We start from the raw sequence: 144,179 nt of genomic DNA, 5'->3' as shown, positions 1-144,179 counted from the left end.
GTTTGTTATAGTTTAAAATATTTTGTCAATAAAATTTTGATCTAGGATTATACTGGTATGAGTTAAATTATTGCTTCCAGGTGAACTGTAAATTTGCATGGATATGTTGGTATTCATACAAGTACTGTAATTGACTCTGTTTTTCCTTAGAAGGTTCATTCAAACTTTTATGGCTGTGCTTTCCTGAACCATATTTACTCTAAACATGTTTATTTAATGGAAATAACTTTTTCATTGTTATCCCCATGCATTGCTGAGTTATGTTGCTGTTAGCTTGTATACACAGGCATAGCAAACTCATTCGAAGCCTACGGAGAGAGGGTCATCGAAGGAGGTACGGAGGCGAGTGAGTGTTCAGCACTGTCTACCAACCTCTCGCTCACGGCTGCTGGAGGATGGTCACTGTATGTGGTGGTCTCTCGGACCCTCTCGCTCACTGCTCCTGAGAGTAGGTCCTTGCATTCAAATTATTTCACTCTTTCCTTTGATGCTGTCAGAGGATGATGCTGAACCAAGGTATAGTCGACATGGTTTGCAGACTGGCCGCTAATGCATGTTATGATGTGTCCTATGTTCTGGCCGCTTCTTTTTTTATTGCTAGTTTGGGTGACTTTTGAATCACGGTGGCCTAATGATAGTGAACACTGAGCTGAACTGAAATACACCTTTCAATTTTGTGTTTTATATTCTGTGTTTTTGCTCTTTTTTGTTGCCATTTGCACAATTTTTTTTGCAAGTGGGGGGCTGTTTGATGTTTTATTTGAATGGTTTACATGGTTCTTCATTGTTTCGTGGCTGTCTGTGGGAAGATGAATCTCAGGGTTCTATACTGCATACGTACTTCGATAATAAATGTACTTTGAATCTTGAATCTTGAACTCGTTCTAGTGTTGAAGACAATTAGAACTATTTGACTGAGCAGTGTGGGATAAACTTTTCTTCTTGCAGTAGTATGCAAAATTGAGAGCTATGCCATTTCCCTCATATAACAGGAGCTCCAGCTGCTTAGGCTGAGGTTGGGATCCTACATTGAGATTAACTCTTCCCTTTAGGTTATAGTCTGAATGAGGGAGCAGGGTTGAGGTGCTGAATAGCCCCTTTTCATTCCTCTAATGCTTCCTGTTCCTGTAACACTGAATTCAGTGCCACAAGCTCTTCAGCCCTCTGGAGCGTGGTACCAGTTCCCCCACTCGAACTTTTGAGTTCAGTGATACTCGGAACGCTCAAAAGCTGTAGAGCTTTCACTGCACTGCTGATGTTTTCCCTCCTTGCAGGGGGTCTACAGCCTGCGGAATGCGACATAAGATGCCGAGGTTAGGCCTGTGCCACGTCCCCACTGAACAGGAGCAATGCACATCCAGTCCTGGAAAATCGTAATGTTCTCATCTCACTTTCTAAATTTCTACATGCCTTGGGCCTCCGTACCTTTGTAAACTTTCCCATCATGCTCTTGTCTCCTTTGTGTGAACCTATGGATATTGTCTAATTATTTTCCTCTTAAGAGTGCACAAGGACAACCAACCAAGACAACAATGTTGGTCTTCATCTCAGCTCCTCAGGGATTCTTCATGTTTGCTCCAGTCACTGATAGCCAAGTCCAGCAGCTCTGGAATCACAGCTTCTAAAACTACTAATGCTTCTTCAAAATCTACCTCTTTTATCAAGTTTCAGCCCATTTCCCTTTATATCTCCTTAAGCGGTGTGGAGTCAAATATGCATCATAATGTGGCTCAGAAGTCTTACACTAAAAGCTCTTTGGAAAATGTCAGCTTTTGTTGTCATCTCCCCACACCACATTGGAGACTGCGTATTCTGGGGCAGAGGAACTTGCAATTGGATAGTGATAAGTGGTCTTATCTATGACATGTAATTTTCATAAGAGGTTGAACATTATCTATAGCCATGTCAAACAACTTGCAGGCCTGAACCTTTTGTCCTGTCCTGCCATCTTCACTCCTTCTGCATTGTCTCTTCTTTTTCTAATGCAATCCCTCCAATGTGAGGATGAGTTACTTGCCCTCCATTCCTGTGGTTCTGGGATGGCTGATGCGGGACCACGATCAGGGCGTCCATGTGTTCCTGATGCAAGTACTTGATACTCAATAACCTCAAAGGGATGCTCCTTCTTCACTTTGAGCAATCGTGGGCCAGAGATGTCCAGGAGTTAGCGGGTTGTTGCTCTTCCTCAAGGAGATTTTGACGGCATCCTTTAAATTTCGCTATCATCCTTGAACATTAATTTCTCTAAGATCCGGTAATTTCCCCCCAACCCCCTCCCCTGTTTTTCTTTTTCTACTTGTTGTTCTGGCTCCCCTCCTACCTCTTCTCTTCTCCTTACCTGCCCATCACCTCCCTCTGGTTCTCTTCATCCTGCCTTTTCTCTCAATGTCCACTATCCTTTCCTATCAGATTCTTTCTTCTTCAACCCTTTAGTTCAAGTCCAAGTCCAAGTTTCATTATCATTCAACCATACCCATGTACATAGCCAAATGAAGCAGTGTCCTCTGGTCCAAGCTGCAAAAGACAGTACATACATTTCCACAGATCACACACCACTTACCAGAATGTTTATTATCACTGGTGTGTGTCATGGAATTTGTTAACTTAGCAGCAGAGGCTCAATGCAATACATAATATTGAAGAAGAAGGAAAAAAGAAGTCAATTACAGTATGTATATTGACTAGATTAAAAATCATGCAAAAAACTGAAATAATATATATTTAAAAAGTGAGGTAGTGTTCATGGGTTCAATGTTCATTTAGGAATTGGATGGCAGAGGGGAAGAAGCTGTTCCTGAATTGCTGAGTGTGTGCCTTCAGGCTTCTGTATCTCCTACCTGGTGGTAACAGTGAGAAAAGGGCATGCCCTGGGTGCTGGAGGTCCTTAATAATGGACGCTGCCTTTCTGAGACACTGCTCCTTGAAGGTGTCCTGGGTACTTTTTAAGCTAGCACACAAGATGGAGCTGACTAAATTTCCAACCCTCTGCAGCTTCTTTCAGTCCTGTGCAGTAGCCCTCCCTTACCAGACAGTGATGCAGCCTGTCAGAATGCTCTCCATGGTACAACTATAGAAGTTTTTGATTGTATTTGTTGACATATCAAATCTCTTCAAACTCCTAATGAAGTATAGTTGCTGTTTTACCTTCTTTATAACTGCATTGATATGTAGGGACCAGGTTAGATCCTCAGAGATTTTGACACCCAGGAACTTGACACTGCTCACTCTCTCCACTTCTGATCCCTCTATGAGGATTGGTATGTGTTCCTTCGTCTTACCCTTCCTGAAGTCCACAATCAGCTCTTTCGTCTTACTGATGTTGAGTGCCAGGTTGTTGCTGTGGCATCACTCCACTAGTTGGCATATCTCACTCCTGTACGCCCTCTTGTCACCAGCTGAGATTCTACCAACAATGATTGTATCGTCAGCAAATTTATAGATGATATTTGAGCTATGCCCAGCCACACAGTCATATGTATAGAGAGAGTAGAGCAGTGGGCTGAGCACACACCCCTGAGGTGCACCAGTGTTGATCGTCAGCGAGGGGGAGATATTATCACCAATCCACACAGATTGTGGTCTTCCAGTTAGAAGTCTGGGATCCAATTGCAGAGGGAGGTACAGAGGCCCAGGTTCTGCAACTTCTCAATCAGGATTGTGGGAATGATGGTGTTAAATGCTGAGCTATAGTCGATGAACAGCATCCTGACATGGGTGTTTGTGTTGTCCAGGTGGTCTAAGGCCGTGTGAAGAGCTATTGAGATTGCATCTGGTGTTATCCTTTTGTGGTGACAGGCAAATTGTGATGAATCCAGGTCCTTGCTGAGGCAGAAGTTCAGTCTAGTCATGACCAACCTCTCAAAGCATTTCATCACTGTCATTGTGTGTGCTACCAGGCAATAGTCATTAAGGCAGCTCACATTATTCTTCTTAGGCACTGATATAATTGTTGCCTTTTTGAAGCAAGTGGGGACTTCTGCCCATAGCAGTGAGAGGTTGAAAATGTCTTTGAATACTCCTGCTAGTTGGTTGGCACAGGTTTCCGGAGCCTTACCAGGTACTCCATTGGGACATTCTACCTTGTGAGGGTTCATTCTCTTTAAAGACAGTCTAACATTGGCCTCTGAGGCAGAGATCACAGGGTCATCAAGTGCAGCAGGGATCTTTACAGCTGTAGTTGTGTTCCCCCTTTCAAAACGGGCATAGAAGGAGTTGAGTTCATCTGGTAGTGAAGCATTCCTGCCATTCAGGCTACTGGGTTTTGCTTTGTAGGAAATAATGTCTGGCAAACCTTGCCAGAGTTGTCATACATCTGATGTCGCCTCCAACCTTGTTTGAAATTGTCTCTTTGCCCTTGAACTAGCCCTCTGCAAATCATACCTGGTTTTCTGGTACTGACCTGAGTTGCCAGACTTGAATGCCACAGATCTAGCCTTCAGCAAACAACGTACCTCCTGGTTCATTCACGGCTTTTGGTTTGGGAATGTACAGTAAGTCTTCGTAGGCACACACTCATCCACACAGGTTTTAATGAAGTCGGTAATTACTGCAGCATACTCATCCAGGTTCGAAAATGAATCCTTGAATACAGTCCAGTCCACCGATTCAAAGTCCTGTAGGCACTCCTGTGCTTCCCTTGTCCATACCTTCTTGGTCTTTACTACTGGTGCTGCAGTCTTCAGTCTCTGCCTATACTCAAGGAGCAGAAGTACAGCCAGGTGATCAGACTTCCCGAAGTGAGGGTGTGGAATAGCACAGTAGGCATTCTTGATGGTGGTGTAGCAATGGTCCAGTGTGTTGTTTCCTCTAGTATTGCAAGTGATCTGTTGATAGTAGTTGCTTAGTGATTTTTCCAGACTGGCCTGGTTAAAATCCCCCAAAACAATGGTGAAGGCGTTAGGGTGCGTTGTTTTGTGCATGTTGATCCCATTACTCAGATCATCTAAAGCCTGCTTGACATTGACATGTATACTGCTTCCCGGAAATCTCCCATGGGAGGTATAATGGACAGCACTTCACTGCTAGATATTCCAGGTCTGGTGAGCTGAATTGGGACGGCACTGATATATTTGAGCACTAAGAAGAGTTGATCATGAGGCATACTCCTCCACCTCTGCTTTTGAGAGACAGTATAGATCTATCCTGACGGTGTATAGTAAACCCGTCGATCTGAATCGCAGAATCCGGTACAGAAGGGGTTAACCAGGATTCTGTGAAACAAAGGACACACGCTGTGTTAATGTCCCTCTGATTCAGCACCCTAGCTCTGAGATGATTGATTTTGTTCACCAGAGACTGTACGTTTGCTAACAAGATAGTCAGTATTGAGAGTTTAAAACCCCGTTTCCTTAAATGCACTTGTCTCCCTGACGTGCAGCCATGTTTCCTGTGTGCAATCCGGCGAGAAGACAGTCCACAATCGGCATTGTTTCTTGTTCTTACTTCTAGTAACAATAGACATACAGTCACAAAGTAATATCAGCACAAGTCCCTAAGTGACATGGCCTGAAGATTGGTGGTGCCTGGGATGTATGCGCTATGTTTCTGCAAGAACATGTATGCAGCAGCTCCTTGTCTCGTGTTGGGCCAGATGCGTTCAAAGGGATTCCAGCTTGTCTCACACTGGGACGGTCACCGGTGAAGGGATCCCAGCTTGTCTCACACTGGAACAGTCACCGGTGAGGGGATCCCAGCTTGTCTCACACCGGGACGGTCACCGGTGAAGGAATCCCAGCTTGTCTCACACCGGGACGGTCACCGGTGAAGGGATCCCAGCTTGTCTCACACTGGGACGGTCAGCGGTGAGGGGATCCCAGCTTGTCTCACACTGGGACGGTCACCGGTGAAGGAATCCCAGCTTGTCTCACACTGGAACAGTCACCGGTGAGGGGATCCCAGCTTGTCTCACACCGGGACGGTCACCGGTGAAGGAATCCCAGCTTGTCTCACACCGGGACGGTCACCGGTGAAGGGATCCCAGCTTGTCTCACACTGGGACAGTCACAGATTAAGGGATTCCAGCTTGTCTCACACTGGAACAGTCACCGGTGAAGGGATCCCAGCTTGTCTTACACTGGGACGGTCACCGGTGAAGGGATCCCAGCTTGTCTCACACCGGGACTGTCACCGGTGAAGGGATCCCAGTTTGTCTCACAGCGGGACGGTCACCGATGAAGGGATCCCAACTTGTCTCACACTGGTCAGTCACAGATTAAGGGATTCCAGCTTGTCTCACACTGGGGCAGTCACCAGTGAGGGGATCCCAGCTTGTCTCACACTGGGACGGTCACCGGTGAAGGGATCCCAGCTTGTCTCACACTGGGACGGTCACCGATGAAGGGATCCCAGCTTGTCTCACACTGGGACGGTCACCGGTGAAGGGATCCCAATTTGTCTCACACTGGGACGGTCAGCGGTGAGGGGATCCCAGCTTGTCTTACACTGGTCAGTCACAGATTAAGGGATTCCAGCTTGTCTCACACTGGGACAGTCACCAGTGAGGGGATCCCAACTTGTCTCACACCGGGACAGTCACCGGTGAAGGGATCCCATCGTGTCTCACACTGGGACGGTCACCGGTGAAGGGATTCCAGCTTGTCTCACATTGGGACGGTCACCGGTGAAGGTATCCCAGCTTTTCTCACACTGGGACGGTCACCGATGTAGATATTCCAGCTTGTCTCACACTGGGTCAGTCACAGGTTAAGGGATTCCAGCTTGTCTCACACTGGGACAGTCACCAGTGAGGGGATTCCAGCTTGTCTCACACTGGGACGGTCACCGATGAAAGGATCCCAGCTTGTCTCACACTGGGACGGTCACCGATGAAGGGATCCCAGCTTGTCTCACACTGGGACTGTCACCGATGAAGGGATTCCAGCTTCTCTCACAGTGGGACAGTCACCAGAGAGGGGATCCCAGCTTGTCTCACACTGGGACAGTCACCAGTGAGGGGATCCCAGCTTGTTTCACACTGGGACGGTCACCAGTGAGGGGATCCCAACTTGTCTCACACTGGGACGGTCACCAGTGAGGGGATCCCAGCTTGTCTCACACTGGGACGGTCACAGGTGAAGGGACCCCAGCTTGCATTCCAGGGAGCGAACACTCTTCCAGCTGTCACCTCCCAGCTTCTTACTGATGTCCCCTCCCCCATCACCCACCTTTCCCCACACCTGCTCTCACCTATCGCCTGCCATCTTGTACTCCTTCCCCTCCCCCGCCTTCATACTCTGACTGCTTCGCCCTTCCCTTCCAGTCCTGATGAAGGGCCTCACCCTGATACATCAAATGGCTACTCCTCTGCACCGATGCTGCCTGACCTGCTGTATTCCTCCAGCATTTTGTGTGTGTAGCTCCTGCACTTTCTCCTTTGTCTGCATGAGAATCTCTTCCTGTGTTAGAGCTGTGTTTTGCAATGATTCTTCCAGGAGTCCAGTGTGGGGCATGTGAACAGCGTGATCTGTCTGCTGTGGCCAGCTGAGTGTCATGACGACCCCAGTACTGGAGAGGGTGGACTTTGAAAGGACACTGGCCCTTCCTATGAAGCTGGGGGACTTTACGCTTGCATTTTTCCTGTATTTAAGCTGCCTGCTGGAGATAGTCTGAGAATATAGAGCATAGAATAGGTCAGCACAGTATGGGCTCTGTGGCCACAAAATTGTGCTAATCTTTTAAATCCTCCTAGGTCAATCTAAGCCTTCCATCCTACGTGGCCCTGCATTTTTCATTCATCCGATCTAAGACACCCTTAAATGTCCCTAATTGATCTGTCTTTTCCACCACCCCTTGCAGTACCTTCCACTTACCCACCAGTCTGTGTAAAAAAAACTACCTCTGCCATCCCCCTATCCTTTCCTCCAATCACCTTAAAATTATGCCTCTTGTAGAGCAATTTCTGCTGTAGGATAAAGCCTCTGGCTGTCCACCTCATCAATGCTTCTTATCATCTTGTACATCTCCATCAAGTCACTTCACATCCTGCTTCACTCCAAAGAGAAAAGCCCTAGCTCGCTCAACCTGTCCTCATAAGATATGCTCTCTAATCCAGGCAGCATCCTGGTAAATCTCCTCAGCACCCGCTCTAAAGCTTCCACGTCCTTCCTATAATGAGGTGACCAGAGCTGAACACAATATTCCAAGTGTGGTCTAACCAGGTTTTTATAGGACATAGAACATAGAAATCTACAGCACATTACAGGCCCTTCGGCCCACAATGTTGTGCCGACCATGTAACCAAATCTAAAGACTGCCTAGAATTTCCCTAGTGCATAGCCCTCTATTTTTCTAAGCTCCATGTACCTATCTAAGAGTCGCTTAAAATGCACCCACCACACTGTGTGTGAAAAACGTACCTCTGACATCCCCTTGGACCTACATCCTAGCACCTTAAAACTATGCCCCCTTGTGTTAGCCATTTCAACCCTGGAAAAAGCCTCTGGCTGTCCACACGATCAATGCCTCTCATCATCTTATACAGCTCTATCAGGTCACCTGTCATCCTCTGCCGCTCCAAGGAGAAAAGGCCAAGTTCACTCAACCTAGTCTCATAAGGCATGCTCCCCAATCCAGGCAACATCCTTGTAAACAACAGGAATCCTGCAATGCTGGAAATTCAAGCAACACACATCAAAGTTGCTGGTGAACACAGCAGGCCAGGCAGCATCTGTAGGAAGAGGTGCAGTCGACGTTTCAGGCCGAGACCCTTTGTCAGGACTAACTGAAGGAAGAGTGAGTAAGGGAATTTTCCTTGTAAATCTCCTCTGCACTCTCTCTATAGTATCCACATCCTTCCTGTAGTGAGGTGACCAGAACTGAACACAGTACTCCAAGTGGGGTTGAACTAAGGTCTTGTATAACTCCTTTCCTCCAAATAATGAAGGCCAACACACCTACATCTTCTTAACCACCCTATTAACTTGTGTGGCTACTTTGAGGGATCTTTGGATGCGGACCCCAAGATCCTCTGTTCCTCCACACTGCCAAGAATTCTGCCATTAACTCTACACTTAGCCTTCAAATTCAACTTTACCAAGTGTATCATTTCACACTTATTGAGTCCTGGTCTCAGTAATATGTGTTTACCACCGTGCAGTGGATTATGAGTTTCGGGGCAGGTGTGGGGTCTTGATCTTCAAATTCAGGTGTAGAGACTGGTGAAAGAAGGCATTTGACCCACTTGCCTTCATCTGTTCAGGAGTACTAGAGTTGGGATGTCATGTTACAACTGTACAAGATATCAGTATGACCACACATGGAGTACTTGTGCAGTTCCAATCACCTAACTATAGGAAGGATGGCATTAAGCTGGTAAGGATGCAGAACAGATCCATAAGGATACTGCTGAGAGTGGAAGACTTGAGTTATAAGGAGAGACTGGATAGGTTGGGCTTTTATCTCTGGAACATAGGCTGAGGGGTGACTTTATAGAGGTGTATAAGTTCATGAGGCTCATAGAAAGGGACAGTGGTCATAATCTTTTTCTTGGGGATCACAGGTTTAAGAAGAAGGGAGAAAGATTTAAGTGGGACACAAGGAGTAAGTGGGGAAAAATGCATTGCCAGCATCTGCTTGTGAATTTCAAAAAAGTTTTCTGTTTCTCCTGGCTGAGATCTGTCCATTTTATTCAGGCAAAGTAAAAATAAAAAATTGGAGATGCATTTCATCCTTGCCACACAAAGGAACTGTTCAGTCTGCGTTGGCTTCGGACCAAAGTGGTCATTATTTCCATATGATTTCTCTCTTTAAATGCAGTTTTCTCCATTTCACTTCTATCTCACCAGAATCTTGTTATTTACAGAAAGGGAAGGGTCTGAGATTTAATGCTTTGCAGCCTTGCAAAGAGGAAGACCTTTCTTTTTCTAAGAGAATTCAGCTACTTTCCAATTTCTGTGTTGCATTGGTTGCTCTTGACTGTCTCGCAGCCTTTATACGCAAGAGGCCCAAAGAAAGAAATACATTCCAGCTTTTTATCTGGGTTATATGGAAAAAGGATTACAAAAGGAAAATGACAGGAGTTTTCATGGACTCATTACACAGGTTTTAAGGGCAAAAGCTGGCATTGGACATAATTTCAATTCAAGTCACCATCAGGTTCATTCACAGGGATGTAGGGTAAAATCATCCTCCCCACACCCCACCCCCCAAACACACAACAAAATGTTTTATGCGCATCACTACTCAAGTTCCAAGAATCTTTTCTTCGCTCCTTCTGGAAGTAAGCTCCAATTCCAATATTGCTGTCAATATAAACAGAGACTGGGAACAGAAACATGTAAGTGTATTTTAGTAACCCACACTTGCAGTATCAACATGTTCCCTGGCTGCTCATTCCCTTCTCTTGGCCAGAGTCACTGGATAATTGTTTCTTGCCTTTGTATGTTTGCTTTGGTCAGAAGAAATTTGGCTGTATTGTCATTTTCACCCCTGTTATCAAGGCCTGTGTATCCTTATTGGCAACCCACACTTAAAGAGGAAAGAGGTAGGCGATAATGACCATGAGATCATTTTTCTAGAGACAGGGAGTTTTGAGAAATGAGTTGAAGCGGAATCTTCTGAGGTAAAGAAAATTCTAAGAAAGTGTGCGATGTTGAAATCCTGATCGAGAAGCTTAGGCGTGACTGGCTGATGCAGAACCAACAGTATTCAAGTTGGCATATCGGTCCTTCACCTCATTTGGTGGGTAAACTGTCCTCATTTGGTCTCAACGCCTCTCTCTGTAACTGGATCCTGGACTTCTTGACAGAATGGCCTCGGTCAGTCCCTGTTGGCAGAAACATCTTTAGCTCCATCTCGCTGGGCACTGGTGTTCCCCAGGTCTGGGTGCTCAGCCCACTGCTGTTCACGTTGCTGATGCAAGACTGCACTGCTAAATCCAGGTCAAAGCAAATCATCAGATTCGATAATGACACAACAGTGGTTGGCCTCATCAGCAATGACAATGGGACGATGTACAGAGAAGAGATTGAGTGCTGGCAGAATGGTGCCAACACAACAATTTCTGTCTCAACATGGACAAAACTAAAGAGATGATTGTGGACTTTAGGAAGGTGCAGGCTGACCACTCCTCACTGCTCATAAACGGCTCCTCCGTGGATAGAGTTAGGAGCACCAGGTTTCTGGGAGTGCACATAATGGACAATCTCACCTGGTCCCTCAACTCTTCGGTCACGAAAGCACAGCAGCATCTCCACGTCCTGAGGAGGTGGAGGCGAGTGAGGCTGCCTTCCCACTTCCCATTCTAACCGATTTTTATAGGAGCCCCATTGAGCGTGCCTTCTCCAGCTGCATTCTGGTACGGGAATCGCAAGGCATCCGACTGCAAGATACTACAAAGGATTGCGAAGACAAAGGGTCCTACAAAGAATGTGGTCTCTTTTCCACGTATTAGAGATATCCATCAGGGGTATTGCACATTGTCAATGATCCCTCTTATCTGTCCAACAATCTCTTTGACCCCCCCTCCCATCAGGCAAGCGGCACTGTTGCATTAGGACGCAAACTGTTAGATTGGAAATAGCTTCTTCCCCCAGACCATAAGACCATTGAACTCCTGCCACCACCCAGTCTTCATCACTTATAAAGTGCCAGTAACATTATACTGTTTAGTTTCTAACTTGAGTCGCTTGTGTACATCATTTATTTGTGGTAATTTCACTTTATGTGTTATGCGCAGGATATATGTATATGTTATATGTACCCCGATGTACACCTTGGTCTGGATGAAGATTGTTTCATTTGGTCATATACACGTGTACAATAAACTGAACTTTAACTAAAGGGTAAAAGTTCCTGAAGAACTTAAATGAATTTGGTGAGGAAAAACATCTGGTTTATAACACTATCGCGGAACAGTTACAGCCCAATCAAATGACTATTTTTCTGTTGTATGAATTCTATTAAAATTATATGTAAACCTTTCAACTTAGAATCACCCCAAGATGCTTAACTTGATTGAACTGTTCTGCAGTGTAAATACTCTATAAAACATTCACAGTCAGAGCCAATGACAGGCCAAATCCAAGATTACAAAGAATTAAAATTGCCAAAGCTTGGCTTTACAGCATATGATCTCATGTGCAGATTAAGTGACAGTTCCATCATGTATCAAGCATTGTCCAAACTATTATCAGTCCACATTGTATCCAAAAGCTCATTTCTCTTGCATCTTAGACTGAGTGAATAGAAGTGTCATTTATGCCAACAGTACTTGAGACATGGCCTTGTAAATTGAAACAATTTTGCTGCCACCATTCAGATCTTCCTTGGTGACAGTTTTTGCTGAAGGATTTCACATTTGTGCCTCAGTGACATTTGTGTTGATTCTTTTTCATTGGGTGCCCTTGTGGGTGGATGAATTGATTGACCTGTTGACTATCCCCGCCTCCCCACCCCAGGGTCAGCGAGTTGTCGGTTCCGGAGTCAGAATTCCATGCGGGCAGGAGGAATGATTTGTGTTGACCCACCGATCATGAATCAGGGAGATTGGAGATGGAGGCATATTGGACAGGGTCCCATCATCATTGAGTCCAGAGCTCAGGGCCTGGTGTTTAGTGATCATTGGGACCTGGGGTTGACATTGAGGACTGAAAGCCAAAGGTCAAATTAGAAGTCAAGGCCTGTTGGTCGGAGCCCGGGTCTGCAAATCTCTGTGAGTACGTTGGCTAATCAAAGGCTCAATGTCTGCGTACTTGTCCAATTTCAAATACACTGGAAGCTTGAGGCTGAAGAGACTCTATATGTGTATGGGTGGGAGGCAGGAATGGGGTTTGTTTTGCTTGCTGTGTTCTGTGTTGTGGACATGTTATGTTGGTGCTGGAAGGTGTGGCAACACTTGCTGTCTACCCTCCGCTCACCCTCGGGTGTGCTGGTTGTTAACACAAATGACACGTTTCACTGTGTGTTTTGATGTACTTGATAAATAAATTTGAGTCCAAAATCTAGTGCCACAGCCACAGATTTGGTAGCACAGCAGATTCGGCAATTGCGCTAATGAATATGCATGTGTCAGATAATTATTATTTCATTGTAATAGTATTTAACTCCATTCATTCCGTCATAGTACTTGTCAAGACTTGGACACTGCACAGCAACGCTTTGCTGGCTGCCTGCATTCCGCCTTGCCTGAGAAATTGGACTGTCGAGTCCACTGACTCTGAAGACTAGTGGTATTCGTTTTATTCTTAGTTGTTCTTTTCAGCTGCAGTGTAGGCTTCGTTTTCCATTTGAGAGTTTCACTCAACGGCCTAGTGTTTGGCCTGGTGTTTATTGTTTTCTTTTCCCTTTAACACTGTTCGCATTAAAGTCTGTGAACTATCCACCTGCTTCAGTGTCTCTCGCTCCGCACTTGGGCCATGTCCGATCCAGGTGACATCTGGAATCTTAGAAGTTTTGGTGGACTAGTTGTATTATTGCTTAAATGGGAATTTTGTGGATTAGATCAGCCAGCTAGTAAACTGCTCAGTTCTGCGTGGTGTTAAATGCTCTCTGTGATCCTGGTGCTATCAGCAATGATTTACTCTCTATACTGCAAAAAAGACAAAGCTCACAAAGCAGAAGAACTTTGACACATATTAGTGCAAGTCCTGCATTCTATGACGGCTTAGCAAGTGGACAAATTTTTGTACATTTTTGAAGAAAGCTGTTTTACTCACGCTCAGTGCGATAGCTCCCATTCGCAGTGTGGCCCTGCCCTTCAGAAAATCGAATCTTGGCATAGCTGATGTTATTCTGGTCAGAGTCAGGGATGCTCCCTTCTTCCTTATTTACAGAAATGGGAGCAATAATGTGTGATTAATGATTTTAACTTCTGGCAAAACCAAAGAACAAACCAATCAGCTAGTTGGCAAAGTGTGAAGTGTTCCCTTAGAACTTCAGTGTCCAGCCTGAGTTTACAATGCTCTGTGTTTGTTACATCATTGTGCTAATTGCAGATATTTAATGTCACACATGACACCATCTTTTTATTTGTTTGTTTTTTTCAATGATCTGGGTGTCAAAGGCTAGACCAGCTTTGAATGCCCATACCTAAAAGACTTTGAGAAGGTGGCACCCACTTTGAGCTCTACAGTCCTACTGAAGTCCCACTCTGCCGGTGGGAGAGGGAGATCCCTGCAGCCACTATGCACAGTAGATAAAAGATAAAGATTGGCTTTATTTGTCACATGTACATGGAAACATACAGTGAACTACATCATTTGCCTCAAGGACCAACACAGTCCACAGACATGTTAGGGCAGCCCGCAATTTAGATAAGATAAAACTTTATTTATCCTGAAGGAAATTAATGACAGCATGCTGCAGGCATCAAGATGAGTTTGCTAGCAATTCCCTTACCCTAATTCCTGTGTCTATGGGATGTGGGAAACCCTCATGTGGGTCAGAAATGAACACATATGTCAGTTGAAAAGAAAGCATTGGTGAACATTGTTGTGGTGATTGAGAGGGTGGTGCGCAGTGAGAGTTTTAAGTGAGGCCTGAGAGGGTTGGAACAAGAGAGCAGCATGAGCGAGAGGGAAGGGTTGTGTTGAGGTGGGACTTGTGATCTCACTCGAAGGCAGCCTGAGAGACAATATCCCGGATGGAAGAGTTCTGAGTTTTCTCAAAGTTTATCCTCGCTGTCATTACAGTCGTCCACAAAGTGCTCATGGATGGCAAAGTGAACAAGATTTCAGGAAGGATGAGGAGACGTTGATTATGGCAGATCTATTAGGCCAGCACTGGAGGAGATGATTAGGAAGATTATCTGTGGGTAAGAAAGTTAGCGGGAGAATAGTGACAGTATAATTAGTTATTCGTGAGGATTAGTAAAAGTCAAAAGAGGCAAATTACCATAGGGATTTGAGCCTGGGAAAAGGATGGGGGTGGAGGTTAAGAAGATATAATGACTGAGATGGGAATTCAGGAAAGTAGAATATAGAGGAATGGAGAATTGAAAGAAACATGAAGGACGGAGATGTATTTAGGGAGAGTAAAGTGGCGAAAAAAGGACAAAAAGCCTGGAGATAGAAGCAATAATAAAACCAAAAATACGCATATAAATGAACAGGACAATTATAAAACCTCAACTGAATTGCTTTTCAGAAGGTTAGTTGATTGAGTGAATCAGTAAAAAGCAGAAGACCTAAGCTGAGACCTCCAGAGCTGACATCCGCTGGAAATATTGCCTGTGACTAGGACTTGAGAAGCAGCGGTGGAACTTCATTTCTTATCAGTATTTCTGTTTCTCTTTGTAGTTATCTGTTCTTTACCTCACTAAATCATCAGCGATGAATGCATCTGATCTTATTCTAATCTCTGTTTACATTCAAGTTGCTTCCAGAAGCTGCAATTGGCTCTCTATATTGCCATATCTGTCAACCTCTCTTGCTCTCTAGAACAAAATACTGAGTTGAAAGGGCAACATTGAAGTCAAGGCTGGCATTCCAATGCGGTACTAAAGAAGTGCTACATTGTCAGGTGTATTTTCCAATGGACGAGGGTTTAAACTCAAGGGTCTATCTGCCCTCTCTAATAGCCATGTCGTGATTTCAACGAAATGCAGTTAAGTTTGCCTTGGTGCCCTGGCCAATGTGATGAAACCTACTATTTAATCATATTGTCATACCAATGTACAGAGTGGGACTAAGTGCATAAACTGAATACCAAGCTTACGTACATTAGTGACTATACTCTAAACCTAATTCATCAAAACTGTGACAATATTGTTGAAGAACAATCATTAACACAAATGGTAAACAGAGAGGGGTATGGGGTGTGGTGACAGCGAGGATAAAATTTAAAGCAAGAACTCTGCCGATGCTAGAAATCATGGGCAACACACACAAAATGCTGGAGGAACTCCTCAGCAGGCCAGGCAGCATCTATGGAGAGGAATCAACAATCGATGTTTGAGGCTGAGATTCTTCATCAGGACCGGAAAATAAGGGGGAAGATGCCAGTTTAAGAAGGTAGGGGGAGGGTAAGGAGAAAAATCTGGGTGAGAGGTGAAGCCAGGAGTGTGCGGGAAGGTGGAGGGGTGGGGGGGTGGTGTTATACAGTAAAGAACTGGGAGTTGATAAGTGGAAAAGGCGAAGGGCTGGAGAAGAAGGAATCAGATAGGAAGAGAGTGGACGATCAGTGAAAGAGAAAGAGGAGGGGCCTCACGGGGAGGTGATAGGCAGGTGAGGAGAAGAGGCTAGAGTGGGGATAGAAGAAAAGGGAAGGGGGAGGGGAAAACATTTCCAGAAGGAGAAATCGATTTTCATAACATCAGATTCGAGGCTACCTAGATGAAATATGAGATGTTGCTTCTCTAACCCGAGAGTTGCCTCACCATGGAAGAAGAGGAGGCTGTGAACCAACGTGTTGGAACAGGAATGAAGATAAGAATTAACATTTGTAGGCTCTGTGCAAATCCTTTCTAATACATATCAACTGCCATCACTCCACACCACGCCCCTCTCTGTTACCATCCTTGTTAATTATTGCTCTTCAACGATATTTTAGCAGGCTTGATGCGGAATTCACACACCTAAAATGTTTGGACCTTTTACATCCAAACAGTTCATATTGTTTTTTTTTAGGAATCTGAGTATTGCTGGCAAGGCCAACGTTCATTGGCATTCCAGTTTGCCCTTGGAAAAATTGGTAACACACCATCTTCTTGAGCTGCTGATCTGATGACTATACCCCAAACTTGGCCACAGAGGAGGGGATTGCAAGAATTAAACCCAGTGGTAATGTAGGAATATAATATATGTGTAGACTTGTGTAGGTATGTATGCGTGATGGCACCCCCATTGCTTTAGGAGTGTTTTATTGTGTTATGCATTGTGTTGTAAATCCCTCTCTAAATGTCCTCCCTTCAATGAAGTCCTTCTGATCGTCTTTTTGAATAAGTATTCTCATGTATCTCTGAGACAAATTTGTGAACCCCTCTTTGTGAATCTTAGGATAACGTTTGCTTAACAGTTTCAACATATTGATGCAAGTGGAAGAGGACACACCAGCAGCTACGTTTCATTAGGAGTTTGAGGAGATCTGGTATGTCACCCAAGCTTCTAGCAAATTTCCACAGAAGTACCGTGGAGAGCACTCTAACTGACTGTGTCACTATTTGGTATGGAGGGGCCCCTGGACAGGATCGGAAAAAGCTGCAGAGGGTTGCAAACTCAGCCAGCTCCTTCATGGGCACAATCCTCCCCACCACTGAGGACATCTTCAAAAGGCGATGCCTCAAAAAGGCAGCATCCTTCACTAAGGACCCCCCACCACCCAGGACATGCCTCCTTCTCATTACCCTCACCACCCAGGACATGTCCCCTTCTCATTACCCCCACCACCCAGGACATGCCTCCTTCTCATTACCCTCACCACCCAGGACATGTCCCCTTCTCATTACCCCCACCACCCAGGACATGCCCCCCTTCTCATTATTACTACTAGAGAGGAGGTACAGGAGCCTGAGGACACACACTCAATGTTTTAGGAATAGCTTCTTCCCGTTCACCATCAGATTTCTAAATGGACAATGAACCCATGAACACTACTATACTATTTTTGCTCTCTTTTTGAACTATTGTAATTTATAGCATATTTTATGTACTGCTACTGTAAAACAACCCATTTCACAAGACATCTCAATGATAATAAGCCTGATTATTGTTATACAGTAATAGTAAGTTTTTTATTGTTCAGTGATTCCTAAAAAAGAAAAAAGCACAAAGAATAAATGGATGACAGATGAAATCAGAAATCTAATGGAAGAAAGGAGACAGAAGAAAGCCAATCCTATAGAATATAAGTCCTTAGATAAAAAAGTTAAAAGCTTATGTCAAAAAGCCAAAGAAGAATGGAAACCAGGAATATGAGCAAATAGAAAGAATCCCTGTTACTGATCCAAAAAGTACAAATCAAGAATATCACTGGTAAAAAGAAACTCCTCTGTTCTTCAGGTGGGTGTTTGAGAGCAAAGGACGGTACCATTATCATGGAAAAAGATGAGATGATGAACAGATGGACTGACTATATTCAGGAATTGTTTGAAGACAATCAAGGCGAAAAACCAGAAATTAAGAAAAACATTGAAGGTCCAAGTATTCCAAAATCTGAAGTTTGTAATGCAATAAATAAGATGAAGAAAGGAAAGGCAGCAAGTCCTGATGAATTAGTAATAGAACAAATTATCGCCCTTGAAGATTATGGAATTGAAAAACTTACTGATTTAATCAATGACATTTATGAGACTGGAATAATACCAGAAGAGATGAAAAAATCAGTATTTATCAATCTTCCTAAGAAACCTGGAGCAACAGAATATGAATTTACATAGCACCATAACTTTAATGAGTCATATCACCAAGATACTTCGAAGAATTTTGATGACAAGAGCTAAAAGTAAGATACCAGCTGAAATAGGTAAAGAACAATGTGGTTTTGTGAAAGACAAAGGTACAAGAAACGCAATATCGTTGTTAAGGATACTATCAGAACCAGCTATTCAAGTGCAAAAAGAATTGTTTGTTTTATCGACTACACAAAAGCATTTGATAAAGTGAAGCACAACAAGTTATTTGAAATATTACAGAAAACTCTAGATCTAGATTTGAAAGACCTCCGCCTAATCAGAAATCTGGACTGGGAACAAACTGCCGCTGTAAGAATAGATGGAGAAGTGAGTCAGTTTACGAAAATCAAGAGAGGCGTTAGACAAGGGTGTGTTTTCTCCCCTGATTTATTTAATGTGTACAGTGAAACAATATTACAAAAAATAAGAGACATCTTGGGAATCAAAGTTGGTGGTGAAAACATTAATAATTTCAGGTATGCAGATGACACCATGTTAATTGCAAGTACGGAGGAAGAACTACAAAACTTAATTGATATAGTTGTTGAAGAAAGTGAAAAAATGGGTCTATCTAGCAATTGCAAAAAGACATAATGTATGGTGATATTCAAAAAGAAGGAGAATCCTATCTGCAGGTTGAGAATAAAAGTACAGAACTTTTGCTTCTTAGGAAGCTGGGTGACATCAGATGGCAGGTGCGACGCGGACATCAAAAGAAAAATAGGGATGGAAAAAGATACCTTTACGAGAATGAAGAGTATGAAGAATGAATACTAAACTAGGCATGACAACCTGCCTCAGAGTACTGAAATGTTACGTTTATCCTGTTATGTTATATGGCTCAGAATGTTGGACAATATCTAGTAACATGAGGAAATGAATTGAAGCAGCAGAGATGTGGTTTTTGAGGAGGACGCAAAAAATATCATGGACAAAATGAATATCTAACGAGGATGTCATGAACAGAGCAAACGCAAAAAGAGATATAATGTATGAGATCATGAAAAGGTAACGTAACTTCTTTGGACATGTGATTAGGAAAGAGGAGTTAGAATGCACGGTAATTGTGGGAAAGATTGAAGGGAAGAAAGCAAGAGGAAGACAAAGGCAAACGATGATGGAGACAGCAGCCAGAGAACTGGAAATGAATACCAATGAATTGATCCACTTGACCCAAAACAGGCGTGTGTGGGCCATGGCAGTCAAAGCTCAAACTGGGCATGGCACCTGATGATGATGATGATGATTGTTCAGTGGAATATAGATCATAAGGAGGAAATATTCTAATGGCAGTATAGGCAACAGGATTTCTTACATCGAGTCGTGATGAAAGGTCTTGGCCCAAAACATCAACTGTACTCTTTTCCATAGATGCTGCCTCGCCTGCTGAATTCCTCCAGGATACTGTGTGTGTTCTTTACATAGAGTCCTGGCTAAATCTTGTCCATAATAGGCAAAAGCACTCCTCCCAGATGTTCATTTTTAAATGCTTGAACTGGTGAGATTGAGGATAAGATAGAATTTTAATGACATTCTTTCTACTTCACCATGGAGTAGCATTTATAAATATATCTGTTACTGTATATTTCCAACAGCACTTCTGATCTTGCTTGTATTTAATGAGAAAACTTGAAATAATTCCAAGTGTTTTTATAACCAAACAAGGAAATTGTATTGACTTTAGTTTTGACTGTATGGATGGAATGCATGATAATTAATGGAAGGGAAGTAATTTCAGCCAAGTGTGTTGAAAAAGATCAAATGGTACTAGGATGGACATCCAGCTAGCCAGGCGTGGAGAAAGACTTATTGTCATAGAAGAACACAAACATTGCATGTGTATTCGCGTAATCAAGTCTATACAATATACAAAGTCAGCCAAACAAAAGAGTTAGTTTTGACTTCAGGAAGGGAGGTGGTGCCCATGCTCCTGTCTATGTTAACAGTGCTGAGGTCAACTGGGTTGAGAGTTTCAAGTTCCTAGCAGTGAACCTCACCACTAAAACGCCTCTAAATTTTCAGAAAGCTAAGGAAACTTGGCATGTCGCCATCAACCCTCACCAATTTGTTTTCTGAGCACTATAGAAGGCATCCTATCCCTGGACGTATCACAGCTGGATATGGCAACTGGTCTGCCCACCACCACAAGAAAATGCAGTGCTGTAGACACCGCTCAAAACAGATCAGCCTCTTCTCCTTGGACTTTGTCTACACTTCTCATTGTCTTCAAAGTTCAAAGATCAAATAAATGTATTATCAAAGGACACACAGTATACTACCCTATATACCATATACTACCTTGAGGTTCATTTTCATGTGGGCATTCAGAGGAAATACCAAGAAACACAATAGAGTTAATGAAAAACTGCCCACAAAGACAAACAACCAATATCCAAAAGACAAAAAATAGTGCCAATACAAAAAAGAAAAATAAGATAATAGTAATATATAAGTAAATAATAAATATCGAGAACCTGAATTGCAGAGTCCTTGAAAAAGTGTCTATGGATTGTGGGATCAGTTAAGTGATGGGGTGAATGAAGCGTTCCACTCTGGTTCAGGAGCTTGATGGGGTAATAACTGTTCCTGAACCTGGTGGGATGGGACCTGGGACTCCTGTAGCTCCTTCCTGATGGGTTAGTGGGGGTGCTTGATAATGAGTGCTGCTTTCCTGCAAAAGGGCAAAGAAATTCTCACCAGTGTACAGGTCAACTTTCACCTCTCCTATATTATAGGAGTCACCTTTCAGTAAAAGTAGACAGTTGTAATAAAAATCACCTCCAACCACAATACTTTTGGCCAGCTGAGGATAAATCTAAACCCTGAAGCTGACACAACGTCCGTGATCAGTGACCCTGCTCTCCCGTATGCTGCTGTGACCTGGACTCTAAGCAGCAGGTCATATTGCCTTAACAACCAACACACACAAGGATGTCCTGAGGGCAGCCTACAAGTATCGCTACATGTTCAGGTGCTGACATAATATCCCCACAATGCCCAACAGAACAACACAGAACACTACAAAACATAGTGCAACAAAAAACTACAGCAAAACAAGCCCCGTCCTTCTCCCCCGCTCACGCACATACACAGTCCTCTAACAAGGTAGGCCTCCAGTCTCCAGCGGACTTGGATTCAGATTTGGACCTGACTTCCTAACTCCCTCTCTGTCCCCAAAACCATCCCCATGAACCGAAAAATAACCTACTAGAAAATAACTAAAAACTGATCCGTGATTTCAACAGAAGTCACATCCAGTGCCACCTTGAGTAGATCATACATTGGTCTTGCTAGCCACCTCAGTAATCAGCAGAACTAGACCTGAAACAAAGTCAAACACGAGGAAATCTGCCCCACCTCCCCTTCGTACCCCATCCCTTATTTATTAATTTATTTCTTTGTTTGTTTGTTTATTTATTTATTTGTTTATTTTTTTTCTTTCCTCTCTTTTTTTCCTCTCCTTTTTCTCCCTCTGTCCCTCTCACTATAACTCCTTGCCCATCCTCTAGGTTCCCCTCCCCTTTCTTTCTCCCTAGGCCTCCCGTCCCATGATCCTCTCCCTTCTCCAGCCTCGCATCCCTTTTGCCAATCAACTTTCCAGCTCTTGGCTCCATCCCTCCCCCACCTGTCTTCTCCTATCATTTCTGATCTCCCCCTCCCCCCCCACTTTCAAATCTCTTACTATCTCTTCTTTCAGTTAGTCCCGTCGAAGGGTCTCGGCCTGAAGCGTCAACTGTACCTCTTCCTAAAGATGCTGCCTGGCCTGCTGCGTTCACCAGCATTTTTTGTGTCTGAAACAAAGTCATCCTTGTTCCTGAGGAACTGTCTGAAAAGAAATAAGACAATATATCCGCTCATTATTGTGATACTGCTGGTGACAGCTTGCTGTGCACAAATTGGCCAGCCCCATTTCAAACACTAGGACAGAGAGCACACATCCACTTTGATGTCTAGAGTGCACCTCAGGTGTTCTGGGGGTGCAAGGTTCGATGGAAAACCTTGTATTTGTTCTCCAGCATTTTTCATGCACTGATGTCTGGCTAAATGCAACATTGCCAGTCCTGTGAGAAATCATTTGCACCCAAGGGATTTGCAAGACCATAACAAACTCTGGCTGTGCTGTTGCCAAAGCTATCAGCTGTGCTTTCTGCTGCTCCATTTTGAGCAGCCAGAACCTTGGCTTTTCCCTGAGTGAAAACTGTAGAACTGCTTCCCCTTCCAGTTTCTGATAATGGAGAATATTCACTCAACACCAACAGATTCCATTAGTTATCAGCAGGCCGATCAGGACTCTTGCTCCCAGACAGCACGTCAACCAAATCAGCTCACCCACTGTAATTGCTCAGTGTGAAGGAAAAAGGAAAGGTGTGGGGTATGGAAAGGGGGATGCCTGTCTACCCTCCACTGCAACTGGTAACTGGCAAAGAATGCTCCCGAGCTGCTAACTACCAAACAATTCCCCTAGCAGGATGAAATGGCTCACTCCATACTTCAGCAATTCTGTAGGGTAACTAGTCTTCCAGGATCATCGGGGAGCTCAGCTCACAGGAATTTGTTTTTTTTTACTCAGGGAGTGGAATGAGTTTGGAATGAAGTGTGGATGCGGGTCCAATCATAACAAAGAAGAGACATTTGAATAGCGGCTTGGATGGGAGGGGCTTTGAGGGATATGCCCCGGGTGCAGGTAGATGGACCTAGACAGAAGATCAGGTTGGCATGGGCTAGATGGGCTGAAGGGCCTGTTCCTGTGCTGTTGTACTCTATGACCTATGACTCAAAGAATAAAGGACTAATATCCCTGAGGGGAAGCACAGTTAGAAAAGACTATTGGAAAATCATATCTGTCTTTTCCTTATCAGTGAACAGACAACTTTTGCAGCAATAATTTTAGTTATGGGAAGATGAAGGACTGGTTTTGTGTCACACAGGAAACGCTCTACGTGGACAACACCAGAGGGAGGGCAGGATTGAAGCCAGGTGCCTGGAGCTACAGCACAAACAGCTACACCACAGTGCTAGTCAACACCTTTGTCAAATCCTCCTTCTGTATCTTAATGTCCTGTAGAGGGAACACAGTCCTAGCCTATTCGCACCCTATAATTAGACCATAAGACATAGGAGCAGAATTAAGACATTTAGCCCACCGAGTCTGCTCCTCCATTCCATTATGGCTCTGTTACTATCCCTCTCAACCCCATTTTCTTGCATTCTCCCCATAACCTTTGACACCCTTACTAATCAAGATCCTGGCAACATCCGCTTTAAATATACAGTACTCAATGACATGGTCTTCACAGCTGTCTGTGGCAATGAATTCTACAGATTCACCACCTCTGGCTAAAGAAATTCCTCCTCATCTCTGTTCTAAAGGGATGTCCTTCTATCTTAAGGCTGTGTCATTATGCAAACCAACCTCCGACAAGGCCAAAATATACTGATCTTCCCTGCTTTACCCTTAATGAGGTCCTGTTCAATCTGTCAAAGTCAAAGACAAAGTCGAGTTTAGTGTCATATGCTCTAGTACATGTATGTGTATGCATAAATACAACAAAAATCTGTTATAAGGCGGTGGCTAGGAACGGACCCAAGTGCAAGACACAGACACTGAAGTACTAGGGACAGGAGTAGGATACAGGGTGAGGGCAAGGACATGGACACGAAAACTGGGAACCCGGAACAGGACTGGACAAGAGAGCTAGGAGCCCGGGTTTGGACTCCAAGCCAGAGACTGGACAAAGACCCAGTATCTGGGTCTTGCCTCTGGCTTTGACCCCAGAACTAGGCAAGGATGAGGCTAGAGTCTTCAGGCTTGAGGCTAGAGACTAGAGGCTTGAGACGAGGCTTGGCAGGAGGCTAGAGGCAGGAGACTTGAGGCGAGGCTTGGCAGGAGGCAGGAGACGAGTCTTCAGGCTTGAGGCTAGGCCGGAGGCTGGAGTCTTCAGGCTTGAGGCTAGGCAGGAGGCTGGAGACTGGAGGCGAGTCTAGGCAGGAGGCTGGAGACTTCTCCTGGGCATGGCATGGTTCCCCTGGGCAGGGCGTGGTACTCCTGGGCAGGGCGCGCGACAGGAAGGGACAGAACCAACCGTAGGTAACGGTAATACGGCCTAACTTACCCGACGGAGACTAGGGACAGGAAGGGACAGAACCAACCGCAGGGTAATGGCAAGACGGCCTGACTTGCCCGGCGGAGGCAAGGGACAGGAAGGGAGCTAGGTACGGGGTGGCTTCAGAACAAGACAGCAAGACAAGGCAAGGCTTCAGGCAATGCAAGGCAAGACAGAACTTCAGGTGAGGCGAGAGTTACTGGCAAGACAAGGCAGAGCTTCAGGCCAGGAAACAGAAGGCAGGGGAAGGGATACAAGGAGTAAGGACAAGAACAATCAAGCAGCCACACCCTGGTCTCTGAAGGTATTTATGCAGCCAGACCCAACGAGCATCAGTTGCCTCAATTAGAGCTCAACAAGAACAGAAACAGGGTAGACAGGAAAACCTGGAGCAAGGGTCGATGGACCGGACCATAACAAAATCTTTCTTTCCGCAGAATCACAGGCACGTAGCATCAGATACCCACCGTTTCCAAGAAGAAGACAAGAAATTAAACCTAAATGATACAAAGTTATACTGGTAGAACGCAGTTAGAATGTGAAATAAACAAACCTATTGCTGTGTAAATGGGTGATGATACTGAGTCAGCGATCAGGGTGATCTCCATGTACAAACGTAGGTTCAAGAATTGAATGGTTGAAGGGAACCTGGTGATGTGGCACTTTAGGCTTCTGCACCTCCTACCCATGGTCACTGCTAGAAGATGTAATGGCCTGGATGGCAGGGATCGATACTTCCTCCTATCAGTGCCTCATGTAGGTGCTCCTGATGGTGGGGAGAGATGTGCCCGTGATGCAGTGGGCAGAGTACGCTACTGTTTGCAGCTTCTTACACTCCTGTGTAATGGAGTTGTTGTACCAGTCAGGATACTTCAACAGGACATCTGTAGAAATTTGTCAGAGAGTTTGGTAACATCTGGATTCCTTTAACTTCCTCAGAAAGTGAAGATGCTGGTGAGCCTTCCTTGTGATTGCAACTTGGTGCTGGGTCCTGGACAGGTCATCTAGAAATTTAACACCTAGAAATTTAAAGCTGCTGATCCTCTCCTCCCACCACTGATCGCCCAATGTAGACTCAAGTATGCTCACCCTCCATCCCCTTCATGAAGTCGACAATCTCACGTTTTGCCCATACGGCCATGTTTACCATTGTGATTAATTATGAATTGTATACAGGCACAATTCAGACACTTAACCACACATTGCTCTATGACGACACCGGTGCCAAGCTGTATCGGCCCTAGTGCCCTTCCCTTGGACAACATCGGTGGCATGGAGAGGGGAGACCTGCAGCATGGGCAACTGCTGGTCTTCCATACAATCTTGCCCAGGCCTGTGCCCTGGAAACCTTCCAAGGCGCAAATCCATGGTCTCATGTGACTAATGGATGCCTGAAAAAAATACAGACCCATAGTTGCTCATTGGACTGATACAAGTTCAAGTTCAGATTATTGTCATTCAACATGTATACTGACAAACGAAACAATATTTCTTCAGCCCAGGTTGCACAACACAGTACATATAATCACCAGTGTCCCATTCATAATACATAGACAGTAAATGCCATATCACCAATGTCCCATTCATGTTTCGCGTAGCTTTGCAATAGCCTGGAAATACAATAAATCCCCAAGATAATTTTGTTTGTTGCTTTTCAGAGCTGTGTAACAACAATTATTTTCAACTCCTTTGCCTAAATGTTTTCTTACTATCTTAAAACAGAGTTGTGAGTCTCCCTAATGAAGGGCCTCGGCCTGAAGTGTTGACTGTTTATTCCCCTTCACAGGTGCGATCTGGCCTACCCAGTTCCTCCAGCATTTGTCTGTTCTTTGTACAAGTCTCTTAAGAATCAAGATCTTTACGGCGCAATGTTTCAACAATGCTTAAGAGACATTTATACAGGAAATTAGATAGAAAAAGTAGAGAGGGATGTGATTATCCACGTTTGGCTAACGTCACTCTAAAACCTTTTCCATTTTCAAAAGGTGAGGTCTCAGAAAGGTGATGCCTGTCATTAAGGACCCATCACCCAGGATCTATCTTCATTATGTTGCTGCCATGAGGGAGGAGGTACAGGAGCTTGAGGTCACTCAACATTTAGGAACAGCTACCTCTCCTCCTCCATCAGCTTTCTAAATGGACAATGAACCAACCAATGAACACCACCTCAATGTTTGCTCTCTATTAGCACTCCTTATTGAATTTAATTTTATATATATATGTGTGTGTGTGTGTTTGTGTATGTATGACGGTAATTTTACCTTTTTCTTGTATTGCATTAGACTGACACTGCAAAGCGACATATTTCATGTCAGTGATATTAAACCTGATTCTGACTCTGATTCGATGTACCTGTCCAAATGTGTTTTAAACAATGTAATTGTACCTATCTCTACCACTACCTTTGGCAGCTCGTTCCATATACTGGCCACCATCTATATGAAATGCTTGTCTATCAGCTTCCTTTTAAATCTCCCTTTAAATCTACATCCTCTGGTCCTGGACTTTCCTACCCTTGCAGTATTTCAGTTTTGAAATACCTGGCTATCCTCATGCTGTTGCTTGTGGTAGCTTATAGCCCAACTGCAGTGATTAGTCTCCATCACTGAGTATATTCAAGGCAGGCGCATTTCAAAACGAAGAAAATCAAGTAGATAGATAGATAGATATACTTTATTGATCCTGAGAGAAATTGGGTTTCGTTACAGCCGCACCAACCAAGAATAGAGCATAAATACAGCAATACAAAAACCACAAACAATCAAACAACAAAATGCAAACTATGCCAGGTGGAAAATAAGTCCAGGACCAGTCTATTGGCTCAGGGTGTCTGACCCTCCACGGGAGGAGCTGCAAGTTCGATGGCCACAGGCAGGAACGACCTCCTGTGCCGCCCAGTGTTGTATCACGGTGGAATGTGGTCGAAGTCCAACAGTAAAAAGTTCACTATCTGGTCTACAAACACGTTCCTTGATCGTAATATGACCCTGATTGCACCATCTGTTGTTAACCAGAACAGTAAGCACCCAACTCCTTTACGCTTACCGCTCTCAGTTCACTTCCGGTTAGCCGGAACGGTCTGGAAGCCGTCCATGGAGAAATTTTGATCGGGTATGTCCTCGTGCAGCCCCGTTCCAGTGAAACACATAACATTGCGCTCCCGAAATGTTCTCTGACGCCTGGCTAGCGCCGTGAACTCGTCCATTTTATTACCCACCGAACTCCACTTCTCCATAAGTCTCTGTTGTCTCGACCCGGTCCTCTTTCCTCGCCTTTGTGATCCTCCTGTGCATCCTCTGTGTGTTTTCCTCCAGATTTCAGCAGGGGTGTCTGCCGCTCTGCTCGCTAAACCGACCGGCAATGAACAATGCTACCATTGGTCCCTGGAATGAACAATGCTACCATGCTTCTGTCCCGCTAATGAGACGTGTCGGAATGTAACTATTTCCAGCGCTAAAATCCCAAATAAAGCTCTCTCTACCAGCATGTCAGAGAGGGTGCAGCTTCGACGTGTTACCCTGAGAAAAAAATACAAAAAATAACGTAAGTTAAAACGTAAGAAGAAAAAAGTAAGAATACTGATCAGAACGGCTGTAACAGGCTGCATGCACGACCGCGCATGCGCACACATTGTATTGCACAGTTCGTGTATTGCCGTAGAATTGAATAGGCGTCTCTGTAAGCTGTAGCACGGACTGTGGTACCCGGCTTATCGGTAACATTATACAGGTCTATAGGGCTGGCTTCTTCTCTCCAAGTTGAACCAAGGTCAGCACCTGTCTGCTGGCAATTCCCCTGTTATCAATATGTTATAAAATTAACCATACAATTAAAAACATGAATTGTAAATTAATTTCAATTTTAATCTCACGGTTTAGAAAATAATATGAATATTTTTACTGGTCCAAATGAAAATGGTTTGCCTTTAATTTTAAAGGGCCTTATGGGCTACTTTTTCCTTATAAGCTCCAAAGATATTTTTTTAAACTTGTCATGTTCAAATGCCTATTTACACTTTAATCCCTTCCACCCCTACAGCCCTCAAACGCTGCTTTCTTTTAATTCTCTTCCTTTGAATATTGTGATATTTTTTGGCATTCCCCCTTATCCTACCCCTCTCTTTCTCTCTGTCTCTCATTCTCCATCCCTTTCTCCCTCCCTCACTAACTCTGCTCCTCTTACCCTCTCTCTACCCCTTCCCGCTCTCTCCCTCCCTTTCTCCTACCCTTAATACTTCACCCGCCCTCTCTTCCTATCTCCCCCACATCCTCCACCGCATAGTTTCCCTCTTCCTCCTTCCATTCTGTGAAGAGTACATGCTGTTGCTCTGAATGACTAAGATGGTGGACATGATTCTCTTGAGAGATATAGAATCTGCACTCAAAAAGGAATTCCATCACGTTCCTGTTGTGAAGACACAAGAGACTGCAAATAAGGAATTCAGAGCAATGTACAAACGCTGGGGGATCTCAGCAGGCCTATGGGTGGAAAATGCATGGTCAATGTTCTGGGTTGAGATCCTTCATATGATCTGGCCTTGTGGGAGATATAGGTAATGAGTCACCTGGCTCTGACCTGCTTTAGTATTGTGGCTGATTAGCATCTGGACAGTGGTAAGCTGGGCTGCTGGTGGTTTTGGATTCAACTTAGTTAATGCCTTTGCCTTGAAAAAGATGTGGTTACACTTCCTCTTAGGAGACGATCGTTATTGAGCACCAAATGCCGGCAAACAATCTGAATGTTGTCCAGGTCTCGCCGCATGTAAACTCCAGAGAGATTGTAGATGGACATAAACATTGTGCATCCACCAGTGAACATCCCCACTTCTGACCTTTTGACAGAAGGAGGGTCATTGATGAAGAAGCTGAAGGTAGTTGGCACTCAGACATTGCCCTGAGAAACTCACAAGGGACTGAGACAAGGTTGACTGATCTCCAGCAACCAAAGTCAGCTGTGTTTGTGTGACATGTACTCCAATCCAATACAAAAAATAACGTAAGTTATGAACTCAGTGAAAAATGCTGTCTAGTCTGCCAGAAACATGTTGGTCTTCCAGCACAACAAGGAGTCCATACGAGAATGTGAATGACAAGCCCATCTGAGGCTACAGCAGTACCTGCTGAGGGACACTTCAAAGGTCATTGCAGCTAACTCAAAGGTGTTGTGAAGAAGCAATGCAGTCTCATTGTCCCTCTTTCACTAGACATTAAGGGGTTAAAGGAACAGAAGCCTCTCAAACGTTTGAGCTTTGTATCACCTCAGGAGGCTACATGAGTAATAATGGTGCTATGGCATTTTAGCAATGGATAGAACCAAAAACACATCGAATGGCTGACATTACAAATGTAACCAGAACCATGAACTCTTTTTTTTGTACCCGTATCTATTTTTTTTGATGAATAATGTTTATTTGTGAAGGTAAGTGGTCAAGTCTGTAAGCCCGGGTCATGGACTGAAGGTTGGAGGCCTGATGTCTGTGGTCCTGAGAGTCTGGAGTCGAGAAGTGGGGGCCCAGAAGCTCTATGTCCTAAGGTTGGAGACCTGCCTGCATGTGTGTGATGGGGTGGGTGGGGGGAAAGGGGCTAGCTTTGCTGTTATTACTTTGTTTTCTTCTATTGTTGCTGTTGGTTGTGTAGACAGTTATGCAAAATATTGTGGGTGTGCCATGTTGGTGCTGGAATGTGTGACAACTCTGGTGTTGGTTGTTAATACAAGCAATGCATTTCACTGTATGGTTTGATATACATATGATAAATAAATCTGAATCTGAATCTAAATCTAAATAAGTGGAGGTCAAAGTTCCTCCAGCATTTTGTGTGTGTTACTTTTGACGACGTGTTTCTCTGAAAGAACTTTTCCACAAAGGATTGGAATTGAGGCAATGTTCAGTTGGCAATGGGTCAAAGCCCACCCTTCGGTTTTACCAGGTCTCCTTGATGCCACGGTCATTCAAGTACAGCCTCATTGCCATGAGCAGTCACTCAAGGCCTCTGGAAGCTATCTCTTTGCTCCATTTTTGAGCTCAGTCTGTGATAAGGTTTGGAGCTTTCCAAGACTGAGCACCAGTGAGCAGGTCAGTGGCAAAAAATATCACTTATTTCATTGAAACTTTCAGAACTGCTTGGAAGTTGCCAGTCTAGTAGCTAATTAGCTACATCATGGAACACTTTGGTAGAATGCAGAGTAACAGGGGACAGAATGAGGCAGATTACTTAGGGCGGATTGCTGTTGAACGTTTGTTTGGCATCAAGATGTTTGATGGTAATGTTTCTTTCCAAAGTATTTAATGAGTAAGCCTGTAAGAACTCTCTGCTTTCCTGCAACCTACGCACATGGACCCTGTCCCAGTTATAGTTTGTTCAGTAGTGTTTTTGAAATTAGAAGCATCCCATCTGTCGTAAGCCGAAAGAAAGCATGAGGGCTGTGGCCCACTGAGGACCCCCTTGGCAATTCTGCACTGAAAAAAAAAGTTACTCTGTGCTGCATGCTTTTCGAAGGAACTTTTGTTCACTACTTAGAAGTTGAAAAAATGTACAACTTGCAATTACACTCAGTGACCACTCTATTCGGTACCTCCTGTGGTGGCCACTGAGAGTATGTTCATGGTCTTCTGCTGCTGTAGCCCATCCTCTTCAAGATTCAACATTTTGTGTGTTCAGTGGTACAGAACCAGGAGCAGAGATACAGATGCTTTTTAATGACATTGTGGAATAAATATTAGGCAAGGCAACAATTAGAATTTCTCTACTTTTTTACAGCATTTCTGTGCAGATGGACCACTGCACTCCTTCACTGGAAGGCCATCACTGTTCTCTGTGAGCACAGAACTCATTAGGGAATTTGATCCTTCTACCTTCTGACCCTGAGGCAAGTCATTTAAGTTATGACTGCACCAGGGGAGAAGATGCTACGTCAAGGCTGTTTGAAACCCGTCCCGATAAAGTAAAAACTTCAAGATCTCTGCTGAATGTTTTGAATCTCCAGAGCAAATCCTGCTGATTAACTGCTGCAATAAAACTTCGATGTTGAAATACCGTTGGGTGATTACGAGATTTTAGCCAGCCTTTCAGCTAATGGTTTCGAATCTCCTTTGCCAGCTGAGGTAATGTTGAAGAAATAGAAAGAGGTGTTGATGGCTTGGATAGAACTCTACATGAGGGGGAGACCATGGAGATGAGAGGAGAATTTCTGAAAACTTTGTTAGTGAAGAATAGATACACTGCATCCAATCAGGAGCGCCCATCAATGCCAGTGTCTCATCCTTGTAGGATGCTTTCCCTACCCCATAGCTTGAGATTTGGAATGTAAGCTGATTAACAACGGATAACTGATAGCACATGGGTCTAACAAGGTCACATATGTTGCTATTTCTTTTCATTGATACCTTAGTCAGTGTTCACACGGTAGGAGTCTAATACAACACACTCTACCTGGTCTGCTGGAGAGGTAGGCCAGGAGAGGCCATAACCTATCTGATATGACCCTGAAGCCTATTCTAAAAGTGTCTACCTCCAAGTTAGTAGGAGACAGGTGGCACAGGTGGCACAGTGAATAGAGCTCCTGCCTCACAGCTCCAGCAACCCGGGTTCAATCCCGACCTTGGGTGCTGTCTGTGTTGAGTTTGCACGTTCTCAGTTTGCTCCAAATGTTTTAGTTTCCTCTCACGGGTGGGTTGGTAGGTTAGTTGGCTGCTGTACATTGTCCCCTAGAGTACTGGGTGGCTGGAGACTCGATGGAAATGTAGTTGATGGGGATGAGAGAGAATTGATTTAATGTAGGTGGGTATTTGTTGGTTGGCATGGAAACAGTGGGTTATTCATGATCATCAGGAGGAAAACCACATAGAGTATGAGGGAAATAAGATGAGAACAGGCAGGGGTATGGGGAGAGTTTTCAGCGGAGAGGAATTAGCACAGTCAAGGTGAAGAACATCTGGTTGTCAGAGCAAGTGGGAAGAGAGACTCAAAGTGTCCAGTGGCATTGTCATAGACTGCTGATGCGTGGCTGGAGTAATCCCTGGGCTGGAGACGATCCAAGACAGAATTTTTCTGGTGAAGATGACTCACAGTGGCACAGTGGCATAACGGTTAGTTCAGTGCTTCGCAACACTCTGGCTGCAACATCAGGAGTTCAATTCCCACCACTGCCTGTAAAAAGTTTGTACAATCTTCCCATGATTGCATGGATTTCCTCTGGGTGCTCCATTTTCCTCCCATATTCCAAAGGCGTACAGGTTAGCGCTCGTAACTGTGGGCATGCTACGTTGGCGCTGGAAGTGAGACAACACTTGTGGGCTGCTCAGCATAACCTTCATCGATTTGATGCAAGTGACACTGTAGGTTTTGATGTACTTGTGACAAATAAAGCTAATCTTCATCATCCTCATCATTACCATCAGTGCAGGAGACAAATGTAAAACCTGGGAGGTGGAGGTGGTGAGGGCATGTGTATAAAATGCCATCTTGCACTCAGCCCAGTACATCTAGCATTAGGGATCAAGAATGTGATTGGCAGTGGTAAATCCATGACATGATAAATCCCTCACCAGACCGGCAATGTGCCACCCGAGGCAGGAAGATTATGTGCACAGTGCAAGGGAGTAGCAGGGGATGGACGTGAAGCTTGTTTGGCTCCAGACTCTTCACTCATTTACATTGATTGGAATACAACAGCAGAAACCACATGTGGGCAAGGATCTGAATTGCAGGAGGAATGGGGAAATTCTCTTAAAATAATCATTCCAACCTTAATTTCCTGCTTTCTGCCATTTTCACCATGTAGTCAGGAGATTTGTGACTGCCCCTGGAATCTGGGCCCTTTTCATTGCAAAAGAAAATGAAACTTGACAATTGGGACTTGATTTAGTTGTCCCTGATTGGGTTGATGGGCCAGTGAAGTGGAGAAGAGACCAATTACAGTCAGGCCTAGAAGAGAAGATTTGCAGCCACTAATGAGAGGCGGTGTGGATGGGGCTTCCTTTTGGGCAGGGTTTGTGGGTGTCCACTGTATAGGAGGCCCCGAAAGTAACACAGGCTCAATGGGCCAACCTGAACTCTGGAACCATGGACATTGCAGAAAATGATATCAACCAAGTGAAAAAGAAAAAAAGAAAATACAGCACAGGATTTGGCAAGTATATATTCCTGAAATGGGTCTATTCCTTGAATGCACAGCAGTCTTCCAAAAAATATAGAGAAATTACATGTTGAGTCGATGATAAGGAAGGCAAATGCAATGTTAGCATTCATTTCCAGAGGACTAGAGTATAGAATCAAGGATGCAATGCTGAGGCCCTGTAAGGCATTGGTCAGACCACACTTGGAGTATTGTGAGCAGTTTTTGGCCCTTTATCTAAGGAAGAATGTGCTGGCATTGGAGACCGTCCACAGGAGGTTCACAAGAATGATTCTGGGAATGAAAGGACTAATGTATGAGGAGCATTTGATGGCTCTGGGCCTGTACTTGCTTGAGTTTCCAAGAATGAGGGGTACCTAATTGAAACCTATTGAATATTGAAAGGTCTAGATAGAGTGGATGTGGAGAGGATGTTTCCCATAGTGGGCAAGTCTAGGAGCAGAGTGCACAGCTTTTGAAGAGAAGGATTTTAGAACAGAGATGAGAAAGAAGTTCTTTTGCCATAGTGTGGTGTATCTGTGGAATCGTTGCTACGGATGGCTGTGGAGGCCCTGTCATTAAGCAGAGATTGGTAGATTCTTGGTTAGTCAGGATGTCAAAGATATGGGGAGAAGGTAGGAGAATGGGGATGAGAAGGATAATGAATCAACTATGATGGAATGGTACAGTAGAATCAATGGGCCAAATGGCCTAATTCTCTCCAATGTCTTATGGTTTAAAAAATAGAAGTGGGGAGCATTTTTTAAATGGGGAGAGATTGAAAGATGTTCGTGTTCTGTGAGACCTGGGCTCCCTTATAGAAAAATAATTCGAAGTTAGCATACAGCTGCAACATGCAATTTGGAAAGTAAATGATATATTAGCAAGAGAACTTATATGTACTGTATGAGAGCCACCGTGATTCACTGGCATTACATACAATGGCACCTCATCTAGAATACTATGTACACATGTGATCGTCCCACACAATGAAGGATGCACTTGCAATAATGGGAGTCTAGCAAAGGATCACTAGATGGATTCCTGGGGTGGGGAGAGGGGCTTTTTCATGAGGAAACATTAAATTGGCCGGACCTGTACTCTCTGGAATTCAGAGGAAGGTGAAAGGAATTCATTGAAATGTACAAAATGAACACAGGGCTTAATATAGCAGATGTTGGGATGATCTGAGGTATGCAGGACTAGGAATCATGGTCTAAAAATAAGTTTTCAGCCAATCAGAACAAAGAAGAAATTGTTTCACCTAAAGATTGGTGAATCTTTGGAATTCTATATTCAATTTAGGTTGAGGATGCTCAGTACATAGATCGATACATGACTAATGTTAAGGGCCTCAAAGGATATGTGGTCAGTGCAGGAAAGTAGTTCTGAGTTATTAGATAAGCCTTGAACTTACTGAATGGGGCAGCAGGCATGAGGGGCTGAATAGCTTCCATTTCAGACTGCACTGACTTCTATTAGACCTTGCCTCCGGAGGTATTGCTATCCCTGGTCACCACAGAGAGATAAATCCCAGTGGCCATACTAGGCTATGGATTTACCATTTGTACGGACAGATGAAAGGACTTGCCTTACTAGGGTGTTAATAGATAGACAATCTATGCAATCAAACCCAAGAGCGAAACAGTGGTGATTCCCTTGATCTCGCTTCATTCTCTTGCACATCTCTCTATTCATGTATTTATCTAATTCCCTTCTGAAAACATTTTAAAATCTGTTTTCATGCAACACATTAAGGGTCAGAACTATTTCTCTTTTTCTTACGCTATTTTGATTTGGTCATTTATTGTAAACCTGCACGCACTGGTTACTGATCCTCTCTTTGGATCAAAATCTCCAGAAAGATGCATCTACGGTTAGGACTGTTTAACTTTGAAACAGAAAAAAACAACCCTTTTAAGTTTCACAAAGATTCACATGTGAGCTTGGAGCAGGCTGGAGGCTAAAATTGCGGCATTTGATGGGTGGGGCAGTGTGGGGGACCTTACAGGGGGATTTCAACATCGATTTTTGGCAAAGGTTAACTTTTTTTTACATTCATTTAATGAAATTACAGAATTGGAAATATTAAATGAATATGCAAAATGTAATCATGTTACCTGTCAAGCATAATTTATGGTAATTTTGCTGAGAGAACGGTTGTTGGCAACTGCCGGGTTCTCTGCACAGCTGTACGGAGACCACATACTTTTGGAGTTTTCCCATTCCTGGCTGGATGCTTTTAGGGCCAGCCTACTTCATACTTGGTCTCCGTCTGGAGCAGAAGCGAAGGCTTCTGCTGCTCTGCCTCCCTCTCCCTGCCTAGTTTCTGCTTCATATTCCGTGTGCTCAGCACACGAGTTCCACTGCAGAAGTGGGAACCATGTCTTTAAAGATATTATTCGTACTGACCGAACTCTGCTGTGCATGGAGCTTTACCCTGGCTCAAGGAAACTCTTTGTATCATCCAGGTAGGTGTTTGCAATCCGTGCTCAGACGAAATTTCAACGTTTTTGTAGAGGAATTCTGTCAAATGATGGACGGCTTCATTGTTTTTGATCAATGCAGTCTACTTGCCCTTTTACTTCTCTACATTACTTTCTTGTCTCTGTGTTAATCTATCACATTTACTAAGATACACAAGGAAGAAAAGAGGCAATAGTTCCTTGTATTCCAAAGACGAGTATTTCATTTGCAGTTTCTAAAAAAGCAACTTTTATTGGTTGAAGAGTTCCCTGACGTGGTTCAAATTTGAGTTATTGTAATCATCCTGTTGTCTCCACAGAATGCCCTGTAGATCTATATTTCGTGTTGGACACCTCTGAGAGTGTTGCTTTAAGAATCCAGCCCTATGGACACCTTGTAAGACGGTTGAAGGAGTTTACTACAAGATTCATCGACAAATTGCAGAACTGGTAACCGCTACATTCTTTTCTCTTACATTCTCTGTCTCAAGCTATTGGGAAGTGAAGCACTTGGAATGATTGGCTCTCTTATGTCTGAAGATGGCGCTGGTGCTCTGGCGAGGGTGGTTCCTTTGGCTGAGACCAGTTTCTTCCTTGAGTATTCCATTTTATCAAAAGTATCCGTAAAAGAAATCTGTCTGTGATCCCTTGTCTTTGCTAATGTTGAAAATATCTGTAGTTCCAGCTTCATTCTCATTTGGTGATAGAGCAGAAATGGATGTATTTTTTGGTTAAATATCGGCCATTTCAGTTGAGGATCTCAGCTAGCAAAGTTTATGATTTGTTCCCTCAAGCTACATAGATCTCTAAAGCTAATACCTGCAGGACAATCTGTGCCCTGGACTGACGTCACATCATTAAGGCACTGCAAACATCAACATATCCACAATTCATGAGTAATTCATGTTTAAGTACACCCTTCAGTGTTATAAACAATTTTCTCAGGAATGCAATTAGGCAAAATGTGAATTGCATTAAGATATGTTACAAGATAGTCAGAAATTCTGGGCTAAGATTAGGCCAAGGAATGGGTTTTATTGGGATCTTAAAGGAAGGAAGAGGAACAGAGTGGTGCAGAAAGGCAGAGTCAGAAGATAATACCACTGATGATGAAAGGTTGAACCTTAGTGATGGTCAATGGATGACATTTCTTGCTAGTTCACTCAGAGCTCTTTCCATTCCAATAGAAAATTATTGGCTCTGTAAACACGAAATACCACGGGCCCTTCAGCCCATAATATTGTACTGACATTTTAACATTGTAAGATCAATCTAACCCTTCCCTCCTACCTAGCCCTCCATTTTTATATCATCCTCTTGCCTCTCTAAGAGCTTCTCAATTAGTCTAAGCTAGTGGAATTTTTAATGGTCATCAAACGAATGGGCCTTTTAATGCACCGAAATGGTAGATTTATATAGAATCATGCACATCCTCAGGACCTCCTCTATGGTGTGTAGCTAATGAAGTATGTTTGAAAAACAAGTCACTGTAGGGACTATAGAATTACACTACTCCTTTGACCCAATCAGTATTTTCCAGTTACTTCCAGTCCCTTTTTCTTTTCCCATTGTACAAGCATTTCCTGTTCAGTTACTGTCCAGCTCCATCCATCCTGAAGGCTACTCAGATGAGTTTTCAGGTATTGCAGACCAACTTGCTAAGATAAAACAAAGCCCCGTCAATTGTCTGTAATTAACTCCATGCCTTCTGGTTGCTGGCACAAGGATCAGTGGAAATTTTCTCTTCTCTCACTCTATTAATGCCCTTTATTTGAGGCATCTCCATTAAATCTCACCTTAATCCACTGCTCTGAGATGAATTCAAGATTCTTAAGCTTCCTGGTAGATGGAAAGTCCCCAGCCCTAAAATAGGAGACTGCCCCAAAAAATACTGCCTAGCGATCTAACCAACAAGAAGTGTGGAGAATTCTCTAGAGTTTGAAGAGATTGGACCTACTTAAGGTGGTGAAAGAAGCTGAGAATGCAGATGAGAAAGATGCATAGAATCCTAGAAACAAGGCCTTCAGCCTATAACATCCCTACTAACCATCAAACATCCATCCACATTAATCACATTTTTCCTTCAATTCCTCCCACCCAGTTATCCAGCCACATCCCTACATTAGGAGCAATTTACATTAGCCAGTTAACTTGACAGCCATGCATCTTTGGGATGTTTGGAAGAAACCCCTGTGGTCACGGGAGCTTCACACGGTTAGCTCCTGAGGTCAAGACTGAACCTAGGTTTCCAGCATTGTGTGGCAACTGCTGTGTCATCCCCTCTTGAAATCTTTTGATAGTGATGTGGTAACACATTTCTCTCAACGGACAGGATGGCTGCTTCCTGCTGTCAGTCATGACACCTGTCACCTCCTGGAAGTCACTATGACAACTTTCGGGTTCATCTCAGGGCTAAACCTGCCCAGTGTATGTACGTAAAGGTCTTTGGGCCTTGCTGCACTCCTAGTTTGATTGAAAGCGCATGAATCCATGATAAATTGCCTAAAAAGAGGAAGCTACAATGGAATGTACAATGATTTCAGAAACACAACTTACACAAGCAAAGAATATGCAAAATTGCTTTATAGCCAATCCATCATTTATATAGTGTAGAGAGCAATGTGTGTACTCCAAGGATGTCACAAAACCAAATCCATATCCCCACCTTATCTACCTTGGGGATGCTTCTGAAGGAATGAGTGTTCAAAAGGTTGGGAACATTCTTATAGCCTCTCCAAATGGTGTCATGAAACCCTGTCCTGGCTGAGATTTTACCTGCAAGTCAGAGGCAGGTCTTGAACCCACAACCTATTGATTCAAAGACAACAACGAATCACTGTCCATACCTTGTTTTTTCAGAATCAGAATCACTTTTATTGTCATTACCATATGACATTAAATGTGTTGTTTTGTGTTAGCAGCACAGTGCAAAGGCATAAAAATTACTGTAAATAAGTCATGTAAATAGAAAGAATAATGAGGTAGTTACATTGCAAAAACTCAGAAACATTGTGAGATTTTTTACCACCTCCTCTGGCAGCTCATTCCAGATAGACACCACCATATGCATAAAAAGATTACCCCTCAAAATTCCTTTAAATTTCTACCTCTGTGCTTGAAGCTGTTCCCTATTATGCTAGATCTCCATGGGAGATTCAGGCTGTCAATCCTGTCTATGCCCTTCTCTAAGCATCTGTGCGGTCACCTCTTAGCCTTCTAAGTCCCTATGAGAACAAACCCATCCCAATCAATCTCTCCTTCTAACCAAACCCCTCCATTCCAGGTGACATTCCTTTGAATCTCTTCTGCATTCTCTCCACAGCCATCTCAAACGTTTTTCCCTGTTTTTCATATCCCTCGATTCTTCTAAAATCTAAAATTCTATTGTTCTCTGCCTTGAATGATGTGTCTCCACAATTTTCCAAGGAGGCCTTTCCAAAGATTCACCACCCTCTGAATGGAGAAATATCTTATCATGTCAGTCCTAAATTGACTACCTTATATGTCGAGCAGTGACTCCTGGTTCAAGTCTCCTCTGCCAGCAGACCCATCCTATCAAGACCTCTGTGTATTTTGTACATCTAAATAAGGTCACCTATCATATTTACTGCTAGAGAGCACCAAGTCTCACAGTCCCACTAAGTCTCTTCTCATGACAAGCCAGTTATGGCAGGGACCAGTTTACTGAGACCTCTGTAGCAAGTATATCTTTCTTCAGGTAAGAAGTCCAAAATATTACACAATAGCGACACACACAAAATGCTAGAGGAGCTCAGCAGGTCAAGCAGTATCTACAGAGGGGAATAAACAGTTGGCCCTTTATCAGGACTAGCCAGGAAGGGGGCAGAGCCAGAAGAATGTGAGGGAAGGGGAAGGAGTAGAACCTGTTAGGGGATAGGCAAAGTCACATGGTAGTCCAGGTGGGGCCTCGCCACTGCTCTGTTTAATTGTAGTAAGAATTCTTTACTCTTAAACTCCATCTGCCAAATAATTGCCTGCTCTTGCCCTTGAAACCTCTTTGCATTCTTATTCTCATATTCCCACTTAGCTTTGTGCCAACAGCAAGCTTAAGTGCCATATATGGCCCACCCAGGCAAATTTTAATGTGGTTTGTGAATACTTGGGCCCAAGTGCTAACCCTTCCACTGGTCAAAGTCTGACAACCTGAGAAGGACTCATTTAATACTGCTCTTTGTTTTGTGTTCACTAACTAATTCTCAACTAGTGTATCACCCACAACTTAACATATTCCAGTCTTGTTCACAGCTATTATCGAAAGTGTTCCAATCATCCAATGCACCACACCTACAAGCTCTCCCTCAATTGCAGAAAATGTTCTGAAGTCAAATCCTTTCTGTAATTTGTTAAAATACTATTCCACACTTTTGATTTATAGTGTTTTAAGCTTGGTTGAGAGCCATTTTTATCATGAATTATCTCAAGATTGCAAATGAAGCACCGTTGGCACTGGTTTAATCTTCTCCTCATGCCCTCTGCACAGGAGACTCTGGTGGGTTATTCTCTCTGGGTTATCAAATGACCCAGTCTGTTATAGGAACACAAGCCTTTCCCCTTTCTATGTACCAATGTCTTATAGACACAGCAATTGTCTTGTGGTATTCCTCCATATTAAATTCAACATAGAAGGAGGCCAGGTCACCACACTGAATCCATGATAGCTCACAGAACAATCACACACCGATTGGGACCGCTTCGTCGAGCACCTCTGCTCCATCCGTCATAACAGACAGGATCTCCCGGTAGCCACCCACTTCAACTCTGCTTCCCATTCCCATTCAGATATGTCCATACATGGCCTCCTATACTGCCATGATGAGGCTAAGCTCAGGTTGGAGGAGCAACACCTCTTATACTGTCTAGGTAGTCTCCAGCCCCTTGGTATGAAAATAGAATTCTCCAACTTCCAGTAATTCCCTCCCCCTCCCTTCCTCTATCCCTATTTCACTCTGCCCCCTCCCCCAGCTGCCTATCACCTCCCTCATGGTTCTGCCTCCTTCTACTACCCATTGTGTTTTCCCCTATTCCTTCTTCACCTTTCCTGCCTATCACCTCCATGCTTCCCCTCCCCCACCCCTTTATCTTTCCCCTTACTGGTTTTTCACCTGGAACCTACCAGCCTTCTCCTTCCCACCCTCCCCCCACCTTCTTTATAGGGCCTCTGCCCCTTCCCCCTACAGTCCTGACGAAGGGTTCCGGCCCGAGACGTCGACTCATCGTTTCCATGGATGCTGCCCGACCTGCTGAGTTCCTCCAGCATGTTGTGAGTGTTGCTTTGATCCCAGTGTCTGCAGATTATTTTGTATTTACGAATCACATTCCCCGAACAACTTTCCCAGAAAACTATTCCCTCGCATTCTCATCAAACTCCCAGAATCTACCCCACGCCATAGAGAGATCCAATTAACCAACCAGTTCACACAACGTCTCTGAGCCGTGAGGTAGTGGACCTACTGACTATTCCACTTCACTGCCTGTTTAAAAAGTAAGCACAGATTTGAGAGCAGCATGTTGACTAATTATTGCCATGCTTAGACTGAAAGAATCAGAACAATTTAACTGATCCTGTGTGTTGCTATTAGAAACAGAGGTCGTGATGTCTTCATTATTCATCATAGCTCATCCAACAACTGTTCAACAGTTAGGAAGAGCTTGACTTTTTTGACTGGAATCTGGCTTACATTCTGAAGTTCATGTGGAGCAGGACTTCTGGAACTAATACAGAAAAATCTAGGTGTAGTTCATTTGACCATATGAAGAAATCTGTGGGAAAGTGATTGGAGGACCATAAAACACAGGAGCAGAATTAGGCCACCCGGCCCATCGAGTCTGCCACGCCGTTTCATCACAGCTGATTTATTATTCCTCTCATTCCCATTCTCCTGCCTTCTTCCCGTAACCTTTGACATCCTGACTAACCAAGAATCTACCAAACTCTGCTTATACTCAATGACAGGGCCTCCACAGCCGTCTGTAGCAATGATTCCACTAATACACCACACTATGGTAAACAAAATTGCTTCGTATCTCTGTTCTAAATGGACATCCCTCTTCAGAGGCTGTGCCCTCTGGCCCCATACTCACCTACTATGGGAAACATCCTTTCCACATCCACTCTATCTAGACCTTCCAATATTCAATAGGCTTCAATTAGATCCCCCTCATTCTTTGAAACTCCCATGAGTACAGGACCAAGGGCCATCAAACGCACCTCATACATTAATCCTTTCATTTCTGGAATCATTATTGCAAACCTCCTCTGGACCCTTTCCAAACCCAGCACATCTTTTAGATAAAGGACCCATAACCTCTCACAATACTTCAGGTGTAGTCTGAACAATGTCCTATGAAGTCTCAGCATTACACCTTTGCTCTTATATTCTAGTCCTCTCGAAATAAATGCTAACATTGAATTTGCCTTCCTTGCCACCGACTCAACCTGCAAGTTAACCTTCAGGGAATCCTACAGAATAACTCCTAAGTCTTTTTAAACCTTTGACTTTTGAACTTTCTCCTATTTAGAAAATAATTTACACCTTTATTTCACCTATCAAAATGTATGACCATATATATCCCTACACTATATTCCATCTGCCGCTTCTTTTCCCATTCTCCCAATCTGTCTTGGTCTTTCTGCAAACTCCCTGCTTCTTCACCACTACCTGTCCCTCCTCCTATCTTCATATTATCTGCAAACTTGGCCACAAAGCCATCAATGCTGTCATCCAAATTACTGCCATACAGTCACTGGCAGCCAACCAGAAAAGGCCCCCTTTATTCCCACCCTTTGCCTCCTGTCAGTCACCCAATCTTCCCTCTATGCAAGTATCTTTCCTGTAATGCCATACGCTCTCATCTTGCTAAGAAGCCTTTTCTGTGGCACCTTGTCAAAGGTCTTCTGAAAATTCAAGTAAACAACATCCAGTGACTCTTCTTTATCTATCCTGTCTATTATTTCCTCAAAGATTTACAACAGATTTGCTGGGCAAGATTCCATTAAGGAAACCACACTGACTTTGACATATTTTATCATGCGACTCCCGAAAGCTTATCCTTAATAATGGACTCCAACAGTTTCCCAACCACTGAAGTCAGGCCAACTGGCCTGTAATTTCCTTTGTTCTGTCTTCCTCCCTTCTTAAAGAGTGAAGTGACATTTGCAATTTTCCAATCCAGTGGAACCATTCCAGAAAGATCATTACTAATGTCTCTCTGAACCCTTCAACTCCCTCTTTCAGAACCCTGGCGTGTAATCCATCTGGTGCAGGTCTCTTACTGTATCTACCTTCAGAACTTTCAGCTTCACATGTGCCTTCTCCTTAGTAATGGTAACTACTCTCATTTTTGCCCCCGACACTCTAAAATTGCTGGCATACTGCTAGTGTCTTCCACAGTGAAGACTGATGCAAAATTCTTATTAGGTTCATTGTCATTTCTTTGCCCTCATTGCTACCTCTCCAGCATCATTTTCCACTATTGCCTTTCTTTTTCTCTTTACATATCTGAAAAAACTTTTGGTATCCTTTATTCTGTTATTGGCCAGCTTACCTATCTATTTCATCATCTCGCTCCTTATCATGTTTCTAGTTGCCTTCATTTGGTTTTTAAAAGCTTCCCAATCCTCTAACTTCCTCTGATTTTTGCTATATCATTTGCCCTCTCTTTTTGCTTTTGTGTTGTCTTTGTCCAAGCTGTTATTGAACCTCAGCTGGGTCTATCTTAGGCGGGGTCCTAATGTCACGGTGTGTGCTGATAGATGACTGAACCCAGGTGCAGAGGACTGACAGACTCCCTTGTAGAGGTGGAAACAAGAGTTTATTCATTGGAATTCCAACAGAATATTGTTGGCTTGATCGATCGGCACCACAAGACAAATTTCTCAAAACACAAGAGCCCTGCCATAAGCACTAATCGGGAGTCCACAATAAATAATCACAGTATGTGGAAAACCCGTGTCAGTCAAAATAAACTAGACAAGATTGAACAGAAAGCACAAGAGCTTAACAACTTTAGACCAGACAATAATGATCAAATACAGGTGCACAGGCCCGCTGGGCTCATGACACCTATTCTTGCCCTGACTTGCACGTGGCATTGGAAGTAATCAAAAGATTACTATCTTGGGTCCTACTCTTCAGCCTCTTCCCTAACTCCCTATACTGACTGCGCAGGATCTCTTCCCCATGTCTACCTGCGTTATTGGTGCCAATGTGCACCCTGTCCCTTGAGAATTTTCTGCAGCTGCCCTGAGACATCGTGGACCCTAGCACCTGGGAGGCAACACACCATCCTAGCTTCTCTTTCGCAGCCACAGAATCTCCTGTTGTCTGTCCTCCTAACTATCTCCGCCTAATTTTACTCGCCCACACTGAGCCTCAGAGACGGCCATGATACCACTGCCCTGGCTGCTGCGGCTGTGCCCTAGGTTGCCACCCCCTGCAGTATCCATAGGGGGGAAACTTTTTTGCTGCAGGGAATAGCCACAGGGGAACCCTGCACTGACTGCTTACTCTCTCTACTTCTGGCGGTCACCCATCTGCCATCTGAAACCTGCACTGTGGGTGCGACCATTTCAGCAAAAATTTCACCTATGAAGTCTACAGGGGAACCCTGCACTGACTGCTTACTCTCTCTACTTCTGGCGGTCACCCATCTGCCATCTGAAACCTGCACTGTGGGTGCGACCATTTCAGCAAAAATTTCACCTATGAAGTCTACAAGGAGGCGGTATTTCATTGTCTTCCAGGCCTGGAATGCTGCCTCAGTGGAAGTGGTCTCCATGCAAGGTGCATTTAAAGTCAAAGTCGAGTCTGTTATCATACATAAAAATGCATTTTTAAAAAGATGGAATGAAAAACTTACTTGCAGCAACATCACAGGCACATATAGCATCATAAAAGCAGAATACACAACAGAAAAAACATAAAATTAGAACATAGAACATAGAATAGTACAGCACAGTACAGGCCCTTCAGCCCACAATGTTGTGCCGATCCTCAAACCCTGCCTCCCATATAACCCCCCACCTTAAATTCCTCCATATACCTGTCTAGTAGTCTCTTAAACTTCACTAGTGTATCTGCCTCCACCACTGACTCAGGCAGCGCATTCCACGCACCAACCACTCTCTGAGTAAAAAACCTTCCACTAATATCGCCCTTGAACTTCCCACCCCTTACCTTAAGGCCATGTCCTCTTGTATTGAGCAGTGTTGCCCTGGGGAAGAGGTGCTGGCTATCCACTCTATCTATTCCTCTTAATATCTTGTACACCTCTATCATGTCTCCTCTCATCCTCCTTCTCTCCAAAGAGTAAAGCCCTAGCTTTAACCCACCCTTCTACCCCCACATCCAGGTTGTTAATAAAAATCACGAAAAGTAGAGGTCCCAGAACAGAACCTTGTGGGACACCACTAGTCACAACCCTCCAATCTGAATGTACTCCATCCGCCACGACCCTCTGCCTACTGCAGGCAAGCCAATTCTGAATCCACCTGGCCAAACTTCCCTGGATCCCATGCCTTCTGACTTTCTGAATAAACCTACCATGTGGAACCGTGTCAAATGCCTTGCTAAAATCCATGTAGATCACATCCACTGCACTACCCTCATCTATATGCCTGGTCACCTCCTCAAAGAACTCTATCAGGCTTGTTAGACATGATCTGCCCTTCACAAAGCCATGCTGACTATCCCTGATCAGACCATGATTCTCTAAATGCCCATAGATCCTCTCTCTAAGAATCGTTTCCAACAGCTTTCCCACCATAGACGTAAGGTTCACTGGTTTATAATTACCTGGACTATCCCTACGACCTTTTTTGAACAAGGAGACAACATTCGCCTCCCTCCAATTGTCCGGTACCATTTCCGAGGACAATGACAACATAAAAATCCTAGCCAGAGGCTCAGCAATCTCTTCCCTCACCTCGTGGAGCAGCCTGGGGAATATTCTGTCAGGCCCCGGGGACTTATCCGTCCTAATGTATTTTAAGAACTCCAACACCTCCTCTCCCTTAATATCAACATGCTCCAGAACATCAACCTCACTCATATTGTCCTCATCATCATCAAGTTCCCTCTCATTGGTGAATACCAAAGAGAAGTATTCATTGAGGACCTTGCTCACTTCCACCCTCCAGGCACATCTTCCCACCTTTATCTCTAATCTTCCCACCTTTATCTCTAATCAGTCCTACTTTCACTCCTGTCATCCATTTGTTCTTCACATAATTGAAGAATGCCTTGGGGTTTTCCTTTACCCTACTCGTCAAGGCCTTCTTATGCCCCCTTCTTGCTCTTCTCAGCCCCTTCTTAAGCTCCTTTCCTGATTCCCTATATTCCTCAATAGACCCATCTGATCCTTGCTTCCTAAACCTCATGTATGCTGCCTTCTTCCACCTGACTAGATTTTCCACCTCACTTGTCACCCATGGTTCCTTCACCCTCCCATTCTTTATCTTCCTCACCGGGACAAATTTATCCCTAACATCCTGCAAGAGATCTCTAAACATCGACCACATGTCCATAGTACATTTCCCTGCAAAAACATCATCCCAATTCACACCCGCAAGTTCTAGCCTTATAGCCTCATAATTTGCCCTTCCCCAATTAAAAATTTTCCTGTCCTCTCTGATTCTATCCTTTTCCATGATAATGCTAAAGGCCAGGGAGCGGTGGTCACTGTCACCCAGATGCTCACCCACTGAGAGATCTGTGACCTGACCCGGTTCGTTATCTAGTACTAGATCTAGTATGGCATTCCCCCTGGTCGGCCTGTCCACGTACTGTGACAGGAATCCCTCCTGGATACACTTAACAAACTCTGCCCCATCTAAACCCTTGGAACTAATCAGGTGCCAATCAATATTAGGGAAGTTAAAGTCACCCATGATAAAAACCTTATTATTTTTGCACCTTTCCAAAATCTGCCTCCCAATCTGCTCCTCTGTATCTCTGCTGCTACCAGGGGGCCTATAGAATACCCCAATAGAGTAACTGCTCCCTTCCTGTTCCTGACTTCCACCCATACTGACTCAAAAGAGGATCCTGCTACATTACCCACCCTTTCTGTAGCTGTAATAGTATCCCTGACGGGTAATGTCCCCCCTCCTCCCCTCCCCCCCCCCATCCCTTTTAAAGCACTGAAATCCAGGAATATTGAGAATCCATTCCTGCCCTGGTGCCAGCCAAGTCTCTGTAATGGCCACTACATTGTAATTCCATGTATGTATCCAATCTCTCAGTTCATCACTTTTGTTCCTGATGCTTCTTGCATTGAGGTACACGCACTTTAGCCCTTCTACCTTACTACCTTTACACCGTTTATTCTGCTTCTCTTTGCTCAAAGTCTCTCTATATGTTAGATCTGGCTTTTCTCCATGCATTTCTTTCACTGCTCTATTGCTCCGGGTCCCATCCCAGATGTAAATTACACACAGTTGTTACAAAAAAAACACAATTAGAAAAAAAAACAATTTTAGTGTCAGGTAGTCGCAGTGTCGATAAACCGTGGGGTTTTGCTGGTTGGTTCAAGAACTGAGTGGTAGATGTTCCTGACTGAGATGATGTGGGACGTGGACTTCTGTACCTTGTGCCTGTTGGTAGCTGCAAAAAGATGGCGAGGCCCAGATGGTTCAAAGGTTCAAAGATACAATTTAATGTCAGAGAAATGTATATAATATACGTACATCCTGAAATGCTTTTTCTTTGCAACCATCCACGAAAACAGAGGAGTGCCCCAAAGAATGACAGTTAAATGTTAGAACCCCAAAGCCCCCCCCAGCTCCCCTCCCTCCCCCCCCGTGTGTAAGCAGCAGCGAGCAACAATCCCCCCTCCCTCCACCAGCAAAAAAAAGCATCAGCACCACCACGAGCACTCAGGCGTGATCAAAGCAATAGCAAAGACACAGACTTGCAGTTACCCCAAAGACTTTGGGTTTCACCTGGTACTCGACAAACCACAAGCTCTCTCTCTCCCTAATAAGGGAGAAAGAGATATCTCCATTTTCACAGCAAGCGGGGAGACATAACAAACACCTCTCTGGTTTAGGATGTTAAAAGTCTGTTACATCTCTCTTTTTGAGCTCTGTGCCTGAAGATTGCAAAGATCTCTGGTCTCCAGGCACGCAGCAGATATCCCTACTCCCCCGATGACACGCGGGTCTCCTGTCGTGACACTGACCCTCGATCTGCCCGTCTCCAGAGCCCCGAGATCCTAGGCTTGCGAATTCGAGCCGGACTCTTAGGCCAGACTTTGGCATGCCAAACAACAGCCAGTTATGGCACCCAGAGAGCAGGTCCCATTCCCGCAAAGAACTGTAGTCAGCGTGTAACTCCAGGTCATGGTCTTCAAAAGAACTCTGAAAGGGGAAAACAGAGATATTAAAGATGGAAATGGAGCTGTTTCCGAAGATGCAAGAAAAGGGGTGGCCGTTAGGCACCATTAACCCTCCTAAGCTCTGCCTTCTGTGAGGGTCTCCGATGATGGGTACTGTCTTGTTCAATCAGTGCCTCCTGTGGTTGTTGCCAGTAGAGGGGAGGGTTATGTCCGTGATGTATAGGGTGGAGTCCTCTGCTCTCTGCAGTTTATTACATTCCTGCATATTTGAATTGCCGTACCTAGTGATAATTCAACCAGTCACGATACCGACTTGTTGCAACCACTAAGAACGGTCATTAGGTTAGCAATGTACATTCAGAATCAGAATCAGGTTTACTATCTTTGACAAATGTTTTAAAATGTGTTGTTTTGCATCAGCAGTACAGTGCAATCATAAAAATACTGTAATTTACAATAAGCAAAAAAAAAGTGCAAATAAAGAGCAATATAGTAAGGTAGTGTTCATGGATTCATAGTCCATTCAAAAATCTGATGGTGGAAGAGAAGAAACTGTTCCTAAAACATTGAGTGTATGTCTTCAGGTTCTTGTACCTCCTCCTTGAAGGTAGCAATACGTAGGCAGCATGTTCTGGATTGCGGGGGTCTTTAATGATGGATGCTGCTCATTTGAGGCATCATCTTTTGAAGGTTTCCCCAATGGTGGGGATGACAGTGCCCACGTCGGAGCTAGGTTTATGACCCTCTGTAGCCCTTTAACGATCCTGTGCAGTGGCCCCTCCATCCCAGACGGTGATGAAAGCAGTTAGAATGCTCTCCACGGTGCACCTGTAGAAAGTTTCTGGAGTCTCTGGTGACACACCAAATCTCCTCAAACTCCCAATGAAATATAACTGCCTTTTTTGTAACTGCATCGATATGTTGGGCCCATGATAGGTCTTCAGAGGTTTTACCACCCAGGAATTGAAATTATTTACTCTTTCCACTGTTAATATCAGTTATGAAGATGGTTAAATAAACAGAAGAGATAAAATGGAGACTTCAGGAAGGGGAAATTGGGAGAACGTACATTGGTCCGCGTTGAAGGGTTAGCAGTGGGAAGGGTTTCATGGTCCCGAGCATCAACATCTTAGTTCTGGTCAACATCCTGGGCCCAAAACATTAACGTAATCACAAAGCAAGCTGGCAAGCAAGCAAGTTTATTTGTATAGCCCCTTTTCAAACACTAGCCAGCTCAAAGTGCTTTATATAGAACAAGATATAAAATTCAAACATCAAATTTAAGACAATAGATAAGAGTAAAATCGCACAAAAATAGATATGTTAAATAGAAGTTACAGTGCAGGAGGTTCTAGTTAAAAGCTACAGCGAAAAGAAAAGTTTTAAGCCTCAATTTAAAAAAAGGCTGAAAGTTGGGGCAGAATTCAGACCCTTTGGAAGGTTATTGCAGATATGTGGAGCATAGTAACTAAAAGCTGCTTCACCGTGTTTAGTTTTGACCCTGGGGACGGTGAGCAGAACTGCCTAGACAACCTGATAGTTCAGGAAGGTTCAGAATGCAGCAAAAGTTTGACCCAAGACCATTCAGTGCTTTATAAACCAGTAGAAATATTTTAAAGTAATCCTCTGATGGACAGGAAGCCAGTGTAGCGATCTGAGAACTGGAGTGATATGTTCTACTTTCTTGGTCTTAGTGAGGACTCCAGTAGCAGCAGTGAGGACAGGAAAGCACAGCAGCAGATTTAGGAGTCTGAGGAGATTTGGTACTTCCTCATAGATGCCTGCGAGTTTCTATAGATGTACAGTAGCGGTTACAACACTGCCTGGTGTGGAGGCTCCGATGCACAGGATCACAAGAGGCTGCAGATGGCTGCACACTCAGCCAGTTCCATTAGGGCACAACCCTACCCACCATCGAGGACAGCTTCAAGATCCGATGCCTCAAGAAGTTGGCATCTGTTATGAAGGACCCTTTCAATCTGGGGCCTCCTTCTCATTACTACCACCAGGGAGGAAATGCAGGAGCCTGAAGACCCATACTCAATGATTTAGGAATAGTTTCTTCCCTTCCATTATTCCAGATTTCTGAGCAGCCCTTGGACTATGACAACTGCCTTGTTTTCCCTTTCATTTTCACTATTTATGTATTTTATAATTTACAATTTTTAAATGTATTTGCTGCCCAAAAGCAACAAATTTTCACATTATCTAAGTCAGTGATAAAAAACCTGATTCTGAAATTTCTGCTGGGGTCTGTAATGAGCCAGCCCCTCAGGAATGATTAGAAAGTTAAACCAGTGGAAACCTGAACTTTTTCCCAGAGAGCTGCACTTGCTGGGGGCCAATGGCAAATATGAGAAATGAAGAGGTACTAGACTAAGACACGTGATAGGAACTAGGATAAACTTTGGCTGTTGTCAAACGTAAGGACAAGTTGAGTTTAAGTGGCAGATATATATATATATCCATGGCAACCAAGAAAGCAAAGAAATGATAGTGTAATGATGAATGAAGTCAGAAAGGTTTCAGCAGATTAAAAACATTTGCGGCTGTGGCAATAGTGATGCATTTTTCAGCTTAACAGATGTCACCAAAAAGTAAGTCATTTGAGCTTTTCTATTAAACACAGTAGATTACCTGGCGCAAGCTTCCCAAGGGATTGGTGGACGCAAAAACCTTACAGGAGAGAATAAAAGAACCCTGATGAAATATCTAACCAGAAATGTTGAACGTTTATTCTCCAGCATAGATGTTGCCTGCATGGCTGAATTCCAACAACATTTTGTGTGTGTTGCTCTGAATTTCCAGTATCGGCAGAATCTGCTGTGTGCATGAGAGGAGAGAACTAGCAGGGCAATGTGCCCTCCTCTATCAAAGCTGAGTTTTTGTTTTATTTAAAGGATTTTCTCACAGTGAAGTTTTTTAGAACATGTACGTACAGTATAAATTTCCTTAACCATCTTCACAGCATAGCCACCACACTGGAATTAATGGCATTGACTCATCAACACAACAGACAATGTTAATTTTCTATGTTTATTTCCATGGAAGCTGTACTAATTAAAAACACTTGCATGAGACTTGCTTCATTGCCCCCTTCTTAAAATAAACATCAGGCCACTTCAATCCTGTGCTTACTCATAGAAATTAAGCAGAACATTGTCTGAACATTGTTAATGTCATCATCTTTGTTCCTTGGTGAGCTACCTCTTTAAGGTAGTTTTGTCTTCATCATTTTGAGTCGCAATGAATTTAGTTGATCAGAGAACAAAAGATGTAAAAGCTAAATTGATACTGATGATTCAGGACAAAGACTTTCCCCTCCTCCTGGCAGTCCACAAACTCATAGGCAAACCCCTGCTCTTGAGATGGGAAGGGAAGATAAGTGGGTGAGGAAAAAGGTGTCACTCAAAATGAATGTGACTAACACAAGGAGCATGTCTGTTTCAGGTATTATCGGTGTGACCAGTCACTGGAATGGAACGCTGGCGCACTTCATTACAGTGATGCAGTGCAGAAGGTTCACCCTCTCAGTTTTATGGATGGGAGTGGAAAGGCGGCCATGAAACGGAACGTCGAAAACATAAACTACATTGGCAAAGGCACTCACACAGACTGCGCTGTACGGAACGGAACGGAAGAGCTCCTTTTGGGGTAAGAGAACATCAGGAACTGAGCCACCAATAACACAAAATAGCTAAAATGATGTCACAGTATCTATGTAAGCTCTACATGGATTCAATGACAGAACGACAATTTCATCAAAGTATGAAGTATATTTATTATGGAAGTATGTCACTATATGCTACACTGAGGTTTATGTTCTTGCAGGCATTCACAGCAGAACAGAGAACCACAATATAATGTATGAAAAAATACACACATGCGAATGAACCAATGTGCAAGAGAAGACAAAATGGGCAAATAAAAAAATAAGTAAATAAATAATACTGAGAATATGAGTTGTAGAGTCCTTGAAAGTGAATCTGTAGGTTGTGGAATCAGTGCTGGGTTCATTTCCAGCAGTGACATTACATTAGAATTAGACCTTTTGAGGTGAGTTGCAATCACGCCATGACACCAGAGAATCATGCCATTGATGTTGAGAAATAATGACTAGTGCCGGGATCCAGGTCACAGTGGTTCTCATAGCCAATCAGTGTCAGCGGTTATTATTTTGCTCATTTGCACTGGGAGGCATGTACCATGTACACAGGGGACCTTTTCTCAAGCATATTTAATTACAATGGAAAATGGATGATTTTTCAGATGGCTATCAGGCAATCTTTCCATGCATCAGTGCAGCCATAATCTGTTCCATATGTTTGGCCATCATATTCTGTTCCTATCTATAACCTTAAAATTCCCAGTCCATGTTCTACCACAGACCTCCTAATTGGTCTACTGACACAAACATGGTGAAACTTTGAAGTCTGTTAGACAAATTGATAACTATGACCAATTGTCACCCAGCCTTCAAGTTCATTAATATAATTATATTTAAATATTATAGGTTCTTAAAGCACTGAATCATACCTCAATCTTGATTTTATTTTCTTTCAATGAAAATAAGTTCAGTTTACTCAGTATATCTAATACTTGGGCACTTTGGATCAATATTGCCATCAATTTTCCCAATTGGCATTGCTCCTTTGCAGCTAAGCCTCAGAGAATAATAATAATAATCTCATCATAATCATAATACATGTGATATTACCAAAAAGTTATGATTTGATAGAATAGCATATAGTAGCTTTGTCAGATTCCCTTGGCGTGCCTTCTAACATTGAATCACTTAAGTCAATGGCTCTAATGATCCTCTAATATTTAAAAATCCTTGCACGTTGTACTATTGCATATTACTTTGAATTGTAAAGAAAAAACAGAGATGGATGCCAGTTCTACTTTTGCTCTTCAGTTGCTACCTCAAAGTTCCTGATGCTACTAAGCAGCAGTCACGTCAGTATGCCCACAGATACACCTCCTATTTGTAAAACAATGATTACTAAGCTTTTACTCCCCTAATCTTCCCTGTTTCCATCAGACAGAAGGTGCAAGAACAGATATCAGCTTCCACCTCGCTGTTACAGGACTCTTGAATGAATCTCATGTGTATATATAAACAAGATGAATTCTTCATCTCTCAAGTTACCTTGCGCTGGTCCTTGTATCTTATTTGACTGACTGTACTGCACTTTCTCCGTATCTGTAATGTGATATCCTGTTAGGACCTCTAGCCTTGATGAGGGGCCTCTGCCCAAAATGCTGACTCTTTATTCCTCTGCATAGATGCTGCCTGACCTGTTGAGTTCCTCCAGCGTTTTGTGTGTGTTGCTCTGGATTTTATTATTGTTTTCCTTTTGTACTTGTGTTTGAAGAAACTATGGCTGGATGGCATGCAAAAACCTTTTCACTGTCTCTTGGTATATTTGATAAAGAGAAACCAAGACTTCCTTAGCTGATTCAGGTTGTGAGGCATCCTGGAACAGTAGATCAAAACCAGGTGTCTTACAACCATGAAGAACTGGACACACAGAAGGTGATTCTGATCCTTTCTTTCCACTGTAATAGAGGAAGCATGTCCCTTGAGTCCCACCCCCTTCCCATCAATCTCTTTCCAGCAGATGATTACAGTAAATTCTGCCAATGTCTCTGCTTCATATCAAGTTGAAGGCTTTGTCTTTTGTTTATGCATACTGACAGATAAAGGGATTGCATACCAGTAGTAGATCTAATGAATCAGACTGCTCTGCTTTTTTCCTCTGGGATGGAAGTGAATAGATTCAGGTTTATTTTCCACATGTACATGACATACAGTGAAATGTTTGTGTTAACAACCAACACACCCCAGGAAGTGCTGGGGACAGCCGTCAAACATTGCCACACTTTCTGCTGCTGGCTGAGCATGCCCCCTCCACACACAACAAGACAACAAGCCCTTTTCCCACCCTCTTATTCCCTCACTCTCCCTCAGACGCACACGGGGGTCCAACCCCAGGGCAGACCACCTCCGGGCCTCAAGTCCTTGGCCCCAGGCTCTCAAACTCGCAAAGAATGTAAACAGAGCAACACCTTTCTCTTTTCAGTGGCTCTCATCTCCGAGAGAACAAGTACATGATTGTAGTAACTGATGGGCATCCGATCGAGGGGTACAACGAGCCGTGCGGAGGACTGGACAGTGCCACGTCTGATGCAAAGAATCAGGGCATAAAGTTGTTTTCTGTTGCCATTACTCCGGATCACGTGGTACGTCTTTAGTCTCTACTCTCTGCGGTCCTGTTGATTCTATACACTATGTAAGGCGATAGCAACGCTCAAAGAGCGACAGTAAAAATGGGACAATGAGAAGTTTCAGATTTCAAAAGGCAGGAGTTGTTAAGGTCATTGAGGATCTGAAGAGTTTGACTGTTTGGTAATATCAAAAAGAATGAGTTGCAGTGATATAGTCTTGGATTCAACACAGCCAGAAAAAGCCCATTTATATTACACCATGGTGTTAACAGTTAGATTGTGCCAAAGAGACAGTCTAACCTTGACTATTCCTCTTCCCACCCTGTTTCCTGTAAAAATGCCGTTCCCTTTTCTCAGTTCCTTTCTCTCTGTGCTACATTTGTTCCCAGGATGAGGTTTTCCTCTCTGGGATATCAGAGATGTCCCTTCCTGCACCATTGATGTTACTCTTACCCGTACCTCCACCATTTCCTGAACGTCCAAGCTCACCCCATCTTCCCTTCACCTTAAAGGTGATAGAGTCCTTTTTGTCCTTAACTACCACCCCATGAGCCGCAGCATCCAACACATCATTCTCTGAAACTTCTGCCATCTTCAATGAAATCTCACAACCCAACACATCTTTATCTCCCCCAGTCTCCACGTTCCATGGGAATTTCTCCCTCCATGATTCCCTTGTCCATTCCCCACCCACCAACTACTAATCTCCCCCCTGACGCATATATCTGAAAGTGATAGAAATGCAACACCTGCCCATTCTCCTCCTCCCTTACCTCCATTCAGAGCCCCAAACAGTCCTTCCAAGTGAGGCAACACTTCATCTGCGAATCTTCTGGAGCCGTCTATTGTATCTGGTGCTCCTGGTGTGGTCTCCTGTATATTGGTGATACCCTATGTGAATTAGGGTTTGCTTTGTCGAGTACCTCAGCAGAATTTTCTGGTGGCCCACCATATTAATTCCTATCTCCATCCCCATCCTGACATGTCGGCCCGCAGACTTCTCTTTTCCCACACTCTGAAGGTGGAGGAGCAGCGTCTCATATTCTGCATTGGTAGGCCTCCACCCTGATGGCATGAACGTCGCATTTTGTCCCTCATCCTTCCCTCTTCTTCTGTTCTCCTTTCTGACCTCTTACCTCTTCTCCTCACCTGCCTAACATCTCCCCCTGGTGACCCTCCTTCCCTTTTTTCCATGGTTTACTATCAGGTTCCTTCTTCTCTAGCCCTTCACCTTTCCCACTAACCCGGCTTCACCTATCACCTTCTGGCTTGTCCTCCTTCCTTTATATTGTGCCACCTTCCCCCTTCCTTCCAGTTTAGATGAAGGGTCTCGGCCTGAAACGTAGACTGTTTGTCCATTTCCATAGATGCTGCCTGACCTGCTGAGTTCCTCCAGCATTTTCTGTGGGTTGCCGCTGGTTTCCAGCATCTGCAGTACCTTTTGCAGTTATGAGTCTGATCTATCTACTAGTCAGATTCAAATAGTACTATTTGAATCCTTCTCCCTTACCTACAAAGGACAAAGACTAAAGCTTAGGCTATGGACTATCGACCACAGACAGTAGAGCTTAGGCCAGAGAGAACAGGCCACAGACCATAGAGCCAAGGCCAGAGACTATAGACCACAGACCACAGGATTCCAACAGCAGCGTGTAAAGTCTTGGCCTGGAGGTGCTGTCCTGTTAGAGATTCAAATCAACGATTGGTGTTGTCTGAAATAAAGGCAGAAAATTCTGCAACATCGAACAGGTCAGGCAGCAGGTGTCGAAAGGGTAACAAACATCTGAAGTTAAAGATCTTTTGTCAGAACTGCGAAAGAGAGATAACAAGTTAGTTTTATCTTACAGGGTGGGGAAGAAGGGAATATCTCTGATCAGGTGAACCAGGAGAGCTGTGGGGAAAGGCATTGCACTTTCTTCTTTACTGATTAATGAGGGCAGATAGAGAAAGAGGAAACAAAGGGACAGGAGAAAGCTGTGAAGTGCGGGTCAGAGCTGTAGGAAATGTCCAGCACATCAGGCCGTGTCAGTGAACATCACAGATAAATAACCTACACACATAAAGTAAGGGCCATTTGACCGAACTTGGGATCCTATGTTTAAGCTTTTCCTGCTTTGAAACACAGACAAAAAAGTAAAAACCATTGAAGAATAAAGAAACCCAAACAAATGAGAACCAGTGATTTAAAGGTCTTAGAATGTATGCTTTTATATTTTTCCTTGTGAGTTTCAGTCTAAATTTTGAAAATTAAATATCACTTCAGGAACCACGGCTAAATTTGATTGCCACTGATGCAAGATTTCGCCGTAACTACACAGCAACCAGTGAAAAAGCTGAGGAGATAGAAAAGACTATCGATGATATTCTTAGAACCATTGTGAGTATCCATGCTGTATAATCCATGGAAATGCCTTGTAAGATATGTATTTCATCATCAATTGATCGAGTGTGAAGATTGTTATGAGAAATATTTGGATGGCAGATACTCTCCAATCTGCTTCCAAATGAGAATGATAAGAAAATCGGAATTTGAGTCAAGCAGAAAGAGTTGTAGGATACATCTCTTTTTCCCTTAAGGTGAAAGATGTAACAAGTGAATTGATAATACTGTCTAAACACATTTGCCGGTCCATAATTGTTAGCAGTGTTAACCTGATCGCACTATCCATCGGCATTAGAGTGCAATGCTTTAAAAAGTATTGAGTATCACCCATTATTACCGCGAGGGTCATTTCATGCCTTCCTGAATATATAGTGAAAGTAGCAGATGCTGCCCATTTGCTCCTATACCCAACATTGAACGATATCCATGCATTATCGAGTCTTCACTCTCCTTTATTCTCACTCTTCCCCGCACATCCTCACTCATAATGTCAAAAAAAAACTCTAAGTTCACTTAACCCATATTTCACCTTTCCTAAGTTTGTCCTTTTCTGTCTAAAGACAAATCCGAAAAAAAGAGCCATCTGTTGGGATTGATGGTTTCATGATTTTAAAAAGCACTGCTGGAAGGCAATCCTGTATTAGAATTCAGTGGTCAGAAAACATGCAAAAGATATTTGATCAGCTTGAATTGATGATTTTACTGAAATTCAATTTCACTCCCCTCCCCCCCATCACATTGTAATCAGTATTTGTTTATTTTGCAAACAGTGTTAACCTTTCCTCTTTCTCCCTTGCAGCAAGAAGAAGTGGAGCCAGTGGTATGATGCATCACGATATCTTTGCTTTGAACTTATTTATGTGGATTTAGTAGCTTTCAACTGTGTAACACTTGCTCTTCATTTTCTTTTCTTTTCTCTTCTGATTTGCAGTGTTGCTCCTTTGAATGTCAGGTAGGTCACCCTTAGAGTTGCCTCTGTATATACCAGCAGTTTATTTCCTCAGAGGAGCCTTTGCACAATGAAACATGTTATTTCTGTCCAACAGGCTCCGCATGGACAACCAGGAGACCCTGGTGACCCTGGAGATCCGGTTAGTGTCAGGGATTTGGTGATCTGCGCCTGGGGCAGAGGGCTGTGTGGCTGTTTGTGACAGCCACGATATTGGTAATATCTTTCTTTTTACATGGATAACGGGATTGTGCCAGGTTTCCCAGGTATTTATGGAAGCTTTCCAGGAAACACTGGGCAGAGTACAGGAATCACAGACTGTGATATCTGCTCCAATGAATAAATCCCCACTTGTTTATATCTGGTCTTTCCCAACATAAACTTGATGTCACAAGATTCTGAAAGACACCAAGCAGGTGTGCTGAGAATATTTTACTTAATTCTGTTTATGACTTTTCTAACTAAGTTACTTCAAAGTTAATAAAGCATCATAAATCCCTTCTTTACTACTAAGGGGCCCCTAGACCTCAGAATGATAACTCAAAACACTGTTGTTCTTGTAAACTAGAGCCAATTCCAACCAAATCTTGCTGCAATGCAGGCCTTCCTACCTTCAGAATCAGATTTATTATCACCCGTATGTGACGTGAAATTTGTTAACTTAGCAGCAGCAGTGCAATGCAATACATAACCTAGGTGAGAGAGAGAGAGAAAAAACAATAATAAATAAAATAAAACATAATAAATAAACAAGTAAACTAATTACATATATTGAATAGATTATTTTAAAAACATGCAAAAACAGTAATATTGTATATTTAAAAAAGTGAGGTAGTGTCCAAAGCTTCAATGTCCATTTAGGAATCGGATGGCAGAGGGGAAGAAGCTGTTCCTGAATCGCTGAGTGTGTGCCTTCAGGCTTCTGTATCTCCTTCCTGATGGTAACAGTGAGAAAAGGCCGGCCCTGGGTGCTGGAGGCCCTTAATAATGGACCTTGCCTTTCTGAGACACCACTCCTTGAAGATGTCCTGGATACTTTGTAGGCTAGTACCCAAGATGGAGCTGACTAGATTTACAACCTTTCATGAACTTATAAGGAATTATGTGGTTGCTCAATTAGTGAAATGTATTTGAACTGTTCGAAATGTACAATCGGTATTACAGAATTCACTTGATGCATCTAACAGCTAATGGTACTTTCTTGTTTTCCAAAAGGGTTCCGAAGGACGTCGGGGCTCCCATGGCCCTATAGGACCACCTGGCCTCCAGGTAATCAGAAGCTTTTTCCTCTTGCATCCCCTGAGCTCTGCCTGCAAATGCAGCAGATGATGGAGAGAATGGCCTTCTCTCAAAGCTGCACGTCACATGAGGCCTATTAGGTCCTGAAACCATCCATTATTCTGAGCAGCACCCCTCCTGGCATTTAACCTTCCAGTTCTGTGCGTACCAGTCTGATATCAACATGAGCTGTGTAACGCTCATATTTAATCATGCACTGATATCTCTCCATGATACATGGATCACCTATCTAGCTACAAACTCCATGTCAGTACTGATAACACGTATCCCATCCAGAAGATACCTACTCGCCCATGCAGCATGAAATGCATCCAGTTTGTGCAATCACCATAACCTGCCCCAGATGGTACTGCTTGAATTTACTCTCCCACATTTGACACCTTGTCTTCTTTATTTCAGGGCAGTCCTGGTGATATTGGACCTGCGGGGCACCCGGGTATGAAGGTATCTATCTGCATTCATCTATGGGAAACATTTAACCTCACCTTCAAGGCACAATGCCTGAATCCTCCTTGAGCTAACAGTCTCTTCTTTCTTTTGAGAACAGGGTGACAAAGGAGAACGTGGTGTTAAGGTAAGGATGCCAGTGCATTTTCAGACCAAGTTTACATTCATTGGTTTTCCAGTGTGTAGTATGTGGGTGGGTGGGTGAGAACGGGGCTTGTTTTCCTGTCAGTATTTAGTTGCTTGCTGAGTTCTGTTTTGTTGTGTTCTGCATTGTTCTACTGAACTTGGTGAGATGTTACGTCAGTGCTGAAATGTGTGGTGACACTTGCGGGGCTGAGGTATGGTATATCACATCCTTGGATCTTTGGTCTTGAAAGCAAGCAATGTGTTTCGATGTACATGTGATCAATAAACTGAATCTGAATCTAATTTAGAACATTATTTCCATGAATTAATTGATCCCGACACGTGCACACACAGTGATTACACAATATAAAACACAAGATTGTTCTCTTTCCAGTGAAAAGGCTTAAGCAGAAATGTAATAAAGACTCCAAAAACTATCTGGTAGTTTGACTTAGTAAATCATCGACAGGAAGATCAAAAACTAAGTGAGCCCAGATTTAAGTCGGGTAACTAGTGAATCAACAAGGGGGTAAGCTGATTATAATTTAAGCAATGATGTATTGTGAATCCAATTGCAAGTTCCACATGGACCTGGAAATGGAGTATGTTGCTGGGCAGTGAAGAGTCAGTGGAGATCCAGTGATTTTTGGTATCATTTTATCCTGTATTTTACAGAACTCTTTGTTAAGCAGTGTCCAGGCTTTGGGCCTCACTGTGCCAGGCAAATCAGTGCTCCCAGCTAGTGCTGAGGGTCACCTGCACAAATACAGACCCCTCTAGGTCTTCAGGATTACTTGCCCCTCATTAAACTCTGTTGAAAGCATAGTTGGCTCAACAGTGGTGGGTGACAGAAGAGCTATAAGAAGCCTCAACTGAACCAAAGTGGAACAGAGGAGGTTTGATGTCACCTCTGTGACTATCTGTTGATGGCACTCTGAGGCTTGAAGCCCAAGCAGTAAGCAGCTGTATAGGGAAAACAGGAATGCCTCTTGCCAAATGTGAAGCATAGATTAAGTTAAAATAAGATTAGCTTTACTTGTCACGTGTACGTCGAAACATGCAGTGGAATGTGTCGTTTTGTGAAGGCAGCCTACCCAGTCTCAGGATTGTGCTGGGGGCAGCCTACAAGTGTCACTGTGCTTCCACCGCCAGCATAGCAAGCCCACAACTCACTAACCCTAACCATATGTCCTTGGAATGTGGGGGAAACCGGAGCACCCGGAGTAAACCCAGGCAGTCACAGGGAGAACATATTAGTTCCTTACAGACAACAGTGGGAGTCCAACTGCAATCAGTGATCGCTGCTGCTATAGAGGGCTCCTCAGCTGAAGTTAACAGATAATCTTTCTCTGCCTTTAATAAGCACCCGGACAGCAATGGAAGTGTCTGCAAAGCAGTCATGGTGGACCAAAGGGAAGGGGTGGAAAGTGGCAGAGAGGAAGAATCCGGAACAGATAGACCAGTGGGCAATGTCCCAGCACTCACATCACTTTGGGGGCCCCTGGTTTGTTGGTTTGCGATTGATTGTAGTGGGGAAGAGGAGCAGGAGTAGATAAGGGGTGTGGGTGAAGTGGTATTGGCTGAGGGGCGAGTGACGAGGGATCCAATATCAACGGGAGACAGGGATCTACTAACACCACATTGGGATCGGTTAACATCTAGGGAGGAGAATTCAGTATAACCCAGAGAAAGAAATCTACCAGCATCATGTCAGCAAGATCCAATTACAGTAAGGGAAGGGATCCAGCATCACTGGGAAACAATCTACTGCAACCATGTCAGTAAGATCCAGTAACAAAAGAGCATGGGATCTGGTGTTACCTCAGCTCAATGGGAGAGAAAGCACTCATGCTCTCCCTATTCAGTCGAAATCCAGCTTGGGGACAACTAGAAGATGCTGAAGCACTTGCTAAATCTGAGTCTTTTATTCTCCAGGGTGACAGAGGATACAAAGGAGCTAAGGTACGAGCAGTTTTGACTCTTTCCAGTTCTTTAGGGAGATTTTGTTGGCAAATTATAAAATCGCATGTATGCTCTCTCTTGTTCTAACACTGCTCTCTTTGGTTGTTTTAGGGAGGAAAGGGGTTACCTGGAAAAGATGGGGTAGACGGTGAGAAGGTAAGAGAGACGGTGTAGAATGGGATTAAATATTATTTTGGAAGTCTTGTTCAGAGTTAGGTAGACCTAGTGAAATAAAACCCATTCTGAAGGATCTTATGTAACATAATGTCTTCTCCATTATATTAATGGAAAACGTATTAATATAAACACTTTAAAATGTTGTGTTATATTTATCCATTGTATGGTAATATATATTATATATTTGATGTGTTTAAAGTACTTTTATGAGATACTTAGTGCTTTTAGTTTCCTGACACATTAGTATTTTAACAGAGGGCTATATTTGATGTTTGACATCATTTTGAACAGTAGTTAATAGGCCTATTCTAACAGAATTAGGCAGGAACACTCAAGAGAGTGTAGAAAGCTGAAATTTGAGGTTAAACTGCTGAAGGATCAAGCAGCAGTTGTGGAGCAAAGGGTTAGTCGACATTTTGGGTGGAGATCCCTTTGCCTCATGGGATTAAGCAAAGTTTTTCACTGCTGCAGACACCTCCCGTTGCTGGTTTTATTGCAATCTGTTACACATTTCACTGTTCAGGTGGGAGTGTTCAGGGTTAGTTACATCTAGCTGTGCTGGTGCAGTTGCACTGTTAACTAACACAGTCTATCCAATTGGTTCCCAGATAACTGGTTGGCATTAAGTTCAAGTTTAGTTGTCATTCGACCATACACGTGTATACAGCCAAATGAAACGGCATTCCTCTGGGGCACAAGGTGTAAAACACAGTACCAACAATCACACCCAGCGCATATAGCTACGTCAGCACATACATTCACAAAATGTAAGACTAGTACAATTCCCTGAGGCATAGCCTGCAGATTGATGGTGCATGGGTTGGAGTGAAGCAAGTGTATCACTGGGAGCTATAAACATGGGCTCAGTTGGAAAGCTGGATTAATATCCAAACCATTGTGATCACTGCTTCCCATTGAACGGGTTGGATTAAAATTACCGTTGTTGATTAAACCCCGCAGCCCTGTCTCTGCTGAGTTTTCTCAACATGGGTTACAGAGTGAGCTGGGTAAATTGGCCCACTCGTGCCTCTGAGTAAGAAGGTGGATTCCGTGCCTGGTTCCAGGAGCAAAGCTGGTGCTGTAAATCGATTCACTAATCACTACTCTACCGTGCTGTCCTGGAAACGGATATCCATCCCTTCACTGGCACCAAGTCTAAATCCCAGAACTCCGTACCCAACAATACTCAATAACCTGAGCTGTAATACGGAAAGGGATACTGCCGTCCTTAACTCTCCCTGAGGCAAACCACCCACTCCCCCCAACATCTTCTCAGGCCACTGAGAGATGGGCAATAGAAAAATGACCCTACATTTTCCTGCAAGGCCCAAAATGTATGAACTAAAGAAGTTACAATATCTTATACACAAAATTCTGGAGGAACTCAGCAGGTCAGGCAGCATCAATGGAGAAGAATAAAGAGTCACATATGATGAAGTCCTGAGGAGGGGTCTTGGTCAGGAGCACTGGCTCGTTATTCCTCTCCGCAGATGCTGTCTGACTTGTTGAGTTCCTCCAGCATTTCTGTGAGTTAGTGTGGATTTCCAGCGTCTGCAGAATCTCCTGTGTTTACAATATTTTACATAAGGATTTATACCTTTCTGACTCTGTTCTCTTTCGTCAGGGTGAAGCTGGCTACTCTGGTCTTCCAGGCTGTGTTGGATCTCCTGGACCTCCCGTAAGTGTGTTGCATGACACTGTGATCTCGCTGATTAAATCATTTCAAGTAGGTATATAACCAGCGATTTAACTTCCAGACATTAAGTTACGCCAGCTGATTAAGCTGAAAGCAAAATCTCTTCTGCGATGATGACGAAAGTGTAAAGATTTTTTACTGCAGAGTTTATGGAGTGTTCTGAGAAAGGTGTATTTAGACTTACCCACAATAAACTGTGCATTGGAATTTGTTTCTAAATAAGGTAGTAAAAGAGGTTGTCTGAGCCGTCATGAACAGCCCAGAAACAAACCCTTCAGCTTTTAGCCCACCAACCTCCCATTCACCCTAATCCCATTTTATTCTCCCCACATTCCCATCCCCACCCGGACCACTCCCTATCACACCCCTCTCTCCAGTTTCCACCACTCACCTACACACCAGCTACCTAAAGATGCTTCTTTTAGATTATAAGAACACACAGTCCTCTTTTATTGTCAATTAGTAATGCATGCATTAAGAAATGATACAATATTCCTCCGGTGTGATATCACAGAAACACAGGACAGACCAAGACTGAAAAACTACCAAAACCACATAATTATAACATATAGTTACAACAGTGCAACAAAACCATAACTTGATGAAGAACAGTCCATGGCACAGTAAAAAAGTTCAAAGTCTCTCGAAAGTCCCACATCTCACGCAGACGGGAGAAGGAAGAAAACTCTCCCTGCCATGCCCGACCACAGTACGACTCTGAGTCATCCGAAAACTTCGAGCTCTGATCAGCTCTCCGACACCGAGTACCGAGCACCATCTCTATCCGAACGCTTCGACCTCAGCCTCGGTCGTCAGCAGCAGGCAAAGCTGGGGATTTTGGGGCCTTCCCTCCGGAGATTCTCAATTGCACAGTAACAACGGCAGCGAAACCAAGCATTTCAGAAATTTCTCCAGATGTTCCTCTGCTTCTCATGTCTGTCTTCATCAAATCAGAATTGTCCACGGCCCCTATTTAACAGATACGATATCATTTCACCGGAAAGCTGTGCGTGCTGCGTCGCGCTGCCATCTTCTCCTCCCACCGATTCCTCACACGTGCATGGGAACAAAGAGTGAAATGCATCCTTTGTGCCAATGGCCAACACGGTGCTGGAGCAACTCTCAAGTGTCACTTCGATTCTGGTGTCAATGTACAATGCTCACTACGTAATAACCCTAACCTGTGGGAGGAAACCAGAGCACCCGGAGGAAACCCACCCAGTCGTGGGGAGAACATACAAACTTCTTACAGACAGACAATCGCAGTATATATATTACTTAAAGCTTCTTACAACTGTAAGCAATACTTATAGTTGCCAATTACCTAACGACCAGCACGTCCATGTGGTATGAAAGGAAATCAAAGTAAAACAGTCACAAGAAACCAAGCATCACAGGAAGAACATGCAAACTCCACACGGACAGTGTTGGGTGCATGAACGTACTGCCGGCAACGGTGGTGGAAGTGGATACAACAGGGTCTTTTAACAGCCTCTTGAATAGGTACATGGAGCTTAGAAAAATAGAGAGCTATGCACTAGGGAAATTCTAGGCAGTTTCTAGAGTAGTTTACATGGTCAGCACAACATTGTGGGCCGAAGGGCCTGTAACGTGCTGTAGATTTCCATGTTCTATGTTCTATGTTCTAAGACGGCTCTGGAGGCCTGGATGAAATCCTGCTCTTTGGCTCTGTGAGGCAGTGGCTCTACTAACTGCAGCACTGTGCGGCCCAATATATTCAGCCACACTCTGTAGCAAGCCACCCCATCTATGATACGGATACCAATCCTGTCTTCTCAGGGTGATCTGCTTCATCAGCAATGCCCACACTCTGAGCAGGAATTTCAGCAGGTCTATCCATTCACAGTAGAGGGGTACTGGCAGAGTAGAGAAAACTGAGCTTGCCAAGTGTGGGGTGGCCTGGCCGTGTGGGGCTCAAGGCTAAAGCCCTCTTGTTGGCTGTAGAGCTGACACTTGCTTTTCGGCTTCATAAAAATGTGTCAGCTCTTAAGTTATCCCCAGACATGGTAAGAGTTGTAAAACAATTTAGCAAGTTACGTAGACCAAATTTTGCCTTCTCCTATGAGTCTGTTCATTAATAAAACCTTCTTCAGGCTTCAGCCTGCCTTTCAGCTCCATCTCCAAATAGAGGCACTGTCCAAGACCAGTGCAGCTCACGTGCCACTGCTCACTGCCATCACAGAGGAGAGGAGACCACTCAGTTTCTCGGCAAATCTCCAAGGGGGTTTGCCAGCGTTTGGTGGAAAATTGATAAGGCTTGGCCTTGTCTTTCGCCACAGGCCTCTCTTCCCCGCAGACCCCCCTCGCGTGGGGTCCTGCGTCTGTAGATTGCTGCATACAGCAAATCCAGGATATCCACTGTAGATTCTTGAACCACAATAGCCGTTAGCCAAGAGGACTCTTCCCCCTCTGCATATGGGGCTACAGGTCATCCTCAGCTTGGACACTGAAGATCTTGCAGCTCAGAGATCACCCATATTATCCTGAAGAAACACATGGGTATTCAGTGGCGAGGGTTAGCACTCACTGTGATCGCTTATCTTTCCCTGATTGCCCTAGGATGAAAAGAACAATCTTCAGCATATTGTTCTGAGTAACCCAGAGCGAAAAATCATGGCAACGTGAAGTTTTTGTGTGTATATTTTAATTTGCTTTCATTTATTAATTAAAAAAATTATCAGAAATACAGAGGAAGTACTTGACCAAATGACAAGGATCACCCGTGAGGGGAAAGGGTGATCTGTTCATCTTCTCATTGGCTGGAATATAGTGTACCATGTGGATGGACATGTCGATAGACTAATAGTAGGACTGGAGGGGTGGGATATTTGGATGCAGAAGCTGGCAAATAAGACTTCCAGGCATATATCTCACCAGAGTCAGCAACTTAATATGTTAACTTCAGAGGCATGGTTATAATGCTCCCCATTTCATGTATCACATACATTGTGTCAAAACACCTGGCCATCTTAAAAGTATGGACATTGTACTTCTCCACTTTCTGACATTTAATAGCAAGTGAAAGGTTGAATACAAACCATGTGTTTCTCCCCACTTTTTGTAGGGTACTCGTGGAGAGCAAGGCCTCAAAGGAGATCCAGGCCCATACGGAACAAAAGGACAAAAGGTAAGACTTCATCCCAACGGTACCCATTTATTGCAGTAAAAGAGGAGTGCTCATCAATCAGTCTCCAACTAAAGCCACAGCCGCCTAACTCTCAACCGCACCCTGTTATAAGCCTATTCAATGTTCTGTCATTTGATGCCTGACTGAAGAAAAGAAATGGGAACATTGTGAATATTAATGGCTTCTGGCCACAGGTCTGTTATCAACCTTAAATGGATTTGCCTGTGTTGGCTGCACGAACCAGACCCACAGCTCAATGTGCTACTGGAATGCGTTGGCACCTAGTACTGGGCCTGATGGGTTGAATTAGGTCCTTTTTAGTTGGTGTCCATTTACACCCTTTGTCTTTGACCCTGACTTCCCTAGGCCAGGTTTACCACTTAGCTACAGAGCCTCTGGAAAATGCCCCTCAACATCCAAAAGGGTAAATAATGCACCAGTGGAGACCAACTCCACCCAAGGATCTCATTATCTGCTCCCTCCCTCTGACAAGTATCTCAGGACCTGGCACAGGGACTGAAGGATCAGGCCACCTTGGGCATTATTAGCATCTAGTCACCCTTCAGCCACTTGATTGTCCCTGAGCCAACCAGCATCTGAACCAACTGATTATAATGGCTCAACACACAAAAGGTGCTGGAGGAACTCAGCAGGACAGTCAGCATCTATGAAGAGCAAAAAACAGTCAACATTTTGGGCCTAGACCTTTCATCAGGACTAGAAGAGATGAGGGAAATAGCTAGAAAAAGATGCGGGGTGGGGAGGGGAAAGAGTATTAGCTGGCAGGTGATAGGTGAAACCAGGTAAGGGGAAGGGGCATGAAGCGAGAAGCTGGGAGGTCCTGGACACTCCAAATTAAGTAATTATCTTTGTATCGATAAGCTGCCCTTGAGGTGAACAAAAATCCTTTGCTAAGCCATCATTGCACTGACTGTATTCCCTTAATATAAATGATTGTCTGCAGGCTAATTCATTGTCTTTCTGGTTACTGGTAATCCTGTTTCACAGAAGTAGCCAGCAATTTTGCTTAATTTTTTCTAGTTTGTAAGGATAGGCCTTTCTAGTGGGACCTAAAAAGACATACTTTGTTTTTCAAAATCTTAAAAGACATCTGGGTCTTAAAAAGAAAACATCAAGCACGATGGAAATTCCCTGAAGTTTAGTCAAACACAAGCCACCAGCCAAGAGCTATGGTTACACAGGACTGAAGCAGGTTTCACTGAATGCAGTAAGGGAAACTCTGTCTGCTTCTTGTGGGGTTAGGAACCAGCCAAGGGGCCCTGCTCACCTCTGTTGTCCTTCCCTCAAACACTTATCATTCCAAGGTGAATATAAATTGCAGGGACTTAGTTTAAATGACTGAGTCTGGCACATGACATGAATTAAGTGACAGGACAGTATAGAAAGTCCCAGATATATTTGGCTCAAGTGAGAGATTTACTTCTACATTACAGTAAGACATTGGTTATTCTCTCAAACATATAATGAGCAAGTACTCAGGATCCACTCCTACCATGTCGACCAACACCTTCTCCACCCCCAAAACCAACAATGAGCCTAAGGGATTCTGGAAATGCTCTTAATCCAGAACAACACACACAAAACCTTGGAGGAACTCAGCACTCAGCAGACCAGGCAGCATCTATGGTAGGGAATAAACAGTCGATGTTTCATAGTCCTGATGAAGGGTCTTGGCCCAAAACGTTGACTGTTCATGCCCCTCCACAGATTTTTCCTGGCCTGCTGAGTTCCTTCAGCACTTTGTGTTATTATAAAGATAACCTGCTTCTGCAGATTTGCAACATGACCTGGCCTCACCTGTACAGGAATAATTACAACAATCAACAGTAAAAAAAAACTTGATAGGGAAAGCAACTTCTACCTTCTGTGGAGAATGATAATAAGTTAGTGTTTCAGGTCAAATTTATTGACTTAAAGCATAAACTCTGTTTCTTTTACTGCCTGACCTGCTGAGCATTTTTCACCTTACCTCAGATTTCAAACATCTGCTGCACTTTGCTTTTGGATGCACGTCTGATTTCACATAATTAGAACTCAAACTGTGCACAAATATTCCTGCTGTGATCCTGGTTTGTCTCAAAGGTTTCCCCCACCTCCATAGTCCTACTGGCACCACCTTGTAACTTCTATACAAGTGGTCCACTAGCATATCACCAGCTCCTCCATCCAGCTGTGTTAGGAGATGAATGGATCACACATTACCTGAAGGCTGTATACACTTAGTGGCCACTTTATTTGGTACACCTGCTCATTAATGCAAATACCTAATCGGCCAATCATGTGGCAGCAACTCATATGCATAAAAGCATGCAGACATGGTCAAGTGGTTCAGTTATTCTTCAGACCAAACATCAGAATGGGGAAGAAATGTGCTCTAAGTGACTTTGAACTGTGGGATGATTGTTGGTGCCAGACAGGGTGGTTTGAGTATTTCAGAAATGGCTGATCTCCTGAGATTTTCATGCACAATTTTGAGGTATTGATCATGTGGATAGTCAGAGGCTTTTCCCCAGGGCTGAAGAGGCTAGCATGAGAGGGCACAATTTTAAGGTGCTTGGAAGTAGGTACAGAGGAAATGTCAGGGGTAAGTTTTTTTATGCAGAGAGTGGTGAGTGTGTGGAATGGGCTGTCAGTGGCAGTAGTAGAGGCGGAAATGATAGGGTCTTTTAAGAGACTCCTGGATGGCTACCTGGAGCTTAGAAAAAAAGAGAGCTATGGGTAAAGCCTAGGTAGTTCTAAGGTAGGGACATGTTCGGCACAGCTTTGTGTACCGAAGGGCCTGTATTGAGCTGTATGTTTTCTACATTCTCTACGTTCTATGTTTTTTCTACAACAGTTTCTAGAGTTTACAGAGAATGTTGTGAAAAACATAAAGATCCATGATTGGCTGTTCTGTGGATGGAAGTGCCTTGTTACTGAGGGGGGGTCAGAGGAGAATGGCCAGAATAGTTCAAGCTAACAATAACTCAAATGAACAAGTGCTACAACAGTGGTGTGCAGAAGAACATCTCTGAAAGCACAACATTCAAAACGAAGTAGATGGGCTACAGCAGCAGAAGACCACAAACATACACTTTCTGGCCACTTTATTAGGTATGGGAGGTATCTAATAAAGTGACAACAGAGTGCATATCCCAGATACACACTGTAAAAGCTTGTTGTGGAGGTGCAAAGTGTCCAGCCTGTCATACCCGCACTAGGTAAAGTATTTTCACTTCAGCTTCCTTAGGTCCTTCCTATCTGATGTGACGCCTTCTCTGTTGTCTGCAAGTATAGGGGTGAGAACGGACAGGAATAGCTCAAAAACTGATATTCCTTCTGTGCCACAGCATATCCGAGCCCACACAATCTCCTGGGAAACTGAAGCAGAACAGAACCCAGGGCCAATTAATAGGGAAAAAAATCTTGGCAATTTCCACTTGCAATGGCTGGAAGTGGCTTGTGAAGTGCAGAAGATCTGACACCGAATTCATGCCTAAAGTTTGATTTTTTGGAATAACTGTCTTTTTCTCTTCACACTCAGGGTGAACCAGGTTTGGACGGAGAAGCAGGTCGAAGTGGAACTGTCGGGGAGCCAGGAGATAAGGTCAGTATGTCTGCTATTAATAGCTGTTCATGCATTTCCAGTCCTGAGCTCTGTTTGGGTAGATTGGCTGTGGACCCATAGCATAAAGGAGCCCCCTGGTTTGTCAGTTCATTGATATTAACCTCAAAGGGAGAGAATAGAAAGCACCTGGTGTGGGGGCTGCTGATTCTGTCAGTGAAGAGGTTGTTCTGTGAGGCAGCTGGCGGTCAAATGGTGTCCAATGCTGACAGCAGTGTCTGCAAAGGGAAAGCAATTAATTTCTCCCAAATTGGCCAGTGCAGAATTCTGCATACACTTTGCAATCAATACTTAGGATTAGCAATACAAGGTCAAATATTACATGACGTTGGGTTCAACATCCAGCTCTGATTAGTATCTGAGGCAACAACGTTCACTTGTACAGTACCCTTTGTGCAGCCAGATGAGCTCTGAACATATTATCCACAAAAAGAAATGTTGGCACTGAGTGACCCAAGGAAGCCTTGAGCTAGAAGGCAACAGTCTAGTCCAAGAGATGGGTTTTAAATACAATAATAACAGAGAAGAGAGAGGCTTAGAAGCAGGGGAGTGTTGGGCAGGAACTTCAGAGCTCAGTCGAGGTCTTGGCAGCTGAAGGCACAAACATAAAGGGGGCAGCAATTCAATTGAGGGAAGACCAAGCAAGCTTCAGAACTGGAGAAGTGGAGAGACAGCTGGATAATTCAGCTGTATGAGATTAGACAGGTACAGACAGTGAGACAATGAGAGATCTGGATACTTTAATGCCAAGGCCCTGGCCATTGAGCAGTTTGATGTGAAAGAAGCCATTCCACCAGAATTTGACTGACAGCTTTGTCCTGAAGGCATAGCTGAATGTCAAAGAGGGAAAATGACTTCCTTTCCTGGGATGATTTCTTTCACATTTTCTCACGGACAATGGGCATTCTTCATCGGGAAGATGGGCAAGAGAGAAATTCTTCCACCAGACTGTCTCCAAATAGTGATACTTGGCTTTTGCATCTTCAACAGGGCAACCGTGGGGGCAGAGGAAGTGATGGCGATTTTGGAGAAAGAGGCGATGACGTAAGTACTGTTCCCACTTAAACACACTAGAGATAAGGAATGGGTTACAGAGCTCGAGGAGTTTACTCTTCCATTAATTCAAGATCATGGCTCAACTTTCCCAACTCAGTTTCCATACACCTTAATTTCCAAGATCTATCGGCCTCAAGCTTGAATAAATTCAATGACTTACTGAGCAGAGTTCCAGACTTCACAACCAAGCTTGCTTTTCAACATGACCACCCCACATAAGGTAAAGGCTCTTCAAACTGAACACTTCGACACAGAAACAGGTCCTTTAGCCATGCTGAACTGTTATTCTGCCTGGTCTAATTGGCCTACACTCGGACCATAGCCCTACATAGCCCTGCCATCCATGTACTAGTACAAGCTTCTCTTGAATACTGCAATTGAACCCACATCGACCACGTCCGCTTGCAGCTCATTCCACACTCACACCACCCTCTGATTGCCCCCTCGTGTTCCCCTTAAACATTTCACCTTTCATCCTGACCCCATGACCTCTAGTTCTAGTCTCACCCAACCTCAGTGGAAAAAGTTGCTGGTGAACGCAGCAGGCTAATGCAATGCTGCCTGGCCAGCTGTGCTCACCAGCAACTTTGATGTGTGTTGCTTGAATTTCCAGCATCTGCAGAATTCCTTGTGTCTCAGTGGAAAAAGCCTGCTTGCAATTACCTTATTTAAACAGGACAAGATCACAAGACAAAGGTGGAGAAGCAGGCCATTCGGCCCATCGAGTCTGCTCCGCAGCTCCCCCATGAGCTAAACTATTCACCCATCTAGTTCCAATTTCTGGCTTTTTCCCCATATCCCTTGATACCCTGACTAATTAGATACCTGTCAATCTCCTCCTTAAACACCCTCAATGATCGGGCCTCCACAGCTGTATGTGGCAACGAATTCCATAAATCCACGACCCTCTGGCTAAAAAAATTTCTCCTCATCTCTGTTTTAACTGGGTACCCTCTAATTCTAAGACTATGGCCTCTAAACCCGTCATAATTGTGTATACCAATATCAAATCTCACCTCGTTCTCCTATATTCCTTGGAATAAAGTCTTAACCTATGCACCTTTCCTTATAACTTGGGTCCTCGAGTTCCAAGAACGTCCTTGCAAATTTTCTGCCCACTCTTTCAATCTTACTGATCTCTTAGCTGTAGGTAGCTGATCCAGAAATGCACACAAGACTCCAAATTTGACCTCGCCAACTTTTTATACAACTTCAACATAACATCTCAACTCCTGTACTCATTCCTCTGATATATGAAAGCCGATGTGCCAGAAACTCTCCTTATGATCCCCATCTGCCCATGATGCCACTTTCAAGGAATTATGGATATGTATTCCCAGATCCCTCTGTTCCACCACAGTCCTCAGTGCCCTCCTGTTCAGTGTGCGTGCCCTGCCCTGGTTTGTCCTCCCAAAGTGCAACACCTCACACTTGTTAGCATTCACTTCACGAGTCAATTCGTAACTGTGCCCTCAGGTTAAGGTAATACTGTATGTTATGCACTGTATTGCAAGATAGAACAGTATGCCTGCTTTATGATATACAACTGTGACTGCGATCACTGTTAAGTGAGAACACCTGTTAGGAAGTCATGAAAGCAACAGCCCACACCCTAAACACTGGTGGAAATTGGAAATGAGCAGATCCCTATGGCAACCTACTGTATGAACGCCGGTGGTTTGCTCACAGTGCTTAGAAAATTGATGTAAATAATATTTGGGCAAGTTATCAAAGTTCAAAGTACCTTTACTATCAAAGTATGTATACAGCCTTGAGATTTGTCTCCTTGCAGGCCACCACAAAACAAGGAAACACAATAGCACCCATTTAAAAACTACACAACAAAGACTGTCAAACACTCAATGTGTGAAAAAAGAACAAATTGTGTGAACAATAAAAAAGTAAACAAATAACACACAGAATATTAACAGCAGAGTCCCTGAACATGAGTCAGGAATGTCAGTCAGTGCTGAGGTGAGTGAAGGCAGAACAGAGCTGAAAGTTGCAGGCCACAGCTGCAGAAACAGTTCAGTGCCGGGGTGAGTAAACCCTGCGGAGTAGTGAACTGAACACAGGTTTATCCTTTGGCCCCAGCCTTGAGGCCGTGATCAAATTGTGCAAACAGCAAAAAACTAGTAGACAGAAACACAGGGAACATGAAGTGCAGGGACCCCAAAGTGAACCCACAGCTGAGGAGCCCGTTCAGCGCTGATGCGACTGAAACCCGTCCAGGAGCCCAGTGACGGCAGAGCAACAGCTACTCCTGAACCTGCCAGCATGGGACCCAAGACTCCTCTGCCTCCCTCCTGACAGTAGTAGTGAGAAAAGGGGGAGACTGATCAAATGCAGGCAGATGGCACTGTTCATTTTCCACTCTTGTCCTCGACGCTTTAATCTTGCTATAATTGGCACCGAGTAATGGAGCCAACCACGGATCCACCTTCCACCACCAGGCCTCGACACAGCGCCCACCCCTAACGATGGCCACCCATGGCAATGTGTCTCCGTGCATGCGCACTCGAGAGTCTAGTTCGCTGAAACCCCCAGGAGATGGGTTTGGTTAAAGTTCCACCACTAATGTTAGTAGGTTCAGACCTCTGGGCTGGCGAACAGCAGGGATAATTGCTTCAATCCTGGTCTTGTCCTTCCTCCTGTGGCCTCATCCCGCAACTTGCTGCTATTCAGGTTTTTAAGGCTGGGGTGGTGGATGTAGGTTGGGCTGTTAATCAATAGCATTTTGCATTTCTGACTGCACTAATAGCTAGGAAGATGCAAATTAGGAGCAAGACGAGGCCATTTGGCCCATTGAGCCTGCCCTGCCATTTAATAACTCTGATTGTGACATCCCTTCCACATTCCCACCTACCACATTAACTATTCAACCCCTTGCTTATAAAGAACTCTGGTTCTTGAAGAAAAGTTTGCAATCTTCTAAAAGAACAGAACCTTTATTTTAAATGTGGAACCTCCCTTGCTTTTAAATAAGTTACCTTATTGAAAAACCTCCTTTGTTATAATAATCTCTTAATTGTAGATTCTCCTTCATAGGGAAACATCCTCTCCACCTCTGGATCTTGGTATGTTTCAATTAAGTCTTCTGTCACCTCTAAACTCCATCAGATTCAAGCCTAGTCCGTCTACTGAGACAGATACACAAAGCATAGTAAGTGTGTGGAACACCCTGCCAGGGGTGGTGGTAGAGGCGGGTATATTAGTGACATTTAAGAGACTCTTGGACAGGCACATGGCTGAAAATGGAGAGAAGGATTAGGTTGATCTTGGAGCAGGTTAGTACGTCGGTACAACCAGATGTGTGTTCTCACCAACAATTTATAAAACCGAAGCACAGTTTTTATGTTCAATTCCCCATAAAACTGAAGCACAGCCTTCCTGTTCTTATGTACAATTTCCTCTAGTAATGAACAACAACGTACAACGTTCTTTAAACCTTCTCCATTACATGGACCTGCCTTGGTGAATGGTGTACGAGGCACCACTAGGGACGACCGTTCAAATAGTAAAGAAAGCATTTTCTCTGGAGCGTGGAGAACAATGAGCTGCCAGTCATTCATTCACTCTAGGGCGGGGGTTCCCAACCGTTCTTATGCCATGGATCAATACCATTAAGCGAGGGGCCGTGACCCTCAGTTTGGGGAGCCCTGCTCTGGGGGAAGTTCTGCTTTTCATTTCTAAGTGCACATTTTTGCTTTTGGTAACTGTATGGTTTTGTGCACAGGGACCTCCAGGGGACGACGGAGCAACAGGCGAGTTGGTAGGTGGAATAATTTCTCACACATGGAAAGTTGCTGTTCCTTAGGTTTATTTTGTTGCAACATGGCAGGTTGCCATTCAAGCCTATGCTGGTTCTGAGAGAAAGCCCAACAGCCCCGGCAACGTCTTCAGCTACGAGCTGGCTGGAAGATGATTGTACGACTTTGCAGACACCCTCACTCCCCTCATGCTGGCAGTCAGCATTGGTCCCATGGGCAGACGGACAGACTCCATTGGGCTTTAACGTTTTTGAATATCCTTATCTACACTCTTCATTCTGTCCCACGAAGCCTCAACAGAACAGGTCACCTGCCTCGTCGGGCGATTGCAAGATCCACAGAAGAATCCAGCCCTATGCACGGGCCCTGCCTGTGTATCCCTTTGCCACTGAAACAAGGTGTACCAGGAGTAACTCACACAAAGCTGGAGGAACTCAGCAGCCCAGGCAGCATCCATCAGGACCAAAACATTCCTCCCCATAGATGCTGCCTGACCTGCTGAGCTCCTCCAGCATCTTGTGTGTGTTATTCATGATTTCCAACACCTGCAGAATCCCTTGTATCTCCCGATCCACAAACAATCCTGGTGATTCCGGGAAGAGATCAATGTACTAACACTTGTTTAGCATTGGCGTTGAATGGGGTGTGGATGAGCGTCGGGGGAATGCATTAATGCCCTCATGTTGACATAACACATTAATGCAAGATACTTGCCTGAATAATTGTTTTGAATTACTTCTAGGGTCCTCCCGGTGAGCCAGGACTGCCTGGACCTCCTGGTCAACGAGGCATCAGAGGTTCAAAGGTAACTAAGGTTGCAAATCACTGGTAAGGATTGATGAAGTTTGAATAAGGGGGAGGGCACACTCCCCTGAGGGTTGTGTAATCATGGCTGATCAATGTTCAATTCCACTTCAACTTAATGGTAGCATCGTTAATGCTCCTACCTGAGAATTATCTGTCAAACACAACATTCCAATAGCCCCAGCCTCAGCAGAATTTTGGGGCGAAATTACGGACTCCTGCTGTCATAATTGTTGTGTTTAATATGTGAGTAATATTGCAAATATATTGTTTGATTTAGCACCCTTTGTTGTTTAAATGATTTACTATGCATTATATGTAAAAGTACGTGAATGTCTTACATCATTACAGCTCCGCGTTATCAATGTGCACCTCACTAAAGTGTACACAAGCATCCCCAGCTCTGTGTTTTCCCTTCAATTGATTTTCGGAGTTGCCAAACAGAACAGTGGCAATGAGTATATGTTTTAAGATGAACCCTAGGTGAGTACCTACCCGTTGAAGCACAGTGAGACATTCAAATACGGAAAAGAAGTGCAGCATGCTTTCTTTGCAAGAGGAGAGAAACGGTCAAGAAAAAAAAAGTGCATCACTTTTGTTTCTTTGTAAGAGAAACACATTTGAATTTTTTAAAAGGCGCAGCACATTTCTTTTTGGAAGAGGGAGCGAGACGGTGCAGTTAAAAAGAAAGGCAGATAATGGATTAAATTCACAGGTTCATAAACAGATTTCCAGGTGATAAAATAATAAATTAGGAAGTGCATAGAAGGTTGACTACATTGGAAAGATATGTGTTTGATTGCACAAAATATAACTGGGTGCTGTATACTGAGAAAGTTGAGCAGTATTTTTAAGCAAATGGAATAGCCGATGAGAAATGTGTGCCAATTTTGCTGAATGAAATTGGTGAAAGAGTACACAGTCTGCTTAGATGTTCAACTGCTCCAACCAAATGAACTGAAATTAGCATTGCTGATATCATGAAAGTAATGCAGGAACATTTAGAACCAAAACGATTGTTGATTACAGAATGCTTTAGATGTCATCAATGAAATCAAGAGGAAGAGGAATCCATTTCACCTTCTGTGGCTGAACTGAAGAAGTTATCTGAGCATTGTCAGTTCAGTAATTGGCTTACTGATGCAATGAGAGGTTGTTTAGATTATGGACTCTTACACGAAAGCATTCAAAAATGGCTCCTAACTCTATTTCATAAAATGAATTTGAACGACATTTCAAAGATACTGAACTAAAGCCTGAAGATATGCAACTGAGAACTTGTACTGGAGAAAAGATACCACTTGTGGGAATGACATTCATAACAGAGAAATACAACAACCAACCAGCCATATTGAGCTTGTATTGGTGAAAACAGGAGGGCCAGCATTGTCAGGCCATGAGTGGCTGAGACAATTATGACTTGATTGGATTTCCATCCACTGTTTGCAAGCCACGTCCCCTGCAATAGAGTTAACCAGAAGCAAATGCAGCAGAGGTGCTGGATGAATGCACAGCAGTGTTCAAGGATGGCACTGGAAGATTCAACCATATCAAGGGTAAAATAGTTTTAAATAAAAATGCCACATCTGGATTTTGCGAAGCCCATCTGCTTTCTTATTTCATCTGCGATAAAGTAGTTAATGAGCTAGATCATATGGAGGGTGAAGGAATTCTTTCCAAGTTTGAATGGAGTCCATGGGTAACACCAGTGGTCCTAGTAGCCAGGAAGTAGTATGTCAGGATCTGTGGTGATTTTAAGATCATCATTAACCCAGTACTGTACATAGATCAATACCTTCTGCCCAGGTTAAAGGATATCTTTGCAAATGTTTCTGGAGGAAAACACCTCAGCAAAGTGGACTTAATTGAGGACTACCTACAAATGGAAATGGAAGGAGAGTCCAAAGTGTTTCCCACCAATAACACTCTCAAAGTCGTTGTCACTATACAGTAATTGGTTTATTTTTGGAGTAGCATCTGAACCTGCATTCTGGCAGAAAGCTGGGGAACAAGTGCTGCAAGGCTGCCCAGGCACTCAGTCTTACCTGGATCACATCGTTGTTTCCAGTGAGGATGATAAGCAACACCTCCAAAGTTTCAAGACGGGGTTAAAAAGATTAGAAAAGTATGGGCTCAGAACATGATGCAACAAGTATGAATTCTTTAAACCAAGCATCACCTACTGTGCTCATACCATTGACGCAGAAGAATTACACAAATATGCTGAGAAAATTCAAGCAGTGGTGGATGCTACAAGGTCAAAGGAGGTGTCTTTTTTATGATTTGTTAATGACCATAACAGGTTCCTGACAAACTTTGCTACTGTGCCCCATCTCTTGAACTCATTACTACAGATCGGGAAGAAATGGCAATGGACAAGGAAAGACAAAGGCAAAAGAAATGGTGATGTCAGAGACTATACTCGCATTATGATCCATCTCGTCCGGTGAAGTTTGCCTGAGATGCCTTACTTTATGATGTTGGTGCAGTCATGTCACAGGTCATGAGGGATGAAAGTCAGCAGCCCATAGCCTTTGCACCACGTTCCCTTACTGCTGCAGAGAAAAATTACGCACAAATTGATAGAGAGGCCTTGAGTCTGGTTGGGGGTGTAAAATGTTTCTGTGGGAGTTTATAAGAGACCGTTTACCCTCATTGCTGATCATCAACAACTGGTGTCCACTTTCAATCCACAGAAGGGTGTCCCTCAAACTGCAGCAGCACAAATGCGGAGAGGGTTCTGCTTCTGGGAGGGCATAAATACAAGATTGAATTCAAGAGGTCAGCTGGCCATGGAAATGCTGATGGATTGTCCTGTTTACCCCGGAAAAGGAAATAGCTCAAATTTTTACGACAAAGAACACTCCTCTTGACGTAAAATGAAAGTCTGCCTATTAGGGTAGGGATGATCTAAAGAGAAACTAGAAAAGACCCCACACTGTCTCAGGCCACCCAACATGACTGAAATATGCATCAGAAGTTCCAGCTCCCCAATTCTTACCAGCACTGGGATGAACTTGCCCTTATGTGGATGGATATCGAGCTATATGCTGGTCATCTAGGTATGGTCAAAATGAAAGCATTGGCTCGAAGCTTCAAATGTTGCCTCTGATAGATCAACGGATCGAGCAGCTTGCCATGCTCTGTTCGGGTTGCTAACATGCCCCGAAGAAAGGTGTCCTCAGCTGTCAGAACCACTTCCTACAGTTCCAGGATCAACTCCTACAACCACCATGGAGGGGCCCCAGAACTGGCTATTGTTTCACAGCCACAAGCCTCACCTGCCAAGCAGAGTGATCCCCTACCCTCCCACTTTAACAGGAAAGATATAATCCTACAAGAGTAAGAAATCCTCTGCAGAGATTAAACCTTCGGGACAATTTAAACTTTACTATGCTGAGTTGAAGTTTATAGCTACCAGGGAGGAGTGTAGTGTATTTAATATTTCAGTAATATTTGAGTAATATTGCAGATATATCGTTTGCTTAAGCATCCTTTGTTGTTTACACAATTCATTATGGGTTATACGTAAAAGTATGTGAATGGCAAATGTCATTACACCACCACCTCATAAGTGAGCATCTCACTGAAGTGAAATGATGTAGACCAAAGGTATACTGGCTCTTGTGTTTTCCTTTTGATTAATTTTTAGAGTTACAAAACATAACAATAATGTTGCCCGTGAAACAGTCCAGCTCTAACCTAATGGTTGTCTTTCATTGTTCTGAGCTCATTCACCCAGGGAAACACTAGGGCCCTGGACTATGTGTGTGCTGCATAGCAAGTGCCAGGGTGGCACCGTGCAGAGGAGTGGCCAGCTTCAGCACCCCAGCAGCAACGTCAATGTGTGTGACCCACTGCTGCATGCACGGTGGTCCTGAGTGCAAGAATGCGATGTGTGCGCAGGACTCAGGAGCGGTTTTGCATCACTCAACGCGAATGTGCCAATCGATTCCTACCCTTCAAAGATATGGCACGTGGTTGTGGTGCACAATTGAATTTCAGGACCTTACCCATTATCCTCTCTGTCAAATTCTCAACGTTAGCTTCCCTAGTCTTTTTGAACTTCTACTGCCTCATTCCACTGAATGATTGGAAGTAGGTTTTCCATGAATAATGTGAGCGCTCTTCCATCCCACCTAATGCTGTGCTTCATGGCAAAACAACACGGGAGCTAAGAACAGCAGAGGAAGGAACAGGTGGTGAAGGGGGGTGCAAATTGTAGTAATGTCAAGCATTGTTCTTCTTTACCCGCCTAGGGTGAAGATGGGCCTGAGGGTCAGCCAGGACACGAGGGACCTCCTGGAGCTGTTGGAGAAGCGGTAAGTGCATTGTTAACACCTTTCGACCAGTCACTGAAACTCAGTTAACTGACTCATGCTCACAGTAACTATTATTCTTCTACACACACTGTTATCCAGATAATAAGAGAAATGTGGAAGGCAATACTTCTTTAAGTTTCCTCACAAGTTCACCCACGGTTGTCTCTCCCATTCATGTAGTACTTGGCACAAAATGAAGCTTCTTTAGGGCAAAAGGGATAACATCTGGTTCAAATATTGAAGTTGTTATAAAACTGCTGAAGATACTCCTTAATTTCAAAACAGATGGAAGAAAGTGATGTTTGTGCTTTGTCAGATCTAAGACCTCCTTTCAGAATTGGAGTTTCGGAATCTCAGAATCAGGTTTACTATCTCTGACATACAGTATGTTGTGACATTTCTTCCACAACAATGCATAACAAAAATTGCTATAAGTCACAAAAATATAAAAATAATAGTGTAAAAAGAGAGCAAAACAATGCAGTAATGTTCATGGATCATTCGTAAATCTGGAGGAGGAAGGGAAGATGCTGTTCCTACATCTTCAGGCTCCTGTTCTACTTCCCTGAAGGTAGTAATAATTCATTAGAGACAGACAGTGCATTTGAAGTCTCCCTTCTATCAGACAACATAGAGGCTAACTATCCAGTAGATGGCCTTCACACATCTCTCATCCCCCGTCATCATTTGATGGGTATATCCTGATGTCCTCCACAGACAACGAGCAGGCCACATGCTTCACAGGCCCTACAGGGGTCCACACCTCTCACCCTGGGTCTACACCTCCAATGGCAAGTCCATAGATTCCAAGATGTCCCATGGTGAAGACCACCTCCTGGACCCCAACATATGTTCAATAACCCCTATCCTAGGAGATCACTATTGAGTGGGAAACGTCAATGTCACACATTGGGTACCAAAAGTCAGAATGTTGGCTAATAAAGCCAACTGCTTCCACGGAAACATGTACTGGGTCAATCAATTTCAAAGTAACTTCATTACCAAAATACTTACCTCGCCAAATGCTACCCTGAGATTCATTTTCTTATAGGCATTTACAGGAAAACAAATCACAATAGAATTTGTGAAAAACTGTACATAAACAAAAACTGCCAAAGAACTGATCTGCAAAAGAAGACAAATTGTGTAAATAAAATTAAAAATAAAGATTGATTGATAAAATAAATAATATTTCTGTGAACATGAGTTGCAGAGTTCTTGAAAGTGGGTCTGCAGGTTGTGGAATCAGTTCAGAGTGGGGAAAGTGAACTGAACCATGCTGATTCAGGAGCCTGAGGTTCGAAGGGTAATAATTGTTCCTGAACCTGATGGTGTGGGACCTAAGGCTCCTGTACCTCCTGCCTGATGGTAATAGGGGGTGTCCTTGATGATAAATGCTGTTTTCTTGTGGCAACAGTCCTTGTAAATATGCTCAGTAATGGGGTGGGGGGGGGAGGGTGGTGGTGGACTGTGATGGACTGGGCTACATCCTTCACTTTCTGTAGACTTCTCCATTCCTGGACATTGATGCTTCCAAGATGATTTTCTATTCAGCAAATGAATCATCTGCTGAACCATTTCCCATCACCACAGGAAATTAAAATCTCTACTGCTGGGGATCTCATTTCTGGAGATCTTGGAAAACTAGGAGCAGACTCTTATGGGGACAACTGCAACCAGAACAGGAGAAAATGCTGCCGTGCCACAGTGTGGAATCAGGTGGAGGAAGGAAGTTGTTGTTGTCTGGACCCAACAATGAGGGACCAATTTAACGTTGGTATTTCCTGGACACTGTCTGACCAGGGTCCAACCCCAAACAGAAACTGGACAATTTGTCTGGAATCCCTCAAAGAAGCTGATAAACAGGGTCAAACTCTTTGTTAGTGGTGGGGTCTAACATTGCCTGAAGAAAGGACGTGGGCTGGGCCTTCCTCATTAAACCTCTAGTTCGGGTGAGCCCTTTGCAAGCAACTGCTACCTAAAATGGAAATAAATTTCTTCAGCAAAGCGTCATATAGAGCTAGGAGTGGCCTGTGTGTGCATTTCAATAGTACTGTACTCTTGAGGACCTCTGCTAGCCATGTCAGCACTGAAGGTCATAGAGAATGTGGTCCTGCAAAAGAGCTGCGGGCATCAGCTGCTCCCCTAGGTGAGGGCCAGTATTAGAAAAGGCTCAGACAGGGCTGGTAGAGTTTCCTTGGCACACATTTTATATGAAGTCCGTTGCCATAATCAGTTTCTGCTCTGAGTGTTTAGTGTACCATATGGGGCTCAATAATGTTAGAATACTATATATTTTAAACAGACTTGCAGTTTGGTGAACTATTAAAGATCAGAAACCATGGTAACCCAGCAAATCTGGAATTAGCAACAGCATAACACAGACCAGATGCAACACCGGATGCATGAGTAAATTCGTCCGATGTTTGCCAAGTGTTGGAGCAGTGTGATTAGCAGTGGCGTATAAGATCCATCGTTTAACTCCAAGTAATAAGTAAGGGCAAGACGCAGCAGTGCCATCTCCTCTTCGGTTCATTTTGGGGATCGCAAGCTCCTTCATATGAACTTCAAACTAAGAACAGTGATTCTGGGATGTACATACTGAACATCATCGGAAGACCTTCTACTTGACACTCCACTGACCTGGTGCTGAGTTAGTCCCTGAGCTTTCCTTCATCCACAGTCTCACATTATTCTTCTGTCTGCCATCTGGATTCCGCAAACCTAGCTACCCTCAAATTTGCTACTTACGAGCTTCTTGTGTCTAACATTTTGGCAGTTTGATCTTCAATGTTTAAGAGACATTACCAGTGCTGGTATACAGGCAACCTCAGGTCTGCCTGGAAATATCTGAGGGAGATCATCCAAGACATTTTAATTAGCCTTAATAGCGGAAATTCCCTATTAGTTGACAGCGATAATACTAGCTATGCCATTTCTTTTAATAGATGGTAAATTTTTGCCCCTCTCTAACTATCCTTGAGCAGACTGAGTTCCTGAATGGCTACATTCTATGTGATAAGTTGCAAGATTCTGACCCAAGAAACAGTAACATATGTTTGAGCTGTGACCTGGTTCCCACGTACGTGTCATCTAGTCACTGGCGTTGCTGTCAAAGTGGAGTTGCCAACTTGCTGATGGCAGAGGGAGTGAAGATTTATGGTGATGGTGTACTTCCTATATGCCTTGCCTGCTTTGCTTTGCAGTCACCCATGAGCACTCTGCTTTCTTTTGCCTCAGGGGGAGCCTGGCCGTCCTGGGCCCAGGGGATTTAAAGGAGACATGGGACCTCCAGGAAGAGAGGTATGTACTGTGTACTGTGATTACTTAATGCCAGCATTGATCGAGGCGGTGGTTTTTCTGATAGGCTTTACTCTCTGTACCCTGACTGTGTTACACTACTCTACAGCCAACACCCATCTCCCCTACCCAGCCCCTGAGAATGACTGCAATGCTAGGCCAGTTTTGCTCTGTAAACCCAGACCACATCTTATCTAGCACTGCCATTATCCTTTATTGACTTTTCGGGAATGTGTCGAACAATGTGGTCAACATTGGCCTGTGCTCTCGTCTCCCAAAGATAAGTCACTTCATTTTAGTAGGGAGGAGAGGAGTTGTTTTTTTTTGTGCCAGTCATCTGAGACAGAATGGAGATGGTAACACTTGTTTCCATGAGAAAATGGACTTACAACACCCTCCTCATTGGCTGAACTATATTTGGGAATGTGGAAATTGCCAAGTTCCCCGAATGAATATACATTATGAACAATGGCTGGTTTATTTAGTCCGAACTGAATTATTTCTTCAATAATGCTGGGCAATGTTTTTTCAAAGTGTTGCTTCCTCAGAATTTCTTTTTGTTTATGATAGACCGCTTGAAGCTGAATGCAAACATATTTTCAGACTACTTGTATCACGCAGGAATCTGGAGAAACAAGGAATGAACTTTTATTGGATATAATGTGTTTAATTGCATAACGGTGCTGATGCTTTGCAATAGTTCAACTAAGCTGAAAATGTTTTGTTGAATGATTTTCATTTGTACTCAGTGTTTGAGGCCTCTCACTTAAGTGTCTAGCAATAATCAGCCAGCATTGAAGGATTCCAATTGCCCTGATACCATTTCTCCATGACAGTAATGTCCTGGTGAAACCTTTCACCATGCTTGTCACTGACAGCGCCAGGATTTGCAGGGAAGTTGCCTAAATGAGAATGCAGAAAATGAATCTTTAGTGACATGTTGCACCTCATTGTTTCGTACGCTTGAAGCATGTTGTCAACCAGCTGCAACTAGTTTGATGTTCTGTAGTTGCCAGGAAAAATTTCAATAACATCCCTGAGTGCCTTCCTTGTGATTTTCTCCAGTCCCACTAGAAGTTCTCTGAGTTGCCTGACATTGATAATCTTTTGATTTGTGGACCAACAAGACTGCCTTCCTTGATCTTAGCATCAGTTATTCTTGGTTGAATTATTAATTGAAATAACAAATTTAGGTGATTTCAAACAAATGGTGCATGATAGGGAAATTTCATGGTGATTTTTATGATCAGCAGCCCAAAGTCCACAAGGTACATCCCAAAGTATTCAGGAAGAAAAATCATTGTTGTCCAGTGTAATGCAATTAACGGAACCTCATCTACACTTCCCTTTATGTATTGGTTGTTCAGTTCTGAATATGTAACTAAAGGACTGAATGTTGAATTAAAGGACTAACTGATGCTTTGTAAACCCTGCAGGGAAACAGGGGACCAAGAGGTCCAAAGGGATATCCCGGAGATGCAGGCCCAATGGGAGAAATGGTAAGAACGGAGACAGAAATGGCAAAGTGCATTCATACGCATTAGGACTGGGGAGAAAGAGAAAACCCAAGTTAACTGAAGCTGAATTAATATTCCCTCTGAACATCTTGAGTAACACAGTGGGTACGGCCATGAAGAACTGTCTTATCCATCCCTGCGATTTGGTAACACGTACTGCCCATCTGGGTGGGGTTTCCTCCTGGATGACTGCTGTCTGTGCCAGGATGGAGCTGCCCCAATGTTGTTGGGCAGTGCGTTACAGGTTATGCTCCCAATGGTGATAAACGAATTGGGCTCCATCCCCAGTATGGCAGCTTTGTAGCTTGCAGTAGAATTTGCAAGTTGTACACTAGGCTCACCAACTTGTTAAAGGTGGAGGCTTGGGAAGCAGTGTTGTAGATACTTTGGGAAATTGTTACAGTACTTTAAGTAGTGGCAAACACTGCAGCTTCATAGACATAGGAACAGAATTTGGCCATTTGGCCTATCAAGTCTGCTCCACCATTCTATTATGTCTGATTTATTATCCCTCTCAACACCATTCTCCTGTCTTCTCTCTGTAACCTTTGACACTCTTACTAATCAAGAATCTATCAACCTCGGCTTTAAATATACCCAATGACTTAGCCTCCACAGCTGCCTGTGGCAATGAATACCACAGATTCACCACTCTCTGACTAAAGAAATTTCTCCTCACCTCTGTTCTAAAGGGACATCTTTCTATTCTGAGGCTGTGCCCTCTGGTCCTAGACTCCCCCCACCCGCCACCATAGGAAGCATTCTTTCTACATCAACTCTGCCTCGGCCTTTCAATATTTGATGTTTCAATGAGAGCCCCCTTTAGTGAGTACAGGCCCAGAGCGCTCCTCAAATGCTCCTCATGCATTAACTCTTTAATTGCCGGGATCATTCTTGCAAACCTCCTCTGGACCCTCTCCAAAGCCAGCACATTCTTTCTTAGATGGGTGTCCCAAAGCTGGTCACAATGCTAAAAAATGCCTTATGAAGCCTCAATTTTTCATCTTTGCCTTTTGATTCTAGTCCTCTTGAAATGAGTGGTAACATTGCATTCACATTCCTTACCACTGACTCAACCTCAGGCACCAACAAGGATTGTTTAAAGTGGGTGCGACGTGGCAATTTCTAAGCAGCTTTGTCGTGGGTGACGTTGAAGTTTGTAAGTGTTGCTGGAGCTGTGCTATGAATTCCAGCACTCAACTTTCTGCTCTGCAATGTAGCCAAGTCCATTATGTTTTTAGTCCACTCTATCAAGCTCTTGGGTCTAGGTAAACGGGAGAAAGCAGGAATCCGCAAGGGTTTGAAATCACGTGGGAAGGGTCTTTAGTTAAGATGGAAGAGTAGACACTGATGTTTTCATAGAATCATGGAGACATCCAGCATGGAAACAGGCCCTTCAGACCACCAAGCTTCCAACAACCATCAAACATCCAATTACACTCATCCCTGTTTTGTAACTCTCCTGATATTCCCAGCACTTCTTCCCAAATTCTACCCCTTAACTACGTTAGGGGCAATTTATATCAGACAGTTAACCAACCAACATGCACACCTTTGAAACATGGGTGGAAAAGAGAAATCCCATGGGTAACACAGGAAGAATGTGTGGTCTCTTCACAGACCACATCAGAGGGCTACTGTCCGACAGGGAACCTCCGAGTGAAAGGAAGGGAAGGGGACTGGAGAGATATTTGGGTGGAGCAGGTAGAAGTGTTCTCCTGGGTCGCAGGTAAATAAAGAGTGATTGGGGAACGAGTGCAAATTTCAGAGTCCAGTTAATCAGACGATAGCAGGGACAAATAAAAATAAAATCAGCGCAGCCTTTCATGTATTCTCAGAAGATGTGTGACAGGTCTGCTAACTTTCCCCGAGATTAAAGCAATTCCTGTAAAGGAGTGTATAATGTAGCCTGGAGTTATCATCGATGCACAAGTTTTGTTAATGGCCATCAACACAATAATTATAGCAGAAATTTAACTCCATTAGTGATCCAGAGGAACAGTTCCAAACAAACTAGTTGATATCAGTAGTGAGCCCCGGGTAGTGTTATAGCAGGGTGGGGAATCGTGTGGAGTGGGATTGAGCAGGAAGTGACTTTGTCCTCTAGAGCTGCTCTAACAGAGGTGAAGACTGAATTCCTTAGCTCAGGAACACCTTGGATGCAGGCTTTCTTGCACAGCTCTCTTTCCAGGCAAATCAGCTGCAGATTCTCCTCGCACTTCTACTCCTGGGAATTGTACAACTGGGGAACTGCGACACACCTGTATGAACTGGGGAGGGGAGACATTGAACAAACCCTGGTCTTCCCTTCAGTTAATGGGAACCTGGAGCACATGATCACGCCACTAGAGGGACGGTTGGGCAGAAGGCTATGGTCCTAACTAACTGGGCTGGCAATCAAGAAGCCAGGATTTCATATTCCAATGCAGTTAGTTCTGAAGCTGATGACTTGTGAGTTGACGTAGAAATCAGAACACAGAACAGGACAATACAGGTGCTGACCTTTTAACCTATTCTAAGATCAATCAAACCCTTCCCTCCTACATAGCTTTCAATTTTTCTATCATCCATGTGCCTATCTTATAAGGCATCCGTTAGTCTTGCGAGACCATGGATCTGCGCCTGGAAAGTCTTCACTCTCCAGGGCACAGGCCTGAGCAAGGTTGTATGGAAGACCAACAGTTGCCCATGCTGCAAGTCTCCCCCCTCCACGACACCAATGTTGTCCAAGGGAAGGGCACCAGTGTCGTCGCAGAGCAATGTGTAATTAAGTGCCTTGCTCAAGGACACAACACGTTGCCTCGGCTGGGGCTCGAACTCACAACCTTCAGGTTGCTAGTCCAATGCCTTAACCATTTGGCCACGTGCCTATCTAAGAGTTTATTAAATGCCCCTAATGTATCTGCCTCTACCATCACCCCTGGCAAGATGTTCCTCACACTCCCTGCCTCTGTGTTTAAAAAAAACTTGCCTCTGACATTACCCCATTCTCTTCTCCAATCACATTAAAATTAGGCCCCCTTTTATTAGCCTGGGAAATTAACCAGGGAAGTTATTAGATTGCTGATGAAATTATAGACTCTTGGAAAAGTATAGAACTGAAACAGGTTCTTTCATTCCCCCTTGTCCCCCTTGCCCGTGCTGTACACTCATCCCTGTTGTCTAACGCTTGGCCTGTATCCCTCATTCGTCAAAATGGTCACCAAAGGCTGACAGAAAGGAAAGTACTCAACCTGACACATTGGGGAACAGTATGAGCTCCATCCCCAGAGTCGGAGAATCAGTGTGGAAACAGATAGTTTGTCTTGACTTGTCCTCACAACCCAATGGGCACCCCTCTGTATTAATCCGATCTCCCAGTCATCAACTCCTATACATAGAGGATTCAAATGCTCGTCTAGACATTTTTGTCAATACTGTCAGCAACCCAGCTTCAGCTTCTTTCTCGGGTAGTGTATTCCAGGTACTCCATACTCTCTGGTGAAGAAGGTCCTCCTCTAAATCTCTTCCCCCTTACCCTAAATCTATGTCCTGTAGTTTTATCTCCCTCTGATATGGGGAAAAGTTTTCTGTAGTCTGCCCTGTCTAATCACTCATGATTTTAGATAACCTTAGTTATGTCCCCTCTTAACCACCTCTGTTCCAGGGAGAACAGACCTAGCTTCTCCAGACCCTCCTCATAACTGAACTGCTCTATCCCAGTCTCCTCTGCAACCTCTCCAGTATTATCATGTCACCTATAAAATCCTCTACTGCCATTTCCCACTTAGATTGGGACAATTTTGGGATTTGTTCTTTTGTTGGGAGCTTGGTTTGTTTTTAATGCAAACACAATGTTTTAGCACACCAAAAATACCTACAATTCAATTTCTAGACAAGATTATTTCCGAGAACATGAACTTTTAAGTAACTAGGGGTCCATGGACCCCTTGCTTAATGGTCTAGATCCATGGCATAAAAGAGTTGGGAACCCCTGACCTAGAGAGTGAGTGGAAATACAAAACGAGACAAAATGGTTCATGTGGAAAGCATTTTAGTGAAGACTTTTAATGGACTGAGTGTTTCTGTGTTTCAAACAGGTCAAAAAACCTGGTCTCTGAGCAAATGTGGCTGACGAGGCTCCCATCTGCTGTTTCGTGGTTTTGATCTCCCTATCTTAGGAAAGACGTTCTGACGGTGAAGGGAAAGTAACGAAGGTTCACCTGGGGTCGTAGGGCTGGATTATGAGGAGAGATTGCAGTAATTGGGTCTGTAGTTGCTGGAGTTTAGAAGCATGAGATGAGATCTTGATGGAACCTAACAGGACTGGGCACAAAGAAGATGTATATGATAGTCAGGGGTTGTCCTCTTCACTACACTATCAAAGAGATTAATGGGATGGGAGACGCTAGGAAGATGATAGTGAGCTGAATAGCCTGCTCCTCCTCTTTTATTTTTTAACATATTAGAACTTCTACCTTTTCATTTGGATAACTGTCTTTATCTTTTCCTTCAGGGAGAACCTGGAAGCCCAGGGAATGGCTCCGGGGGCCCACCAGGATTACCCGTAAGTATTGAGTCCTCCTTTTGATCAATTGCTTATTGCCTTTCAGCCGCCTTCAATTTGTCCTTATCAAGAATACAGTCAGAGGCTTTCATACAGAGATAGCCGGCTGGTTTAACACCGGACCCGCAATGTTCAAAACCACTATGCGGTAGGTTGTGAGAAAACAAAATCAGAGACTAAATTCTCCACGGCAAGATCTCATAAAACAGCAGTGTGATATTGAGGCAATTTGCTTCAGTGATGTTGCTGACAGTTTGACGAGAACACATTGACTCGCCTTCAAAGATGTTGCTGTGTGGAGGATTTTCCTACATGCTGTCGAGAGACTGGTAGCGTAGCACTCTCTTAGCACTAGACTGGAGTGTCCTTGGGTCTCTGGACAGGACAGACCCATAATCTTCAGTCTTAAAGAGAAACATTTTATCAACTAGCATAGTGATCTATCCCAACCGAAGGCATAAGGCTCACATCTATTTGTGGATTAAAAAAGTTCAGACTGCTCTCATGGCTCTAGTCCAGACTGGTTCAGGCATAGTTGGCTTCGTAGCCCGGCCACTCCAAAAATAGGAGGGGATCCCATCCAGTCACTCTGTCATGGATCTATAGTGCATGAAGCACAGAAAGCTGTGGGAGCTCAGTCTAATCTTTATGATGATACAGCTTAAATGGAACATTTTGAAATTTTTGACTGATGGCCAGCCAATAGCTTGGGTTGCGTTGTCTCTTCTGCACTGATGTATGTTACTATAAATTGATAAATCTGATAAACATTTTGTTCCTTTTCCCACAGGGTATTCCAGGGATACAAGGATTCCGTGGACCCAATGTAAGTTGCTGCTCCTACCCCTGGGCAGGAATGGGACATCTCCACATCCCTTCTCTTGCCACCCTCCACTCCCTTCCCCCAGAGCTGTAGCAATCAGGGGCTGGATGGAGCCGGACTGAGCTGGAAGCGATGAACGCTGAGTCAGTGAGGCCGGCTGGCGGTCACTCTTCCTGCGCCTGCTCGCTCTCCCATCACAGCTGTTTCTGTGATCCTCTCCCACACACTGTTGCCGTTCATTTCTGACTTATGAAAAAGTTAGGTTAGTACGATTAGTCCATAAGAACAGAACCCTGTCATAACCCTTGGACTGTCTGTACAGGGAGGGAGCCAAATCACGGAGTCAGACCAGACGGCTTGTGTGAAAGGATTTCAGTGAAGATTTTAATGAGCTGAATAGTTTTGTGTTTCTACCATTCAATAGAACTCAATATAAATTAAAATCTAATCTCTGATTGGAAGCTGGGGGTTCCTATTATCCGGATTGTTGGGTCATGAATCTACAAGTTAATCACAAAAAACTAGACTTGAGTAGCTGTCCTGCTTTGCAACTTACATCCCCTTATACCACAGTGGAATTTGCCGAGACATCAGAAACTCGTACACCAAGAGAACTGTGGTTTGATCTCATGTATTGTTGGACTGGATATAATTTGGAAAATAGAGAAAGCCAAGACTTTTCCTTGGGAAGATGATAAAGGAATATGTGAAAGAGTTCAAAAGATGATTGAAGATGCCTTGGGAAAGCATTTTTCCAGGGGTTGGTTGGTACATCAATACCATACATTGAAAAAGAGGAGAGCACCGTTGCAAATAAAAATAATATTGACCTTTAGTTCAAGGTTTTTCAAACAAAGAACTTTCAAGAGGCCAGGTACCCTTATACCATTCCCAAGTGATCTGTTCATTGAAGGAGCATGAGGTGGGTTCGATAATCTAATGCCGTTCTTTTGAAGATGAGTGCCTCATCCTAATATTAAGAGATGAGTTGTTTCTGCACGATAGTTCATCATGTAAATGCTGGCAAAGTGAGAAGTGAAAAGCAATTCCTGGCAGAGGGTAACATGAGTGACTTGGATGAGCATGAGGTGCCTGTTATAGCAGGGCTGTGGGACGATCAAGATGAGTGTTCCCTGTGCTTGAACGCAAGAGATATGGTAGCCACACACTAAAATGAGGTGCAGGTCCTGTGGAAGGAGCAACCAGCAACAAGAGCAACTTGTTTCATTGCAGGATGGAGGAGAGGGCAGGAGATAGAGAGAGGGAAATGGGAAGGGAAGACAGGAGAGAGGAATGGAGGGGAGGGGGAAGGAAGGAGGAAGGAAGGGGAAGTAAAGAGGAAGGAAAGAAGGGAGAAGAGAGATTTGCATCACTTCTTTAGAAATGTACTCATGTAGGAAGTGTAAGATCAAGTTCCTTCCTGATCATGGCCAGGTTATGTTTGAGTGGCATTAGTTGACTGGGTACAAGAGAGGACTGTTAATTTTCTTTAAACTGGTGTCAGGAGATCATTTACACCCTGGTAAAAGAGTAAATTGGGGCTTAGTTCATCTACAGAAGCTAGAGTTGTCCAAAAGCAAAGAATTTGCAAGCTCGAATTGGAACCTGACACCCGTTCCCCTCCCCCACAGAATGAATGGCAGTGATAACAAACTGTCTGAGAAGCCGAAAGCACAATGCCTGAGTTTTAAAACCATGATATCCAGAAGATAAATTAGTCTCTTAGTTTCTTTCTGCACATGAGTTGTTCATCATGTTTCCTTAAAAATAGAGTACGATTCTGACTCAAGAGCAGCAGAGATTGAAACAGCCCCTCTTCTGACTCACACTTCTCTCGCTCTCTTTCCCTCGTGCTCTCTCTCTCTCAGGGAACAGAAGGTTACCCCGGTCCCAAAGGCGATGATGGTGAACCTGGGGACCCTGGACGTGATGTAAGTAGTGGCTTCCAAGTGTGTTTGACAACTTTAGCCTTTGGAGGGAAAGTGTTTGAATGAGACTCTGATCAGACAACTGTTTAGCCTGTCTCCGTCTCCGTCTCTGAGCCTATTTCTTCGGCAAGGACTCTTCCACCCCCACCGATGACCCCTTCTCCCGTCTTCAACCCTCCTCTTCTTCATGGACACCCGGCTCTGGTCTTCTGCCTGCTCTGGATCTCTTTATCGCTAATTGCCGACGGGACATCAACCGTCTCGACTTCACCGCACTTTGTTTCCATTCCAACCTCACCCCTTCCGAACGCTCTGCTCTCTACTCCCTCCGCACTAATCCTAACCTTATTATTAAACCCGCTGATAAGGGGGGTGCTGTTGTAGGCTGGCGTACTGACCTCTACCTTGCCGAGGCACAGCGACAACTCGCGGATACCTCTTCTTATTTACCCCTCGATCGTGACCCCACTGAGGAGCACCAGGCCATTGTCTCCCACACCATCACCGACTTTATCCGCTCAGGGGATCTCCCATCCACTGCTACCAACCTTATAGTTCCCACACCCCGCACTTCCCGTTTCTACCTCCTACCCAAGATCCACAAACCTGCCTGTCCTGGCCGACCTATTGTCTCAGCGTGCTCCTGCCCCACCGAACTCATCTCTGCATACCTCTACACTGTTTTATCACCCCTTGTTCAATCCCTTCCGACCTATGTTCGTGACACTTCTCACGCTCTTAAACTTTTCGATGATTTTAAGTTCCCTGGCCCCCACCGCTTTATTTTCACCATGGATGTCCAGTCCTTATATACTTCCATCCCCCATCAGGAAGGTCTCAAAGCTCTACGCTTCTTTTTGGATTCCAGACCTAATCAGTTCCCCTCTACCACCACTCTGCTCCGTCTAGCGGAATTAGTCCTTACTCTTAATAATTTCTCCTTTGGCTCCTCCCACTTCCTCCAAACTAAAGGTGTAGCTATGGGCACCCGTATGGGTCCTAGCTATGCCTGCCTTTTTGTTGGGTTTGTGGAACAATCTATGTTCCGTGCCTATTCTGGTATCTGTCCCTCACTTTTCCTTCGCTACATCGATGACTGCATTGGCGCTGCTTCCTGCACGCATGCAGAACTCATTGACTTTATTAACTTTGCCTCCAACTTTCACCCTGCCCTCAAGTTTACCTGGTCCATTTCCGATACCTCCCTCCCCTTTCTAGATCTTTCTGTCTCTGTCTCTGGAGACAGCTTATCCACTGATGTCTACTATAAACCTACTGACTCTCACAGCTATCTGGACTATTCCTCTTCTCACCCGGTCTCTCGCAAAAACTCCATCCCCTTCTCGCAATTCCTCCGTCTCCGCCGCATCTGCTCTCAGGATGAGGCTTTTCATTCTAGGACGAGGGAGATGTCTTCCTTTTTTAAAGGAAGGGGCTTCCCTTCCTCCACTATCAACTCTGCTCTTAAACGCATCTCCCCCATTTCACGTACATCTGCTCTCACTCCATCCTCCCGCTACCCCACTAGGAATAGGGTTCCCCTGGTCCTCACCTACCACCCCACCAGCCTCCAGGTCCAACATATTCTCCGTAACTTCCGCCACCTCCAACGGGATCCCACCACTAAGCACATCTTTCCCTCCCCCTCTCTCTCTGCATTCCACAGGGATCGCTCCCTACACAACTCCCTTGTCCATTCGTCCCCCCCATCCCTCCCCACTGATCTCCCTCCTGGCACTTATCCACGTAAGCGGAACAAGTGCTACACATGCCCTTACACTTCCTCCCTTACCACCATTCAGGGCCCCAAACAGTCCTTCCAGGTGAGGCAACACTTCACCTGTGAGTGGGCTGGGGTGATATACTGCATCTGGTGCTCCCGATGTGGCCTTTTATATATTGGCGAGACCCGACGCAGACTGGGAGACCGCTTTGCTGAACATCTACGCTCTGTCCGCCAGAGAAAGCAGGATCTCCCAGTGGCCACACATTTTAATTCCACATCCCATTCCCATTCTGACATGTCCATCCACGGCCTCCTCTACTGTAAAGATGAAGCCACACTCAGGTTGGAGGAACAACACCTTATATTCCGTCTGGGTAGCCTCCAACCTGATGGCATGAACATCGACTTCTCTAACTTCCGCTAAGGCCCCACCTCCCCCTCGTATCCCATCTGTTACTTATTTTTATGCACACATTCTTTCTCTCACTCTCTTTTTTCTCCCTCTGTCCCTCTGAATATACCTCTTGCCCATCTTCTGGGTCCCCCCCCCCCTTGTCTTTCTTCCCGGACCTCCTGTCCCATAATCCTCTCGTATCCCCTTTTGCCAATCACCTGTCCAGCTCTTGGCTCCATCCCTCCCCCTCCTATCTTCTCCTATCATTTTGGATCTCCCCCTCCCCCTCCAACTTTCATATCCCTTACTCACTCTTCCTTCAGTTAGTCCTGACGAAGGGTCTCGGCCTGAAACGTCGACTGCACCGCTTTCTACAGATGCTGCCTGGCCTTCTGCGTTCACCAGCAACTTTGATGTGTGTTGTTTAGCTTGTGTTGCTTTCCACTATCAATCCGCAAGCAGATCTATAGCCTGGAGATTTGGAATGACCACCTTTGCTCCTTCTGGAATGTTAGTAAGATATACAGTGCTACAAATTATCAACAAGTAAATAGTTTCCAGGCTTCCATAAACCAAAAAGGAAATCATTGGGTTACTTTAAAATGTAGTATGAACATTTTCCAGTATTGCTAAGGTCAAGTTTATTAATTCTAAAATAGTAAATGGTTAGTGGAGGATGATGACACAATGAAATCTCCACTTGTAAACAGGAAGCCTCTAATAACATTCCATCTTTTCTTTGACTGGGTGAGGCACTTAAGTGGGGGAAAGAATATTTTGCAGGGAAGGAAGTGGGATTGGTTTGAGGCCTGGCATGTACTGAAAGGGCTGAGTGGCCTACCGCATCAGAAGAAAATGTTGAGAAATTTATATAAAGTGTGTGGTGTGTTTTCAAGCCATTTTCCTCCTCCTTCAGAAAGCATCTGACGAAACACACGATGACCTTTTTATTGTTCTGTGTTTTGCTTAGCTTTGTTTAAAGGCGAGTATCGTCCACTTATAAAACATGTGACCAGGGTACCCATGATGCACTGGGCTTTATCCACTACCTTATGAAAGCTTTTCCATTCCAGATCATTGGTGTTTCCATACTAGTGCAAGCTGGTTGGCCAACGATGTCAATCTACTCCAAGATCAATCCAACCTTTCCCTCCTACGTTTTTCTTTCATCCTGTTTACCTCGTTTAGCTCTACTTGGAGTCGTACGGACTCATAGAGTGCAGAAACAAGCCTTTTGGTTTAGGTCAGCCATTAAGCACCAATTTGCGTTAATCCATTTTTATTTTCTCAACATTCCCAGATTCTATCAGTCACCTACATACAAATGTAATTTAGTTAACAATACCAACTAACTCTTGATTGGAGGAGATTGGAGCACCCAGTGAGAATCACTTGGAGCATGTGTAAACTCTACACAGACAGCAGTAGAAGCCAGGATCAATCCCAAGTCAATAGAGCCATGAAGCAATGGCTCTGCTAGGTGCCCCACTGTGAAACTGTGTTCTTTACTGTGTAAATTAAACTCAACCCCGTCAACTAGTCTAAGGGTCTTGTGCAGAGAGAAGCCAGCCAGGGTTACTCTGATCCGCTCTGGTGGAAGTGTCTGTTAACCCTTGCTGTGCATGCAGTTGGAGAGAAACTTCCAGAGAAGGTGTTGCTCTTCTGGCCTGTTTCTGTAACTAAATCAATTTCCAACAAAAATTTAAAAAAAACCCTGTTGAGAAACTCATTGTGTCAGGCAGCATCTGTGGAAGGAAATGGACAGTCTACATTTTCGGTGGAGACCCTTCATCTGGAATGAAGAAGGTAAAGAGTCCAAGGTGAAACATCAACTGTCCATTTCCCTCCATGGATTCTTCCAGCAGTTTTTTGTTGCTCCGGATACCAGCATCTTTTATGTCTCCAATAAGAGCAAGAAGTTGTAATGGAGAGACAATAGGGGAGCAAAATATCTGAGTTATTTCAGGTTCCAAACAAATCCTTCAATATTTCCTCAGTGGTGGAGAGGAGACGTTTAGGGATGTGTGCCCAGTAATTCAATATCTACAAAGGTTGTGTCAATCTGGTGAGCACACTGAGGCCACCAATTCTCCCCTCTCTTGTCCTCCTTTCGCATATGTGCTGGGCGGTGCCTGATTCCTCAAAGCCCTGTGTTCATGTGTGATGCCATCAGTTGAAAGGATCACTCTCTACAATGTTACACAAGGCATGTCTGGAAGTCGAGTGCTAAAGAAGGGAAGGAAGATTGCGTAAATCATCTATTTCTCAAGACTATTATGGAGATTTTCAAAAATCTCCCATACATCAACAGATATTTGTATAGTATAACAGCTTAAGTAATGGTCAAACAGAACTATTCACCAAGGAAATAATAATACCTGTTACTCAAAGCTTAGTCAAAGGAGGAGTAAATAAGGTAGAAGTGTTTACAAGATATCAGTGGCAGTATCTGCTGGTGCTTGGGTATTTTACATGCCTCTGGAACCACCCAGGGGTTGTCAGTTGAGTATCTTATATGGGGAGGGATCTTATCACATAAAGAATTCCAGAAATTATGGTCACCATAAGAGTTGGATATAAATGTCCAGAACTGGAGGGAGAGACCTTGCATGGTTAAAGGGTTAAAGGGCTGGAGCCCACTCCCATGTGTTAGTGACCTTCTCTATTTCACTAGCGGTAGGCTTAAGTTCAGATGTCTAGGTAAAAAGCCCAGCATGTCCCTCTAAAACTTCTTATTCCATTTTGACCTTTAAACTTGTCATAGAGTCGTGGAGCACTGGACCACTACAGAACAGATATGGGCCCTTCAGCCCATCTAGTCCATGCTGAACTACTATTCTGCCTAGTCCCATCCACCCACACCCAGACCAGAGCCCTTCATACCCTCCCATCCATTACTTTTCCAAATTCCTCTTTAATGCTGCAATCAAACCCACATCCACCACTTCCACTCGCAGCTCGTTCCATACACTCACCACCCACTGAGTGAAGACGTTTCCCTCAGGTTCCACTTAAATATTTCACCTTTCACTTTTAACCTATGACCTCTCGTTTTACCAAGCCTGTACTCACCTGGGCTGATACCCAGTGTGCTGTAGCGCAGTCGGATCATGCTCCTGGGAACGTTTCACCACACTCCCAAGTGCTGCTCAAATGCGGGTTGTTGTGAGCCAAGATCAGCTTCCTTTGGCTCACTGGTGCCTCTGTCCATTGGAGGAACAGCTGTGGAGAGCAGTCCGTCTAGCGAACCCATAAACTATTTCCTGATGAGTTGATAGTTCCCATATTGTCCCAAGGTCATGGAACAGCTGGAATGGCTACTCTGGCTCATTGCCGCCTTCCCTGTCCTCTTTACTTCTTCCAGCTGTCGGCTTTGTTCCTGATTGTCTGATGATCCCATCAGTGGTAGTGATGGTTACAGCACCCTTAGCTTTAACCCATTCTTTCAGAATTGTTGGATGATCAGAATGAGTAGAAACTGAGATGCTTTCACTTGAGTCTCAAGGTCAGGGGCCAGTCATTTAAAAGTGGAGCTAAACAGAAAATACCCTTCACAGATGTCGATAGATCTCTGAAACTCTCCAGCCCAGGAAGTTGTAGTTCTTAAAGGTGAGGTAGATTAAATGTTTGAAAGACCAAGGAAATGGGGAACTGGCATAGAAGAGGAGGTGAGGCCAACATAGATCAGCCAAGGTCATATTGAAAGGTGATGCAGGCTTAGCGGTGGGGGGGGTGCTAATGGCCTATTCATGGAACGTAGAACAGCACAGCACAGCACAGGATAGGTCCTTTAGCCCACAATGTCTGCATCAAACACAATGCAAAGTAAACTAAATCTCCTCTTCTCGCACAGATACATATCCCTGATATTCATGTGCCCACCTAAAATGTCACTGTTGTCTCTGCTTCCACCACTGCTCCCGGCAGCCCATTGCGCGCACCTACCTCTCTCTATGTAAACAAATATGCCCCCCACATCTCTGTTAAACTTTACCCCCCTCACCTTAAATACACATTAAATGTATAATATACATAACAAATACTTAACAAACAGTAAAGAGCTCAGCACTAATCTCCCCAGCACACAATTGGCCACGGGCCCTCAATCTAGAAACGAACCTTGCATTACTTCCCAATGAATCCTACCAAACCAGTTTTGTGTCCATTTGGCTGGCTTAGCGCAGATCTCCTGTGATCTCACCTCCCAACCACTCTACCATGTGGGATGTTTCTAAAGCCTTGCTGAAGTCCATGAAACCACCATCTACCTCCTTGCTCTCGTCAATCCTATTGTTCACCTCTTCAAAAAAAAAACTCAACCAAATTTGCGAGACATGATTTTCCATGACTGGAGCATTGAACATTACAACATAGTACAGGCCCTTCGGCCCAAAATGTTAAGCTGCATTTTTAACATACTCTAAGATCAATCAAACCCTTCCCTCCTACATAGCCCTCCATTTCTCTATCATCCATGTGTCTATCTAAGTGTTTCTTAAATGACCCTAATATATCTGCCTCTACCATCAGCCCTGACAGAGTGTTGCATTAATTTACAACTCTCTGTATAAAACAACTCACTTTGGCATTCCCCCCCCCCCCCACCATTATACTTTCCTCCAAACATTTTAAAATCATGCACTCTCGTATTAGTCATTTCTGCCCTGGGGGAGAAAAGTCCCTAAGCCTCTTATCATCTTGAACATGTCTAACAAGTCACCTCTCATCCTCCTCCTCTCCAAAGAGAATATCCCTAACTCCCTCAGCCTATCATGGAATATTACTCCCCATTTTTCTATAACCAATGTGCCTGTCCAAGGGTCTCTTAAATGTCCCTAATGTATCTGGCTCAACACCAACACTGGCAGGGCGTTCCACGCACTAACCATTCTCTGTGTAAATAAACTTTGTTCTGATTCCCCTCCACTGTACTCTACTCCAATCACCATAAAATTATCCCCCCCCCCAGACAAGCTCTAATCAGTTCTTGCTTTTCCAAACCCCCCTGCTACTGATGTGAAGCCTGCTGACCTGTATTACCCCAGCTTGTCCTTGCAATTTTTCTTAAACAAGGGCTCAACATTAGTCACCTTCTAGTCTTCGGTAACTCACCTAACTCCCTCCCCCTGGGAGATTAAAAATCTTTGCCAGGCTTGTAGAGGACCCCTGGAAATTGACCTTTTATTTTTCAAGATGTCAAAACAATCCGGCAGGATTATCAACCTTAGTCTCACTGAGACTATGGGTAATTGGCACTGTGATGCATCTAACATGCACAATTATCCACAAAGAGCAGGCCGCTTACATGGTTGTTTCTGCTCAGAACCATGGTTTGTCAACATAATAGTGATAGAACAGTACAGCTCAGCAAAAGTTCCTTTGGCCCATCTAGTCCATGCTAAACTATTGTTCTGCCTAGTCCCTTCAACCTGCACCTGGACCATAGCCCTCCATACCCCTCCCATCCATGTACTTATCCAAACTTCTCTTAAATGTCGAAACTGAACCCACAACCAGCCCTTCTGCCCACAGCTCATTCTGCACCTCCCCATCCTCAGGTTCCCCTTAAATATTTCTCCTTTTCACCTTTAACCTATGATCTTTAAATTGACCAAGCTTATGGTCACCAGGCCTGATACCCAGCTTGCTGTGGCACAGTCAGATAGATCATGCTCCATCACAACGCCCTGGAACGTTTCACCACACTGCTCAAATGCAGGCGGCTGCCAGCCAAGATCAGCTTCCTCTGGCTCGCTGGTGCCTCTCTCCATCGGGGGAACAGCTGTGGAGAACAGTCTCTCAAAAGAACCCAGAAACCATTTCCTGGCGATTTAGGGTTCCATCTCAGGTTCCCTTTAAACATTGCACTTTTCACCCTTAACCCATGACCTCCGGTTCTATTCTCACCCAACCTCAGTGGAAAAGGCCTGCTTGCATTTACCCTAGCTATACCCCTCATAATTTTGTATACCTCTATTAAATCTCCCTTTTTTCTCCTATACTCCAGAGAATAAAGTCCTAAACGTTTCAATCTTCCCCTATACCTCAGGTCCCTAAGTCCTGGCAACACCCTTGTAATTTTTCTCTGCTCTCTTTCAATATTATTGATATATTAACATACAGCAAGTCCTAGATGCTTGGTCATCAATGTGACCTTTTTGTCTTAACCACTGATTTTACTTTGATGTTGTTTTGCTGTGAAAGTTGCCTAATCTCCTTCCCCCGCCTCTTCTTGCCTGCTTTGGCTGAAAGCATTCAGGATCAGATCCACATTCTTTGCTTCAGCCCACAGCATAGGGGCAGGGCTGCGCTCTGGATGGGAAATAGTTCTCCCATGGACCCAACATGTGTTGTCTTTTCCAAGAAATCATTCCTCAACTTGGATTTAGATCCTCCTTTATCAAAGTAAACTTTCTGAGGAATTCAAGAGGCATAATTTTTTTTTGTATGATGGCTTTTCTTGGATTTCTCTGATTTAGAAACATAGAAAATAGGTGCAGGAGTAGGCCATTCGGCCCTTCAAGCCTGCACCGCCATTCAGTATGATCATGGCTGATCATCCAACTCAGAACCCTGTACCTGCCTTCTCTCCATACCCCCTGATCCCTTTAGCCACAATGGCCATATCTAACTCCCTCTTAAATATAACCAATGAACTGGCCTCAACTGTTTCCTGCAGCAGAGAATTCCACAGATTCACCACTCTCTGTGTGAAGAAGTTTTTCCTCATCTCGGTCCTAAAAGGCTTCCCCTTTATCCTTAAACTGTGACCCCTCGTTCTGGACTTCCCCAACATCAATTATGACGTTATAACAATTAGTGAAACTTGGCTACAGGAGGGGCAGGACTGGCAGCTTAATATTCCAGGGTTCAGATGTTTCAGATGTGATCGAGGCAAAGGAATGAAAGGTGGGGGAGTAGCATTGCTTGTTAGGGAAAATATTACAGCAGTGCTCAGGCAGGACAGATTAGAGGGCTTGTCTACTGAGTCCTTATGTGTGGAGCTGAGAAACAGGAAAGGTATGGCCACATTAGTGGGATTGTATTACAGACCACCCAATAGTCAACAAGAATTGGAAGAGCAAATCTGCAGGGAAATAGCAAGCAACTGCAGGAAACATAAAGTTGTGGTGGTAGGGGATTTTAATTTTCCATATATTGATTGGGACTCCCATACTGTTAGGGGTCTAGATGGTTTAGAGTTTGTAAAATGTGTTCAGGAAAGTTTTCTAAATCAATATATAGAGGGACTAACTAGAGGGGATGCAATATTGGATCTCCTGTTAGGAAACGAGTTAGGACAAGTGACGGAAGTCTGTGTAGGGGAGCACTTTGGTTCCAGTGATCATAACACCACTAGTTTCAACTTGATCTTGGACAAGGATAGATCTGGTCCTAGGGTTGAGGTTCTTAACTGGAAGAAGGCCAAATTTGAAGAAATGAGAAAAGATCTAAAAAGCGTGGATTGGGACAAGTTGTTCTCTGGCAAGGATATGATCGGTAGGTGGGAAGCCTTCAAAGCAGAAATTTTGAGAGTGCAGAATTTGTATGTTCCTGTCAGGATTAAAGGCAAAGTGAATAGGAATAAGGAACCTTGGTTCTCAAGGGATATTGCAACTCTGATAAAGAAGAAGAGGGAGTTGTATGACATGTATAGGAAGCAGGGAGTAAATAAGGTGCTTGAGGAGTATAAGAAGTGCAAGAAAATACTTAAGAAAGAAATCAGGAGGGCTAAAAGAAGACATGAGGTTGCATTGGCAGTCAAAGTGAAGGATAATCCAAAGAGCTTTTACAGGTATATTAAGAGCAAAAGAATTGTAAGGGATAAAATTGGTTCTCTTGAAGATCAGAGTGGTCGGCTTTGTGCGGAACCAAAGGAAATGGGGGAGATCTTAAATAGGTTTTTTGCGTCTGTATTTACTAAGGAAATTGGCATGAAGTCTATGGAATTAGGGGAAACAAGTAGTGTGATCATGGAAACCGTACAGATCGAAAAGGAGGAGGTGCTTGCTGTCTTGAGGAAAATTAAAGTGGATAAATCCTCGGGACCTGACAGGGTGTTCCCTCGGACCTTGAAGGAGACTGGTGTTGAAATTGCAGGGGCCCTGGCAGAAATATTTAAAATGTCGCTGTCTACAGGTGAGGTGCCGGAGGATTGGAGAGTGGCTCATGTTGTTCAGTTGTTTAAAAAAGGATCGAAAAGTAATCCGAGAAATTATAGGCTGGTAAATTTAACGTCAGTAGTAGGTAAGTTATTGGAGGGAGTACTAAGAGACAGAATCTACAAGCATTTGGATAGACAGGGACTCATTAGGGAGAGTCAACATGGCTTTGTGCGTGGCAGGTCATGTTTGACCAATCTATTGGAGTTTTTCGAGGAGGTTACCAGGAAAGTGGATGAAGGGAAGGCAGTGGATATTGTCTACATGGACTTCAGTAAGGCCTTTGACAAGGTCCCGCATGGGAGGTTAGTTAGGAAAATTCAGTCGCTAGGTCTACATGGAGAGGTGGTAAATTGGATCAGACATTGGCTCAATGGAAGAAGCCAAAGAGTGGTAGTAAAGAATTGCTTCTCCAAGTGGAGGCCTGTGACTAGTGGTGTGTCACAGGGATCAGTGCTGGGTCCATTGTTATTTGTCATCTATATCAATGATCTGGATGATAATGTGGTAAATTGGATCAGCAAATTTGCTGATGATACAAAGATTGGAGGTGTAGTAGACAGCGAGGAAGGTTTTCAGAGCCTGCAGAGGGACTTGGACCAGCTGGAAAAATGGGCTGAAAAATGGCAGATGGAGTTTAATGCAGACAAGTGTGAGGAATTGCATGTTGGAAGGACAAACCAAGGTAGAACATACAGGGTTAATGGTAAGGCACTGAGGAGTGCAGTGGAACAGAGGGATCTGGGAATACAGATACAAAATTCCCTAAAAGTGGCGTCACAGGTAGATAGGGTCGTAAAGAGAGCTTTTGGTACATTGGCCTTTATTAATCGAAGTATTGAGTATAAGAGCTGGAATGTTATGATGAGGTTGTATAAGGCATTGGTGAGGCCGAATCTGGAGTATCATGTTCAGTTTTGGTCACCAAATTACAGGAAGGATATAAATAAGGTTGAAAGAGTGCAGAGAAGGTTTACAGGGTTGTTGCCGGGACTTGAGAAACTCAGTTACAGAGAAAGGTTGAATAGGTTAGGACTTTATTCCCTGGAGCGTAGAAGAATGAGGGGAGATTTCATAGAGGTATATAAAATTATGATGGGTATAGATAGAGTGAATGCAAGCAGGCTTTTTCCACTGAGGCAAGGGGAGAAAAAAACCAGAGGACATGGGTTAAGGGTGAGGGGGGGAAAGTTTAAAGGGACCATTGGGGGGGGGGCTTCTTCACACAGAGAGTGGTGGGAGTATGGAATGAGCTGCCAGACAAGGTGGTAAATTCGGGTTCTTTTTTAACATTTAAGAATAAATTGGACAGATACATGGATGGGAGGTGTATGGAGGGATATGGTCCGTGTGCAGGTCAGTGGGACCAGGCAGAAAATGGTTCGGCACAGCCAAGAAGGGCCAAAAAGCCTGTTTCTGTGCTGTAGGTTCTATGGTTCTATCGGGAACTATCTTCCTGCATCTAGCCTGTCCAATCCCTTTAGGATTTTATACGTTTCAATAAGGTCCCCCCTCAATCTTCTAAATTCCAGAGAGTATAAGCCTAGTTGATCCAGTCTTTCATCATATGAAAGTCCTGCCATCCCAGGAATCAATCTGGTGAACCTTCTTTGTACTCCCTCTATGGCAAGAATGTCTTTCCTCAGATTAGGGGACCAAAACTGCACACAATACTCCAGGTGTGGTCTCACCAAGGCCTTGTACAACTGCAGTAGTACCTCCCTGCTCCTGTACTCAAATCCGCTTGCTATGAGCACCAGCATACCATTCACCTTTTTCACCGCCTGCTGTACCTGCATGCCCACTTTCAATGACTGGTGTATAATGACACCCAGGTTTCGTTGCACCTCCCCTTTTCCTAATCGGCCACCATTCAGATAATAATCTGTTTTCCTGTTTTTGCCACCAAAGTGGATAACTTCATATTTATCCATATTAAATTGCATCTGCCATGAATTTGCCCACTCACCTAACCTATCCAAGTCACCCTGCATCCTCTTAGCATCCTCCTCACAGCTAACACTGCCGCCCAGCCTCATGTCATCCGCAAACTTGGAGATGCTGCATTTAATTCCCTCGTCCAAGTCATTAATATATATTGTAAACAACGGGGTCCCAGCACTGAGCCTTGTGGTACCCCACTAGCCACTGCCTGCCATTCTGAAAAGGTCCTGTTTATTCCCACTCTTTGCTTCCTGTTTGCCAACCAATTCTCTATCCACAGCAATACCTTACCCCCAATACCGTGTGCTTTAAGTTTGCACACTAATCTCCTGTGTGGGACCTTATCAAAAGCCTTTTGAGAATCCAAATATACCACATCCACTGGTTATCCCCTATCCACTCTACTAGTTACATCCTCAAAAAATTCTATGAGCTTCGTCAGACATGATTTTCCTTTCACAATTCCATGCTGGATTTGTCCGATGATTCCACTGCTTTCCAAATGTGCTGTTATCACATCTTTGATAACTGACTCTAGCATTTTCCCCACCACCGATGTTAGGCTAACTGGTCTATAATTCCCCGGTTTCTCTCTCCCTCCTTTTTTAAAAAGTGGGGTTATATTAGCCACCCTCCAATCCTCAGGAACTAGTCCAGAATCTAAAGAGCTTTGAAAAATTATCACTAATGCATCCACTATTTCTTGGGCTACTTCCTTAAGCACTCTGGGATGCAGACCATCTGGCCCTGGGGATTTATCTGCCTTTAATCCCTTCAATTTACCTAACACCACTTCTCTACTAACATGTATTTCCCTCAGTTCCTCCATCTCACCAGACCCTCTGTCCCCTACTATTTCCGGAAGATTATTTATGTCCTCCTTAGTGAAGACAGAACCAAAGTAGTTATTCAATTGGTCTGCCATGTCCTTGTTCCCCATGATCAATTCACCTATTTCTGACTGTAAGGGACCTACATTTGTCTTAACCAATCTTTTTCTTTTCACGTATCTATAAAAGCTTTTACAGTCAGTTTTTATGTTCCTTGCCAGTTTTCCCTCATAATCTTTTTTCCCTTTCCTAATTAAGCCCTTTACTCTCCTCTGCTGGACTCTGAATTCCTCCCAGTCCTCAGGTGAGCCACTTTTTCTGGCTAATTTGTATGTTTCTTCTTTGGAATTGATACTATCCCTAATTTCCCTTGTCAGCCACGGGTGCACTACCTTCCCTGATTTATTCTTTTGCCAAACTGGGATGAACAATTGTTGTAGATCATCCATGCAATCTTTAAATGCTTGCCATTGCATATCCACCGTCAATCCTTTAAGTGTCATTTGCCAGTCTATCTTAGCTAATTCATGACTCATACCTTCAAAGTTACCCCTCTTTAAGTTCAGAAACTTTGTTTCTGAATTAACTATGTCACTCTCCATCTTAATGAAGAATTCCACCATATTATGGTCACTCTTACCCAATGGGTCTCTCACGACAAGATTGCTAATTAACCCTTCCTCATTGCTCAATACCCAGTCTAGAATGGCCTGCTCTCTAGTTGGTTCCTCGACATGTTGGTTCAGAAAACCATCCCGCATACATTCCAAGAAATCCTCTTCCTCAGCACCCTTACCAATTTGGTTCACCCAATCTATATGTAGATTGAAGTCACCCATTATAACTGCTATTCCTTTATTTCACGCATTTCTAATTTCCTGTTTAATGCCATCCCCAACCTCACTACTACTGTTAGGTGGCCTGTACACAACACCCACCAGCGTTTTCTGCCCCTTAGTGTTATGCAGCTGTACCCATATCGATTCCACATCCTCCCGGCTAACATCCTTCCTTTCTATTGCATTAATCTCCTCTCTAACCAGCAATGCTATCCCACCTCCTTTTCTTTCATGTCTATCCCTCCTGAATATTGAATATCCCTGAATGTTGAGCTCCCATCCTTGGTCACCCTGGAGCCATGTCTCTGTGATCCCAACTATATTATATTCATTAATAACAATCTGCACTTTTAATTCATCCACCTTGTTACGAATGCTCCTTGCATTGACACACAAAGCCTTCAGGCTTGCTTTTACAACACTCTTAGCCCTTATACAATTATGTTGAAAAGTGGCCCTTTTTGATTTTTGCCCTGGATTTGCCAGCCTGCTACTTTTACTTTTCACCTTAGTACTTTTTGCTTCTACTCTCATTTTACACCCCTCTGTCTCTCTGCACTTGTTCCCATCCCCCTGCCACATTAGTTTAAATCCTCCTGAACAACAGTAGCAAACGCTCCCCCTAGGACATTGGTTCCAGCCCAGCCCAGGTGCAGACCGTTCTGTTTTTACCAGTCCCACCTCCTCCAGAACTTGTTCCAATGCCCCAGAAATTTGAATCCCTCCCCCTTGCACCATTTTTTCAAGCCACGTATTCATCTGATATATCTTCCTATTTCTACTCTGAATAGCACGTGGCACTGGTAGTAATCCAGAGATTATTACCTTTGTGGTCCTACTTTTTAGTTTATCTCCTATCTCCCTAAATTCACCTTGTAGGACCTCATCCCGTTTTTAACCTATGTCGTTGGTACCTGTGTGCACCACGACCACTGGCTGTTCACCCTCCCACTCCAGAATGTCCTGCAGCCGCTCAGATGCATCCTTGACCCTTGCACCAGGGAGGCAACATACCCTCCTGGAGTCTCGTTTGCAGCCACAGAAATGCCTATCTATTCTCCTTACAATATCTCTTGGATTTTCTGGAATCAATTTGGAAATTTCATCAGTACTTATAAGTATAAGTCATGTGAAATCCCTGGGGGGGGGGTGGAGAGAGGGAGAAAGACACTAAATATCCTCCTTCCCTTTCTCACATGGTCCACTCTTCTTTCCTTCTTCAGCCCTTTACATTTTCCACCTGTCTCCTTACTTCATGTGCCCTCCCCCATCCACCCACCTTCCCTCTCACCCGGTGTCACTTATCACCAGCCAGCTTGTGTTCCTTCTCATCCTCCCACCTTCTCAATCAATCTTCCTCCCCTTTCCTCTCCAGTCCTGATGAAGGGTCTTGGCCCAAAATATTGACTCTAATCCTTACCATAAATGCCACCTGAACTGCTGAGCTCTTCCAGCATTTTGTGTGTGCTGTCCTGGGCTTCCAGAATTATATGAGTAAATGTCGAAACGTTTCCACCAGTGGGAGAACCTCAAATAAGGAGACATGGTACCTGATGAGGGGACAGTCATTTAAAGCTGAGTCACACAGGAACATCTCCTCTGGAATTTGCTACACAAGAGGGTTGAGAAATAGGGGAATGGAGTGCAGCGGGGAACAGGGAAAGGTGAGGAGATGCCACCCGGAGCACTCAGTGTGATTATATTGATGTTCAGGCATCTTTGAGTGGCCAAGGGCCCTACCCCTGCTCCCAATTTCTTCCATTTTTATGTTCTCTCCACAGCAAGTAACAGCCCCATAATCCTGAAACTATACCCCTCGAATGCTTGTGGAAACATCTCGAGTTTTATGCTGCCATGTCTGCTTGGTATCTTTTATGTTTCAATAGAACCTCCCCTCATTCTTCTAAAATCCAAGTTTGCTTCCTTTAGTCACTGGTCAGTGGACAATCTATCTCACCCCAAGATTTAGCTTGGGCAATCTCTTCAGGATTGCCTCTCATGTCACTACAGAGTTAGTTTTAAAATAAGGCAACTGAAACTGTGCATTGAGAGGATTGAAGCTGTTATCGTAGTTTGCAAAGGCAGCCATTTTGAAGAAGTACTGAACTTGAAGGAGCCAGAGGAGAGAGACCATTAATAATGAGGCTGCCAAATCTGGCTGTACGCGTTCCTGGAGGTCTCATCATGAGCCCCCCCCCCCCACCTCCGTCTCCAGACAGACTCAGAACACCTCTGTCCAAGTGGCAATCCATGTTACATGAGCAGCACACAAAATGCTGGAGGAACTCAGCAGCTCAGTCAGCATCTATGAAAATGAACAAACAGTCAATGTTTCGGGCTGAGATCCTTTATCAGAAATGCTAATTACTTGCTTATAATGGCACAAGGGGAGTCTATTTGCAAGCTCATTCCGGCTCCCAGTGCAGCTATCCCATTTCCCCCCTCCTTATTTCCCTGTAGCCCTGCAACTTATTCTCTCCCACGTGCTCATCAATTTCTCCTTCGTTCCTTCACCACTTGACCACACCAAGGGGTTAATTCTGTTAACCAATTAACAAATGCATCTTTGGGAACTGGGAAAAACTGTGTATACATGCAAATTCCAGACAGATAGTTTTGAGGCCAGGATCGACCACAGGTCACTAGAGATGTGAGCCAACCATTCCAAGGTAACATTTTCCAGCCAGTGACCCCCCCCCCAGCAGAATTTGTTTTTAATTTGTAGTCAAACAGTTCATCAGTAAAGCCCTTACAATTAAGCATTCAAAGAAAATGTAAATATAAAATAGCCACAGTTTTATTGATCATTGGGGTTGGGTGCAACCACGTTCTGAAAATGAATGTGTGCTTCTGTGAGACACCATGGAAGTCCCAGAGGATCGGCAGCATTTGTTACTGGCCTGCCTCCTGTGAAACCAGGTTGCTGTCCCCTTTACACCGTTGGTTTGACAGCTTGGCTACACAAAGATTTCATAGCATTCACTTGACTCCGCCTTCCTTCCCAGTCCATGTCAAAGTTAGTGATACAGCAGAGAGGAAAATTTATGAAGATAATTCAAAGCTTGAGGTCCTAATGACAGTGATGAAAGTGGAGAGCTAATTCTGTTCCTAAGGATAAACAGCCTCCAGGCGATTCCGGAAATCCATGCATACTGTATATGCAATGCCCAAATCAGCAGATACTGCAGATGACAATTTTGTAAGCCATTTTGCCTGCACTTGGAAACACTCCACCGTATGATGAATGCCAAGTGATATTGTCTAAGACAAACCAGAATGGGACAGCATTGAAACTTGGCTAGCATAATAAATTCAGTACAAAGTAATGCCAGCTAATGCAGGATCATTCCTCGTCCAAGATCTTTTGTCAAGAGGCAGGAATCTGGGCAAGGTTTTATCTTTAACCCAGTATAGACCTTGCATATTTCACGATCTCACAGATGCCGAGCTGATGTTGATTTCTTTCTGAAGTGTAGTCACCATTGTAATGCAAGCAGTGACAGAGGCACAGCTGGTCAAGCTAATGCCTTGCCATTTCAGAGAGCCGGGTTCAGCCTTGACCTTGGGTGCTGTCTGTGTGGAGTTTGCATGCTTTCCTTCTGACCACATGGGTTTCCTCCAAATGCTCCTGTTTCCTCTCACATCCCAAGAATGTGTGGGTTGGTGTAAGAAAAGTGATTGTTGATAGCTGGCATGAACCCAATGGCCCAATTGGCTTGTTTTCCATTTTATTTCTCTCTCTATTTTATGACAATAATGCAGGAAGCTCATTTCACTTCTACAAAGAAATATAATAATGTCTACAGTCTTCCCCTCACAACCTTCTTATTCTGGCATTTGACCCCTTCTTTCCAGTTCTGACGAAGGGCCTTGGCCCGAACTGTGGACTGTTTATTTCCCCCTATAAATGATGCGGAGTTCTTCTGATGTTCTATGTGTGTTGCTCAAGATTTCCAGCACCTGCAGGATCTCTTGTGTCAGTAACCAGTCAGTTTTACTGCTCAGAACACCAAAAATAATTTAATCGCAAACAACAGGAATTCTGCAGATGCTGGAAATTCAAGCAACACACGTCAACGTTGCTGGTGAACGCAGCAGGCCAGGCAGCATCTCTAGGAAGAGGTACAGTCGATGTTTCAGGCCGAGACCCTTCGTCAGGACTAACAAAGTCCTGAAACATTAACTTAGCTTCTCTCTCCAGAGATGCTACCTGGACCACTGTGTATCTTCTGCCTTCAGTTTAGATTTCCAGTGTTTGCATTGTGTTTGGTTTCATTTAGTAAAGAATTGCTGTACTCGGGGAAGAGAGGAGGGTTAAATATTTTAATTTCTCATAGGTATCAAATATATATGAAATTCTTCTTCAGAGAGCATTAAGTAATCAAATCAATGTTTAGCCCAGTAAACTGAGTGAAATTAATTAGTGCTGACTAAGGAAACTTTTTCTTTGTGTTTCTTTCTCAGAATAATGTTCCAGGAGAAAAAGGCCGCAAAGGGGCAAAGGGTTACAGAGGGCGTGAAGGTGATCCGGTAAGGATTTTCATGTTGCGCTAGCCTTCTGTTAACTGACTCACTTGAACATAAGCCTTGGAAAGAATGCTGAAGGTGATAACAGAATCATTAGTCACGGTATGCTTTGCATTCCTCTCTAAACACAAAGCTTTAAACACAGGAAAGAGAGCAGCACACCTTTTTTTATTCTGAGCTGATGTTTTTGCAAGGCCATCCATGGCAAAAAGGCCCATCTATGACCCTTAAATGTTGATTTCCCCTTCCAGTGGTGCACTGTGACTGTAGTGTGTCCCATTGGCAAAGCACGCTTCGGGGTCACACTACTCTGGTAGCCTCTGTCACACCTGTGACATCAGCACCCAGGAAGGACCAGGACACGCAGGTCCCCCAACAAGTCTTGCAGCTTTGGAAACATATTGCCAGAACTTTATTATCTCCGTGTCTAAACCCAGAAGCCCTCTCCCCAACAGCATTGTGGGTCTGCCTTCACCAGACGGACTGCAGAGGCTCCGGGTGGAAACTCATCTCCATCTTCTGAGTGGCAATGAACAAAATGCTGGCTTTCCTAAAGATGTGCCATTCCCAAGTAATGAACCAGTTAATAAACAGATATGTCCAAGCAATATCAATCTCATGTGTGTGAGCATTATCTTATTCATTCTGTTGTATTTTCAGGGTCCTCCAGGACCTCCAGGACCACCTGGGCCTTCTGTAAGTGTATGGTGGACTCCTTTATGATGTTAATAAGAAAAATTACTGAGCCCTCAAATCACCGGAAGGTTCATTTCTTTCTTTTTTTCCTTTTTGTTTGCAGGAATGTGAAATATTGGATATCATTAAGCGTATGTGCTGTAAGTGGATAATCTTTATGACTTTCCACAAGGGTGAAACTGTGTCTGGGAAGTACTGAGATGTTAACATACCCCAGGTCTCGGGCTGGGGCGGGGTAGGTGGGGGGGGAGCGGATCATAGAGCTTTCAGATCCCATTTCACAGCACTTTAGGCTGCTGGGGCCTTCACATCCACACACATGAAAAGTAAGCTTCATGTTTATCCGCCATCCTAGATCCCAGTCCATCAGGCTGTAGGTTACAGCTCCTCAAGTGCTCACCGTTTGACTTTGTCAATGAGTTGGGAGTGTCGTCTTCTCCATGCTTCCAGACAGCAAGTTCCAGATATCCACCTTCAAGTGAAATCAATTTTTTTTCTCCAGTCAGTCATTAACTCAAACGTACACAACCAGTTGACGAGTTCTTGGCCAAGTTAAACAACTTCCCACTTATTCTGTCTAGTCCTTTTACAGCTTTTTCACATCTGCCCTTAGTCATCTTCACTGCAAAGAAAACAATCCCTGTCTAAACTGTCCTGCTCATAACTTCAACTCTCCAGGTATGGTGACTTGCTTCTGAATCCACCCCCCTCGTCTCCCCTGGCACCTCCCAGCAGGAGAGTGGTAACCAGGACTGTACAGAACACCCTCACCGTGACCTACCTGGTGTGTACACTTCCACCAGCGCCTCCTTCTTTTGTGTTCACTGCCTCAGCCAATCGTGACAAGAAGATGTATCATTAACATTTTCTTTTTACACTGTTTGACAATGGTTCTTTCTCTTCTGTATTTACAGCTTGCTGCGGTAAGTAGATCTATTCATTTGATACTGGTCGCTGTTTATCATTGACAGTTTCTACCATTCATTCAAGTTTTTTTCAATATTGCATTCATGCAGCTTGTGTATTAATAGACTTTACCAAATTTTGGTTTGTGTCAATGCTCCATAGTTTGATTGAAATTTAGAGACATTCTCGTTTGCAAGTAGTCTCTGGCAGGGTTTTACACCAGACTGCAATCAAACGGCAGTCTGGAAATGGTATCAACACAGGAAAGGTATTGCAAATAAAATGTTTCTGACTTTAGCATTTATGCTGTGAGTTAAGCGATATTCATCAATTGAAACCAAAGGGTGCAGGAAAGATTCATAAGGATGGATTGCAAGGCTGGAGTGTTAAGGAGAGATGGGATAAGTTGTGTTTGTTCACCCTGAAGCGATGGAGGCCTAAGAGGTGACATGATAGAGATATGTACATAAAATTATGATAGGTAGGTAACCAGAGTTTGTTTCCCATTGCAGTAGTGGTCTAAAGCTAAAGATATTGGCTCAGAGAGAGAGAGAGAGAGAGAGAGAGAGAGAGAGAGAGAGAGAAGTGGTTTAAAGGGGATGGGGGGGGTGTAATATTTTCTCACAGCATAATTGGTATTTTGGTAATGAGCTGCCAGAGGAGGTGGTAGAGGCAGGAACAGAGGCATCTGCACAGGAACTTAATAAATGAGCAAGTCACAGAGGGATATTAAATTAATGCGGTATTAGTATAGAAGCATGATAGTCGGCGTAGATATGATGGGCCGAAAGGCCTCTTTCTATGCTGTACTACTCCATGACTCTAAAGCTTAGCTGTTGAGAGTTCTCCTTCTGTGAATGTCACTGACCTCATGCCATCTACGTCCACTTTAAAACAAGCAACATTTCCAGAGCATCAATGAAAATCCCCTTAAAGAGTCAATCAATGGAGGAAGGTATGGAGAGATGAAAAATGAAGGGCTTTGTGGGAGGGAAGAGTTTGCCTGATTTTAGAATAGGTTAAAAGGTTGGCACAACAATATGGGCTGAAGGGCCTGTACTATGCTGCTCTATGCTCTGTAGATGTTCCTGGAATGAAAGCCTCAGGGTGTATCATGTTCAAGACAACCTGACTAGTACTTTTCCTTGCAGAGTGCAAGTGTGGGCCCATTGACCTCCTGTTTGTCGTGGACAGCTCAGAAAGTATTGGGGACCAAAACTTCCGCCTAGCCAAAGAGTTTATCATCAGCGTGATTGAAAGACTGACCAAAGACGAAAAGATCAAGGTGATGCCAGAATACTCAATGTGACAAGCGACTAATGAATAGGCTGCCTTAGATTTTTTAACAAGACTGTGCTCTGTAGGAGACAGAAAGCAGCACATCAGTTCCACTGTATCTTTCAGAAGATATGGCAGCCTGTTGGTTAATGAGATAAACTATTTTAATTCAGCAGGCATCATTGCATTTTAAATGTTATCATAACCACCCAATCTCCAAGTATCCTGCTCAAGCACTTCAAAGGAAACAGCAATGTTTGCAACTGGGTTGTGTTCAGATCAGACTACAGATAATCAAACTCATGAAACATGATCTAAGGTTGGAATTCTGTATTAGTGGACAGAATGCCAGGTCCAAAAAAACTATGGCCTCAGTCAAGATTTTGGTTTGACTTTCAAAAGGTTTTAAGGAGTTTTACATTTTTCATAGCAAGGTATATTTTAGCTATAGTGTAAATTTCAACAAAAATGCTGTCATTGGATCTATAACCAAACAAAGAGTGGAATTAATGACTCTGAGAGTATTCTTTAGGCATTAAAATCTCGGGAATTGGCAACCCTTTGCCCAAACGGAAAACAATTTCAAAGCTGAACTTGACAGAGTAAAACTCCCACCCTCTGCCCGTTGCAGTCTCGATGTAGTTCATTAATATGTTCTGAAGAGAACATGGCCAGTAGATTAGGTTACTGAGAGCAAGCGCCCGTTATCATCAGAATCAACGGGATGCTGGCAATTTCTTCCAGAGGAAAATAAACACTTCCTGGATGTTAGAAATTTGCAATAATTTAATCCAATATTTGTAGGCTGAATTAATCTGTTTAGACACTTTTATTTAAGAATAGCATTGGAAAATAGAAATAGTCTTCCCAAACATTTTCTGCCATTCAGTTAAACCATGGATCATCTCCATCTTAAATCCAGACGTTCATCTTAGTACAGTTAACACAAAACACCCTTTAAAATAAGTTCTTAAATGCCTAATCATATCAGGATCCCGACAGTAGATGTAACAGTTGTCCTGACAGTACAACTAGTGCCTCACCACTATCCAGGGACCTAAACAGTGCTTCCCTATGAGGCAAAGGTTCAATGAATCTCCTCCAACCTTGTCTACTGCGTTTGTTGCTGTGGACGTTTGCAAAGGCAGGCGTAGGCAGAACGACTGTTTTGCAGAGCCCCAATGCTCATCCACTGCTGATATCAGGATCCATGGTGTTTTGGAGATTTCCAGATTTTTCACACTCCACCAAGTGTGGAAAAAGTGTTTCCCAATTTCACTCATCCCTGAATTGTGGAAATCTATATCTCCACATACCCTATTGATTATATTTTGTTTATCTCAGTTAGATTGCTGCCTTTTTCAAAGAATGCCAGCTACTTTTATTCAGCTAGTCATGAAAATGTAACTCTTTAAAGCATCTTCCTGTCCAATGCCAATATGTCCTTCCACAGTACCTAAAGTTGAACATGAGATTTCGGATGAGGTCTGGCCTATGGCTCAGTCTACCTGAATCTTTCCTTTGGAAGCCAATCTTGTCATTTTTGTACAGTTTAAAATTCAATGAGCTTTTAAAACCATTTTTTTTAGTTTGTTGATTCTAATACTTTTTTACTTACAGGTTTCCCACTAACTTTGCTTCTATATAATTCTTTAGTCAATCGCCATCTCAAAGAATATCAGCGGTCTCTGGTTCAACATGTATTTGACCACATTCTGTGTACCTTGTTCCAATGAAGTCTGCTTCTGGACCAGGATGTCCTAATTCTCCTCTCTTTTTGACTTTTCCAGTTTGATGGCAAAGAATCTAATGTTGGAGTTGTGCAATACAGTCATGCTGGAACAGAAGAAATGGTCTCAATGGCCCATAATAACATCAACAGTCTATCTGAGTTGAAAGTGTACGTCTCCTGCTTTCTGTCTAATGGTTAATCCTTCATCTTGTTGGTTAAAATCCATGTCACCTACCCCCATGTTGTTTTCAGAATTGGCAGAATACAATAGCTTCATGGAAGGGAAATGGAGCGATTGTAATTCCTAATTCTCAAAGACATAAGGGAAGATTGAGGGGAGAAAACCTGATACATAACAGGTATACAGGGAAACGTGGTTTTATAATATGCTGGGCAGCGGAACGGTGGGAGCTGGTGGACGGAAGTGTACAGGGAAACGTGGTTTTATAATATGCTGGGCAGCGGAATGGTGGGAGCTGGTGGACGGAAGTGTACAGGGAAAGGTGGTTTTATAATATGCTGGGCAGCGGAATGGTGGGAGCTGGTGGACGGAAGTGTACAGGGAAACGTGGTTTTATAATATGCTGGGCAGCGGAATGGTGGGAGCTGGTGGACGGAAGTGTACAGGGAAACGTGGTTTTATAATATGCTGGGCAGCGGAATGGTGGGAGCTGGTGGACGGAAGTGTACAGGGAAGCGTGGTTTTATAGTATGCTGGGCAGCGGAACGGTGGGAGCTGGTGGACGGAAGTGTACAGGGAAAGGTGGTTTTATAGTATGCTGGGCAGCGGAACGGTGGGAGCTGGTGGACGGAAGTGTACAGGGAAACGTGGTTTTATAGTATGCTGGGCAGCGGAACGGTGGGAGCTGGTGGACGGAAGTGTACAGGGAAAGGTGGTTTTATAATATGCTGGGCAGCGGAACGATGGGAGCTGGTGGACGGAAGTGTACAGGGAAAGGTGGTTTTATAATATGCTGGGCAGCGGAACGATGGGAGCTGGTGGACGGAAGTGTACAGGGAAAGGTGGTTTTATAGTATGCTGGGCAGCGGAACGGTGGGAGCTGGTGGACGGAAGTGTACAGGGAAACGTGGTTTTATAATATGCTGGGCAGCGGAACGGTGGGAGCTGGTGGACGGAAGTGTACAGGGAAAGGTGGTTTTATAGTATGCTGGGCAGCGGAACGGTGGGAGCTGGTGGACGGAAGTGTACAGGGAAAGGTGGTTTTATAATATGCTGGGCAGCGGAACGGTGGGAGCTGGTGGACGGAAGTGTACAGGGAAAGGTGGTTTTATAATATGCTGGGCAGCGGAACGGTGGGAGCTGGTGGACGGAAGTGTACAGGGAAAGGTGGTTTTATAATATGCTGGGCAGCGGAACGGTGGGAGCTGGTGGACGGAAGTGTACAGGGAAAGGTGGTTTTATAGTATGCTGGGCAGCGGAACGGTGGGAGCTGGTGGACGGAAGTGTACAGGGAAAGGTGGTTTTATAATATGCTGGGCAGCGGAACGATGGGAGCTGGTGGACGGAAGTGTACAGGGAAAGGTGGTTTTATAGTATGCTGGGCAGCGGAACGATGGGAGCTGGTGGACGGAAGTGTACAGGGAAAGGTGGTTTTATAATATGCTGGGCAGCGGAACGATGGGAGCTGGTGGACGGAAGTGTACAGGGAAAGGTGGTTTTATAGTATGCTGGGCAGCGGAACGATGGGAGCTGGTGGACGGAAGTGTACAGGGAAAGGTGGTTTTATAATATGCTGGGCAGCGGAACGATGGGAGCTGGTGGACGGAAGTGTACAGGGAAAGGTGGTTTTATAATATGCTGGGCAGCGGAACGATGGGAGCTGGTGGACGGAAGTGTACAGGGAAAGGTGGTTTTATAATATGCTGGGCAGCGGAACGGTGGGAGCTGGTGGACGGAAGTGTACAGGGAAAGGTGGTTTTATAGTATGCTGGGCAGCGGAACGGTGGGAGCTGGTGGACGGAAGTGTACAGGGAAAGGTGGTTTTATAGTATGCTGGGCAGCGGAACGGTGGGAGCTGGTGGACGGAAGTGTACAGGGAAAGGTGGTTTTATAGTATGCTGGGCAGCGGAACGGTGGGAGCTGGTGGACGGAAGTGTACAGGGAAAGGTGGTTTTATAGTATGCTGGGCAGCGGAACGGTGGGAGCTGGTGGACGGAAGTGTACAGGGAAAGGTGGTTTTATAGTATGCTGGGCAGCGGAACGGTGGGAGCTGGTGGACGGAAGTGTACAGGGAAAGGTGGTTTTATAATATGCTGGGCAGCGGAATGGTGGGAGCTGGTGGACGGAAGTGTACAGGGAAAGGTGGTTTTATAATATGCTGGGCAGCGGAACGGTGGGAGCTGGTGGACGGAAGTGTACAGGGAAAGGTGGTTTTATAATATGCTGGGCAGCGGAACGGTGGGAGCTGGTGGACGGAAGTGTACAGGGAAAAGTGGTTTTATAATATGCTGGGCAGCGGAACGATGGGAGCTGGTGGACGGAAGTGTACAGGGAAAGGTGGTTTTATAGTATGCTGGGCAGCGGAACGATGGGAGCTGGTGGACGGAAGTGTACAGGGAAAGGTGGTTTTATAGTATGCTGGGCAGCGGAACGATGGGAGCTGGTGGACGGAAGTGTACAGGGAAAGGTGGTTTTATAGTATGCTGGGCAGCGGAACGGTGGGAGCTGGTGGACGGAAGTGTACAGGGAAAGGTGGTTTTATAGTATGCTGGGCAGCGGAACGATGGGAGCTGGTGGACGGAAGTGTACAGGGAAAGGTGGTTTTATAATATGCTGGGCAGCGGAACGGTGGGAGCTGGTGGACGGAAGTGTACAGGGAAAGGTGGTTTTATAATATGCTGGGCAGCGGAACAATGGGAGCTGGTGGACGGAAGTGTACAGGGAAAGGTGGTTTTATAGTATGCTGGGCAGCGGAACGATGGGAGCTGGTGGACGGAAGTGTACAGGGAAAGGTGGTTTTATAGTATGCTGGGCAGCGGAACGGTGGGAGCTGGTGGACGGAAGTGTACAGGGAAAGGTGGTTTTATAATATGCTGGGCAGCGGAACGGTGGGAGCTGGTGGACGGAAGTGTACAGGGAAAGGTGGTTTTATAATATGCTGGGCAGCGGAACGATGGGAGCTGGTGGACGGAAGTGTACAGGGAAAGGTGGTTTTATAGTATGCTGGGCAGCGGAACGGTGGGAGCTGGTGGACGGAAGTGTACAGGGAAACGTGGTTTTATAATATGCTGGGCAGCGGAACGGTGGGAGCTGGTGGACGGAAGTGTACAGGGAAAGGTGGTTTTATAATATGCTGGGCAGCGGAACGGTGGGAGCTGGTGGACGGAAGTGTACAGGGAAAGGTGGTTTTATAATATGCTGGGCAGCGGAACGGTGGGAGCTGGTGGACGGAAGTGTACAGGGAAAGGTGGTTTTATAATATGCTGGGCAGCGGAACGATGGGAGCTGGTGGACGGAAGTGTACAGGGAAAGGTGGTTTTATAATATGCTGGGCAGCGGAACGGTGGGAGCTGGTGGACGGAAGTGTACAGGGAAAGGTGGTTTTATAATATGCTGGGCAGCGGAACGATGGGAGCTGGTGGACGGAAGTGTACAGGGAAAGGTGGTTTTATAGTATGCTGGGCAGCGGAACGGTGGGAGCTGGTGGACGGAAGTGTGCAGGGAAAGGTGGTTTTATAATATGCTGGGCAGCGGAACGATGGGAGCTGGTGGACGGAAGTGACTGTATCCCTATTGTATCCCTTCAGTGAGCAGGTCAATTTTTTGGATTGTGGCTTTCCACACAATAGGAGTCAATGTTCATCACCATTTTCAAGCTTTTACTACTATATTGTGCATCACCAAGTTAGCTCCTGGTTTAGGTTGGTAGCGCATGAGGTTACATATAGTAATATATTTCTTCTGCTACTGATGTACCACCATGTCCAATGAATATCTGGGTCTTGTGCTTCCATATCTGTGCTTTTCCTGTTGAACCTAGTTCAGTGCTTCCTCGATAATGCTACTCCAGGATTATCAATGACCCACACCATCCAGGCCGTGCCCTCTTCTCCCTACTACTATTGGGCAGGAGGTACAGGAACCTTGGGTCCCACACCACCAGGTCCAGGAATTGTTATTACCCTAACGATATCAAACTCCTGAACCAGCATGGGTAACTTCACTCACCTCATCACTGAACTGATTTCACAACCAAACGATTCACTTTCAATGATCCTACAACTCATGGTCTCAGTATTATCTATTTCTCTTTATCTGAACAATTTATCTTTGTTTACACATTGGTTATTTGTCAGTCTTTGCTTATGTATCATTTTTCCTAAATTCTATTTTATTTTCCTGTAAATGCCCGCAAGAAAATGAATCTCAAGGTAGTACATGGTGACATATATGTACTTTGGTAATAAATTTAACTTTCACTTTGAGTTTGGCTAGAGGGCATGAGAAATACATCTCAACTTCTATGAACCTCTTCCAAAGCCTTGCATTAGCCCGTGACAGTCAGGAAGCAGCTAGCAAGAGTTGAAGTTCAAGTTCAAATTTATTGTCACCTGGCTGTACACATCTACAACCAAATGAAATAATGTTCCTTCAGACCACGGTGCACCCACAAACCATATATCACACACAGCGCATAAAACAAAATATTAATATATTAATAAAATCTAATCCAAAGTGCCTGTAGTGTGCTGCAACAGGTAAACAGTAAGCTTGCAGTCCTAGCGAAGAGACCTCAGTAGCGGCAGGGTATTCATTAGTTCCATGGCCTGAGGGAAGAAGCTGTTACCCAGGATGGCAGTCCTAGTCCTTATGCTCCTGTACTTCCTTCCTGATAGTAGTGGGTCAAAAAAATTGTGGGATGGGTGGTAGAGATCCTCAGCAATGCTTTGGCCCTTTCATATACAACGTTAAGAGTAAAAGTCACAAATAGGGGAGAGGGAGACCCTGATGATCCTCTCGCTGGTTTTTACTGTCCTCAGTAGGGTCTTGCGCCCAATGCCTTGCAGCTTCTGTACCACACAGTGATGCAGCCAGACAGGACACTCTCCATGGTGCTCCTGTAGAAAGTTGTTAGAATGGGAGAGTGGAGATTTGTATGCCTCAGTCTCTTCAGGAAGTGTAGACATTGCTATGTCTTCTTGACTAATAAGGAGGTGTTGAGGATCCAGCTAAGATTGTCTGTTATGTGCCCACCAAGAAACTTTGCGCTCTTCACTCTCTTCGTGGCAGAGCCTTTGATGTGCAATGGAAAGTGGTCAGCCTGCGCCTTCCTGCAGTCCACAGTCACCTCTTTTGTCTTGTCCACGTAGATACTCAGGTTGTTGTTCTCAAACCATTTGAAAAAGCCTCCGTCCCTCCTCTCGGTATGCTGACTCATCATTGTTGCTGACGTGGCCAACCACTGTTGTGTCATCAGCGAGCTTGATGATGCGGTTTGAGCTGCATGTGGCAGTGTAGACGTGAGTCAGCAGAGTGAACAGCCGTGGATTGATCACACAGCCCCGGGGGGCACCACTGCTTATTGTGATGGAGCTTGAGATATTGCTGCCAGCTCGAACGGACTGGGGTCTTTCCAAAAAAAAAAGTCCAACATCCATTTACAGACAGGCATGTTGAGTCCCAACAAGGACAGTTTACCCACCAGCCTCATGTTAAACACCTGGCAAATCAGGTGTCATTTTCTAACTGGGGCAGGATGGAGTGGAGGGCCAAGGCTATGGCATCATCTGTGCACAGGTTTGAGTGGTAGGCAGACTGGAAAAGGTCCAATGCAGCTGGAAAGTGGGATTTTATATGATCCATTACCAGCTACTCAAACCACTTCATGATTGTTGAGGTCAGTGCCATTCAGCCCGCAATATTGTTTCTGTTACTTTGCCTGCTGTCCCCCTCTGTCCAGTCGTTCCATCTGTGAGTGCCCTATGCGACTGGGGCTGGTCCAGAGCTCTGGAGGCATGAATATCAAAATTAGGCCCCAGAACATAAGGGTGACAACAGGAGTGGAGGGAGTGGGAGTTCAGAACTTTCATCCAAAGCTGGAGGATCAGCTGACAATCCTGACTCAAGGTGGATACATTTCCGCTAAACCAAACTTGGAATGCAGATCAATCTCAAGATAGGTTTGGGGGTTGAAGTGATTCTTGTTCTTATGTTCTGAATTCCTGGGATTTGCGGGTTCTTTGGTCCTTAGAGGAGTTAGGAGTGATGTAAGGTGTTGTGGGGTTGGGGGTCAGGAATGACAAGATAGATGTAGAGCTGTGTACCACCAGTGGGAGAACCTTAGGTAAGGGGAGGTAATTAGAGGAGTAAGGGCCGGTCATTTAAAATTGAAGTATGCAGGAAATTCTTCTCATGGAGGGCTGTGAAGGTGGGATTAATGGAGTACTTAAAGTGGGAGTTTAGAAACGTCAGGGAACTGAGGATGCAGAAGAGGAGCTGAGGCCTGAGGCAGATTACCATTGATAATTAGATCACAAGACATGCTTGAGGGGGCTGAGTGGCCTACCCCCACCCCTATTGTCTTGTGTTGTGGCCACATCAGTAGAGGCCTGATCATCATGGTTGTGCATGCCATTGCCCAGAACGTTTAGGAAAGCCCTAAGTTAGTCTGAGAAGGTCCTCACCAGGCTGGGCTGACTGGAGTCCACTGGCCATATTGGTGAAGGAAGGTCAGCCCTAGAGGTGGCTGTCCCAGGGATCCTGTTGAGATGATGGGAGTTTAGTGTGAACCAGGGTTGTTAGATACCTTGCACTTGGATAGCAACTACAGTTGACCTTGAGAAAGGAAGGGTGACAGGTGATTGGTGTCTTTGGAACAAGGATCCAACCTGCAGAGGAGCAATTCCTTGTGGAAAAATGTGGGAATCTGATTGATGAGAGCATACAGTCACAGCAGGTCATTTTGTTTCTTCTAACCCTCAGAGCAATTAAGAACCTTCGATGGATTGCCGGAGGAACATTCACTGGTACAGCACTGGACTGGTCAAAGAGAGCCTTTGGGCCATCGCTTCAGCGAACACAAGTAGCTCTGGTGCTGACTGACGGACGCACGGACATTCTACGGGACCCCAAACCGCTGTCATCGCTTTGCAGTGCGGCGGCTCGTGTATGTAGCCTGCCATTCACTCTCTGCTTTTCTGAAAGCCTTCTCTTTAATTTCATCACATGGACCTCCTTGATCTAGCAAGACCAGGGGAAGAAGTGTTGAAACCCATGGACGGTTTTGGCAGAGTGGAGAGAGGAAAGTAGAAATTTTTTCTGCCGACTGGAAGCGCATTCAGTGATGGACATGGATTTAAGATCATTCACACAGAGTTTTCTTCGGTTGGGTGAGACTAGAAATAGAGATCATATGGTACTGTGCGTATATATAGCTGGGGTGCTTAAGACTTTTGCACAGAACTGTATTTGTCACTGTGGAGCAGAGAGCGAGTTTGTAAATCGGGAGCAAAGGTGATTGGGAATGGTGAGGGTGGAGTGTCGTGGGAGGGGTGTGGGACAGGTGTTAGAGAAGGAGTGCCAGGACGGGGGTTGGCATGGATGTAAACACATCCAACCCTGAGACACCAGGCAAGGTCATTTGATTCCAAACAATTGGCTTATTGATCATTGCAGAATATCTCTATGGTGCTTTTCACTCCATCCCCTCTGCTTTCTCCTTTTCCCAACCATGATTCCCCTCTTGCTGTCCCCTTCCCACTCTCGGTCCACAATAGAGACCCATATCCGAATCAAGTTTATCATCACTCACAAATGTCATGATTTTTTTTTTGTGGCAGCAGTACAGTGCAACACATAAAATTACTATAGTACTGTGCAAGTCTTAGGCACACTAGCTATATATAATACATATATATTTTATGTACTTTTGCACACTACTGTAGATTATGGGTGAAAGGTGAAATATTTAAGGGGAACCTGAGGGAGAATTTCTTCACTCAGACATTGAGGAGTGAGCTGCCAGCAGAAATAGTGGATGCTGTTTCAATGTCAACACTTAAGAGAGATTTAGGTAAGTACAGGGATGGGGTTGGGGGGGGGGGGTGGTGGTGTATGGAATGCTATGGTCCAGATGCAGGTTGATGGGATAGACAGAACAGTAGGTAGAACTAGATGGGCCAAATGGCTTTTCTGTGCTGTAGTCCTCCAAGACCCTAAGTTATTCAAAATGGAAGGCACTAGCCCAAAGAGTCAGTATTAATATCCAAAAGGGAATCTATTGTGCTCCTCCTCATCCAGATGTTGAAAGCCACATCAGTCCTCACATTACCTTGAAGTTCAGTGTCTCCAAGTCATTCTTGACTAGGATCTCACTTTCCAGCCACTAAACTCAGTCTAAGTACTAACAGTCATACCCCACCTCTCACCTTAGCATTCCTTCTTGTGCTTGAACTGCAAATGAATTGAAGTTTAAAAATTCCAGCAGTGTTTTATAATTGCCCCACAGTTCCATACCTTTGCATCACCTCCTTCAGTTCTTGAAACCCCCAAAGTTGGTGCTGTAGATTTTTTTGACTTGGTAGAGCAGACTTGATGGGCCAAATGGCCTAATTCTGCTCCAATACCTTATGGTGTGCGGATTCCATTATCTGACTGAGACCTCTTGTGTATCCCATACTTCCTACATCTAGTGGATTGCGGCTGTGCCTAAGCTCTAAGTTCCTTCTCAAGCCTCTCTGTACCTTGACAATGACCCACAGAGTCCTGATGACAAAATGCCAACTCTTTATTCCTTTTCATAGATGCTGCCTGATTGGCTGAGTGCTTCCAGCATTTTGTATGCATTACTCTAGATTTCCAGCATCTGCAGAATCTCGTGTGTTCTCATTTCAATAACGTAAATCTTAGAAACATTTCCTTGGATGGTGGTGTCAAACTTATTGCTATTGCTTCGTTTCCTATAGTTGAATGCAAATGAATGTTGATATTGTTGTAGTTAATGTGTTTAGTTTACATCCACGATCCAAAACCCACCACTCGCTCACTAGGTCTTCTGCCCCCTGGTAACCATTCCTCTGCCCTCTGACCTCATTTACTGACACAGCTTTTTAAGTTGGCCTCTCACCAGCTTTTCATTGTGTCCCAGGTGGTCTCGGTTGGCGTGGGTGATGTTTTCTTGAACGAAGCTGCCTCGGAGAGCCTGGAGCAGATTGCCTGCCAAGACCCCAGCGGGGCCCTGACGAGCACGAGCTACGTGGAGCTGCGGAAAAACGTGACGTTATTCGAAAACATGATTGCATTGATCTGTAAAGGTAAGTCTCAAGCCTGTCTGGAGCATAACTATCCTGTTCCTTCTCAATATCCAGGGCCTCTGTTTTAGGGAACACGGCACAATTTATTGATATTTTGTTGGGTTTTTAATCAATTATGAGCTTTTTTTTAATATTGATGAGTTGTGTGTTTGCCTTTACAGACAAGAAGTGCCCAGACTACTCTTGCCCAAGTAAGTGTATTTTTAATGTGTTACCTTATGCTGAAGACAAGGGCACCGGTACTAAATTGGTACCTGCCTGTGAATAGCTGAAGATTGAGTTGGATTCCAGCAGGATTGGGAGTGTGGGCCAGGGAGCTATGGGGATGTTTCCCAGCCAGCGGTGGGTGGAAGTCGTGGGGATGATGTGGGTATGAAAGGCAGAGGAGAAATTGCCAGGGGCTCTTGCAATGTGAGAGCAGGAGGAAACTGGAGACTCATGCAGGACAACAGAGGAGAAGAGAAGACAGGGGAGGAGAGGACAGGGCAGGACGTAGGTTTGCTCTCCAGCAACCGCTGCCATCCAGGAACTTTCCTCTGTCCTTTTATCAAGTTATCAAAGTAATCATCCTCCTTCCACCGAGATTCAGCTGCCGGTGTTAACAGTCAATGGCAGTCGACACCCTTTGGACCCAACTCTAGACTAAAATCTCATTTGTTTCTGGCTTTGTAAACTAGAACCACCCTCCTACTGAGCCTGAAAGTTCTTACACTACAGCAATCAATGGGGTTATATGTAGCATAGGAAGAGAACTCAAGTGTTAATTCTGAGGCACTGAGTGTGTAACTTTTTGACTAAAAGTTGCTTGAGGTCTCATGAAATGATTAGTTGGCTCTCAGAGTTGTGCCGAAAAAGTGTGTTGGACCGCTTTGATCCTCAGTGGCTGGTCTACATGAATTCAGACTCAGATTCATTTATTTGTCACGTACATCGAGAGACGCAGTGAGGGGTGCCACTCGTGTTAACAACCAACAGAACCTAGGGCCGTTCTAGAGGCAGCCTGCACCAACACGGCATGCCCACAGCGCTCGGCAGAACAACACAGAACACAACCTGAAAGATGGCAGATGGAGTTTACTGCTGATAAATGTAAGGTGTTACATTTTGGTAGGACTAATCAAAATAGGACATACATGGTAAATGGTGGGGCATTGAAGAATGCAGTAGAATGGAGGGATCTAGGAATAATGGTGCATAGTCCCCTGAAGGTGGAATCTCATGTGGATAGGGTGGTGAAGAAAGCTTTTGGTATGCTGGCCTTTATTAATCAGAGCATTGAGTATAGGAGTTGGGATGTAATGTTGAAATTGTATAGGGCATTGGTAAGGCCAAATTTGGAGTATTGTGTACAGTTCTGGTCACTGAATTATAGGAAAGATGTCAATAAAATTGAGAGAGTACAGAGGAGGTTTACTAAAATGTTGCCTGAGTTTCATCTCCTAAGTTACAGAGAAAGGTTGAACAAGTTAGGTCTTTATTCTTTGGAGCGTAGAAGGTTGAGGGGGGACTTGATAGAGGTGTTTAAAATTCTGAGGGTTCGGCACGGACTAGAAGGGCCGAGATGGCCTGTTTCCGTGCTGTAATTGTTATATGGTTGTATATGGTTATATGATTAACCAGCAACAGGTGTGAAACAAGCCCCCTCCTTCCCTCCCTCCCACCCACCCACAAACAGCTCCGGGGCAGACCTCCAGCCTCCGGACCCTACCAGTCACTCCAGGAGTCAGCCACAGAGTGAAGCTCCCTCCGTTGACTCCACTGAACTGGCATCAGTTCTTCCTCTGGAATACGCTGTGGTAGTGCGATCGTAATCATGGCCCATTCACCGGGTGGCGGTTACAAGTACCACCGCATGAAGCCTTCCACAGGACTGCTCACCAGTGCTTCTGCCCAGTTAGTTGGAAATTATGTTCGGTGTGGGCTGTCAAGCTGTTTTCTCATCCACAGCATCAGCAGCACTTGGGTTTGCAGGGCTTGATGCTTACAGAGGCACTGAGAGATCTGCCTGATGCTAATCTGATTGGCTGAGTGTTTCTCCCCAGACACCGCACCAATCACTTAGCCTTTTATCAATATGATGCCACACAGATTGGCATTACATCCTGACTCATCAACAGTCTTAATCCTTTCTCTTCTCTTGCCTTCCAAAGACTGAAGGTGTTGGGGGGTGGGGGGTGCAGGTGGAGCCTTTATCAATATTTTCTTACTAAATCCCTGCCACATATTCTGTCCTGAGAACAGTCTGCCCCCTTGTTTCCAGTGTTTACAACAGTTGTTTGCATTCCATAAGCACCTTCCATGTAATAATGCGCACACAGCAGCCAAGTTGTAAGTATTTGAGGTGCGGGGTGTGTGGGAGACTAGGACTTAAGGAGGCAGAAGTCATCATCTGAAGAAGCATGAGCCCTCAAGGTGAATTTTAAACAATAGAACCAGTAGCCAGTTCACAAAGGCCAATGGGTAAACAAGGTTTGGGACTGTACCAGAACCAAAGTGATTTGACAACTTGCTGGTAATTTGTGTATTTCATTTAAAACTTGCAATATTGTTTTAGTCCATTTCAAAAACTTGGCCTTACCGATTGTTTTCTCTACAGTAACATTCAACACCTCAACCGACATCACTTTGCTGGTTGACAGCTCCACCAGCGTTGGGAGCAAGAACTTTGAAACCACCAAGAGATTTGCCAAGCGACTGGCAGAGCGCTTCCTTAAAGATGCAGAGGTCAAGCCTGGTGTTAGGGTGCGGGTTTCTGTGGTTCAGTACAGTAAAAATCAGGTGGTCGAGGCCCAGTTCTCGAGCAACTACACCATCGTGTCGGAAAGCATAGACCAGATGAAGTTCATGAATGATGCAACTGATGTGGCGGCTGCCCTGCAGCGTGTGATTGCGAACTACCGGAACATTCGGGGCAATGTCAATAAGAAGGTCCTCTTGTTCACGGACGGTCGATCCCAGGGAGAGCTGGTGAACGCCATAGAGCGGCAGGCGCAAGCAGCAAAAGCAAACCAAGTCACGGTCTTTGCCCTCGCCGTGGGTGACCAGGTGAATGAGGACATTCTCCGGGCTTTAGTTGCTGGTAGAACGATTGACTATGATGTAGATATTGGCGCACGCTATCTCTTCCGGGTAAAGGAATACCCTTCCTTTTTGAGAGGTGTATTCTACCAAACAGTTAGCAAACAAATGTCACTTTATTAACAATGAAGAAATTTCTAAGCCCTCTAAGCTCTCCTATTTTATGCATTTTTATAAAGTGGTTACTTTCTTTGGGAATTTGCTTTCTTGGATTTTGCATTGTCTTTCGAAGTGTATCTTCATTCAGGAATGTTCCTACCCTGTGCCATCCCGTCGCTCTGTGACTTTGCTCTAATGTATACCACTCCACCCTCGTGGTTCCTGTACCACTGTCTATCCACTACCTTCTGCAAGGCTGGGACACTTTTCCTTCCTTTCAGTGCTCCTGGTTCAGGCAGCTGGAGGTACCATATCCTGAGGTTAAAACAAGGTGGCAAGGTTTGTGTAGGTCCCTGCCTCAGAGAGCTTCCTCTGAGTTAGTGAGAAAATAGGATCTGGTCATTGTTGCACTAGTCTTGTGGATGTTAGATGTGGTGGTAGAAAATCAGTGATGTCCTTGCACACCGTGGATGCCTGAAATTAATATTCAGCTGCCGAGGGCATCTCCTGGTCAGCAGGTTAGCGGCTGGAAGACTGTTTCAGAACCCCTCAGGGACACCGGGCTCCCTGGACGGAGGAAGCACTTGATTTGGCCCAGTAAACACCTAACTCTGGCACGGTCAGGCCTTCTCCCTGATCCACACTGCTGTCTCCCAGGTACATGTGACAAGCACAATTTACGTGACTCAGGCTTGAGCCTAGTTGTGACCTGGCTCAGTTACAGCCTGGACCCAGCCATGGTCTGGCCTCAGCTATGGCCTGGGGCTCAGACACATTCTGGGCCCAATGCCGGCCTTCCCACTTCAAGCAGTGCTCGGCCTCGGGCCTTTCTGTCCAGAATTCCCTCACCAGAGGTTGTTCTTCTCAGTCCAGTGGTGGCAAAACAGCTCAGAGCCCTGCAGCCACACTTGATGCAGTTCCAGCTTGCGAAGGTCAGCCTGCTGCTGACCACTTGCACATCAGAGCCTCCGGCAGGACTTTAAACCTGACGGCTTCTCAAGGGACCCATGGATAGTGCTAGGTCAAAGTCTGTGCACTACCTTTGGCAGGGGCCCAAGCCCTTGCTTGCTCCCTCTATTAATGGTTTTATTCCCTCAGATGCTCCCCTAGAGTCCCATTAACTTGTTGCTATTTGCTACTGGACAGTTTGATTGGAGTCAGTTCATTTAAAGGCAAGGTAAGTAAAGCTGATTGATAGGTGAAAAAAAGAGCAGAAAACACTCCACTTGCGTTGGTAATATGAAAGGAGTAGGTCAACAGATGCTTCACCAGTTTGCCAGCTTGTGCAGATCACCAACACTTGATAGCCAGCTGTAGTCGATTATCATCTTCACTACGTTGCCAGTGATCCATATATGCAGTATCTGGAGAAACTGTTCCCCGAGAAGCTTTAAGTCTTGGGACTGAATTAGTGGTCAGATTTTCCAGTGACTATCCATCATGTATAACCTGACCTGTGGATCAGGCCACATTAGCCCAAAGTTCTGTTAGATGCATCCAATGATGATGATGAGATCAGTGGAGGGTGGTTACGATTAAGCAGTTGTTTATATTTTTATTTTGTTCCGTGATTCAGCGTGGAGTCCCTTGGAGCTACACCACCCCAGCAACCCCACAACCCCGATTCGCCCTAACCTAATCACAGGATCATTTAGGTACGTCTTTGGGCCAAGGTAGGAAACCTGGAGAAACCCCATGTGTTCCATGGGGTGGATATACAGAGACTCCTCACAGAATGGTATTAGGATTGAACTCTGAGCTCCGAAACACCCCCAATAATATTTGTGTCGCACTAACCGCTATGCCAGCATTGATCTAAATATTTTAAACGATGGTACCACACAGTTGTATAAAAATGTGGGATCACCATAAAGTACAGAGTAGATTGATTTCCCAGCAATTATTTTGAAGCGACTTAGCCTTATATACATTAAAGCAACTTACACCAATGTGCCCACTCGTAGTCTTCCTAAAAGTTGGATGGCTAAGTCAACCGAGGCCACATTACAGTATCAACTTGCTTCAGAAAAGCCAAAGTAAATTTTATTATCAAAGTTCATATCTGTCACAGTATACTCCATTGCGATTTATTTTCCTTCAGGCATTCACAGGAAAATGAAGAGAATGAATCTCAGGGTTACATTTGGTGACAGATGTACTTTGATAATAAATTTACATTGACTTTAACTTGTCTGAAATCGAACCTCTCATTTTTTTTCTACCAAAGACCAACCAGCGTAGGGTGAGGGAAGTCTGTCAGAAGAGGCAGTTGTAGGCAAGATCAAAGGAAAATGGAATGTGCATGATCAGGAAGTTGGTTCTCTTGAAGGAAGAAAGGATGAGGGATGTAGTAAGAATGAGGTTAGTAGTAGATTATTTGTGGAATGATGGGTTACAAACTGAAGTCTGATTAAAGTATCATTATTACTTCAGAATATAAGAGATAGCTGTTGGCTAGATTTATCCACAGAATATAGTACATGGGCAGTGGGCTTCTCACACCTGTCTGTGATGGGAGGTCATGGCATTGTGAGTGAAAGGGCAAGACTCAATATCAATGAACATTTGATGAATAATGGACCCTGGAGGGTGTGTAATACCACAGAGATCGCTTAGTTTTAGGGGAGTACTTTGGAATCGCTAAGCATACTGAGACCTGATCGTTCAGCATTTTATTTTAATGAACAAACTGTGTTATGATCATCAAGTAACCATTTTGAATGTAAATAAATGTTACTTTAAAGTAAACTTATATTGGTGCTATGAACATAGAGGGCTTCCAAAAAAAATTTACAACACTAAAAGTTTTGGACCACGTGTGAGGTAAAACCTGCTTTAAATCTATCTCGTATTTTGCAGAACTCATTTTGTATTTGTAAAATATAGACTTTTTTTTTAATGGGACCTGTATCATGTTTGCAATCATTGTTGTAATTACACAATTGGAGATCATGTATGGATTGGGTCATCAGTGTTAAATAAAGATTTTAATGTTTACTGTCAGTACTTTAATTTATTTTGGAGTATGCTGTATGTTATATTTGAGATGTTCATGCTAAAATCTACCAGTATCATTTTACTGAAGCAACACTAACTCTACTAATACATTCACTACCCATCTTAAATAACAACGCTCCTCACCTCCCCTCCCACACCCAATGGCTCATTGTCCAGTCCTTGGTTAACTATGTTAACTATGTTCATGGACATGGAAGTAGCACACAACATGCTGGAGGAACTCAGCAGGCCAGGCAGCATCTATGGAAATGAGTGAACAGTTGACGTTTCTGGCTGAAACTCTTCATCAGGACGGGAAAGGAAGAGGAAAGGCCAGAGAAAGAGATTGGGGAGGGGAGGAAGAAGTACAAAGTGATAGGTGATAAGTGAAACTGGGAGAGGGAGAGGGGATGAAGTAAAGAGCTGGGAGGTTGTTTTGTGAACAAGATAAAGGGATGGCTAAACCTCTTTTTACCAGTCCTGAAGAAGGGTCTTTTCCATAGATGCTGCCTGGGCTGCTGAGTTCTTCCAGCATTTTGTGTGTGTTGCTCAGATTTCCAGCATCTGCAGATTTTCTTGTGTTCATGCACATGGAGATGGATGTATCCCAGCACAGACATGAAAGGTAGGTTTCCCTGAGGGGTACTAGTAGACTACCTCTACCTGAGACCAGGTGACAACTCTCGGACACTTCCTCATACCTATCCCTCGAGGAGGACTACACTCCACAGCAATAGAAAACCATCGCCGACTCTATCAGTGACCTCACCAACTCGGAAAAACTCCCTTCTACTGTCACCAACCTCAGAGTTCCCTTACCCCGCACTGCTTGCTTCTACCTCCTACACAAGATCCACAACCCTGACTGTCTGGGTAGGCCTTTTGTCTCTGCCTGCTCCTGCTCTACTAACCCCATGTCCTCATACCTTGATTCCATTCTACCCACCTCGGTTCAGTCCCTTCCCACCTACATCCGTGACTTTTCTCATGCCCTCGATCTCCTCAGTAACTTCCAATTCCCCAGCCCCGACCGCCTCACCTTCAGTCTGGATCTTCGGTCCCTATACAATTCTATCCCCATCAAGAAGGCCTAAAAGCTCTTCATTTTTTTCTTGACAAAGAAACCTACCAATCCCCCTCTACCACCCCCTCCTCCGTCTGGCGGAACTGGTGCTCATCCTGAACAATTTTCCTTCAGTTCCTCCCACTTTCTCCAAACCTGAGGGTAGCCTTGGGCACTGACATGGGCCTCAGCTATGCCTGCCTCTTCGCCAGTTATGTAGAACAGTCTATGTCTGAAGCCTTTCCGGGTTGCACTCCCCAGCTCTTCCTCCACTGCCTTGGTGCCACTTCATGTATGCATGCTGAGCTCATCAATTTTGGGGAGCACTTTGTCAAGCGCCTTGACACCACCACAAGCGGGACTTCCTGGTAGCAAACATTTTAATTCCCATTCCAATGTGTTGATCCATGGCCTCCTCTTGTGCCAAGATGAGGCCACCCTCAGGGTGGAGGACCAACACCTTATTTTCCGTCTGATTAACCTCATCCTGATAGCATGAATATTGATTTCTCCTTCCAGTAAACAAAAATTCCACCCCCCTCACCTGCTTTATTCCCCACTCTGACCTTTTACTTCCTCTCACCTGACTATTACTTCACCCTGGGTTCCCTCCTCCCCTTTCTCCTATTGTCCACTCTCCTCTCCTATCAGATTCTTTCTTCCTTCTTTCTGGCTTCATCCAGCTAGCTTCCTTCCTCTCCACCCACCTTTTAGTTCAGGCATCTCACCCCTTCCCTCTCAGTCCTGAAGAAGGGTCTTGGCCCGAAATGTCGACTGTTTTCCATAGATGCTGCCTAACCTGCTGAGCTCCTCCAGCATTTTGAGTGTGTTGTTAGTGGACTAGATGACTTTTTATATAACAGCATTCCCAGTTATTATTACTGATGCTAGTTTTTATTTTCCATATCTATTGTGGATTTAAAGTACCCACCTACCATAGTGGAATTCAATGTTAACTGTCAGCATATCGATAGTCTATTGCTCAGGACTCTAGAGACTAGAACCAGGAGACGAGAACTCTAGAGACCTAGAGCATCTGTCTTACCAGAGCAGATTACTACCAGCTCAGATTCTTCTGAATGAAATCATCCCACATGATTTTTTTCATTTCAGCAATGTCTCCATTTAATATAAAGTTCAATGCGCGTTGCTTCAGGAAGACTAAGGTATCATTAAGGATGTCCATTCCCTTTTCTCTCATGGCCTTCTGGGAGAAGACACAGGGATCTGAAAGCCCAAATGACCACACTCAAGAACAGCTTCTTCCTCAGAGTGCTGAACCATTCTCCTCCTTCACATCCCTTCCAATTCTCAGCCACTTAATTCAGCCTCCAGTATTACAGCACAGTAGAGGCCCTTCGGCCCACAATGTTGTGCTGCCCTACTTCAAGGGCAATCTGAATCTCCCCTCCATTTTTCTTTCATCCACACGCTTATCTAAGAGTCCTTACACGACAGCATTTTGCTTTGCAATACTTCAGCTTGCACTATGATCTTTGCACCATCGTGTTGTTTTGAGACTCACACTATCTGGTGTTGCATTTAGTGTTGGAATGTATACTATTTACTTGGTGAGCTGCAGGGGAACAGGGAATTCCATTACACCCCCGTGTAACTAATCTAACCTAACCAGATATGATCAAGGTGTTTTGTTGAAACATCACCAATATTTACACAGCTGCTGAGATGCAGTGAGTGTCTGAAAGGAGACCGTAGAGGAGGGAAGGTAAGGGCAGGAATGGATGCACACAGATCACCAGAGCACAGGAGCTGAGCAGCAGAAGGTATGACCTCAAAGAGAGGAGTAATGGACATTAGAGTTAAGCAGGAAATGAGCATTGGAGTGCACAGAACTCTCTGGGATGGGAGGTGGTTAGAGATACAAGGGGATACAGAATCTCTGGCATTTTACACACAGAGAAGCTCATCGTGTCTGTGCTCGTCAAAAGATTTTAACCAGTCCAATCCCGCTATAGCTCAGCTCTGTTTTCATATAATGAGTCATAGCACCTCAGCACAGATACAGGACCTTCAGCTTATCCGGTCCATGCCAACCCAATCTTCTGTCTAGCCCCATCTAATTGCACCAAGAAAATATTGCTCCAAACCCGCCTCATCCATGTACCTATCCTAACTTCCTTTAGATGTTACAATTGAACCTGCATTTGCCACTTTAGTTGGCAGCTCATTCTGAGCTTGTGCCACTCTTGGAGTGAGGTAGTTCTCCTCAGATTCCCCTTAAATATTCCACCTTTCACCCTAAACCTGTGATCATTGGTTCTCATCTCACCCAACCTGAGGGGAAAAGGCCTGTATGCATTCACCCTATCGATGTCCCTCATAATTTTGTGTGCCTCTATAACATCTTCCCCTATACTCCAGGGAATAAATTCCTAACCCTTTCAGTCTTTTCCCATAACCCTGATCCTCAAATCCTGGCAACATCCTTGTAAATTTCCTTTGTACCCCTTCAAGCTTATTGATAACTTCTCTGTAGGTGAGTGACCAGAACTGCACATAGTACTCTAAACTTTGTCTCACCGAAATCTTGTACAATTTCAACATAACATCCGAAGTCCTGTTCTCAATGCTCTGATTTATGAAGCCAATTTGTTGAAAACTCTCTTCCCTGGACGATATAGCTGCGATGACACTTTCAAAGAATTACACGTCTGTATTCCCAGGTGCCTTTATTCTGCCACACACGTTTGAGACCTTCCATTCACTTACCCCGGCGTGTCCTTTCAAAGGACAACACCTCACTCTTGGCAACATTGAATTTCACTGCTAGTTTTCAGCCCATATTGCCAGCTGGTCCAGACCATGCTGCAAGACTTGATAGCCTTCCTTGATGCCCAGTACACCCCAAAGACGAGTAGAGCTGCTCAGACATCTTTTCCAGCAGTGAGTTCCAAATCATTTCCTTACTCTTGGTGAACACATTATAGACCGTAAGACCATAAGACATAAGAGCAGAATTATGCCATTTGGCCCATCGAGTCACACATGGCTACTTTGTTATCCCTATCAATCCCATTCTGCTTTCTCTCTGTAACCTTTGACACCTTGACAAATCAAGAACATATCAACCTCTGCTTCAAATATACTCAAAGACTTGGCCTTCACAGCTGCCCATGGCAGTGAATTATCCTCACTTCCAATCCAATACCTCTACCAATTACTCTAAATCTATGCCCTATAACCTTTGTTTGATTAGATAGCAGAGAGAGGTCCTTCCTCTTTATTCAGTCTTCATAATTTTATCCACCTTGTTTACACCTGTTTCAAAGAGAAAACCCTGCGCAGGTAGTTACATGGCAGTGGGACAGCACAGTAGCAGAGTAACACTTCACAGTACCTGTGACTGGGGTTCAATTCCCGCCACTGTCTGAAAGGAAATTGTATGTGGTAGATTTCCTCCCACAGTCTAAAGACATACGGGTAGGGTTAGTGAGCATGCTACATTGGCGGTGGAAGCATGGCGACACTTGCGGACTGCCCCCAGCACATCCTCAGACAGTATTAGTCATTTATGCAAAATGAGCCATTTCACTGTATGTTTCAATCTACATGTGAAAAATAATTTTTTGAATCAACACACATGAAAGTTGCTGGTAAATGCAGCAGGCCAGGCAGCATCTCTAGGAAGAGGTACAGTTGACATTTCGGGCCAAGACCCTTCGTCAGGCCTCGTGTTTACGATCATTTTTGGATCTTTGTTTATCCAATCTTTTGTCGGAGCTTCATTTATCAGACCAAAATCCATATGCATTGTCTCTGCACCCTCGCCAGTGGAATTACATTTCCCCTGTAACATGCTGACATGTGGTCTAACTAGTAAAGAGATCCAGCATGACCTCACTGCTACCATAATGTCACAGCCAATAAAGGGAAGCAATTTTTCTTAGATTGCCCTTCAATATTTCACTTTTATAACCAATTTATTTACTTGTCCTTCTCCCTTTTATGGTTGTTCATTATCCATTCCCTTGACTTGGTTCAATACCCCACACTTGAGTGAATAAGACTCTCTTTGCTACTTTTTGATCTAACTGGCAGGCCTTCTATACCTTCATACACTTTCAAGCTTACCACCTGTCAAAGACAGACCATCCCAAGGTAATCAACGGCTTCCATACTGACAGAGGTCAATTTTGTCTACAAGTCAGAAAATACACACAAATCTCTGCAGGTATTGTAATAAATGGAATCGAAAACACATAAGACAAACAAGAGAGAATAATTACTAGAAGTGGAGAGAGAGGAAAGTAACTCTACCATTCACAGGAAGATATGTGTGTATGTACATTGGACTTCTCAATTTGATAATATCTTGAGAGCTTGTTCATTAGTAAGAGGTGTCCACTCAATTACTGGATGTTTGTGACCTGGGGACATTGGGTATATGGCTCATTTTTGCCTCATCTACAAACCTCCTTACCACACTCCATATTTAAGTCAGTTATATATCCTACAGCAAGCAAGACAAAGTTCCAGATAAAGCTTCAACATAACATCCTTGCTTTTATATTCTAGTCCTCTTGAAATGAATGCTAACATTGCATTTGCCTTCCTTACTACCAACTCAGCCTGCAAATTAGCCTTCAGGGAATCCTGTAAGAGGACTCTGAAGTCCCTTTGCACCTCAGATTTTTGATTTTTCTCTCCATTTAGAAAACAGTCTACACTTTTATTCTTTCTACCAAAGTACATGACCATACACTTCCAGGCACTGTATTCCATTTGCCACTCCTTTGCTCATTCTCCTAATCTGTCTAAGAGCTTCTGTACCCTCTCTACTTCCTCAAAACTACCTGCCCTTCCACCTTTCTTTGTATCATCTGCAAACTTTGCAACAAAACCATCAATTCCATCAGATGCCATTGACAAACAACATAAAAAGAAGCGGTCCCAACACAGATCCCTGTGAAATACCAGTAGTCACTGGCAACCAACCAGGAAAGGCTGGTTTCATGGCCTTTCCAGTCAGCCACTGCTTCTTCATTAATGCTAGTATCTTTCCTGTGATACCATTGGCTTTTAGCTTCTTAAGCAGCCTCATACGCGGCACCTTGTCAAAGGCCTTCTGAAAATCCAAGTACACAACATCCACCGATTCTCCTTTGTCTATCCTGCTTGTTATTTCTTCAAATAATTCCAACAGATTTGTCAGGGAAGATTTTCCCTTGAGGAGACCATGCTGACCGCCTTATTTTATCATGTGCCTCCCAGCATCCCGAAGCCGCATCCTTAACAAGTGACTCCAACATCTTCACAACCACTGAGGTCAGACGAGCTAACTTATAACTGCCTTTCTTCTGCCTCTATTCCTACTTGGAGAGTTGACTTACATTTGCAATTTTCTAGTCTTACGGAACCATTCCAAAATCTGGTATTTCTTGAAAGATCATTACTAATGCCTCCACAATCTCCTCAGCCATCTCTTTCAGAACCCTAGATCTTTCTTCAGTAGGGAAGACACAAACAATCTCCCAGATGTAATAGTGGCCAGAGGAGGAACTGAAGGAAATTCGCATTAGGCAGAAAATGGTGTTGGGTAAACTGATGGGACTGAAGGGTGATACATCCCCAGGGCCTGATGGTCTGCATCCCAGGGTACTTAAGGAGGTGGCTCTAGAAATCGTGGACGCATTGGTAATCATTTTCCAATGTTCTATAGATTCAGGATCAGTTCCTGTGGATTGGAGGGTAGCTAATGTTATCCCACTTTTTAAGAAAGGAGGAAGAGAGAAAGCAGGCAATTATAGACCAGTTAGTCTGACATCAGTGGTGGGGAAGATGCTGGAGTCAATTATAAAAGATGAAATAGTGGCATATTTGGATAGCAGTAGCAGGATAGGTCCAAGTCAGCATGGAGTTACGAAGGGGAAATCCTGCTTGACTAATCTTCTGGAATTTTTTGAGGATGTAACTATGAAAATGGACATGGGAAAGCCAGTGGATGTAGTGTACCTGGACTTTCAGAAAGCCTTTGATAAGGTCCCACATAGGAAGTTAGTAGGCAAAATTAGAGCACATAGTATTGGGGGTGGATACCATGGATATCCACCATGGATAGAAAATTGGTTGGCAGACAGGAAACAAAGAGTAGGGATTAATGGGTCCTTCAGAATGGCAGGTGGTGACTAGTGGGTTACCGCAAGGCTCAGAGCTGGGACCGCAGCTATTTACAGTATACATTAATGATTTAGATGAAGGGATTAAAAGTAACATTAGCAAATTTGCAGATGATCACCTGAGAATGGGGAAGCACCAAGATTTCTTCCACAACACATTCAAACCATGAACTCTACTACATCAAAGGCCATGTGAAAAGGAGAATGTTATGATTGTCATGAGGGATTTCAATATGCAGGTTGATTGGGAAAATCAGGTTTGTGCTAGATCCCAGGAGAAGGAATTTGTGGAATACCTCCAGGATAGTTTTTAGAGCAACTTGTGGGTGAGCCCACTAGGGAAAAAGCAAGTCTGGATTGGCTGTTGAGTAAAGAACCAGATTTGATTAGGGAGCTAAAGGGAAAGGAACCCTTAGGAGACCGTGATCACAATATGATAGAATTCATCCTGCAGTTTGAGAGGGAGAAGCTAAAATATTACAGTGGAGTAAAGGGCATAAGAGGGGCATGAGAAAGAAGCTGGTCAAAGTTGACTGGAAGGGGACAGCAGCAGGGAGGACAGCAGAACAGCAATGGCTGGAGTTACTGTGACAAATTCAGAAGGCACAGGAAAGCATTTTAAAGGGAGGATGTGGGAACAGTGGCTGAACAAAGGACATCAAAGGCACCATAAAAGCAAAAGAGATATATAGCAAAAATTATTGGGAATCTGGTGGATTGGGAAGTTTTAAAAAAATTAACAGAAAGCAACTAAAAAGAATTAAGCAGAGAAAAGATGAAGGTAAGCTAACCAATAATATAAAAGAAAATAGCAATTCTTTTCAGATTATATAAAGAGTAAAAAAGAGATGTGAGTGGATATCAGCGGGCTGGAAAATGATGCTGGAGAGGTAGTAATAGAGGACAAAGAAATGGCGGACTAACTTAGTATCTTGCTTCAGGCGTCATTGTAGAAGACACCAGCAGTGTGCCAGAAAATTTGAGTGTCGGGGGAGGAAGTGACTGTAGTTGCCATTGCTAATGGCAACTACACTAGCGCTTGGGAAACTGAAAGGTCTGAAGGTAGATGTCAACCCGACCAGATGGACTACTCACAAAGGTTCTGAAAGAGGCAACTGAGAAGATTGTGGAGGCATTAGTAATGATCTTTCCAGAATCACTGGGTTTGGAGGATTGAAAAATTGAAAGTGTCACTCCACTCTTTAAGAAGGGGGGAAGGCAAAAGATAGGAAATTACAGGCCAGTAGTTTGACTGTTGGTTGGGAAGATGTCAGAGTCCACTGTTAAGGATGAGGTTTTGGGGTATATGGAGCCACATGATAAAATAGGCCAAAGTCAGCATGGTTTCCTTTGGGGAAATCTTGCCTGACAAATCTGTTGGAATTCTCTGAGGAAACAACAGGCAGGATAGGCAAAAGAGAATCGACGGATGTTGTTTACTTGGATTTTCAGAAGGCCATTGACAAGGTGTTGCATATGAGGCAGCTACACAAATTTAGAAACCATGGCATTACAGGAAAGATACTAGCATGAACAGAAGGTTTGCTGACTGGCATGAGACAAAGAGTGGGAATGAAGGGGGTCTTTTCTGGTTGGTTGCCGGTGTCTAGTGGACAGTGTTGAGACTGCTTTTTTTACGTTTCAGTGATATGGATGAAGAAATTGCTGGCTTTGTGGCCAATTGTGAGGTTGATATGCACATAGGTGGAAGGGTAGATCGGGGTGAGGAAGCTGGAGTCTGCAGAAGGACTTAAATGGGCAAAGAAGTGGCAAATGGAATACAGTGCAGGAAAGTGTCTGGTCTTGCACTTTGGTAGAAGGAATAAAAGCTTGGACTATTTTTTAAATGGGGATGAAGTTCAGAAATCAGAGATGCAAAACGTTATTGGAGTCCTCATGCAGGATTCCATAAATGTTAACATGCAGATTCAGTCGGTGGTAAGGAACGCCTACTCAATGTTTGCATTTATTTTGAGAGGGCAAGAACATAAGAGAAAAGATGAAAAAACCACCAATTATGCAAACAATAGAAGTGAGCAACAGCATTCTGAACCAAAATGAGCGCTTAGATCCGAAACCCGGAGCAGGCCCAAAGCCTCGGTATTAGTCCATCAGTTTTTTTTTTAGTTATGAGAACACTCAGTCCTCTTTTATTGTCATTTAGAAATGCATACATGCATTAAGAAATGATACAATGTTCCTCCGGAGTGATATCACAGAAAACAGGACAAACCAAAGACTAACACTGACAGAACCACATAATTATAACATATAGTTACAGCAGTGCAAAGCAATACCATAATTTGATGTCTCAAAAGTCCCCGAGTCGATCGACTCCCAAGTCCCCGATAGCAGGTGGCAAAAGGGAGAAACTCCCCGCCATAAACCTCCAGGCACCGTCAACTTGCCGATGCGTTGGAAGCAGCCGACACTGAGTCCATCCGTCCGAAAACTTCGAGCCTCCGACTAGCCCCTCCGATACAGCCTCCCGAGCGCCATCCTCTGCCTAGCACCCTCGACTTCTCCCCGGCTGCTGAAACAATCAAAGCCGAGGATTTCAGGACCTTCTGCTCCAGAGATTCCGGTTACCACACAGTAGCAGCGGCAGCGAAGCGGACATTTCAGAAGTTTTCCAGATGTTCCTCCATACTCTCACGTCTGTCTCCATCAAATTAGAATTGTTCACTGTCCCCTACTTGACAGATAACAGATATTCATCACTGGAGTGGCTGCACACGCTGCCGTCGCGCCGCCATCTTCTCCTCCTATTAGCAGGCATGAAGCACATTCAGTCAGGGCAGTCTACGAAGCCGCAGCACCATGGAGCTGAACATCGTGGGACAGCCAGCAAGCTAGTAATCGAGCAAGTGATGTCTTTCCTGCCTATCTGGACGGGCGTTTGAATTGTCCAAACAGTGTATCATATCTTGCACTAGGACCCGAGCTCTGGTGCAGCAGAATGCACTGGGCCTGGACTTCGCCGCCCAGTGACCCGCTCTGGGCCAAGATTTCACTGCCCAGCCTGAAGCTGCTCTAGATTTCCCAGATTGGTGATTCTGGCACCCGGGCTAGTTGTACAGTCATCTGAGCCCCTCTGGCACGATGGAAAGTGGAGCCATGATGGAATGGGGCAGCAGACTTAACAGTCCAAATGGCCTGCTGCTCCTCCTATGTCTTCTGAAAGGAGAGGGCTCCACATGTACACAAAGGCTGTGATTCAACAGCGAACCCGTGACCTTCAGGAGAGATAGTGGGTGGGAAACAACGCAGGAGGTTCAGTGGCTCATCAGTAATCACACTCTTCTGTGCTATAGACCATCTATGACCTAAATGTTGACAGTGCTGAGAGTTAAAGAGGGTTTATGAAGGATGGAGAGTCAGACTGTGACTACTGGACAAAAGCCTCAAGCATGACTGTGCTCTTTACATGTGCTCTTGACTCCATAGCACGGCAACCCCTTTGGCCCAGCTGACAAACAGACACTGGAACATGAGAATCCAGTACAGAAACCCATACCCTGCTGGTCTTGGAAGCAAGATTACTTTGAGCCAGTACACTAATCCATATTTAAGGACTCAGTGGACAACTTAAATGCGCATGTCACTCCCATTGCCGATGGATCAGCAAGTGGGTAAGGGACGGCACACCAAAGAGGTTTCTCAATTGGAAACCATGGATGAACCAAGAGATCCACTTCAATCCACGTCAAGATTATGGGGAGAAGGCAGGAGAATGGGGTCTAGTGGAATGGTGGGGCAGACATCGTGGTAAAATAGCTTGATTCTGCTCCTTTATCTGATGGTCTTATAACATCAGTTTCCCACAATAAACGACATGCCAACTTGCAAACACATGCTGCCATGCCTGCACTGTATTAAAGTTGTGAAACTCTTGCTGAACAATATTCTGCACCTTTTACTACAATGGCCACAATAACTCAAGAAGACAGCTCACCCTCTAAAAGGCAACTAGGGATGGCTACTAATTCCCAGAAAAGCTTATTTGCTTGGAGAATGTGTGTTTTTACTAAATTCCAACAATTTAGGTTAAAGCATGTCAGGAGTGGATAGTAAGTCCAAGTTTATTGTCTAGTTCAATTTTAGTGTCGTCGGCATAAATTCCCAGGGTACAAATGCCATGAGAATTTGTTTTTTTTGTAGCAGCAGCACAGTACATTACAAGCATCACGAACATTTGTTAATATAAACGTAAGTTAATTGAATTAACTTTCAGTACAATAATCTCTAGTTTGCTCTGCTCTGCTTCCCCATACCTGCTCACTGAATCTGTGCACTTCACTTTGTGAAGAATGATAGAGTATTCATTCAATTGTACCCTCCAGCTGCATGAGATCTCCTTATTGTACCTATCTGACTCCAATATTCTTTCAAATATCCCTTCACTTTTAAATGTCCTTTTTGATAGGAAGCTCATGTTCCATTTTATGTTGTGCTAATCCTTTCTGTTCTCTTTCTGTTCTTATAAGTATGCTATAGATGGTATTTTTATCATAAGACTTCTATTTTAGTTTCTATTCCATTAATCATCCATGGAGCTACAGCAGTTCCACTTCTCCTGATTTTGGGAATAGTTCTATTGCAAAAATAGTGCTGCCTTGAGGGTTTGGTACCAGACAATGACTGTTTCCTTGGATAGTCTTTGTTTCCGTATCCTTTTGATTAGCTAAATTCTTAAATGATTAAGACTGACTTTCTTTCTGTTGATCAGCTTTCCCTTTGACCACTTCATCAAGCATCTTCATTCTGTCTGCCGCAACGGGCGGGTTTTCCCAGTGACTACCTGTGGAAGAAAAATAGTAAGACATTGTGATGAGCATTAAGGGGTTAATGATCTTCTTCTAGTATGTGAATTCAAAGTCTGTAATCACTTACCTGCGACTAACGTACATTGTGTGACTGAAATGTGCATTGTAGATGAGATGGGAAAATAACTATGTCTGTGCTTCCTTGTTCTGAGAATCATCACATGTCTGTGCTTGGGAAAGTCTGAAATACTGTCCTGAGAACTAACACTTAAGAAAATGTATAACCGCTTAAGGACATATAGTGCAACTTCGCTATTCTAACGAGTTGTAGTTGAAGTCCCCTCCTTTTTCAGATTTAAGTGCTTCTTGTCACGTATGCCTGGGGTATAAATAAGAGTGTAACCCATTGTTGAGCAGAGCTGAGGAGCTGCGCTTTAGGAGTCTGCACTCTCCATGATATCATATAATAAACCCTTTAGTCTGAAACAGCTCTCTGAGTCAGCCTGATCTATTCTGTCTGCTGCTCTTGAGATTTATCTGCAACACCACCCGTTTTAATTCTACTTCCCATTCCCATTCCATGACGTCAGTCTGTGGCCTCCTCTACTGCCATGATGACACTTGGGGAAGAAACACCTCATATTCCGTCTGGCTGGCCTCCAGCCTGGCAGCATGAACATCAATTTCACTAACTTCCAGTAATTTCTCCACTCCCTTCTCTCTTTTTCAGGTCCGCATTCCTCTTACCCCTTCTCCACGTCTGCCCATCACCTCCCTCTGGTTCCCCTCCCCCTTCTCTTTCTCTAATCAATCGTTCTTCTTCAGTCCTTTTCCTCTTTCACCTATCACCCTCCAGCTCCTCAGTAAACACCCCCCACTCACCCTCCTTCCTCCTCATTTTGCTTCACCTATCACGTGCCAGCTTGCATTCATTCCCTTATCCCTCCTTCTTATTCTGGCTTTCCCCTCCTCCTTTCCAATTATAATGAAACCATCTACTGTTTATTCCCTCCATAGATGCTGCCTGACCTGCTGAGTTCCTCCAGAATTTTTGGATGTGTTGTCCTGGATTTCCAGCATCCGCAGGATCTCTTGTGCTTATCTTCCTCCTGACCAGCTTTATTTTTGATTTTTACTCCTTCTTTTCCCACAGCCATTTGAAACAGACTGAAACATTGTTTATTAGTACACAGACGTCCTCCCACTGCAACTTCTTTCATTTGGAGAAAGGGTTGCCATATTGAATGGCTTCTGTTGC

General features: G+C 44.2%; 1 protein-coding gene across 1 annotated transcript; it reads left to right on the top strand.

Annotated features, from left to right (window-relative positions):
• The first annotated feature begins 35,773 nt into the window (after positions 1–35,773).
• col6a1 (collagen, type VI, alpha 1) lies at positions 35,774–130,961 on the top strand. The gene is made up of 35 exons (XM_072261250.1): positions 35,774–36,014; positions 36,329–36,458; positions 51,816–52,019; positions 54,452–54,611; positions 56,860–56,973; positions 57,779–57,799; positions 57,911–57,931; positions 58,026–58,070; positions 59,144–59,197; positions 59,627–59,671; positions 59,775–59,801; positions 61,736–61,762; positions 61,874–61,918; positions 63,564–63,617; positions 66,721–66,783; positions 70,328–70,390; positions 71,399–71,452; positions 75,201–75,236; positions 75,977–76,039; positions 80,298–80,360; positions 83,601–83,663; positions 85,097–85,159; positions 89,673–89,723; positions 90,514–90,549; positions 92,415–92,477; positions 110,834–110,899; positions 111,557–111,592; positions 111,696–111,732; positions 112,507–112,515; positions 113,650–113,783; positions 115,567–115,676; positions 122,452–122,635; positions 124,616–124,781; positions 124,943–124,972; positions 127,378–130,961. Exons 1-35 carry the CDS (start codon positions 35,927–35,929, stop codon positions 127,980–127,982), a joined length of 3,030 nt encoding a protein of 1,009 aa, XP_072117351.1. The 5' UTR covers positions 35,774–35,926; the 3' UTR covers positions 127,983–130,961.
• The last annotated feature ends 13,218 nt before the right edge of the window (positions 130,962–144,179 follow it).

The sequence above is a fragment of the Mobula birostris genome, chromosome 6 (genome assembly GCF_030028105.1).
Source record: "Mobula birostris isolate sMobBir1 chromosome 6, sMobBir1.hap1, whole genome shotgun sequence".
Classification (NCBI taxonomy): Eukaryota; Metazoa; Chordata; class Chondrichthyes; order Myliobatiformes; family Myliobatidae; genus Mobula; species Mobula birostris.
The sequence above is the reverse complement of the archived record's forward strand: the minus strand, read 5'-3'. Positions and strand labels throughout refer to the sequence as shown.

Excerpts from the sequence above, each read along its gene's own strand:
- col6a1 (XM_072261250.1), top strand. The coding sequence starts at position 35,927 with ATGTCTTTAAAGATATTATTCGTACTGACCGAACTCTGCTGTGCATGG. Across the intron at positions 61,919-63,563 it reads ATGGGGTAGACGGTGAGAAG|GGTGAAGCTGGCTACTCTGG; the intron begins GTAAGAGAGACG and ends CTCTTTCGTCAG. Across the intron at positions 70,391-71,398 it reads TCGGGGAGCCAGGAGATAAG|GGCAACCGTGGGGGCAGAGG; the intron begins GTCAGTATGTCT and ends CATCTTCAACAG.